Source organism: Schistocerca cancellata, chromosome 3 (genome assembly GCF_023864275.1).
Source record: "Schistocerca cancellata isolate TAMUIC-IGC-003103 chromosome 3, iqSchCanc2.1, whole genome shotgun sequence".
Lineage (NCBI taxonomy): Eukaryota > Metazoa > Arthropoda > Insecta > Orthoptera > Acrididae > Schistocerca > Schistocerca cancellata.
In genome coordinates this window covers 53,008,156-53,152,334 of record NC_064628.1, presented here as the reverse complement: position 1 = coordinate 53,152,334, position 144,179 = coordinate 53,008,156, and the positions used below count along the sequence as shown (strand labels likewise).

General features: G+C 40.8%; 1 protein-coding gene across 4 annotated transcripts; it reads right to left on the bottom strand.

Annotated features, from left to right (window-relative positions):
- Nucleotides 1-63,879: 63,879 nt before the first annotated feature.
- LOC126176947 (zinc finger protein 501-like) lies at nucleotides 63,880-125,865 on the bottom strand. 4 transcript variants are annotated; one of them, XM_049924149.1, is made up of 4 exons: nucleotides 125,813-125,861; nucleotides 104,184-104,295; nucleotides 76,444-78,058; nucleotides 63,880-65,067 (listed from the first exon to the last, which is right to left on the bottom strand). In XM_049924149.1, the coding sequence occupies exons 3-4, from the start codon at nucleotides 77,134-77,136 to the stop codon at nucleotides 64,405-64,407; spliced, it is 1,356 nt and encodes a 451-aa protein (XP_049780106.1). In that variant the 5' UTR covers nucleotides 77,137-78,058; nucleotides 104,184-104,295; nucleotides 125,813-125,861; the 3' UTR covers nucleotides 63,880-64,404. The 4 variants fall into 4 exon arrangements, with proteins under 4 accessions (XP_049780106.1, XP_049780105.1, XP_049780107.1 ...); XM_049924148.1 differs by lacking the exon at nucleotides 125,813-125,861 and adding an exon at nucleotides 104,383-104,519; XM_049924150.1 differs by lacking the exon at nucleotides 104,184-104,295 and having other exon boundaries at nucleotides 125,813-125,865.
- Nucleotides 125,866-144,179: the final 18,314 nt, after the last annotated feature.

The following is a 144,179-nucleotide window of genomic DNA, read 5'->3' as shown; positions in this document are numbered from 1 at the left end:
GTGGGATTTAGTGTGGGAACATTTCAAAGAAGTAAGGGGATTTTTGTAGAATAGATTTGTAAAGTAAGTTTATGGTAAAGGAAAAGTTAATTCAGTTATAAATAACAATAGTAAATAACTTTATGCATAAACAAAACTTCAGCATATTAGATAATTACGTCGGTAAAAAGTGCAGTCGTTAGGTTTACTATTTTGCGATTGGTTATTGATGAAAAGCGCGGACTGACGCGGGAGATTGTTGTTTTGCTATTGGCTGTTGAGTAAACTGACCAATGGTAAAGCAATATTCTTTGCGCGCCTTTCTCTGCTGGTAGAGAAGACTTACAGTATTCTAGAGAGGAGTCGGGGCCTAGCCATGAAATAGTTCGGACGTGTGTAGTAGTAGTTCCGATGGAAATGATAAGTTGCCGGGTCGAGCAGTGTTTCCTACATCAAAAGTGTGGTAAAGTGACGGCATAATTATTCCGATGGGCGTGTAGAAATTTCGGAATTTTTAAGTGAATTTTGTGACGAGAAAACACATATATTCCGCGCGGCGTATTGAGCAGGTCGGTGGCTAAAACTGTGACTGCATTAGGTACCGACAGACTTAATATTTGGCGAGCATTCTCAATCAAAAGCAATCAGTATTTTTGTAGCTATTACGTTTTCGGGAAATGCAACACCATAAACTTGCTAACGCGAGTGAAAGGGATTGTGAGTGACTGTGTTAAGACTAGCACAGGCTTGGCAGTGATACCTGTTCACCTAAGTTTCAGAATATATTAATTGAGGATAAAATTTCCAACCTTTCATTTCGCGTGAAAACTTTCTCCCGAAACGTAGATTAGTGACTTTAATTGCAGCCTGGTGCACGTCGAAGTACAGTAGGTTTCGCTCGGCTTCCCTACTGATGATATGCTGAGACAATGTTCACAGGTAGGTGCAGCTTCGTCGTAAAAGGGACGGAAAGAACCGCGCCGCCGCAGTGGCGTTAACGTATCAGACCTTCTGGTGACAAACAGACCCGAACTATTTGAAACAGTTAACGCAGAACAGGGAATCAGCGATCATAAACCGGTTATTGCATCGATGATTTCAGCCGTAAATAGAAATATTAAAAAAGGTAGGAAGATTTTTCTGTTTAGCAAAAGTAACAAAATGCAGATTTCAGAATACTTGATGGCTCAACACAAAAATTTTGTCTCAAATACATAGTGTTGAGGATCAGTGGACAAAGTTCAAAACCATGAGTATGTGCCAAGCAAGATCGTAAGAGATTGAAAAGAGCCACCGTGGTACAACAACCGAGTTAGAAAACTGCTACGGAAGCAAAGGGAACTTCACAGCAAACATAAACGTAGCAAAAGCCTTGCAGACAAACAAAAATTATGCGAAGTGAAATGTAGTGTGAGGAGGGCTGTGCGAGAGGCGTTCAATGAATTCGAAAGTAAAGTTCTTTGTATTGACTTGGCAGAAAATCCTCAGAAATTTTGGTCTTATGTCAAAGCAATAGGTGGATCAAAACAAAACGTCCAGACACTCCGTGACCAAAATGGTACGGAAAAAGAGGATGACAGACTAAAGGCCGAAATACTAAATGTCTTTTTCCAAAGCTGTTTCACAGAGGAAGACTGCACTGTAGTTCCTTCTCTAGATTGTCACACAGATGACAAAATGGTAGATATCGAAATAGACGACAGAGGGATAGAGAAACAATTAAAATCGCTCAAAAGAGGAAAGGCCGCTGGACCTGATGGGACACCAGTTCGATATTACACAGAGTAAGCGAAGGAACTTGGCCCCCTTCTTGCAGCGGTGTACCGTAGGTCTCTAGACGAGCGTAGCGTTCCAAAGCGTTGGAAAAGGCCACAGGTCATCCCCGTTTTCAAGAAGGGACGTCGCACAGATCTACAGAACTATAGACCTATATCTCTAACGTCGATCAGTTGTAGAATTATGTTCGAGTAAAATTAATTTTTCTGGAGACTAGCAATCTACTCTGTAGGAATCAGAACGGGTTTCGAAAAAGACTATCGTGTGAAACCCAGCTCGCGCTTTTCGTCCACGAGAGTCAGAGGGCCATAGACACGGGTTCCCAGATAGATGCCGTTTTTATTGACTTCCGCAAGGCGTTCGATACAGTTCTCCACAATCGTTTAATGAACAAAGTAAGAGCATATGGACTATCAGACCAATTGCATGATTGGATTGAATAACAGAACGCAGCATGTCATTCTCAATGGAGAGAAGTCTTCCGAAATAAGAGTGATTTCAGGTGTGCCGCAGGGGAGTGTCATAGGACCGTTGCTATTCACAATACACATAAATGACCTTGTGGATGGCATCGGAAGTTCACTGAGGCTTTTTGCAGATGATACTGTGGTGTATTGAGAGGTTGTAACAATGGGAAATTGTACTGAGATGCAGGAGGATCTGCAGCGAATTGACGCATGGTGCAGGGAATGGCAATTGAATCTCAATGTAGACAAGTGTAATGTGCTGCGAATACATAGAAAGAAAAATCCTTTATCGTTTAGCTACAATTAGCAGGTCAGCAACTGGGAGCAGTTAATTCCATAAATTATCTGGGAGTAGGCAATAGGAGTGATGTAAAATGGAATGATCATATAAAGTTGATCGTCGGTAAAGCAGATGCCAGACTGAGATTCATTTGAAGAATTCTAAGGAAATGCAATCCGAAAACAAAGGAAGTAGGTTACAGTACACTTGTTCGCCCACTGCTTGAATACTGCTCACCAGTGTGGGATCTGTTCCAGATAGGGTTGATAGAAGAGATAGAGAAGATTCAACGGAGAGGAGTGCGCTTAGTTACAGAATCATTTAGTAATCACGAAAGCGTTATAGAGATGATAGATAAACTCCAGTGGAAGACTCTGCAGGAGAGACGCTCAGTAGCTCGGTACGGGCTTTTGTTGAAGTTTCGAGAACATACCTACACCGAGGAGTCAAGCAGTATATTGCTCCCTCCTACGTATAGCTCGCAAAGAGACCATGAGGATAAAATCAGAGAGATTAGAGCCCACACAGAGGTATACCGACAATCTTTCTTTCTACGAACAACACGAGACTGGAATAGAAGGGAAAACCAGTAAAGGTACTCAAAGTAGCCTCCGCCACACACCGTCTGGTGGCTATCGGAGTGTGGATGTAGATGTAGATGTAGATTTCAGTACCACAATGCCCTGTGGGGTTGTAAGTCACGAATTCTCACCCAACAATTCCCTTTCTTTCTACATCCTCTATTTCTTATAAAGGCATGCCCCAGCCACGTCATTATCTACATGTATCTACATCTATACTCTGCAAACCACCGTAAGGTACATGGCAGAGTGTACATCCCATTGTATCAGTTATCAGGGTTTCTTCCTGTTCCATTCACGTATGGAGCGGGGGAAGAATGATTGTTTGAATGCCTCTGTGCGTGCAGCAATTATTCTAATCTTATCTTCAGAATCCCTATGTGAGTGATATGTAGTGGGGTTGTAGTATATTCCTAGAGTAATCATTTAAAGCCAATTCTTGAAACTTTGTTAACAGACTTTCTCAGGATAGTTTACATCTGACTCCAAAGTCTTCCAGTTCAGTTCCTTCAGTATCTCTCTGACACTCTCCCACTGATTAGACAGACCTGTGACCATTTGTTCTGCTCTTCTCTGTATATGTTCAATGTCCTCTGTTAGTTCTATCTGGTATGGGTCCCACCAACTTGAGGAATTTTCTAGAACTGGATGCATGAGTGATTTGTAAGCAATCTCTTTTGTAGGTTGAGTGCACTTCCCCAGTGTTCTACAAATAAACCAAAGTCTACCACCTGCTTTACCCACGAATGAACCTATGTGATCATTCCTTTTCATATCTTTAGAAAGTGTTACACCCAGGTATTTGTATGAGATGGCCGATTACAACAGTGACTCATAAATATTATAGTCATAGGATACTATGGTTTTTTGAGTTTTATGATGTGCAAAATTTTACATTTCTGAAAAGTTACCAATGTCTGCACCATTTTGAAATTTTGTCAATATCCAGCTGAATATTTAAGTAGTTTTTCTCAGATAATATTTCATTAGAGATAACTGCATCTCTGCAAAAAGCCTGGTTTTACTATGAATATTGTCTGCAAGGTCATTAACATACATACAACATGAACAACAAGGGTCCCAATACACTTCCCTGGGGCACACACGACATTACTTCTACATCTCGAGATGACTCTATCCAAGGTTAAATTTTGCGTCCTCCCTACCAAAAAGTTCTCAATCCAGTCACAAATTTCATTTGATACCCCATATGTTCGTACTTTTGACAATAAGCGTAGATGTGGTATTGAGCAAAATGCTTTTCGGAAATCAAAAAACACTGCATCTACCTACCCTGATCAACAGCTTTCAGTATGTCACGTTATAAAAGCGCAAAATGGGTTTCACATGATCGATGTTTTCGAAATCCATGCTGGTTGGCATTGAGTAGGTTATTCTGTTCAAGATACTTAATTGTGTTTGAACTCACAATATGTTTTAAGATGCTACAATAAATCGATGTCAAGGATATTTTTGGATGGAAGTTTTGTGGATAACTTCTACTACCCCTCTTGTAGATGGCTGTGACCTGTGCCTTTTTCAGAGAACTGGTCACGGTTTTTCGTTCGAGGAATCTAAGATAGGTTATAGTTAGAAGAGGAGCTAATGCAGTCGCAAATCCAGTATTGAATGTGACAGGGATTCTATCAGGCCATGGAGTTTTATTCAGTTTTAAAGATATCGGCTGATACTTAACACCACTGGGCTAATAATTTTTTCATTCATCTTTGGAGTGGTACAAGGATTAAATTGGGGTCATTCTCCTGGATTGTCCTTTGTAAAGGAACATTTGAAAATGGAGTTAAGCATTTTAGCTTTTGCTTTACTACCATCAATTTCACTCATTCACTAGTGACTGGAAACTAACTTTGGTGCCACTAACAGTGTTTCACATGATCAGAATTTCCTTGGGTTATGCGAAAGATTACTTGATAATATTCTGCTACGCTACTCATTGAAGGTACTACACATTGCTCTCTCGATAGCCAAATACGTTCCATTCAGCATCTCTCTATCTATAGCCCTATGCTTTGTTTTACATCTATCATTCAGTAATCTCTGTTTCTTTAGAAGTTTCTTTACAGAGACTGTATAACATGGAGGTCATGAGTGGAGTCTCTTCTGTCAGACATGACCAACAGCACAGACACCACTCAAATATATACATTACAAATAACCAAAATGTTTTTTTTTCCTTGGAGAAACTCTGTATCTAGAGAAATACGAAGCTTGTTAAATTTTACATGAAAGTACAACTGTCATCAGTAAACTCCCTCAGGAGGATACATTGTCTATCGTATCCCATGTGTGTGACAGATTCAAGGGTACTTAGTCATGTGACATTTACTTCTACCTTTCGTGTTTCTGATGTCAATATTTTTCACACTGATCACTGAGTCTGTCTGATGCAACTCTTTCTACGAATAACTATGTATCTATCTGTCTTACATTTTCAGTTGTGCTTTAATTACTGTGGGTACTTAGTCAGATAAAGTAATACTTGAGTAAGTTTAGAGAGAATATTGACACAACCCATAATGTTACATAGAGAAATGCTACATATGAAAGATTGTATCATGTGATGTTGCTTGTTATAATTATGAAAATTTACCCACAGGTCATGTCATCATTAACCATGTTTTCAACTTAATTTGTAAATGGGATTCTTGAAAATATGGTGAGATCCGTTCACAAAAAGAGTAGTTACATACAGAAGATGTTTTTAATGTAAAGTTACTTATTTCAGCTACAATCATGAAGTAGTTACAATGGGTGTAGTGGCAATTAGTCAGTTGAGGTGGTGGAAGATGACAAACATGCAGAAAGGCCAATGTGAGTATTTCACAAATTGACTACGTGAGTGAGCTATTATATTACTATGATACACTTTGTCAATGGAAGATACATTTTTGTATACTCCTCTGCGAAGATTACACAAGAATTATGATTGCCAATCTAAACTGCAACAGAGGGTCACAATACAAACTCTCTTGAAGTGCTGATGTTTGTGGTTTCTGCTCAGTATTTTCACTATATACAATTTATTTTGTATAACCACTGATCTAGGTTGAGCTGTCACTAAACAGTTGATACAGAGGCATACAGAGATGGATGAGAGGTGGTAACTGAGCCTCTACATTTAAACTTATCTGTCACAGTGACAGAATAGCTGATAACTCTGTGTTCCATTTCGACTGATGCCTCGTATTGCAGTCATGTATGTGATCACTGTTTCAGTGCTAGCCACCCCGCAGAAGGTGTTGCCCCTCCACAAAGACTATTTTTCTGCCTCAAACAAGTGATGTCAGTCAGTCATTATGTGGTTACCAACAGAATACCAGTGAAACTTCCTGGCAGATTAAAACTGTGTGCCCGACCGAGACTCGAACTCGGGACCTTTGCCTTTCGCGGGCAAGCGCTCTACCATCTGAGCTACCGAAGCACGACTCACGCCCGGTACTCACAGCTTCACTTCTGCCAGTATCTCGTCTCCTACCTTCCAAACTTTACAGAAGCTCTCCTGCGAACCTTGCAGAACTAGCACTCCTGAAAGAAAGGATATAGCGGAGACATGGCTTAGCCACAGCCTGGGGGATGTTTCCAGAATGAGATTTTCACTCTGCAGCGGAGTGTGCGCTGATGTGAAACTTCCTGGCAGATTAAAACTGTGTGCCCGACCGAGACTCGAACTGTGTGGGGGGACGTGGTAGATGGGACAATGAAATCCACAGATCAGAATTATTCAAGTAAGGATAGGAAAGTAAAATCAAAATTGATATTACTGATTGATTCGGTGAATTATGTTCACGTTGAAAAAGCTGCTACAGCGAAAGAAGTCTGGGACAATTTACGAAGTGCATTCGAGGATAGTGGTCTTACGAGAAAAGTAGGATTATTACGCGAGTTAATTACCACTCGTCTGGACAAATGTAAGAGTGTAGACGAATACGTTAACAAAATATTAACCACGTCGAACCGACTGAGAAACATCGGATTCGAGATCGCTGAAGAATGGATAGGAACATTGCTTTTGGCAGGACTGCCCGAAAGGTATGCACCTATGATTATGGGACTTGAAAGCTCAGGTATACCAATCACAGGCGACAGTGTTAAGGTGAAAATCCTGCAGGACGTAAAGAGTGCTCCAAGCTGTTGTACACTGGAGAAGGAAGGTGCGTCTGCTCTCTACTCAAAAAACAAAAAGAAGAAACCGGTGAGGTGCTATGAATGTCAGAAGATGGGACATATTGCGTCTCAGTGCAAAGAAAAAGTAAGCCCAGGATCAGACACTCAGCGAAGGAGGTATGTTACTGATAGCCCAGAGAGAAGGACCAATAACAAAGGTAAAGCACTCTCATGTTTTTATTCTTTTGGTGGGATGAGCAACTGTGATATGGAATGGATTTTAGACTCAGGTGCATCTGTGCATATTGTTAAAGATAAATCACTTCTTTATGACATCAAAGATAAGACTCATATGGGGATATCTACTGTTGATGGCAACAAACTCCAGTGTTACCTGGCTGGGAAACTAGATCTACATGTAAGTGTAAATGGTGAATCAGATATGGTTACAGCACACAATGTTCATTATGTGAAAAATGTGGCAACTAACCTGCTGTCTGTAGGGGAAATTGTCAAGAAAGGAAATACAGTCACCTTTGACATGCAGGGTGCAAGAGTAATCAGTGAAAGTGGTGAAGTTATAGCTACAGCAAGTAACGAAAGGGGTATTTTTAAGTTGGATATAATTGACAGTAAACATAAAAATGTTAGTGATTCAGTGTATTCAGCAGAAGGTTTTTTATGTCACCGGAGGCTTGGACATCTAAATAGAAAGAGTATGTCTATAATAAAGGATATGGTAAAGGGAATACAGAATTTTAGTGTGTCCAAGGATTCTTGTGAGACATGTATAAAGGGAAAACAAGCAAGGTTACCCTTCAAGACTAGTAACAGTAAATCCACAGAAGTCTTACAGTTAATCCACACAGATGTATGTGGTCCGATGGAGTGTGAATCCATAGGTGGGAGTAATCATTTTCTTACGTTTATTGATGATTACTCACGATATACTCATGTTTATTTTCTTAGTTCTAAAGACCAAGTGAGTGATATCTTTGAGGAATATTGCAATATGGTTGAAAGATGGACAGGAAAGAAGATCAAGATCATCAGGTCTGATAATGGGAGAGAATATATTAACCAGAAATTGAAGAAACTTCTGGCAGAAAAGGGAATCAGGCATCAAACTACCATAAGGTACAGCCCATCTCAAAATGGGGTTGCTGAGAGGGCTAATAGGACCATTGTTGAGAAAGCAAGGAGCATGATGAGTGACGCTGAATTATCCAAAGATTTTTGGGCAGAGGCAGTGTCAACAGCTGTATATTTGAACAATAGATCACCTACAAAAGCATTAAAGAGTAGAACCCCTTATGAAGTATGGGTAGGAAAGAAACCTGATCTAAGCAATATAAGGGTTTTTGGGTGTGATGCAATGGCACATATTCCAAAACAGCTAAGAGGAAAGTGGGATCCAAAAGCTAAAAAGTATTTTTTGTAGGCTATTGTGAAAATTCAAAGGGCTACCGATTAATGGATCCATTGACTAAAAAGATTGTCACAAGTAGAGATGTAATATTCTTTGAAAATAGAAAGGATTCAGAAGAGAGCAAAACCACTAAGTCAACTGCACCTAGTTCAGAAGGTGAAACCTTGTGTGAGGAAATAGGAAGTGAAGAAGAGGAAGACGACAGCCAAGGACAAATGGAAGCAATTTATGATGACAATGAGTTAGAGGATGAAAAACATGAAGAAACCAATGTAAGGCGTTCTTCTCGTGTACCAAAACCGAAGGAATATCCGGATTTTGAGATGTATACAGCACAGTCCTTTAATGATGAGCCAAGAACAGCAGAAGAAGCAATGAGTGGCCCAAACTCTCAAGAATGGAAAGAAGCGATGAAGAGAGAATTAGAATCTTTATATCAAAACGAAACCTTTGAAAGGGTAGATATGCCAGGAGAGAAGAAACCACTGCAGGCAAGATGGGTATTCAATTTGAAGAACCCTGAAAGCTCATCACCAAAATACAAAGCAAGACTTGTGGTAAAAGGATATTCACAAAAACAATGGGTAGATTACGAAGAAACTTTTTCACCTGTAGTCAAGTATGCATCATTGAGATATCTTTTAGCTTTGGCAGTAAAACGAAATTTAATAATTCATCATATGGATGTTAAAACGGCATATTTAAATGGGAAATTGGAGGAGGAGATATATGTCATTCCACCAAGGGAAGCCATAAAAACCAGGTCAGAAAGTAAAAAGATTTGGCGTTTGAGAAAAAGTTGCAACTGAACTCGGGCTCGTTTACTACCTATTTTTTTGCGTGGCTCATCTGTAAAGGGGGTTGGTAGTAAACGGTTGCATTTGCGCCCCTATTATTGAGTCTGATATTGGCTGGCTATTGAAGAGCAGTGAATTGAACTATACACGTTCAGATTGAAACTTATTTATTCAAAAGAAACACTTTAACGTTGTGGCCATGCATTTTTAAGTTCACAGATAATAATCTGTGCAATTCGTACACTGTTTGTCTCACACCCACACACTTTCACTTTGTTCCTTCGCATACCCTGGCGTCCATGCTTGCACTCGCGGCACTTCGCCGCTCCCAACCCGCCACCACCACGGCCAACCACAAAAGACCTCGATTTTCCCGCTCACATCCACAGTCCTGAGTCGGGTCACATGACACCACAGTAGTCAAAATAATTGCTAAACATGGCCACAATTCGTTTACAGTATTTTATAATATTATAATACTTAAATCTAAATACATTATATAATTTTACAAATTATCACCACACTCATATAATTCGTGGCAATTAAAAGAAAACCTAAACACTATGCAACAGAACTACAATGCCCATCAAAACACACAACAAGTATTTTCCGGTCTATTTTGCCCAGCATATTATCTCTGCTGCTGTGCTTTAAAATTTAAATTACTTGAAAGAGTTCCATATTATCCCCTATTACCTTACATACCCCCACTTCATGGAGACATTACCTTAGTAGTGGCAACATGAAGTAGCACCAAATGGAGTGAACCCATATTACTTTATATATTAAACATTTTAATTAGAACTATAATGGCACCAAAACATGTAGAACAGTGTTATAGTGGTGAGTTAATCAGTGTAAGTACTGTGATCAGAAAACATACATACATAATCCAACAATGTATCCAACTCAAATATACAATTAGATAGTCTCCCATTGAGTCTGATTGGGCAGGCAAAATAAATGCCGATGTTAGTCTATATGCAGGTTGCACACTCACTGCACATTAACACTTCCACTTTTTTATACAGTTGTTTCTGTAAGTTGAACGAAGTTGTTGTAACCAGATCCTTGTGTTCACAGGTTTTTGCATTGGAATACAGTCTTTCCAAACTTGTCAGCCAGCAGCACTGTGCTTCCTCTCGTTAGCCAAGCCATCCTATCAAAATTTAACCAAATCCTCATGAATCTTGCCTAGATATGCAGACCCACATTTCCCAGGAATCAAGCTATCCAAATCCTCCCCAGAACATCCTGTTTTCACTGATCAGTTCTTATTGAGGTTTGTACAAATGACAAACATGCACACAAATCAAACACAAACATGGCATAGTTAAATATATTCTATTTCACCCTTCAAATGTTCCCAGATCAGGAGCTCCGACACTTCTACCCCCCGCACCAAGAGAATTTATTCCCAGATGCAGATTCTTATTTTTTTTTTAAGCATCCATACAGCTATATCACTGTACATAAATACACTCAATTTTTTTTATGAATTCCTATATAAATTTTCACATAGTATTTGGCAATATCTTGAAACCCATTCTTTCATGACATTTCCATGGCTATCTAGATTCAATCATAAATGGCAAACAAACTCACCAAGGTCATAAACTTTTACAAGCATCCACTTAGCCATTAGTGTTCTTTCCCTCACTTCCCTCATGAACATCTTATAATAAGCAAGTTAATTATTTCCCATATGCCTCTACAATTTGCATATTTAGTGACTGCCCTACATGACTGTCCCAGCAACAATCCTACCCCCACGCACCAGTATCAACTCCAGGTGCCACAGATACATTTGAAATTTTAATAAAATCTCAACTTTTTTTTTTAACAAACTATTTGCAGATTTCCTCCCTCCTATATTCTCCACACATTTATACAGAAATAGATTATATGTACAGTAGGTTTCAGTTCCCATATGACTTTCAACAAAGCTTCTATCACACCCACACCAGTTGTGCAAATCCATTGGACAACAGATTCCCTTATTGCAAATACATACAGTATAATGAAGTTTGTTGACCACCAACAATGGCATCGCAACACAACTTACACAGTAACACAAATAATACTCCAATTATAAATACACGTATACATAGCCCCCAATATTTTTTTTTTTTAACAGACATGCATGTCAAGCTTCGTACCTCCCTATGTTCCATGTATTTAGGTCTGTAACACAATGCCCTGTCCATATTACCCACAAAATTAAGAAATTCTTCCACTGAATCTGTTGCACTGTGAATCAAATCCCATTGCAAATGCTCTGGTAATGTTCTCTTTAGTGTAGATATTTCTGTTAATATGCCCAGTGACCTATCCAGATGATTTAATTTTTTCAGTTCTCTAACACAGAACTCTCTCATACTTTCCTTTCCACTCTTGTAACTGGATCCATTCAAAAAATCGTTTTGCAATCTTAATTGTTTTGCTTGGCCCCAGTATATGTTCAAGAACAGGTTTTCGAAGGTTTTAAAATCACAAAATTTATCATCATTTTGGTTTGCCCATGTTTGAGCTCCCCCTTCCAACTGCCTCTTAACATATTTCATTTTTGCCTGCTCACTCATCCCTGTCACAAAGTTATCCTTACATGCAGCTAGAAAGTCAACTGCATGGTATTTATTCTCCCCATTAAAAGGTTTTGACTGAAATCCATGCCCCAGAGGATATCCCAACAATAAATTTCCATTCCCTGCTGCCACAGTATTAACTGTTTCCCTCAAGACATTTATTTCCCCTTCTACACTCCCGGAAATGGAAAAAAGAACACATTGACACCGGTGTGTCAGACCCACCATACTTGCTCCGGACACTGCGAGAGGGCTGTACAAGCAATGATCACACACACGGCACAGCGAACACACCAGGAACCGTGGTGTTGGCCGTCGAATGGCGCTAGCTGCGCAGCATTTGTGCACCGCTGCCGTCAGTGTCAGCCAGTTTGCCGTGGCATACGGAGCTCCATTGCAGTCTTTAACACTGGTAGCATGCCGCGACAGCGTGGACGTGAACCGTATGTGCAGTTGACGGACTTTGAGCGAGGGCATATAGTGGGCATGCGGGAGGCCGGGTGGACATACCGCCGAATTGCTCAACACGTGGGGCGTGAGGTCTCCACAGTACATCGATGTTGTCGCCAGTGGTCGGCGGAAGGTGCACGTGCCTGTCGACCTGGGACCGGACCGCAGCGACACACGGATGCACGCCAAGACCGTAGGATCCTACGCAGTGCCGTAGGGGACCGCACCGCCACTTCCCAGCAAATTAGGGACACTGTTGCTCCTGGGGTATCGGCGAGGACCATTCGCAACCGTCTCCATGAAGCTGGGCTACGGTCCCGCACACCGTTAGGCCGTCTTCCGCTCACGCCCCAACATCGTGCAGCCCGCCTCCAGTGGTGTCGCGACAGGCGTGAATTGAGGGACGAATGGAGACGTGTCGTCTTCAGCGATGAGAGTCGCTTCTGCCTTGGTGCCAATGATGGTCGTATGCGTGTTTGGCGCCGTGCAGGTGAGCGCCACAATCAGGACTGCATACGACCGAGGCACACAGGGCCAACACCCGGCATCATGGTGTGGGGAGCGATCTCCTACACTGGCCGTACACCACTGGTGATCGTCGAGGGGACACTGAATAGTGCACGGTACATCCAAACCGTCATCGAACCCATCGTGCTACCTTTCCTAGACCGGCAAGGGAACTTGCTGTTCCAACAGGACAATGCACGTCCGCATGTATCCCGTGCCACCCAACGTGCTCTAGAAGGTGTAAGTCAACTACCCTGGCCAGCAAGATCTCCGGATCTGTCCCCCATTGAGCATGTTTGGGACTGGATGAAGCGTCATCTCACGCGGTCTGCACGTCCAGCACGAACGCTGGTCCAACTGAGGCGCCAGGTGGAAATGGCATGGCAAGCCATTCCACAGGACTACATCCAGCATCTCTACGATCGTCTCCATGGGAGAATAGCAGCCTGCATTGCTGCGAAAGGTGGATATACACTGTACTAGTGCCGACATTGTGCATGCTCTGTTGCCTGTGTCTATGTGCCTGTGGTTCTGTCAGTGTGATCATGTGATGTATCTGACCCCAGGAATGTGTCAATAAAGTTTCCCCTTCCTGGGACAATGAATTCACAGTGTTCTTATTTCAATTTCCAGGAGTGTAATTCCTTCTTATTGTCAGTAATTCCCTTATGGCAATCCAGCACTCCTATCTTAATGGATTCAATGTCTGCCTCTGTTTGTCTTTGAAATAATGTGCATTTCTGTTCCTGTACCTGAATCTGCCCCACAAGATTACTTTGCACAGTGTCCACCTTGGCTACTAGGCCTCTTTCAACCTCATCAACTCTCTCGATAATCCCCTCAACAATTTTAACTGTGTTTTCAACTTTATCACTCCCTGTCTTTATTTTATCACTAAGCCTTAATTCCATATCCCCTATTTTCGAATCCATTTCTCCAACTATTGCAGTTTTTATATTCGCTATTTTCGAGTCTATTTCTCCTAATTTACTAGTAAGTTTTACAAAAAATGTGCTGAGGTCACTTCCTGGTATCCAGCCTATTTCTTTTGGCATGCTAGGGCTACTACAGGTACTCCTAACATCCACTGATTCGCCTTCACCTTGAGATTCACGCGTCTCGTCGGCCATGGCTAATGAGAAGGACACAATTTTGCAATGTAGCTGCTGGCTGTACTTATCTTTTAAATCCTCGTGTGACGCGACGTCTGCAGTGAGCTCCGCAGCACAGCTATGCAATGAATCTTAATCGGCGGCGTGGACACACAGAAAACTCAATCAGGAGCGAGAACACGTTGCGTAGGCCCCTGGCAGCATGTAGTCGTGTTGGTCGGTGGCACGGACGACGGCGTTGATCGTCGGCAGCACGTGGATACAGCTTCGACTGCTTTACCCGTAGCAACACATGGACGTGGCACGGACGACGGTTTCTTCTCGCGGCAGCACGTATCGCGGCACAGACGACTGTTTTACCCACGGCAACACGTGGACACGGCAAGCACGGCGGTTTTACCCGCGGCGACACGTGGACACGGCAAGCACGGCGGTTTTACCCACGGCAACACGTGGTCGACTCATCAGACTGTGTAACTGACTGCTTCAAAATCGTGGTGGCCTTATATCGGCGTAACCACGGGGCAGCGCGTATCTTGTCCAGCACAAACACTCCGGTACTGCTAATGCACCGATTTAGCTCAGAGCCCCACACTGACTGTTCAAAAGCCTAACATCAGACGGGCATTCGATTCCGAAATACTATGGAATATGGAAGAAAGTCCTGTCCCGGACGAGCCCCCAATTGCAACTGAACTCAGGCTCGTTTACTACCTATTTTTTGCGTGGCTCATCTGTAAAGGGGGTTGGTAGTAAACGGTTGCATTTGCGCCCCTATTATTGAGTCTGATATTGGCTGGCTATTGAAGAGCAGTGAATTGAACTATACACGTTCAGATTGAAACTTATTTATTCAAAAGAAACACTTTAACGTTGTGGCCATGCATTTTTAAGTTCACAGATAATAATCTGTGCAATTCGTACACTGTTTGTCTCACACCCACACACTTTCACTTTGTTCCTTCGCATACCCTGGCGTCCATGCTTACACTCGCGGCACTTTGCCGCTCCCAGCCCGCCACCACCACGGCCAACCACAAAAGACCTCGATTTTCCCGCTCACATCCACAGTCCTGAGTCGGGTCACATGACACCACAGTAGTCAAAATAATTGCTAAACATGGCCACAATTCGTTTACAGTATTTTATAATATTAAAATACTTAAATCTAAATACATTATATAATTTTACAAATTATCACCACACTCATATAATTCGTGGCAATTAAAAGAAAACCTAAACACTATGCAACAGAACTACAATGCCCATCAAAACACACAACAAGTATTTTCCGGTCTATTTTGCCCAGCATTGTATTTATAACCCTGTAATTACCTGACCAAAAGTCTTGTTCCTCCTGCCACCGAACTTCACTCATTCCCACTATATCTAACTTTAACCTATCCATTTCCCTTTTTAAATTTTCTAACCTACCTGCCCGATTAAGGGATCTGACATTCCACGCTCCGATCCGTAGAACGCCAGTTTTCTTTCTCCTGATAACGACGTCCTCCTGAGTAGTCCCCGCCCAGAGATCCGAATGGGGGACTATTTTACCTCCGGAATATTTTACCCAAGAGGACGCCATCATCATTTAATCATACAGGTGAGCTGCATGTCCTCGGGAAAAATTACGGCCGTAGTTTCCCCTTGCTTTCAGCCGTTCGCAGTACCAGCACAGCAAGGCCGTTTTGGTTAATGTTACAAGGCCAGATCAGTCAATCATCCAGACTGTTGCCCCTGCAACTACTGAAAAGGCTGCTGCCCCTCTTCAGGAACCACATGTTTGTCTGGCCTCTCAACAGATACCCCTCCGTTGTGGTTGCACCTACGGTACGGCCATCTGTATCGCTGAGGCACGCAAGCCTCCCCACCAACGGCAAGGTCCATGGTTCATGGGGGGAATGAGTGAAGTTCGGTGGCAGGAGGAACAAGACTTTTGGTCAGGTAATTACAGGGTTATAAATACAAAATCAAATAGGGGTAATGCAGGAGTAGGTTTAATAATGAATAAAAAAATAGGAGTGCGGGTTAGCTACTACAAACAGCATAGTGAACGCATTATTGTGGCCAAGATAGACACAAAGCCCATGCCTACTACAGTAGTACAAGTTTATATGCCAACTACCTCTGCAGATGATGAAGAAATAGATGAAATGTATGACGAGATAAAAGAAATTATTAAGGTAGTGAAGGGAGACGAAAATTTAATAGTCATGGGTGACTGGAATTCGTCAGTAGGAAAAGGGAGAGAAGGAAACATAGTAGGTGAATATGGATGGGGGGGAAGGAATGAAAGAGGAAGCCGCCTTGTAGAATTTTGCACAGAGCATAACTTAATCATAGCCAACACTTGGTTCAAGAACCATAAAAGAAGGTTGTATACCTGGAAGAATCCTGGAGATACTAAAAGGTATCAGATAGATTATATAATGGTAAGACAGAGATTTAGGAACCAGGTTTTAAATTGTAAGACATTTCCTGGGGCAGATGTGGATTCTGACCACAATCTATTGGTTATGAACTGCAGATTGAAACTGAAGAAACTGCAAAAAGGTGGGAATTTAAGGAGATGGGACCTGGATAAACTGAAAGAACCAGAGGTTGTACAGAGTTTCAGGGAGAGCATAAGGGAACAATTGACAGGAATGGGGGAAAGAAATACAGTAGAAGAAGAATGGGTAGCTCTGAGGGATGAAGTAGTGAAGGCAGCAGAGGATCAAGTAGGTAAAAAGACGAGGGCTAATTGAAATCCTTGGGTAACAGAAGAAATATTGAATTTAATTGATGAAAGGAGAAAATATAAAAATGCAGTAAATGAAGCAGGCAAAAAGGAATACAAACGTCTCAAAAATGAGATCGACAGGAAGTGCAAAATGGCTAAGCAGGGATGGCTAGAGGACAAATGTAAGGATGTAGAGGCTTGTCTCACTAGGGGTAAGATAGATACTGCCTACAGGAAAATTAAAGAGACCTTTGGAGAGAAGAGAACCACTTGTATGAATATCAAGAGCTCAGATGGCAACCCAGTTCTAAGCAAAGAAGGGAAGGCAGAAAGGTGGAAGGAGTATATAGAGGGTTTATACAAGGACGATGTACTTGAGGACAATATTATGGAAATGGAAGAGGATGTAGATGAAGACGAAAGGGGAGATAAGATACTGCATGAAGGTTTTGACAGAGCACTGAAAGACCTGAGTCGAAACAAGGCCCCGGGAGTAGACAACATTCCATTTGAACTACTGATGGCCTCGGGAGAGCCAGTCATGAAAAAACTCTACCATCTGGTGAGCACGATATATGAGACAGGCGAAATACCCTCAGACTTCAAGAAGAATATAATAATTCCAATCCCAAAGAAAGCAGGTGTTGACAGATGTGAAAATTACCGAACTATCAGTTTAATAAGTCACAGCTGCAAAATACTAACGCGAATTCTTTACAGACGAATGGAAAAACTGGTAGAAGCCGACCTCGGGGAAGATCAGTTTGGATTCCGTAGAAATGTTGGAACACGTGAGGCAATACTGACCTTACGACTTATCTTAGAAGAAAGATTAAGAAAAGGCAAACCTACATTTCTAGCATTTGTAGACTTAGAGAAAGCTTTTGACAATGTTAACTGGAATACTCTCTTTCAAATTCTGAAGGTGGCAGGGGTAAAATACAGGGAGCGAAAGGCTATTTACAGTTTGTACAGAAACCAGATGGCAGTTATAAGAGTCGAGGGGCATGAAAGGGAAGCAGTGGTTGGGAAAGGAGTAAGACAGGGTTGGAGCCTCTCCCCGATGTTATTCAATCTGTATATTGAGCAAGCAGTAAAGGAAACAAAAGAAAAATTCGGAGTAGGTATTAAAATTCATGGAGAAGAAGTAAAAACTTTGAGGTTCGCCGATGACATTGTAATTCTGTCAGAGACAGCAAAGGACTTGGAAGAGCAGTTGAACGGAATGGACAGTGTCTTGAAAGGACGATATAAGATGAACATCAACAAAAGCAAAACGATGATTATGGAATGTAGTCAAATTAAGTCGGGTGATGCTGAGGGAATTAGATTAGGAAATGAGACACTTAAAGTAGTAAAGGAGTTTTGCTATTTAGGGAGTAAAATAACCGATGATGGTCGAAGTAGAGAGGATATAAAATGTAGACTGGCAATGGCAAGGAAAGCGTTTCTCAAGAAGAGGAATTTGTTAACATCGAGTATAGATTTAAGTGTCAGGAAGTCGTTTCTGAAAGTATTTGTATGGAGTGTAGCCATGTATGGAAGTGAAACATGGACGATAACTAGTTTGGACAAGAAGAGAATAGAAGCTTTCGAAATGTGGTGCTACAGAAGAATGCTGAAGATAAGGTGGGTAGATCACGTATCTAATGAGGAGGTATTGAATAGAATTGGGGAGAAGAGAAGTTTGTGGCACAACTTGACTAGAAGAAGGGATCGGTTGGTAGGACATGTTCTGAGGCATCAAGGGATCACAAATTTAGCATTGGAGGGCAGTGTGGAAGGTAAAAATCGTAGAGGGAGACCAAGAGATGAATACACTAAGCAGATTCAGAAGGATGTAGGTTGCAGTAGATACTGGGAAATGAAGAAGCTTGCACAGGATAGAGTAGCATGGAGAGCTGCATCAAATCAGTCTCAGGACTGAAGACCACAACAATTATCTCTGCTGCTGTGCTTTAAAATTTAAATTACTTGAAAGAGTTCCATATTATCCCCTGTTACCTTACAAAGTATTTATGGACTTAAACAAAGTGGACGTTGCTGGAATCGATGTCTACATGAAACTCTAATAAATATGAATATGAAGCAATCCAAGGCAGATCCCAGCATTTACTATAAAGGGAGTAAAGGGAGAAAAGAAGAAATAATAATAATGGCAATATGGGTGGAAGATTTCTTTATCCTGACTGAAAGTGAAGGCCAAATGAGAATTTTCAAGAAACAGCTGCAAACCAAGTTTAAGATGCATGATTTGGGAGAAGTTAAACGTTATTTAGGTATGCAAATTACTAAGGATGAAGAAAGACAAGAATTGAGCATAAGTCAATCATCATACACGGAAAAAATATTAAAGAAATTTGGCATGAGTGATTGCAAACCCATAAGTACTCCAATGGAAGTAGGAGTGAAGTTAAGTGTAAATGAGACTGATGTGAAATGTGACAAGAATGTTCCTTATTTAGAAGCAGTAGGGAGTCTGTTATATTTGTCTCAAACATCACGACCCGACATTGCTTTTGCCACCAATGCAGTGAGCTGATATTGCAGAGACCCAAAGGAAAAGCACTGGAAAGCTGTAAAGAGGATATTCCGATACCTAAGAGGAACCTCAAACTATGAGCTAAAATACCATAGAGATGGTAACGCAAAACTAGAGGGATATAGCGATGCGGACTGGGGGAGTGAATTGGCAGACAGATACTCCACCACTGGCTGCTGTTTTAAATTAATGGGGGGCCTCACATCATGGTCATGTCAAAAGCAAAAAACTGTTGCATTGAGCACCGTAGAGGCCGAGTATATGGCACTATCCTACACCACACAGGAAGCATTATGGCTACGAACATTAATAAGTGAAATAGAACCCAATTTAATTGAGGAACCTACAACCATCTTCTGTGACAATAAAGGAGCCATAAACCTAGCTAAAAATGATGTTACTAGTGCTAGGACAAAGCATATTGATATACAGCACCATTTCATTCGGGACCACGTAGAACGACAGAACATTGCCGTGGACTATCTGCGTACAGAAGACATGTTAGCTGACCTTCTGACCAAACCCTTGGAAAGGGAGAAGTTTGAGAAGATTGTGGGACTGTTTGGTTTATCTTGTGGAAGCAACACACAAAATATAAGTTCAAGAAGGGGTGTTGGAATTGTGTGAACAGTATATTTCGTGTGTGATGGAGCAAAGTGCACTGTGTAAAATAGACCTCTTTGGCATTGCCTAACACTCTTTGTGTGTGCTGATTATTGTGTTGTGTTCGCTGGAATCTTGTTTTGTTCTTGAATGTGCAAATATAGTTATTAGTAAGATGTCCCTTTTTCTCCTTAGTACTTATTCAGCTGCGCAAATTCCAATAATGTCCATTCATTCTTAATTCTCAAACATATACATCATCAAAGTATACAAGACAGCGATATACATATTTCTAACACCTCGAGAATAGTGCGTAATTTACGATCTGTCTCTCTGCGGATGAGGGTCACAGGACATTCTCGCATTTTTAGGATAAAGTTAGAAGCTGAAGGACTCCCTTGCACTGTCTTTGACCAACCCGCTCTGCAGCACAGTTTCCGATTTAACCTGCAGCTGACCAGGAGTAGACCACTACATTCTGCGTCTCCTGAATGAATGGAGCCCATCCGAGTGCACAAGATTTCTCCAGATGCACATGTCGAGGATGTTATCACCCCCTATCAGTGCACAGTATAAGCCTTGAAAGTGTTGTGACGTAACAGCAGACGGTTGATAAGAACACGAGATGGGTGGTTTTTATGCAGGATGGAGCTCCCGAAAGAAGGAGTTAGAAGCGTTTTACGTAAATCAATTCTAAAGTATTGTTCTAGTGTCTGGGATCAGTACCAAGAGGGTATTAATAAGAGAGAACATAAACACATGCAGTCCTAAGGCTACATGGTTCTGCACTCAAAACAGACTATAATGTTAGATCGTTTCAGCTTATGATCTATTAGTCATGTGGAATGCAATGCTGTTAATATTCCAATGTAAGAAATATATTTCCAGCGCATAACATTCGTCCTTCTTGCAGGTTTCTCTACGATAAACTATGCTAGCAAGCCGTAAAATGAAAAAACTACTCCCTTAAAACATTGATTCTGCGTGATACATGCACAATATAGCTTTCCAGAGATGTATAGTGTCTATACAAAATGATCGTTAGTAACAGAGAATACCTCTTACAAGGAAACAGATAAACGCATAGAAGCGGCGTTCGACATGTGAAATTACTCGTCATGCCACCACTAACTTTGTAAACAGGACATCTGTCAAGCAGATGTTTACATGAGGATTGCAGTGTCTCACGAACACCTATTGCTAACTTAGAATCATATTCGTTATGAAAATGGAGTCTCATTGTATACCCAAGATGCGACAGGGGAATGGCGACAGGGGAATGGAGTATGTCGCATAAATCTTCGTTCGATTAGAGGAATGTATCGAAACAGGATGGTCACCTTTCATCACACGTGAGATGGAAGTCCTCTGATGACCGAGAGGTTTACTGTCAACAATCGCAAGTAGACAGTGCTCTAAGACACTCAAAGAACACCTGGTAGTATAAGAGTCAAACGCAGGCTATGTCACACAACTGATGCATCCTGATAGAACAGTGGAAAAAATGGTTAAATGACCTGCAGCAACATCTCACTCTCTCTCTAGAATACATCGTCAGTCTACCATTTAATCGTACCTCGTTAGAAATCCATCTCAACCGATCATTCCATCCACTCTTTGTCATCCTTTAATATAAACGCAAGTAAGTTTAGAGGCAGATGGTTCTCTGTTTTTCAGGAAAGCATCAAAGACAGCAGTCAATTCATGTGTATCACTATTACCTCAACAGATATACAGTAGAATGCGGCCTCGACGAAAAAAATGACTGATTTTCTGGTTCCTGATGCTTTCATGTCAACGTTTTCTCCTTTTCTCTTGCTGTCGCGTACTTGTTCCCAAGTACAAGAATTCTTTTGCACCAACCACAAGACACGCAAGTACATACTCAATTTCCCCACTTTTGGGTGTATTTTCCGTAACTTTTTCGAGTTTATGTCACCACCATACATGCGATCATGACATCACTTATCGTTCTGTATTCTAAAATTGCTTGTAAATGCAGTACATTTGCCAACACCCAGGGTAAAAGCACTATGGTTCTGGTCAAGCAGCATAGTATAGCACAGTACTCGAATGTCTCCAGTCACCTCCACCCACATACTTTACTGTTGCAGTGCGTTTGCTCTGTTTTCTGTACGTCTATGTGCATTGTCGCTTCTCAATCAGCCATCACCTGTAACCCAGTGGATACATCACAGAACCTCTGACATGGTATTGAGACAGAATGCATGACAAATACTAGAGAAATATCTATATCTAGTGGCAGTATGAGGGAATTGTAAATACCGACTTTACACCCCATTCCTTAGCCAAATCACTTTCTAAATTCGGTGATTTTATTACGAGGTTGCACCGTTGGCGACGTGTAACCTCACTGTTAGTCAGATAATATACAATCTGGCGATCACTGTCTATACTCAGAGTCACAGTATTTGTCTCGAAAGGCACTTGTGTGTGCCAGTAGAACCACGACCGATTGTGACAGTAACACTGTCGTTGCGATCGTGTTTTTAACACCTGGAGGCTTTTAAGACGATTACACCCATCTTTCCAAGACACAGTGGCACCAATCGCAAGAAAAACTTATGAGACATGTCCACCTATCGCTGATTCTCACTCAGTATTGTTTCATATCGCCAGCGATCAGTTATTGGCGAAGTATTATACCTAGTAGTAGGGGACGCATGATAGACTCACATTGAGCATCAGACTTATAAAGTATGTGTGTGTGTGTATGTTCAGACAGGTGCAAAGAAAATGACTATGTCCTGTTGTAAGGAAGGTATGGATTTAACATGGAATACTCCGATAGCATGGGGCATGAAAGATTTTTTTAACTTGGAAAAGTAAGTCAACTAATAAGAATGGTACACATATCTCTAATTCCAGAGCCACTGCCGTCATCAGGAGGTATTTCTGATACTTCACTCATTGTCGAATGTCGCCCAATTGAGACCGCGATCGTAATATTTAATTGTAAGTACAGTGATCAAATATATATGTAGTTGATTTCCTAGGACGATTCTGACTAGGTGTCCATTGTGCACGGCGGCGGTGGCCTGTGGTGGGAATGATTCATGTTTCCCACTAACAGCAGGAGCCATCCAAATCGAAAGACCGGTTGGGGTACAGGAATGTAGCTGACCTAACCGTGTCGCCCTCTAGATGGCTGAATAGCAAACTAATACTCAGTATGTGTTGGACAGCCTTCGTGATCCTGTGTGTTCTCCATTGAAATTTAAGAAGATTCAATATGGACGTCTGTTTACACTGGACCATTATTCCCTCCCTCTTAAATTGTCCGGCTGACTGTTCCTGCACATTTCCCGCCTTTATTTGAACGATTTATTGCAGCAGAATAGCCATTATAGTTTTACATTAGATTACAATCATTTGGGAGTGAATTACAAGGATGTATTGAGTGTCTGCATAATTCTTAGTAGATTACATTCGGTGGAGGTTGGTTCAGAGAACATCGATTGTGGTGTGCACATCAAGCATGTGAAAGACGGGTGGAAGACACATTTGCTGGTTCTTTAGACATGAGAAACACCTTAGTTGACTTCGTAAATTATGATTTGGAAGCTGTTATATCACTGACATCACTATTCGTGAGTGCAAATGACAGTTTCCTCTATTTTTTTCGAGTTTTCGCCTCAAGATCTTCGCAGATAGGATAACTTTCTAGTTACTCAGTGGTTTACAACACCCTGCACCTAGCTTAAGTTTCAGGTTTCTAGAGAAATAATTTCCAGTCTATATTTTTGGAAATATACTGTGCAAGCGATACTGCTATGGAAGCGATAATGCTATATGCTTGAAATCGAGAAGTATCGCGTAAATGGTATAATATTCTGGTAAACCATGTGAAAATATACGTATTCTTGTAATCCCAGAGTCTGGAGATTAGTAAAGAAAGCAAGCAGCAAGCAGGACGGGGCCAGAAACAGTGATGCCTTTGTGCCAAGGGGAACTGACCCAGCCTTTGAACAACAGTCTTTGCTGTATATGTATGAGTGTCTGGTGGTCGCTAGCTAAATGCAGGATGCAGAGGTGATGATTTTGTATGGCGCAGGATATGAGTTGTGTGTTTACTACATCAATATGGTATGTGGAGATCAGTTTCACAGTGAAATATTCAAGCTTCCATTGTCAGTGGCAGAGGAGTGTAATTGAGGAAGTGTCTTTCCAGATTTGACAATCTGTAGAGCGCTTTTGCAGGGTTTAACTGTCAATGCAATATGGTGATCTGTACAAAATAGTTTTCCCACTGAAGGCTCGCCTGCAGAAGAAAATGGCGGACAGTGCTCCCACACTGGCAGCAGCAGCACTTTGAAGGGTAAATTCAGTAAGAGCCAAGCAGAATGTTCCATTCGTTCACAAGACATTCTTTATGCTGGGATATAGGCGGCTCTACAGACTGGTTCGAAAAAGATGGGGGCAAGGTACCTAGGAAAGTTCTGCAAGAAAGGTGAAGAGAAGTTGAAGCAGACCATCCATCTGCCATTGTGGCATTAGGACAGCTCCAGACCATTAACTGCAGGACACCGAAAATTCCAGTCACGCTACGCAAACATCTTGTGTCTATGCATCAGCCATACTCAGCAGGTAAACACATGCGCACAACCGACACGTCTTGCATGTGGGACAGGATGTCCTGCTAGGATCGCTAGGAAGATTGCATCCTATGTTATTCTGGGAAGCATTGCAACAGATTTCTTTAGCGTGTCTGGAGGGAGACTTGACTGGTATTTACAGAGATATGATCTCAGTATACACTGAAGACCTTTTAGCTGCACTTGCGATGGTGAGGCACTAGGCAAACATCTTTCGTTCCACACTGGACCTGCAGCATGTATCGGCAATCATGAATACGTGCACACTGAGATGCATCTCGAATGTGGGACCGGCTTGAGTGCATTGCCTTCCGGGCTCTGTAGGGAACAGTTCGCTGATTTCTTGCAGTCGAATTTCTTAACGATAGTTCGAAAGCATTTTTACTTGCAATGAGTGTTTGTGCAGTGCATTATTTTCGACTGTTTAAGCGTTGTGAGCGTGTTTGCAGAGTGTTATACATGCATTAATTTGCCAACTTTACATGTTTTTGTGTCTGTAAATCAGTGTTCTGCATTTTTTCGGGAATTTATGAGTAGTTTGCAGGTCTGCAGGCTACTTATTTTAACCCCAAGCTTGTCATGGCGAGTGTTTTGTATCAGTGTAATAAATAAACTATGTGAAATCCGTACCTAAATAATTTGTTCCTACTTCCCACTGAAAATAAATAAAGTACATTCCTTCCTCTCTAGCAGCCCAGCACAGAGTGAGTCCTTTTCCCAGACTGTCATGGGACGAAAGTGCCCTCTGGTTGCAGTACTGTGTACTAGGTCAGTTTGGACTCCAGACCTCATGGTGAACACACTGGATGGAACTACTGCGTATGACAACTCAAATTGTTTAAATAAACACTGCATGCAAAATAAAGACTTACGTCCATCCTGTCCAGTAGCCCAGTACAGACTGGGTCCTTTTCCCACCAGTTCCGAGGAAGAGGTGGCAGTCAGATGATTTAGGTTAGCGGAAGTAGCCCAAGTGACCTATTTTCCCCCCAAAATTTTCCTCCCACTTTCTTAGGTTAGTGGAGGTAGTCCAAATCACCTATTTGCCCACTAAAATTTGAACGTCCCGCCATTTCTGAGGGAGTGGGGGAAGGGAGAGGAGGGGGTTAGGTTAGTGGAGGTAGCCCAATCGACATTTTCTCGCCAAAATTTGAACTTCGCACCATGAGGTCATTGTGACATTGCCACGTCTGTCACCGCCATCTTGAATTAATTTGGCAACAATGCAACACGGAGCGATGCCCTCTTTGTCCCAATACTCATATGTATTTTCACATGCTTTGCCAGAATATCATACCATTTACGCGATAGCTCTCGACATCAAGCACATAGCAGTATCCTAATGTTCGCTTGCACAGTATAATTCCGAAGATAATAACTGGAAATTATATCTCTAGAAACTCAATACTTTAGCAAGGTGCAGCAAGTTGGAACATGCTGCAAACCACTGAGTAACTGGAAACTTCTCTTGTCTGTGAATATCTTTATGTGAAAACTCGAAAAAAATAGAGAAAACTGATAGTTCCACTCATGAATACCTATGTCAATGATATAACTAATTCAAAATCATGCTTTTACTGTACAAAGTCATCTAAGGTGAATCTCATGTCTAGAGAACCAGCAAATGTGTCTTCCACCCGTCTTTTGCCATCTAGATGCTCACAACACACACCACAATTGATGTTCTTTCAAACCAAATAAAGATGGGAAATGTAAAGAAGCAGTCAACCGGACAATTTACATGGGAGGGAATAATGGTCCAACGGAAACACACATTCATATTGAATCTTCTCAAATTTCCACAGAGAACATGTGTGATCAAGAAGGCTGCCCAACAGACTGTTAGTTCACCATTCAGCTGTCTAGAGGGCGACACAGTTAGGTCAGCTACATTCCAGTACCCCAGCTAGCCTCTCCATTCTGACGACCCCCACCATAAACTGGATATGTCAATCGATCCCACCACAGGGCACTGCTGACAAGTACTCCCTGCACATCTGGCGCCACAATAGCGATTCTAGGTGTGGTGGGTGCTATCTCAGACAAAATGGATCCCATCTCAGGGCCTGATTTTAAGAAGTCATGGTCTCGTCACAGTAGCTGATTTATACACTATGTGATCAAAAGTATATGGACATCTCCAAAAACATACGTTTTTCATATTAGGTGTATTGTGCTGCCACCTACTACTAGGTACTCCATATCAGAAACCTCATTAGTATTAGACATCGTGAGAGAGCAGAATAGGGTGCTCTGCGGAACTCACAGACTTCGAACGTGGTCACATGATTGGGTGTCACTTGTGTCATACGTCTGTATATGAGATTTCCACTCTCCTAAACATCTGATGTAATAGTAATTTGAAGTGGAAACGCGAAGGGATACGTACAGCACAAAAGCGTACAGGCTGACCTCATCTGTTGACTGACAGAGATCGCTGACAGTTGACGAGCATCGTAATATGTAATAGAGACACATCTATCCAGAGTATCACACAGGGATTCCAAACTGCATCAGGACCCACTGAAAGTACCATGACAGTTAGGCAGGAGGTGAGAAAACTCGGATTTCAAGGTTGAGCAGCTGCTCATAAGTCACGCATTACATCGTTAAATGCCAAATGATGCCTCGCTTGGTGTAAGGAGCATACAATTGACCAGTGGAAAAACGTTATGTGTAGTGGTGAATCACGGTACACAATGTGGCAATCCGATGGCAGTGTGTGGGTATGACGAATTCCTGGTAACGTCATCTGCCAGCATGTGTAGTGCCAACAGTAAAATTTGGAGGTGGTGGCGTTGTGGTGTGGTCGTGTTTTCCATGGAGGGGACTTGCACCCCACGTTGTTTTGCATGGCACTATCGCAGTACAGGCCTACACTGATGTTTTAAACACCTTCTTGCTTCCCACAATTGAAGGGCAATACAGGGATGTTGACTGCTTCTTTCAACACGATCGAGCACCTGTTCATAATGCACAGCCTGTGGCGGAGTGGTTACCTGATAATAACATCCCTGTAATGGATGGCCTGCACAGAGTCCTGACCTGAATCCTATAGAACACCATTGGGATATTTTGGAACGTCGACTCCGTTCCAGGCCTCACTGACAGACATTGATACCTCTCCTCAGTGTAGCATTCCCCAAGAAACCTTCCAGCACATGATTGAAAGTATGCCTGCGAGAGAGGAAGCTGTTATCAAGTCTAAGGGTGGGCCAAACCATATCTAATTCCAGCATTACCGATGGAGGGCACCACGAACTTGTAAGTCATTTTCAGCCAGGTATCCCAATGCTTTTGATCACATAGGGTACATTCAAGACCAGGATAATACTAAGTGACAAGTGATGTGCTCCAAAGTTGTTTTTTGGAGGGATTAGCAGCACCAGGATTGGATGTGATGGCCCAGGAAATCTGCCTTCGAACTAGGCTAGTGGTTCAAATGGCTCTGAGCACTATGGGACTTAACATCTGTGGTCATCAGTCCCCTAGACTTAGAACTACTTAAACCTAACTAACTGAAGGACATCACACACATCCATGCCCGAGGCAGGATTCGAACCTGTGACCGTAGCAGTCGCGCAGTTCCGGACTGAGCGCCTAGAACCGCTAGACCACCGCAGCCGGCACTAGGCTAGTGGGGCAATTATATCCAGTGATGGCTAAGGTGACAATGGTGGTGTATTGGTGTGAGGATTCTGCATGCAAATAATGCCAAAGCTTTATGGGAGGGAACGTTTGACATGGAAAGAATGGCAACTGTCAAAATGTAAGTACTGTTATTTGTTAGTAGGTTTGGACAAAAATGTGTAACTGGCCTTTGTTGAGGACGAGATCAACATCAAGGAAAGTGGCATGGGTTTTGGAATAGTATCATTGAAATGTAATTGGGGGAAGGCATTTAAAAATTACAGGAATTTTAACAGGTCAGCCTCACCATCTGTCTATATAGCAAAGATATCATCAATGTATCTAAACCAAACCATGGGCTGAAGGCTTACTGATCCCATGAAAGCACCCTCCAATCGGCACATGAAAAAGGTGGCACAGAAAGAAGCCATCCTAGTTCCAATGACCATACCCCTGAGATGTTTGTAAGTCTGTCCCTCAAAGGTGAAGTATTATTTGGTAGCTATAAAGTTGATTAAGGTGAGCAAGAAAGATGTTATACGTTTGCAATCAGGTGAGCGCTGACAGAGGAAATGTTCAGCAGCAGACAGACCACGTACGTGGGGGATGAGGGTATAGAGGGAGATGACATAGGTGGAGACAAACAAGGTGTGGGATGGGAATGGTACAGGCAGAGATTCCAGATGATCTAGGAAATTGCCGGTGTTTTTAATATAGTAGGAAGGCTTTGCATATGAGTTTCCCATGTTGATCAATCAAGGCAAATGTATGCTTGGTGGATGCTTTAAAGCCAGCAACTATAGAAAGGCCAGAATGATTGGGTTTGTGGATCTTAAGAAGAAGGTAAAAGGTGGGGAGGAGATTCCTTTGAGTGGGGCAAGAAGTTTTGAGGATTGAGTTGTTACTCCTTGTGAGGGGCCAGAGGTTTTAAAGAGGTACTGTAGGTCAGTTTGAATCACTGTTGGAAAGGTTTCGGGATTGGGTTCAAAGTTATGTTTATGGTTAAAAGTAAGTCCTTCACTAAAGCAGCCTGATTAAATGCAGGTTTAGGGCTGGATAATTCAGGATGGGAGAGTGCTTTAAATGAGAAGTTGAGAACACTCTGCTGTTGTGACTAGTTCTTGTGATTACAAGTAATTATTCATCTGGGAGGCAGTGGTGAAGGTTGGCCAAGCTCATATTTTAGGAGGTGGGTGTTGGCTAATGGTGTGGCTATTTAGGCGGTGGCAGAAGAACAGGAAGGGAAACATCACTATTGAAGTAGTTCATGAGAATGTGGGATAGCTTTTTGAGGTAAAATCTGGCATGTTGTTGCAGTTTGATGCTGGCTTGGCGAATGATATCATTTAAGGAAGCGCGAGGGGCACGTAACTGCGGGATTTTGTAAAAGGAGAGAAGTCTGGTAGAGTAGAAATTGGCAGATGAGGAATATATGCCTCATCTGCCATCTCATACAAACCGAGCTTGGCTGAGCTCCTTGACATCCCACAGCCTTCACAACTGCCTACCAGACCAATAATAACCCATACTCACAAGAACTGTCACAGCAGGAGAGTATTTTCAATCTCTCGTCAAAAAGCCCTCTCCCCTCCGGAATTATCTGCAGTATCCAAGGGTCTCGATTACAGCCCTAAACCTGCATTTAATCATTCTGCTGTGATGAAGGACCTACTTTCCTTCACACATAACTTCAACTGTAAATATAACTTTGAACTCAATCCCAAAACCTTTCCAACAGTAAACCTGACATTGAACACTGCCTTGAACATCTCTGACCATGATCTCAACTTGATTCACTACCACTACCTCAAGATCATCCCTTACAAGCCCTCCAAAAATTCCTCTCATCCAGAACTGCAATCCTTCCTCAGGTCCCAACAACATCATCCTAACCTGTCCTAACTCCAGGCTCTGCTTTCCCTAAAAGCTGATGACTCCATCATTATTCTCCCAGCAGACAAAGCACCAATTACTGTGATATTTCACTGAAAGAAGTATGTTAGTGAAGGTCTATGCCAGCAGTATGACACCCCTACACACAGCATGTGCCATCAAAATCCCATCCCTGTGATTCAAACTGATATGTGCCCCTCCTTAAAGCCTCAGGCCCCTCACAAGGACTAATACCACAATCCATAGAACTTCTCACCCCACACAAACAACACCCCCACCCCCATTTTACCTTCTTCCTAAGATCCACAAACCCAATCATCTTGGCTTTCCTATAGTTGCTGTCTTCAAATCACCCACTGAACGTATATTTGCCTTCGTTGATCAGCACTTAGAACTCACAGTACAAACATTTCCCTCCGGTATTAAAGACACCACCCATTCCCTAGAACATCTAAAATTCGTGCCCATCCCATTCCCATCACACAGCTAGCTTGTCACCACTGATGCCATCTCCCTCTGTACCATCATCCCATATGTGCTTGTTCAGTCTGCTGCTGAAAATTTTCTCAGGCAGTGCCCCACGATTCCAAACCTATAACATCCTTCCTGCTCACCTTAATGCCTTTATACTTACCAACAAGTACTTCAGCTTTCAGTGACAGACGTACAAACGTATCAGGGGTAAGGCCATGGGAACCAGGATGGCTCCTTCCTATGTCAATTTTTTCATGTGTCACTTTGTGGGTGCTTTCATGGGATCAATAAGCCTTTAGTCTCTGGTTTGGTTTAGATATGTTGATGATATCTTAGCCACATAGTCAAATAGAGAGGCTGACCAGTTAAAATTCCTAGTAACTTTAAAGACCTCCCACCAATTAAACTTCACATGGTCATATTGCAAATACCATGCCACTTTCCTTGATATCGATCTCGTCCTCAACGAAGGCCAGCTACACATTTCTGTCCAAACCTACTAACAAACAACAGTACTTACATTTTGACAGTTGCCATTCTTTCCATGTCAAATGCTCCCTCCTGTACAACATTGGCATTCAAGGCAAACATATTTGTTTGCATGCAGAACTTTTACAGCAATACACTATCATTCTCACCTTAACCTTCACTGGATGTAATTACCCCACCAGTACACAATTTTTGTGTACTGTAAAATTCTCTCAGGTTGTCAGCTGGGATATTTTTACTTCCCCCTTTGTTTTGCCATCTGCATCCTTAAAATTCATTTTTTTATGAAACTTCCTGGCAGATTCAAACTGTGTCTCAGACTGAAACTCGAACTCGGGACCTTTGCCTTTCACAGGTAAGTGCTCTACCAACACGGGTTCACAGGTAGACGCCGTGTTTCTTGACTTCCGCAAAGCGTTCGATACAGTTCCCCACAGTCGTTTAATGAACAAAGTAAGAGCATATGGACTATCAGACCAATTGTGTGATTGGATTGAGGAGTTCCTAGATAACAGGATGCAGCATGTCATTCTCAATGGAGAGAAGTCCTCCGAAGTAAGAGTGATTTCAGATGTGCCGCAGGGGAGTGTCATAGGACCGTTGCTATTCACAATATACATAAATGACCTGGTGGATGACATCGCAAGTTCACTGAGGCTTTTTGCAGATGATGCTGTGGTGTATCGAGAGGTTGTAACAATGGAAAATTGTACTGAAATGCAGGAGGATCTGCAGCGAATTGACGCGTGGTGCAGGGAATGGCAATTGAATCTCAATGTAGACAAGTGTAATGTGCTGCGAATACACAGAAAGATAGATCCTTTATCATTTAGCTACAAAATAGCAGGTCAGCAACTGGGAGTACGCATTAGGAGTGATTTAAAATGTAATGATCATATAATGTTGATCGTCGGTAAAACAGATGCCAGACTGAGATTCATTGGAAGAATCCTAAGGAAATGCAATCTGAAAACAAAGGAAGTAGGTTACAGTACGCTTGTTCGCCCACTGCTTGAATACTGCTCAGCAGTGTGGGATCCGTACCAGATAGGGTTGATAGAAGATATAGAGAAGATCCAACGGAGAGCAGCGCGCTTCGTTACAGGATCATTTAGTAATCGCGAAAGCATTACGGAGATGATAGATAAACTCCAATGGAAGACTCTGCAGGAGAGACGCTCAGTAGCTCGGTACGGGCTTTTGTCAAAGTTTTGAGAACATACCTTCACCGAAGAGTCAAGCAGTATATTGCTCCCTCCTACGTATATCTCGCGAAGAGACCATGAGGATAAAATCAGAGAGATTAGAGCCCACACAGAGGCATACTGACAATCCTTCTTTCCACGAACAATACGAGACTGGAATAGAAGGGAGAACCGATAGAGGTACTCAAGGTACCCTCCGCCACACACCGTCAGGTGGCTTGCGGAGTATGGCTGTAGATGTAGATGTAGAACCTAGCTACCCTAGCACGACTCACGACCTGTCCTCACAGCTTTAATTCTGCAAGTACCTTGTCTCCTACTTCCTCTGTTGGTAGAGCACTTGCCCACAAAAGGCAAAGGTCCTGAGTTCGAGTCTCAGTCTGGCACACAGTTTTAATCTGCCAGGAAGTTTCAAATCAGTGCACACTCTGCTGCAGAGTGAAAATTTTATTCTGGAAACATCCCCCTGGCTGTGGCTAAGCTATGTCTCCACAATATCCTTTCTTCCAGGAGTGCTAGTTCTGCAAGGTTCGCAGAAGAGCTTCTGTGAAGTTCGAAAGGTAGGAGACGAGGTACTGGCATAACTGAAGCTGTGAGGATGGCTCATGAGTCATGGTTGGGTAGCTCTGTTGGTAGAGCACTTGCCCACGAAAGGCACAGGTCCCAAGTTCGAGTCAGTCCCAAGTTCGACTCTCGGTCCAGCATACAGTTTTAATCTGCCAGGAAGTTTCAAATCAGTGCACACTCCACTGCAGAGTTGAAATTTCATTCTGGAATCATTTTTTCATGTTTGACTAATTACTGTTAACGTACATGAGTATAAGCTGCATTTTCATAAAAGAGGATGGCTGGCCCTCAGTTTTAAAGACTATAACACCGGATCTAATTCTAGGCTTAGTTTTATGTATGTAATTGATATTTTAAATTTATTTTGACTATCCCTAGTTACTACTTTCATTATAGGGTGAAATCAGTGATTGTTTCACAACTTAAATTATATTGTTGATGTAAAAACAAATATAGATTCTGTAATAATTGTAAACATTTGGATGAACAACTAATAGTATTCGTAAAGGACCTATTTGGCTCTATTCGAAAATATGTTAGCAAAGCCAGCCCTTAATTAATTCCAAAGTAATTTTCAGTTTCGTCAAAAGTATTGTTTGCATAACTATAAACATTAATTTCAGCATTTCAGCAAATAATTCAGCTTAACCCTTGTACCAGAAGAAACTGTTAAAAGGTCCAATTTTTCGATTTATTCAGTTAATTTAATGAGTTAAGTTTTAATTGTAATTTCTGTACATTAAACATCGAACAATGGGTAGTTTCAGTGCCTGTTATTGTGAGGATATATAAGGGCCTGATTTTTGATCCCGAGATACTCGGTCCATGGTCGAGTTTCAGACATGGAATTCGTATTGGTTAGATCAACTACAATGCATCAACTTAACTGCGAAATAAGTGTTACACCAATAGGCCGAGTGTTAAAGAAATAACAGTGTCTGTTCAGTTTATTTGAAAGACTGTGAAATGTGTGGTTAGGCTTTTACTGCTCACAGATGTTCAACAGTAAACTATTGCAGCAGTATCTGGATGTTTGCCTGTAACCTATTAATGAGGCTTATCGAAAGTTAAACAACAGTTAACTGGTGATATTAAATGTGTACATTGGGGAATTGTGAACAGTGAAAGTAAAGAACTGTGAAACGCAAATGTGCACCTGTTGGCTACATCATTTAAAGTAGTCAGTGTTGAACTTCCACCCCCATTTTTCAGGCAGTATAAGCAATGTAGTACGTCAACACCAAGGACAATCAACAAGGAAATAAAACTGGAGAAAGTCACAAGGTACAAATGTTTCTATGGAGTTTCACTGCTCTGTTGTGTCACAGGAATAACTGCCACTGCCTTTGTTGTAAAACGTTACAAAAATTGAACACTGTGTATCATAGGCGTGACCCATGAAGTAAACAGTATTTACAAAGAAAAAAAATGAGCCTCACTGGGGTACACGACTAGTACATGACATCAACATATTCAGATGCCCTACCAGCTGGAATCAAATTTTTTGGTGTTGACCTACCCAAATTCGGAAAGTGTCAAACATTTTCTACAGAAGTTGTCCTACTCTATATGAGAATTTTTTGACAACCTATAATACTGTATACATTATATGGTATCAGTGATGATCTATGTACTGCATCATAAACCAGTGAGTACTGTTAACATACTAGAAGAGCATCTTCTAATGGGATCCTGTCCTACCTATAATACAAATATTGATAAATAACTGATTAAATAAAGGTCAAGTACAATTCTGTTCGAGAGAGTTTACCTGAAATAGAATTTTTTTCAGTTAGTTGCAGGATAAGATGCCCAGAACAATTTTTGTTAGCACTGTTCAATATACAATGTTCTTAATTAAAACAATATTCATCTTTGAGTTCAACATTGCAGTTGCTGTTTCTGTTGGAGCTGCTGTTGTTGTAGCTCACTGTTCAGTAAATTAATTGGAGTTTGATCTTGTCAAGAGGTCCCTTGGTCTTGAGAGTGTTTAACAACAATATATTAACATCCTTATTTAACAGTCATCAACAATGCTGATTAGCAGAACTCTCAAAATAACATGAACAAGTATTAAATATAACTTTTTCAAAATGAAACAGCAGAGTCAAATAACTCCCATATGTAGGCAGTGAAGCATTTATTGAAATGAAGGATATCATGTTTGGCAGCGTGTTCAGCAACAGGGTGGTCCACTTGTTTCTTGGCCATAGTTTGTCAGTGGCCATTCATGTGGACAGATAGCTTGTTGGATGTGATGCCTACATAGAATGCAGCCACTGGTTGCAGTTAGCTTGTAGACCACATGACTGGTTTCACAGGTAGCCCTGCTTTTGATGGGACAGGTGATGTTAGGGACCGGACTGGAGTAGGTGGTGGGGGAAGGATGTATGGGACAGATCTTGCATCTAGGTCTACAACACGTGTATGAGCCATGAGGTAAGAGACTGGGAGCAGGAGCTGTGTAAGGATGGACAAGTATATTGTGTAGGTTCGGTGGACAGTGAAATACCACTGTGGGAGGTGTGGGAAGGATAGTGGGCAGGACATTTCTCATTTCAGGGGATGACGGGATGTAACAGAAACCCTGGTGGAGAATGTAATTCAGTTGCTCCATTTCTGGGTGGTACTGAGTTACAGGGGGAATGCTCATCTGTGGCCAGATGATGGGGCTTTGGGAGGTGGTGGGAGACTGGAAAGATAAGGCGTGGGAGATTTGTTTTTGTACAAGGTTGGGAGGATAATTATGGTCACTGAAGGCTTCAATGAGACCCTCAGTATATTTTGAGTGGGACTGCTCGTCTCTGCAGATGCGATGACCACGGGTGGCTAGGCTGCACGGAAGGGACTTTTTGGTATGGAACGGGTGGCAGCTGTCGAAGTTGAGGCATTGCTGGTGGTCAGTGGGTTTGATATGGACTGTGATTCTTTCTGCGGATATAAGGTTAGTTCACCACCTAAAAACTGACCCCAATGTTATAATCCTACCTGCAGACAAAGACTCCACTACTGTTGTTTTGAACCGCAAGGATTACCTGGCGGAAGTACTTCGCCAGCTGTCAGATACTTCTACCTCCAAACCTTGCAACAGTGACCCCATCCCATTAATCCAGCATGATCTCCAGTTGCTACTCAAATCCTTAGGCCCATCCCAGAACCTCTCCCCATAGTCCATCTCTCTACTCACCACTACCACTCCCTGCACTCCTACCTTCTACATACTTCCTAAAGTCAATAAATGTAACCACCCAGGATTCCCCATTGTGGCCGGTTACAGTGCCCCCACTGAGAGAACCTCTGCCCTCATAGACCAACACCTTCAACCTATTACCTGAACCTAACCTCTGATATTAAAAAATACCAACCATTTCCTCCACTGACTCTCCACAGTTCCTGTCCCTTTACTACACGGTACCTGCTCGTCACAATTGGTGCCAGCTCCCTGTACACTAACATTCTTAATGCCCTTGGCCTTACCACTATTGAACACTACCTTTCCCAACTCCCGACGGCTTCCAAACCAACAACCTCCTACCTGGTCGCCATGACCAACTATATCCTCACCCACAATTACTTCTCCTTTGAAGGCATTACCTACAAACAAATCTGGTGTACGGCTATGGGCACCCACTTGGCACCACCCTATGCCAATCTATTCATGGGCCATCTACAGGAATCCTTCCTAAAAACCCAAAATCCTGAACCACTCACCTGGTTCAGATTCATTGATGACATCTTTGTTATCTGGATCAAAGTTGAGGACACCCTATCCACATTCCTCCAGAACCTCAACAACTTCTCCCCCATTTGATTCACCTGGTCCTACTCAATCCATCAAGCCACCTTCCTAGATGTTGACCTCCACCTCAAAGATGGCTACATCAGTGCCTCTCTCCACATCAAAACCACCAGCAATGCTTCCACTTTGACAGCTGCCACCAGTTCCATACCATGAAGTGCCTTCCGTACAGCCTGGCCACCCATAGTTGTCGTATCTGCAGTGATGAGCAGTCCCACTCAAAATATATTAAGGTCTCACTGAAGCCTTCACTGACCATAATTATCCTCCCAACCTTGTACAAAACAAATCTCCCATGCCTTACCATTCCAGTCTCCCACCACCTCCCAAAGTCCCACTGTCCGGATACACAGGAGCATTCCCCTCATAACTCAGTACCTACAAGGACTGGAGCAACTGAATTACATTCTCTCTTTGATTACATCTCGTTGTGTCCTGAAATGAGAAATGTCCTTCTCACTGTACTTCCCACCCCTCCAACAGTGGTGTTCTGCTGCCCACCAAACCTACACAGTGGACCACACTGTTGCTGAACACACTGCCAAACATGATATCCTTCATTTCAATGACTGCTTCACTGCCTGTGCCATATGGACCCTTTCCAAAAACACCAGCTTTTCTAAATTGCGCATGTGGGAATTCCCGTAACCCTCCTGGCCTCATGTGTGTGAGTTGCAGAGTGAGTGAGAGTGAGGGTGTGTGTGCACATTACTGACTAAGGCCTTAATGGCTAAAAGCTTTAATTGTGAGAGTCTTCTTGTTGCGCCTATCTGCAACTCAGCATCTCTGTTATATGGTGAGTAGCAGCTTTCTTCTCATAATATTGTTGCATTAAATAAATATTTCAATTTGTCTTTAAATACTCTTACATTACCAGTTTTAGTTATTTCAATTCAAGGACTGGTTTTATGCAGTTCTACAGGCTATCCTCTTCAAGTCTCTTCATCTGTTATAACTAACACAGCCTACATCCACCTGAAACTGTTTACTGTAAGGATGCCTTTAACTTTCTCTAAAATTTGTACCCCCCCCCCCCCCCCCCCGCTCCCCCCTCCCGTACACACACTGAATTCCAGTACCAAATTAACCATACACTATACTTCTTTTAGTCAAGTTGTGGCATACATTTCTTTTCTTAGTAATTCAATGCAGTACCTCCTCATTAGTTATCTGATGTACCCACCTAATCAACAGCATTCTTCTGTGGTACAATATTTCAAGGCTTCTAATCACTTCCTGTCTATACCGATCACTTCCTGTCTATACCATTTGCTCTCCAAATTTCACTTATGTAAAAAGCAGCACTACATACAATTTCCTTCAAAATACACTTCCTAAGATTTAAATTTATATTCAAAGTTAATGATTTTCTGTTTTTCAGAAATGTTTTTGTTGTTACTGCCAGTCTGCATTTTAAATCCTCTCGACTTCGGCCATCATTAGTTATTTGCAGCACACACAGAAAAACTTATCTACTACTTTTCGGCTCTCATTTCCAAATTGAATATCTTCAGCATTGCTCAATTTCATTCAAGTACATTTCGTTTCGTTTTACTCTTGTTGATATTCATCTGATAACCTCTTTCCTAGAAGCAGTCCATTCTGTACAACTAATCTTCCAAGTCCTACTGACAAACCTTATAATTTTTATTTCATGTTCCTGAACTTGAATTACTTTTCTAAAGTTCTCCTTGGTTTTCCTTCCTTCTTGCTCTATGTACACACTGAATAACATTTGGGATAAACTGCAACACTGTCTCATTCCACTCTCAACTGCTGTTCCCCTTTCACACCCTTTGATTCTTCTAACTGTAGTAAGTTTCTGTACAAGTTGTAATTAATGTTGCACTCATTACATTTTATTACTGATAACTTCAGAACTTCAAAGACTGTGCTCTAACCAAAGTAACTTCAATTGATGACTAGAAGTTTTGTTATACTGTTGAGTAACAAACTGCACAAGTTTGTTCACAATTTTTTAGGGGTATAGAAGGAAGACTGGGGTTTAGCCTCCCATCAACAATGTCACTAGAGACAGAGAACAAGCTCAGATTGGCAAGATGGGACAGGAAATAAAAATTTGCTTTTTCAGAGAAACTGTCATTTAAATTCACCTGAAATGATTTAGAGGTATCAAAAAAAAATCTTAATAAGGGTGGTTGGACAGTATTGGGTTTTCTTTATTTGGCCTCCAGAATATGTTCTCTATTTGGCTATAAAAAAAAACATGTTTACATAAAACACACAATTGTACAGACAAAATACAAAATGCATATTTACTGCATTGAAAGCCCAAGGCTTCAATATTTTCAACAATACATTTTTAACAATTAGCATAAATAAACTACACATTTTTGTGTTACCAGTTCACATTACTTCTTACATTTTATCATAAGCAGTACGGATAAATGAAAATATGAATATTATTACAATCTACCGATTTTTCCCTCTAAGTTAACAATCACTTTATAGAGGCAAATGTCTTTCGTAACTCAAAAGACTAGAAACTGACTGTGGGAGGAGATAACCTATACTCACCAAACACTTCAAAAATTCAGATCGTTCACAGTCAAAATTGGGACATAAAACCAATACGTGATTTACATCAGCTTCTGACTCAGAGTCACTCTCACATGCAGGGGAGTCATAAACTTTGATTCTATATATGGGGTGTTCAAAAAGCCTCACCGCAGTGCCGTATGATTGTTTGCCTGCCTGGGTTACTTCACTTCAAGTGGACTCTCCCAACATTCCACTGTTTCGTTTATCTCAGCCAGCGTCAGTAATATTGTTGGTGTATGTGTCGTTACGTGTTGACGTGAACGTTTAAGTTTAGTTCCTTTGTTTCGTTTTTGTCACTGTTAAAATGCTAACCATTGACAAACGTGTGTTTTTAGTCGAACAAGTGTTCAAAGCTGGCGGTAAATACACAATTTCAGTTCGTCAAACATTTAATTCAGTTTCCTGGGGACAACACTCCCACATCGCGATACTCTGTGAGATTTGATTAACAAATTTCGAAATATGGGTTCAGTGACAGATGCACCGAGAAGTGGTCGTCCTAGCGTTTTGTCAGAGGATAGACTACTTGATATTTCCAACAAAATGTCCACGAGTCCGAACAAGTCAGTAAGAAAACTCACCCAGGAAATCGCTGTTAGTGTCGGAATGACCCACACAGCTGTAAGGAAAAAATTAGAACTTTTCCCATACAAAGTGACAGTCATGCAAGAACTGAAAAAACTGATCATGGCAAGAGACTGCATTATTGTTAATGGTTCAAAAATTTCATTCAACAAAATGGAAGGGATATTCTTAATGAAACGTTTTGCACTGATGAGGCGTGGTTTCATTTATCCGGGTACGTGAACTCACAAAATTCTCGTATGTGGAGTACTGAAAATCCATTGTGTATTCATGAGGAACTACTTCATTCTGTGAAAATAGGAGTTTGGATTGCAATTTCTAAACGTCGGATTGTGGGTCCCATATTTTTCAACGAAACAGTAAACTCAACGTTACTGCAGTGATATTCTGTACTCATTCATAGGAGAGCTTATATTAAGTGAAATACTGAACGGTAATTTTCAACAAGATGGTGCAACCACGCATACAGCTCACGTTTCAATGTCACTGCTTGCTGATGTTGTTGGCAATCGCATAATTTCACAGGGACTTTGGCCTCCTCGATCACCTGACCCAACACCACCTGACTTTTTCCTCTGGGGTGCAGTGAAAGCAATTGTCTATAAAAACCGTCACAGCCCTTTGATGAACTAAAAACTGCAATATTCACTTTCACTGCTTTTGTTACAGAAGAAATGTTACAGCTTGTGTTTGGAAACATGATTAGACGAATTGAATTGTGTATTCAATAACAGGGGGGACACTTTCAACATTTAATGTGAAAATTTGTAAGTAAATTTTTCAATAAATTAATAACTTGTATTTCACTGAGTTTTATTTTGGTATATTCACTGCGGCATACGGCACGCGTGGCTAACAATCATACGGCACTGCGGAGAGACTTTTTGAACACTCCGTAGATGCAGTGGAAAAGAGGCATGGTTAAAGTGGATTTTAATGATGGTGAAAATGGTAGATCAGCCCAAATGCTTCATCGTAAAACCAGGGACTTGTAGGAATTTGAGATTGTAATATCACATAATATCCACATTTACTTTGTTGTGATGCTTTCCACATTATTTTCATTGCTGTTTTCTATGTCCCAACTTCTCTTAAGTAGTCTGTATAAGGCAATTTCAAATTGAGAACAATTCCTGTAGATCCAGCTTGTATCAGTAAGACATGAACTTCCTCATTTTGGTTGCTGCCAGTGTGTGAATGTAGCCACAGCAGACTGATCGATTGATTGGCCTTTCTGTTTACAGCGACTGTATTATAATACTAAATCCAAAATATTTTTTTTTTTGTATATTCCAGCTTCATTGATGAATATTTTTAAGAAGGCACTGGGAGTTGAACACAATTAATACGTTTAAGAAGGAAGCTGAAGATACAAATTCAATTGCTTCCAAAATTGCTGTTGTTCCCAGTATAAAAGCTGAAGCACTTTTAGGTAGTTTGAAGGCTTTACTGACTTGAATATGAGGGTGTTATAAGGCATGGCCAATATACTCCTCCAGCGGACTTTTAGAGCGCTCGGTACAATCAGGCCACTGAGATTCAATGAGACAATTAAATCTGTAATTTACATTAACACTAATCGAGCTTGTCATGTTATTATAATAATGTGGTATCTGGCTGCTGTAAAGAAACTTGCATAGAATGTGTGATAGGGCACCAAGAGCCATAGCTCTTGCAGATAGCTGGAGTTTTAGTTGTTCTGTTGGAGGCTGTCAATAACTGGTAAATGCTGTCTCTACTTTAATAGAAGTACTATCTCCAACACCCATGCCTTGAATGAAAAATTTATCTGCGAGCATTTGATGTCAAATGCTTAAGGGTATCTCTTGTATCTCCATTAAAAGGGCATTTGTGGGTCCAAGACACGTACGAATAGCTCTGTGCTAAAGAGTATCTAATTTAGTGAGATAAATCTTCATCATGTTAGGCCATAGTCCAGTCTGACATAGACTGTTCTTTGAGCAACTAGGGTATTGATATACCATGCACCATTCTTGAAGGAATACTGAAAGCTGCCAGCTTGTTCACAAAAATTGGTATCTTCATTTGATCATAAGCCCAGTTTTTCTTTTTAATTCTATTCCTAGGGGATACCCATGGCACAGGAATACAGATTTTCTGTAGTCCCTTTGTCCTTTTTAAAATCCATATTGACTTCAAGGCCGTAAATTACTATTTTCAAGCCACAATTTCCATTCTCATTTTAACCATTCACTCCAGCATTTTTGCCATACAAGATGACAAAGCATTTGATCAATGGTTAGAGGCAACATCTGAATCTTTCTCACTTTCCAGAAAAGGAATTATAACTTACGTCTTCCATGTTTCCATCAGGACCTATTTCATCCAATACTGATTAAGAATTAATAAAAACAAATATTTTCCTTTTCTGTAGGCAGATTCTCAAGCACAGAATAATGAATAGAATCAATATCAGGACAGCTGCCACTCGATGATTTAATAGTGACATTTAGTTGTTCTTTAAAGAACGGACGATGCAAGGTGTCATGATAGTCATCTTCAATAGCGGGTGGGCAATTTCAGAATGGGATTATGAAAGGAGCAATTGGTAATGACAAATTCCTCAACCCAGGAATTTGTAATAAGAAGAGTGGACTGCAGATGGCTGTTTCTAAAAACCTTTGTTTCACTTATATACAAAATGTTTGTCATATTGGCTGCTTTATTGAGGGAAGAACAAATGCATTGATTTTTGTTTTTTCAGGAATCTGTTAACATGCACATTTACTTTGTTCACTTCCAAGAAGTTATCCAAGTTAGAATTCTGGTGACAGGTTTTCAAAGCAAGTCAGTGTTTTGCAATGTCTCTAGAGCATTTGGGATGTTGCTTCATAGCAGTAAGTTCTTTTTTCTTTGGATTCCTGACATCCGCTGCAACTTCCATAGTGTTTATCAAGGCTGAGTATGCTACTTTTTCTTGTAAGTCATGCCCCATTAATTCAAGTTTCTTTTGAACAGTTTCCTTGTATTTGACCCAATTGGTTTCTGTAATTTCCCCCTTATTATTGGTGTAATATATTTGTTTAATATCAACATTTATGTTAATGTAGAATTCTATTGGGTATTCTGATCCCACTGAATCTCTTTTCACATGCCAATTAGAAACTTTAGTAAAAGAGGAGTGCCAAACATTGTATCTACTGCAGAACCTCTACAGTAGGGTGTAGACACCACAGGGAGAGATCCATCATTGACTATCACTAGGTTATTAGTGGGGAGGTTTATACACAGAGACAACTGTAAATTTCTTGTGAGGAGACCGAATCTGCACAGCAACTAACTCGATTTCATTGTTTCTTGCATTGAGTAGGACTTTTTTTACAGCAGCGCATTTACTGCAAAAATAGCAACACTATCTTACCCACCAACAATGTCTTTGCCTATTCAGAAATAATTTTTAAAGTGAATAGTCTGCTGAAACTTGAACCATGTTTCACAAATCAGGAATGCGTCTGGCTGACTAATTAATAGTTATCTTTGTAAACTTTCTCTGGGTTAGTATATCTTGCATTCCACTGCAATACTTCAATAGGCTACATAATTTAGGCTGGAAGAGAAGAAAAGAACCCCCTTACAAGGTGTCTGATATTTTTATTTATCATAACACTGTTTTGTTACATATTCTGAATGACATTGTCAATAACATTCATTATGTTACTGATCAGTATGAACTAGAGGCTGCTGTTGGTGTGATACTTGTGAAATTGCCAAGCTGTGGGTATCAGGCAGATAGGAAGTCCTTTTTATAAGTGTGAGTGAATGTTAAGAGGTATACAAGATTTTGGTACTGGAGACGACTAATGTACTCGTATGTTACGATGACCGACTTCCCCCTGCCGCCGGCTATGCTGGTGAGCAACATTTGCCAGAAGAGGCACATTCACACATTGAGTTCTGTCCCCATTTTCAGGCTGTTGTCCATGTATGTTTGTGGCCATTAGTGGCAGAAAACATTGTGTGTTTTGCTAATGTGGTGCAATGGTATTTTTCTGAGTGGTAATGAGCAACACACAGGTTGGCATGCAAGCAATGTTTAGAGCATCCATGGAGTCTATGTTGTTAAATGTAGCTAGTTTCTGAGCTCTTTACACACTTATGATATTCAGGACAGGGCTGATCCATGGATGGGTGTTGACCCCTACAGGGAGCACAAATAGTAACAGGAGAGGAGCAGGATTTGGCAGAATGAGGCCTATTACATCTGCTTCATCTCATATGGAACCGACATTGTTTGCTGAGGTGTCTGTATTGGAGGGGCATTTCAAGCACTGCCTGGCAATTGGCACATAAGTATCTATAGTACACCTAGTTCCATGGATGGACACAGTGCTTCGTAAAGTCCGAGAGTTGAATGTTATCAGGCTGGTCTGCAGTTTGACAGTTTATTCTTTACCATCCATTACATATTTCTTGGCAAACCTAACATGTACAACAGGGAATTAGATTGCACACCTTCCAAAATCTCTGCTTCTTCGAGATCTCTTCTTAAACTCTCTGTTTGTGAACAATGAATGAAGGAAAGTCTGCTACTACATTTTTAGATTTTAATAATTCACTGTTTACTAGGGAACTGACCTCCTCTGAAGTTTTAAATTCAATTTTCACCCTGCTATTCCTTACAGCAGATATAGTAATTAAAACATCCTTCAGTTCTCGTAATGAAAGATGCAAAATTTTCCCTAGGGTACAGGCAGCCTATTTTTCTTCCCATACATACTGCATGAGAACTGCACATGTGCATGTGTAGAAGTTAGGAGACTGCTAAGTAGTTACAGACCTATAGGAAGAATGCTTCAAACATTTTGTTGACAAGAATCAGAAGCAGAAGTTACATTCACATGGGGAATAGATACATCTGAAACATCATTAGCAGATGATACTTGGTTAGCTACTGCAGTGAAGGTTTTTGGGATTCCTAAATTCTAGACTATCCTTACTTTACCAGTTATTTCTTGTGCTGGGGAAACTAGAGGACTCTTGTTCTGACACCATCTTCTTCTCTTCAGGATGTATTTCAGATTAACCCAAACGACCACTAACCAGTAGCTGACAGTATCCACTGGGAAAAGGGAACTGTGTCTCCATGTCATTGCTTATTGGTGATGCCAACCAGCAGGAGAATCAAAATTGCCACACTATTTGCCATATACCCCACCACACACGGTGGGGCTAATCTTGACCAAGAGGAAATTCAAATGATATAGATTGTTATAACCACACCAAAAGTAAAAGCAGCATTCATCAATCACTAACAGGTAGACTGCTAAACTGCCACACTCTGAAACGCTGCCAAATACACTGAGTTTAAGCAAAATATTTCGGCGTGCTTGTATAGACATTGCTAACCAGGGTAACAGGTTGGACAGGGATTTGACCACCACTTCACCCAGATGGGACCCAGTGCCTTAATCACTGCATCATTGTGAGAAAGATGGTGTCTGTAGATCAATTGTTTTCATGTTTATCATCACAGGTAACTATAATAGTGCCACTATAAAAATTGTGAGATCGGTTGTATTATGACATATTACTTCTCTTCCTAGAAACCCATTTTCTAATGATATGTTCTTTGAGTAAAATTCACAAACCACATTTTGTTTGATTCATGGTTGTTGCTGGATGCGCTGCAATTGTTTCTGTCCACGCAACATTCAAGTGCATTCAACATGGAGCTGCGAATGGAACACTTCTAGTTAACAGTATTTTACAATTTTGGAAGTGGATCTACCTAGCTTGAACCTTTGAGAATTTGTGGTGGACTTTCTGGGAACTTTTTCCTTCTAGTGCAACAGTCTTTCATATTCAAAACTTCATTACAAGGTGAAAAGAGAAATGAGAGTCCAGGAACAGCAGCTCCACAAGCTCTGAACAGTAACTAGTGTAAAAATTCCTCACATCTTCAATACACGCAAAGCAGCAACCATAATATTAACTGATAGGACAGCAAAGAATGAGTGTCAGGAATATTACAACGGTTTGTACCACCATCGACACAGTGAAAAACAGATGATCTGATAAAATGTGACAAGGTTCTACAGCCACTGACAATATACCCCTTCCATTTTACCTGATTATTAATATGGATACTGACGAATTTAATCATTTTTCTGCATTTTGTGGGAGTACTAGAGCTGATATTCATTTCAAGAAAATACATTAATTTTGCCAGTTAAAGCTTTTGCTGGGAACTATATGAAAAAAAGATTTTCTCTGGCAATTTCTAGTGTACCTATGCAGATACCAGGATACAAACACTGTGTACTTGTAGTAAATAGTCTAGACCATTTTATATCAAGTTTTCAGAAACACTTTCTGGAAAGTCCCTCCAAAGACAAAGTGTACATTCATTTTCCAGAAAACCAAAGTCTGCAGCCAACTTACTTCCTATTAATGCTACAGCCAAATCTAACCATATACAATAAAAACACAACTGTAGTGCTCTATGGCACTATTATGATACTGAAACTGGGATCTGTCACATACATTTTTATTCCATTGATGCATTCAGTTTCATATTATGTAGCCACACAACATACTTGCTACAATTGTAATGCACTGCCAAACATTGTCCAAGCCTCACATAGCAAACTGCTCCCATTACAAAATCATCCTACAGCCACCTTATTTTTAGTATTAACACAAAAATTTATTATGAAGGACTGCATAAAAAATTAACCAACCAAGAAAAAGCAAAAAATTGTGGCTCAAAGAGTGATCGCTGAGGTACCAAAAGATATGCAGATACCAGGACACAAACACTGTGTACTTGTAGTAAATAGTCTAGATACCTCCTAATTATTGTGTTGGAGCTCCTTTTTCCTGGCATAGTGGAACAACTTGATGTGGCATGGACTCAACAAGTCATTGGAATCCCCCTACAGAAATACTGAGCCACACTGCCTCTACAGCCACCCATAATTGCGAAGGTGTTGCCAGTCCACGATTTTTTGTATGAACTGACTTCTCAATTATGTTCCAGAAATGTTCAACTGGATTCATGTCGAGCAATCCAGGTGCCCAGTTCATTCACTTGAATTGTCCAGAATGTTCCCCAAACCAAGTGCGAACAATTATGGTCCAGTGACACAGTGCACTGTCGTCTATAAATTCCATCATCATAGTTTGGGAACACTAAGTTCATGAATGGCTGCAAATGGCCTCCAACTAGCCAAACACAACCACAACCCAGACAACAGAGTCAATTCCACGTAGACATAACCCACACCATTATGGAGCCACCCATAACTTGCACAGTGCCTTGTTGACAACTTGGGTCCAGGGCTTCATGTGGTCTGTGCCACACTACAACCACACCATCGTCTCCTACCAACTGAAAGCAGGACTCACGTGACAAAACCACAATTTTCTAGTTGTATAGAGTCCAACCGATATTGTCATGAGCCCAAGAGAGGTGTTGCAGGCTATGTTGTGATAACAGCAAAGGCATTTACATCAGACGTGTGCTGCTGCAGGCCTTAACATCAAATTTTGTCACACTTTTCCAACAGATACATTCATTGTACATCCCATATTGATTTCTACAGTTATTTCACACAGTGCTGCTCGTCTGTTAGCACTGCATTGTCTGTGTTGGGAAGTAATGGCCAAAATTTGGTATTTTTGGCACACACTTGACACTGTGGGTCTCAGAATATTGAATTTCCTCACGATATACGAAATGGAATGTCTCATGCGCCTGGCTCCGACTGTGATTCTGAGTTCAGTCTTATTCCCACTGTGTGGCCATAATCACGTCAGCAACCTCTGCACACAAATCACCTGAGTACAAATTAAAGCTCCGCCAATGCACTGCCCTTTTACACTATGTATATGTGATACTACTGCCATCTGCATATGTGGATATAGCTATCCCATGACTTCTGTCACCTCAGTGTACAATTCTGTGCAGAAATTGCAGCTGAGACGGTGGCCCTGCTTTTGATTGGATAGGGTAAGCCTGAGACAGGACTGCAGTAGAATGTGCTGGGTGGGTGAAATGGACATGTCTGATACTACAATGTAGACTTTCACAGCCGGAAATATTATGTCCATTATAATTATCCGGGCTGTTATGCCGTGGTCGGTTGATGAATTCTGTGTCAATTCCCAACGTTTCATCTCAGACTGCGAGAGACATCTTCAAGGGGGTCTGTAGATCGATGGAAGGTTCAACACACCCACTGGCTCACTACTGACTGCCGCTAAATTCCGTGTCTGTGCGCTCCTGCGCCGAGGCGTGACATCACGTGTTTTGAAAATGTCAGTGCAATTGGCCGCTGTCCGTCACCATCGAGCGCCGTTGCCATCACCCAGTAGTGGACGGGTGGTACACATCATCTTTAACACCCGCATCCATATATCGTTTAATTTCACGCCCTCCTCCTTTCGATTGAAATTATTAGGGAGTTTAGTGATTTCGATTGCCTCCCTGTAGAGCCTTTCGTAATATCCGCTTGTGGCCGCTAGTACTTGCGTCTCCTCGAAACGAATATTGTGCGTTCCCTGGCTGGAAAGCATGCTCCGCAACAGCTAATCGTTCCGTTTCTCCTCTTCTACAATTGCCCTTGTGCTCTTCCAAATGTTTAGAAACAGTTCTTTTAGTGGTACCCACATAAACATCTCCACAGCTGCATGGGATCCTATACACTCCAGCTTTTTCCAATGGTTTGTGAGCATCCTTGGCAGGCTTAAGGTATTCCTGTATCTTCCTGGTGGGCTTGTAAATTACGGTAATATTCCGCTTCGTCAAGATCCGCCCTATTCTTTCTGTTACATTTTTAACAAACGGCAGGAAAACCATAGATTTTGCAGTAGTCTGTATGTCACTATGATTTCTGTGTGGCTGCCTCAACGCACGTTTTATTTCGGCGGACGAATATCCATTCTTCATTAGTGCATTGTGGAGATGTTCCATCTCAATGTCAAGCAACTCAGGTTTACAAATATTTCTAGCTCTGTCCGCTAACGTCTTGATAACACCCCGCTTCTGTTGTGGGTAGTGGTTCAAATCCCGGTGCAAATAACGATCCGTGCGCGTGGGTTTGAGGTATACTGAGTGGCCCAAACTACCATTTTCGTTTCTAAAAACAAGCACATCGAGGAAATGTAATTTGCCGTCTACCTCCTCCTCCATTGTAAACTGAATTCTCGAGTTTACACTATTCAGATGTTCGTGGAACCGGCTTAGTTCCTCCCTGCCATGTCTCCACAGCACAAACATGTCATCCACGTATCGGAACCATACATTTGGTTTTTTGATGGCAGTCCCTAAGCCCTGTTCTTCGAATTTCTCCATAAAGAAGTTTGCAATTATGGGACTTTGGGGGCTTACCATAGCCACGCCATCCGTTTGCTCATAAAACTGTTCATTCCACTTGAAGTATGTGATTGTCAAACAACACTTAAACAGTTCTGAAATATCGGCAGGAAAAATTCGATCCAGCTGTTCCAATACATCATTAAGTGTAACCATGGTAAACAGCGATACAACATCGAAGCTGACCAATATGTCCTCTGGCTGGACCACTACGCCATTCGATCTACTGATGAAATGTGTCAAGTTCTTTATATAAGAGCCCGAACGGCCCACATGTGTCTTTAACAGTGTAGTCAAAAACTTGGCTAACGAGTAGGTGGGCGAACCAATGGCACTTAGTATCAGTCTTAACGGCACATTTTCTTTATGAATTTTGGGCAATCCATAAAGCCTGGGTGGTAGCGCAACCGAATTGCAGAGACCTTTCTGTACACTTTCTTCAATGGAGGACTTTTTTATTAACCGCAACACAGTTCTGAGAACATTGTTAGTGGGATCCTTATTCAGCTTCCTATATGCTTGCGGATCCAGTAGATTAGTAATTTTAATCTGATAGTCGGCCACATCCATAACCACCGTTGCGCTTCCAGCTGGGAGAATCAAAATACTATCGTCGTCATTCAGGAGTTTTAAAGCTCTTCTCTCACCCACAGTTATATTACTCTTCGGCGGTTTTGCATTGGCTAATATAGAATCTACACTGTGAATTCCTGCTTCTACACTGGCTATAATTTCTTCTGTGGGCACAAAATGCGGACTAACAGCAAAATTTCCTCCCTTGGCAAGCACAGATGTCTCATCGTCAGATAAGGAACGTTTGGATAAATTGATAATGGTCCGGGAAATGTCTAAATGCCGAACAGTCTGATTAGGTAGCAAATTATCAAACTACTTCTTCTGTCTACTAGACGTTGTCAACATACGCTCCCCCATGGTATCATGCAGTAGTCTATCAATTCTATCCCAGTCACCGCTGCACAGTTTATTACTGATAGTAATATGGAGAGATATTAACTTTGTGCTTGCCAAGTCCTGTCGGGAACACAAAAGCTGCAGCTTTTGTGTTCCGTCACATTCCTGTCTCGTTGCAGAGCCGTCAGCGTTATACTGAAGTTTCTGAAGATAAAGCGAATGTTCTATTTGGGAAAGGCACAACGCATTTTCAAACGGACTGAGGCGGCCTTACTACGAGAGCTTATTCAGCAGACCCTGCGGGACATAATTAGTAGGGCCACAATCTGACTGCTTCGATAATAAATATACACAACACAAGATAACAATGGTAACAATAAATAGGTTGTGAGCAAACAAGAAAATAATTGAGGTAAAAAGTATTATTGATAGCATCAGAGCGACACACCGTTTGAAAGGAATCACATCTTCTGGTCTCAGTACAGCTACAAAACGGCTTTGTTGCATCCCACCATGAGGCAGGCAAGGGGTTGGGACTGTGTGTGGCATAAGAATGGACTAGTATACTGTGCAAGTTGGGTGGGTGGCAGAATACCATCTTAGGAGAGGGCAGGATTGTGTGTAAATTCTCCCTCACTTCCTGGCACAATGACAGCTAGTTGAAGCCCTGGTATTAGGACATGGTTCAGTTGTTCCAGTCTGAGATAATATTGTGTGATAAGAATGCTCCTTTGCGGGTTGGTTCAAGGATTAGCACCGTATGAGAATATAGCACAGGAGGTCTGTTTGCAGACTAAGTTTGGGTGATAGTGCCTGTTTATGAAGGCCTTTGTGAGAAATACAGCACACTGAGCAAGAAATTCTTGTCACTCCTGTTGCACCATTCATGGGTGGCCCAAATACATGGGAGCGATTTTTCAGTGTTGAAGGGATAACAACAGCGAAAATGCTGGTACTGTTCACTGTTAGTGGACTTGATGTAAATATGTGCATGGATACAGCCATCACAGAGGTGGCAGTCAACATGTAGGAAGATGGGACGCTGGGCTGAGAAGGAACAGGTTCAGCTAATGAGAGAAAAGGTGCTCAGGCTGTGAAGGAATGAGGATATGGTTTCTTCACCCCAAGTCCAGAAAAATTAAATTTTTGTAGATAGCTAGAGAGAATGCAAAAAGTTCAAATGTAATTACAACTCCGAGGCACCCTCGTCTACAAAATATATGGAGTGTAGCTAATGTAAAGTAATGTTCAGCATTCTGTGTTAAGGAAATACAAATAAAGCCCATCACACAATCGCAAAGTGATGTTATTTTTTATTTTCACAACATAGACAACAGTACTAAAATATAAACAAATCTTTTGAAAATGATAACATTTATGAGAAAATATAAAATTGCACTGGAACTGAAACAGTGAGACTAGCTCTGGGTATTAAAAAAAAAGCAATTAAAATTGCACTCACTCGAGTAATGAATAACAGTTTTTGACTGAACTTTTGGAACAATGGGAATTTCTTGAGAGTGATGGAAACTGATATCCACACAAAAGATTCCCCTCATATGTAGATTAAAATTCTTAAATTAAATGTAGAGCTCACACACAAAATCAGCACAGATTGTAGATAATCTTTTACAAACAGATAAAACTGTATGTAGTATTAATAATAGAAATAGAAATAATAATAATAATAATAATAATAATACTCTTACATTGCCTAAAAAGCACCTAATGATCACTCACACACTGCAACAACACAAAAGAATGTAATATTGTGAATTTCAGTCAAAATATTCTTTGTGAGGAGCTACAGAATCATACATTTAGAAACATCGGGCTTATGGTATTAGTAACAGATACTCCATTTCTGCTCCATTCATGACTGCAGGACAGGAGAGGAAAGGAGAGGGAGAGCACATATCCATAGGATGTTCAGTGTAGAAAGTTTTCTAAAATTTTAAAAGCAATCCTTAAGGAGAGTAAAACTGCAGTAAATATGAGACTATCGGGGAAATTTAGAGGGGCAGCAAAAAACTAAGGACAGTCACTAACAGCTTCAAGGCAAGTTCTCTATTGTTGCTTTACTTTGCTATTCAGTTCACTATTTCTCCCTTGGTTTGTGGTTTACAAATGGTTCAAATGGCCCTAAGGACTATGGGACTTTACATCTGAGGTCATCAGTCCCCTAGACTTAGAACTACTTAAACCTAACTAACCTAAAGGCATCATACACATCCATGCGCGAGGCAGGATTCGAACCTGCGACCGTAGCAGCAGCAGCACAGTTCCGAACGAAGCGCCTAGAACCGCTCAGCCTGGGGTTTACAGGTACTTACTCTTTTCTGTGTTACCTTCGACACTTTTCTACACATTTATGTTTCTCTCATTTTCCGTTTGCCTTCCAGTAAAAGTACGGTATAACCCCGATTTTGCTTGAACTCTACTTAGCGTAAACCCGCATTTAACGGAAGAAATTTCAAGTCCCGAAAATTATTCCATAAGTGCAATGTAATTTTATATTTGATTTAATGTACTTCCCATTACGTCAAAACCCGCATTTAACGTTAGGAATATTAAATATTGAAAACAATACAATAGTGGCTTTTGCGGCCCGAATGCAAGTCGCACTTTTTTTCCGGTTTTTGGAATCCAAAAAACCGCCTGCAGTTTACATTCGGGTGCAAAGCCTAAGATGTTCCGAAAAATGCCGCTAGTTGTCGCCTTAAGGGCTTGTGCGGCCTTTATTGCTGCTTTTTGCGGCTAGAAGCCACCACAGAAGCCGTAGTGTTAGTTTCGAGTAATGAATGTTACGGTTTTTTTTATCATGGGCGAATTTAGCAATTTTTCAAATATTCATAGCAATTAAAAAAAAACTCTTTACATATACACCATCAAAACGGACGTTTTGAAGAAACTTGACAAGCGTGGCTTTACATTTCAACAACTCCAGCTAATGAGAGCAGTGCTTACAAAAACGTTTGTTTTCGTCTGCTTTTGAACTTCGGTACGACATGGAGACAGCAAAAGTAACAACTTTCAGCTTGTTCCAGCAACAAAAAAGCATTTTCTGGACCAAAACATGGCCGCCACTATGAGTTGGAAGTCGTAGTGAACGATTTTGTGAGGAAGCAGCGACAATGCTTACCTGTAACTGCAGAAATAGTTAAAGTAAAATAATGTCAGAAAATTCAGGATTTTAAAGGGAGCCGCAATTGGGCCTGAAAAATACGGGGAAAAACTCGTCGCAGTTCAGCGCTACATCATCAAACTGCGCACCGGAAATTCATGCTGGCTTGTACAGCTGATGGCCATTAGCTGCCACCATTCATTTCACACGGAAGACTTTACTGAAGTCCTAAGTATGTCCTAAAGATGTTATTGTATGTGTTAACGAAATTGGATGGTTCACGGACATGGTTTTATAGTGGATCAGACTTGTCTGGCAACGTTGTCCTGGTACCTTGGTAGGTTTGGCACATATGCTTGTGTTAGATTCGTACACAGGTCACTGTAAACCATCAGCGAAAAAGAAAGAATAAAAAAATAGCAGAGGGTAAAACGGACTTACTGTAGTTGTAATTCCAGAATGGATGACGTCTATTCTGCATCCATTAGATGTTCATTTAAACAAACCTTTTATGGGCAAGCAGAAAAATATGTATACACAGTGCCTAATAAAAAAAGATAGGCAATTAACGCCAACAGAACATGTAAAGTGTGAAAGCTTGTCTCAGGTGTGCGTGTGCATTAGTCAATCTTGGAAATGTCTCCCAAGTGAAACTGTTCATCACGCATTTAAAAAATACTGTATTCCCAATGTGCTTGGATGACACAAAGGATGATGCTTTGTATGAAAGTAGCGACAAGGATTCGCTAGCATTAATTATAAAACATGAAAGATCACGACTGTGTAACGGTACGCAGTGCAGCGAGCTCGCCTACGACATCACTGCTCACAGCTCACGTGCGTGTAGATCCGGAATACTGTATTTCGATAGATATCGTGAATATTCACTGTTGTCAGTGTTTTGCGGTGTAATTGTAATTTTAAGTGTCCCAAATCCCTGAGATGTAGAGCCACTTAATACTCTATCCATCATATGATGAGCCATATCTTTCACTTTTAAGAGCGGCTTGAAATCGGGGTAATTTTTTTTCCGAGTCTCATTTCTGGGGTGCAGCTTGCATTCGAAGTCGGCTTGCAACCTGATAAATACAGTAACTACAGTACTTGCGGCGGCTTCTAGCGAGATTTTTGGGAACTTCCATAGGCTTTGCCTCCAAATGCAAGCATCATGTAATATGGGTTTGGATACAATCGATCATATTCCATATTGATTCCTCGCCACATGCATGACCAAGCTTGAACTTCGCGAAGCGCGGCCGAAGACTGACAATGTACAGCGTGCTAACACTCACGCCACTTTGCATGCTTGCACGCGGCCGAGCTATATCCGAGTCTGTACGTTCGTAGCAGCATTACAGTAAAGCGTCAATTTACGCAAGTTTGCATCAGTTCGTGTATTATTGTGTATTGCTTGGAGAATCCGGCTGTATATCTGTTTGCTCACTCACATTCGCTGTTCTAGTGAAGTTGACTATGGCAGCAAAAAGAAAAACTCTGTCTGGGACTTGCACAGTCTTCATTGTCAGGAATATTAGAGAATAAGGAGAAGATTCTGGATCACAAAACACAGTGCGGTTCAAACGCAAAGCAGAGAAAAAAATGTTAAAAAGTTGCCGTACGAAGAAATGGAATTGAAGCTAATGGAGCGGTTGAATGGATCACGTGTTGAAAATTTACCAACTGATGGGGCATTGGTAAAAATGAAAGCATCTAAGATATCAGGGAAACTCGGGCTAACAGAATTCAAAGCTTCGAATGGTTGGCTAGATAGGTTCAAAAAACGCTATGGGATAACTTGCAGGACAGTATGTGGTGTTGAACACTGGGAAGGAGAGGTGCTCATCCCTCTTGGAAGGTTTCGAATCTCGGGATGTGTACAATGCGGATGAAACAGGCCTGTTTTACCAACTCATGTCCTCTAAAACCTTAAGTGTTAAAGGAGAAGCATGCCATGGAGGAAGAATGACCAAGCAGAGAATTACTGTTCTCTTACGCAGCAACGCAGATGACAGCGACAAGCTGGATCCCATAGTAATTGGAAAGTTCCACAAACCACGTTGCTACGCTGTGCTACACAGTGCTACGCTGCCGTGTAAGTATTACAGCAATAAAAGTGCTTGGATGACTGCGGACTTGTTCAAAAAGTTCTTGCAAGTTTTTGATGCACGAATGGGTGCTAGAAACAGGAAGGTTGTTCTCTTTATGGACAAGTGTCATCCTCATCCAACAGACTTAGGATTTCTGTGGAATGTCAAAGTGCATTTCTTTCCTGCAAACTGCACAAGCAGACTCCAGCCCATGGATCTAGGGATTATTCATAGCATGAAAAGCAAGTATCGGGAAGCTCTTGTCCTTAAGGCACTTGCCTTTATTGATAGGAATGAAGTGCTCGAATTGAACATCCTGCAAGCAATGCATATGCTCACAGGAGCTTGGAAAATGTTAACTAAGGAAACCATCTCAAACTGCTTTCATAAGGCTTGATTTAATGAAATGCGCACTCATGACAAAGACGGTGACAAAGCAGTAGCAGACATGCATGACTGGGTGCAGGTACCTAACAATTTACCCATCACTTTTGATGAATTTGTGGCTTTTGATGATGATGCCATCACTACACGCATCCAAGATGTTGAGGAAATCTGCGAAGATGAAGTAAAGCAGAATGATGAAGGTATCTAAGAAGACGATGATATTAGGGATAAAGAAATGCAAACACTGTCATTCAGTGAAGCTACTGCCAGCATAGACATTGTCCAGAGATTTGTCACGGCATTTAAACCCTGTTATAGACAGAGTAAATCAATTGGAGATGAACATTTTGAACCTAAAATTCTACAGTGCTAAAAAGAAGACTACCATTTTTGATTACAGGTATTTCAAAATAATGAGGCACTGTGAAAGTTGTGTAATATGTATATAGGAAAAGTAACTCATTTTATTATATTACTGTAATTGTGTAAGTATTTTGTGGATATTTTAATTTTGTAGTGTGCTGGGAAACTATGGTCTTTGACTACTGTATTAGTGCTACAAAAAAAATTTGTAATTACAATATAGTGCGTAGGTTAGGTATCTCCTTGTTTTATTGTTGTTATTGTGTAAATTATGTGTGTTGGTGCAATTTATGTTAATACAGGCAGAGAGTTCTGGAAAAGATTTGCTTTCTATCAAAACCTCGATTTAAGGTAAACCCCCATTTAAGGTTAAAAAATTCTGGTCCCTAGAAAAATGTTAAATAGGGGTTTACTGTATCTCTAATTACACAGCCAATAATCACTGTCCTTGTGTTGCTATTATGTATGATCTGTTGAATATAGTTTTTAAGAGTGAGAAGTGGCTGTACTGCTTTTTATCTGTATAAACATTAACAAGTGGTCGCATAGAAAATAACGATACTAGAAGAAACATGAATTTGAGAAAACAAAGAAAATGTCATTGAACTGTAGATGTATAATCACTACTTAACATTACTTTATGTAAGAAAGTACCGACTAAATTCAGTGTATCTAACTACTCAACAAAATGAAAGAAGCAATACATGTAACACCTAAACATCACATTTATCTGCCATCTAATAAAATAAAGTACATAAAGTTCACAAAGAAGGAGGAATAAACATATATTTTATTGAGAACACATGATTGGAAACAACACACAAAATATCCATATTCATCGTAACAGGGTTTTGAGTTTATTTTGTATTGCTTCACAGAACACACACAATTTCCTTTAACACTTTGAACAGCTGATGAGTTTTGGTTTCTAAATACTAAGACAGACTTAAAACATATTCATACACTGTGTTACAATCTGACTGTGCATCTCAGGACCTGTCTGAAAGAAGAATGGGTATTTTTTCTGTAAGTATTTAACAAATAACATTTGCTAATCCTGCTTACTATTTTCCAAGGTCAATTCCAAATACATGAGATCAATACATACAGTCAGCAACAAAACTAGTAACACATTAAATCTGAACAAGACTACAGTCACATTTGAAAAAACTGTGTGACATTAAAATAATGAAATATGGCAGTGATCTCTAAAGGCAAAACAGTTATCCTCAGCAACACTCTGCTTGTAATTCATTTAGTTTTACAATGCACAAGAAGTACAAGTTAAAATATTTGTGCATATTAACTAAGTCAAATGTATTAACAATTTTAAGTATATAATGTCAAATTATGAAAATAAACAAAATTCAAGACCTTTGGGAAAATGAAGTCTAACATAAAACAGCAGTTGTTTAAACAAAAACAGGTTTGAGAAGGTGAAATCCAGGTTTGATGATACCCCCTCCCACTCTACCTTTTCTCTGATTAGCTCTCATTAATTATAAGTTTGTTTACTCTTCACACATCTGCCCTTAAGAGTCTTCTGTGAAACAAATTTTCTTTTATGCGCTAAATGATATATAGCACTCCTTAACAGCAGATTCCTCAAAAAAAATCTATTTCACCCAAAAACGAGAGGAGGACTATTTCTTTTCTATTAAGTTTATGTATTTTCTTATAGATGGTGTTGTCTGCATGTTTGTTGATAGATGTGACTCAATTTTAGCAATTAAAATCTTGGGTAATATTCCTGATTCATTTCAATTCCACAAACAACATCTTAGGCACAGATATTGGCAAAGAGCTTACCAACAATGAAAACTGGCACTAATTATGTCATACTAAAGTGTTTAAATTTTCTCCATTATTGAAAACAAAACAAAAACAAAAAAAACCTTTAATGTAATTTTTAACTCTTATGTGTATCTTTACTCTGTTATTCGACATTTCATATCATTTTGTTTAAAAAAATACTTGAATGCTGAATGAAATGCTTTGACTCAAGATTGAAACTGATGATTTTCACAGCAAGTATACTGCTCCTGCTGCTGCTGCTACTACTACTACTTACTACTTGCTAGTAGTAGTAGTAGTAGTAGTAGTAGGATTGCTGCTGGTGTTGCTTCTTCCCAGAGATGCTAAGTCTATATGGTTTATAACAGTGTGTCTAACAAACCAAAAGAAGTGGAGAAGAAGGAAGTTGGAAAAGAAACTTGTGGGTCAAACCCTGAGGCACGATGAAATAGTTCACAGGTAGTGGACTGTCTATGGATGCCAACGGATAAAAAAAGAGTTACAATAACAGAAAAACTTTAAATTGACATCAAGAAATCAACATCCATATTTTGTTTCTTAAAATGTTCCAGATGGTCAGTCACAAGCAAGTCACATTATAACATCTTTCAAGTTCAAAACTTTGTTGCAAGTTTATCATGTATCACAAACGTTTAAGACTTACATGGTAGTTCTTTTGCACATAACAAAATATTTTATCATGGCCCACTGATTTAGTGTACTGTACCAGTTTATTGGGCAAGAACATAATATAAGAGATTTCTTACAAAAAGTAAGTTATACATTGCCTGCAAAATTCATCGTTTGCCTACTCGCGGGAGATTATAATCGTTCTACAGCTTGTAGCTGAAAGGAATAACAAACACAAAGGCCAAATATTACTGCCACAGAGCTCTGAATACACTCAACCATGTCTCCTACATTGGTAAAGAGTGATCTCAATTGTTGGATAATAACAGTCGTGCACACTATCCAGAAAACTGAATTGCCACTGATTATTCTTACTGCCTGGCATAAACTTCTCCAAATACTATCTTAGACAAAATTCAAAAAAGAAGGAACAATGATAGTTTCTAACCAATCAATAAGGACTCAAACAATTAAACTTGCAAATGGCTCAAGATTCTTCCACAAAACATTTCACTGCTAAACTAACAAAAATAAAGAGTTCAGCTTTCCTGAAAAATGAATTTCTATGGTATTAAGAAGCTTTTGAAATGTGGTGCTACAGGAGAATAATGAAGATTAGATGGGTAGGTCAGGTAAAAAACGAGGAAGTACTGAACAGCGTTGGGGAGAAAAGAATTTGTGACACAACCTGACTAGAAGATGAGTAGGGCGCATTCTGAGACATCAAGGAATCACCAATTCAGTACTGGAGGGAAGCGCTGGGTGATAAAAATCATAGAGACAGAGAGAGAGACCAAAAGATGAGTATGGTAAGCAGATTCATATGGATGTAGGGAGCATTAGTTATTCAGAGATGAAGAGACTTGCACAGGATAGAGTAGCATGGAGAGCTGCATCAAACCAGTTAAAATTAAAATCTAAAACAGTCTTGATCGCAATCTTGTTAAAATATTTATTGGAGTAAGTGACTGGTTTCAACTCTATGAAAGAGGCATCTTCAGACTCCAGAGCGGTGGATGGACATTGCTAGATGAGTTCCGTCAACACTCGTGTAACTCCTCTTTCATAGAGTTGAAACCGGTCACTTACTCCAATAACAAGATTGTGATCAAGGCTGTTTTAAATTTTAATTTTAACCGCTTTTAAGATAGCTGAATATGTTTTCAAAAATCAAACCAGTCTTCGGACTGAAGACCACCACCACCACCAACAACAACAACAACAACAACAACAACATGGTATAAAGGCCAGCTGCTGTACAACAATTTGTCTATGGAACAACAGCTTACATCCAACTATCAATGATACAATGAAATTACACACTTTATGGTCTGCCAGCCTACAACACATTTTCAAAACAATGTAGTCTGGAATGTTATGCCTGAACACCGAATGTAGTTCTCGACACTACGACTTTAAGACATCATGATAATAGTTTCCACTTAACAATAAGAAAGAAACACCACCACTGTCAACCAAAGTTAAATTTCACAACCCATCTAGGTACAAGTAGTTCTAAAAGAAAGCTTGGGACAATTCAAGTTGGTGTATTTTCCTCTCCAGTAAGAACCCATTAATTTCAGATGTTCAAGATAGTCCACGTGGCTTCCATGTTGCAGCTAACAAGGTTAAGGATTAAGGGTATTGAAGAAGACAGAAACTGGGTTCTGTATTTCAGTTGTTAAAAATGGACGTAACTTTACTACCATCCATCTATTTCTATTGCTCAAGCTAATCATACTGAGATGGCCATATGGCCTAATCTATAACCAGTCACAAAAGCATACAACTTGCTGAAAATCAAGTGTAAAATATTTTAAAGGGAAGCAAAAAAAAAAAAAAAAAAAAAAAAAAAGTGACAAATCATTCACGTCTTGCAGTATTGTACTGTAGTTCAGAATAACTGTTCAATGTTTTTAAAGCCACCTTAAAATGAGAACCAGTCTCCCCATCTTGAAACTGTTTTCTCCATACACTATTTCAAACTTTCTTCTTACAAAAACATCATTTGCTGTTTATGTCACACACAAAAGTTGTCTTCTGCAAACAGTAAATGTGTGTTGAAGTAGTTCCCCATGACTATTTCTTTAAGGTTCTCAATTATTGCCCATGCCCATGCCCATACTATTGGCTTCCATCACAATTTGCATAACTGTTATCAAACAAAGTTAAATCCATCAATTTTACCTATTTTTTTCTATGGTTCTCTCTCTGACAATATTAAAGGGGGTGATTCAAGGATTTTACTTTTTATAAATTTCACACTATGCAAATCAATAACATGACTCACCACGAATTGACTGATTTTAATAATTATTATTTAAATATTATTACTATTATCATTATCATCATCATCATTATCATCATTATTATTAATAATAATAAAAGGTGTGGCAGTGTTCATAGGGTAATTTGACTAGTGTAGTACAATGATGTACTGCAGGAATGCACACCAGCTCGTGCCACATTTGCGTACTAATGAACTGCCATTTCGGGTGTGACAGTGATAAGAAGCAGCGGAATGTACAGCATCGTGCCTTAGGTGTTGAAAGTTATTTCAAGAATAATGACTCTGTTATTGCTAACCAGTGTCTATTTCAGCAACATTTCAACTTGGGATGTCATGGGAAAGTGCCAGATAGACGGACCATTGTGACGTGGGTATGTGCATTTTGAACAACAGGTTCTATTTGCAATGGTAAACTAGGAGGAAGTGAAAGAACTGTGTGGACACCAGAAGCCATGGAAAATGTTCATGCTGCACTATTGCGTAGCCCAAAAATATCTGCTCATCGTCATGCGCAAACTGTGCATATGTCCGATCGCTCATTCAGGAGAATATTGCACGAAGGTCTCCATTTTCACCCATATAAGCTGCAGCTTGTTCAGGAAATTAGACCTCATGACTGGGTTTCACGTGAAACATTCTGCTTAATCATGCGTGACTTCCTTCACCAAAATCCACAAATGTTGCACAACATCCAGATATCAGATGAAGCTCATTTCAAGTTATGTGGTTCAGTGAACAAACAGAATATGCGTTATTGGAGAGATGTAAACCTGCATGAACTGCACATCAAGCCCTTGCACCTTTCTCGTGTCACAGTGTGGTGTGGAGTTGCTTCCTTTGGGATTATTGGCCCTTACTTCTTTGAGGATGACAGCGATGTGGCTGTAACTGTCACCAGTGAACGCTACCTAAAGATGCTGCAAGACTTCGTTCTTCCCCAATTAGGTATGGTCGATGTGGAACAATTAAGGTTTCAACAAGACGGAGCAATATCGCATATGGCCAAAATTTGCATGGACTTCTTGTGACAGACATTTCCTGGTAGAGTAATTTCCCGTTTTGGTGACATTTTCTGGCTACCTGGCTCACCTGGCCTTTCATGTGCAGACTTTTTCCTTTGGGGCTAAATGAAGCAAGAAGTGTTCCGAACACATTGTGCCACCATTCCTGAGTTGAAGGATCGCATCAGAACTGCTGTCAGTAATGTCCCAGGGAATACGTTACACAGAGTTATGGAAAGCTTCCAATGCCACTTGGATGAAGGTGTCGTGCAGAGGGGGCATCATTTGACAGGAGTCATGCTCAAAAAGTAATCCATGCAATGGACAATGACTTACACATTAGTAAATGGTATACCTTTAACTATTAATTGACATAAGAGGTAATAAGTAAATTACAGTTACTGCCTGTTGGTGTGTTTTTAATACCCTGCTATGAATGCTGCCACACCCTGTACTAATAACCCTTTGTGTAAAGGGCTAATATCGGCAAAAAACTGTGTGTCTTAAAAATTTTATTTTACATTCACAATCTGCATATTGAAATTGTGAACAAATCATTGACAAATGTAGACACATGGTTAACTGGAAAAGGACTCAATTTGTCTCTGTAGTTTTTTTTCCAAAGTAGCTTAATTTTTACATGGCTCAACACAACAGGTACAAAACCAATAACATTAAACTTTTCAAAATCACTGTGAAATCCTAATGATGATACACAAGTTCTGATAGTGCCAGCAATACCTCCGAAGACATTGTGAGGTGCTATCATGAAGAAATTCTGAGACTAAACAGAACTCTCTCTCTAAGTACAACAAAGATGCTTAATTCATACACTAAAGAGCTAAACCTTAATGGAAAATGAACGATATTAGGTAACAGAACAATGGCACTAGTTGGATATTCCATCAAAGAGGTGACAGAACCCAAGAGAAACCATGTCTAAACTCAGCAAATGGTACAAGAAAGTTTGAGATCTGCAAATCACACATGTAAGTAATTATCAATTTATCATGCAACCAAATAAATTTAATAAATTAGTTAGTCATGACTGGCATCTGTTTTGTAGCAATAATGATGACTCCGACACTTAAAGCAGTTCATTACAGGAATACATAATTCATCCTTAAAAAACAGGTACAAACTAGCTGCAAATTTCCTCAGCCAGAAAAAGTAGTTGAAGTAAAGGAGTGTCAGTATGAAGATGAGTATAGACTAACAACTGATGAGCTAATAATAAAAACTGAGTCATGTTCAGTAGAACTCTGTGGCTGCCCTAAAAATTTTATCAAAATACCATAAGACAACTGGGAGAAAATATTTGCCAGCCACAGCAAAATGGAGTGAGCAATGAAAACTGTCTTTGTAATGGGCCAGAAGAATTTATACAGAAGGAAATCCATCTCATCACAATATGACAAGATCTAACTTACTGAAAGATGGAAAAGGGGACGATCACACTGGTTGTAAGATGTTCTTCACACTCTGCATTATTGATGGAAACTCCTACTGAAATGAGAAAATTAATCAAGTTGTTCCTCCTGTTGACAAATGAGGTAAACATGTGCCCTATAACAAGCCAAGTACCGAAAAAGAACTTACTACTGGTAATTTCATAAAGAAATTCCCTGCATACAAATTTTATCATCATAATAAAGATCCATGCTCGACATATTCAGACCTACAATGAATCTGTCCATTATATACAATCTTTATAAATGTAAAGCTGAGAAAACTATTCCTGTATTATTGTAAGTACTTTCGCAAATATTTAATACTCCGTTCAATCTACATTTGATCACCCAGCAAAAGATACTTGTTGGCAATGAGAAAAACTGCACTGCCAACAGAACTACTACTCAAAAGGTGTAGTAGCAGAGCTATTACAGAAGAAAAGGAAGAGTATCTTGCGGATCTTTCGCAGTATGTGCCTCCAGTGCACCATGATTGTTATAACAACCTAAAGAGAGAAAATGACTGATACTGAATGCCAAGTTTATTACAATGATGGATCTGGATAAATCGGTTTTGTTTTTCTACAGAGTGTTGTGACTAATTACTTCAAAAACATTATTTAAGAAGTTTTGTACAACAATACATGGCAAACATTTGGAATTATGATTAAAATATTTTTACTAGTACCTTGAAAAAATATTTAAATATTTGTAATCCCTTCATATTCACAATAAATGAGAGACAGGTTTGTTATATCTTGTGTTGATTTTTCTACAAGACTGAAACTTTGGAGCTAATATTCCATTTACATATAAATGTAAGTTAGGCACCAATGGCTCTGAGCCACACAAACATACATTTTTTTTCTTCTCGCAATTAATGTATCTTAACTGTAGCTGCAACAAAGAAAACTGAAGCAGTCTTTTTGAGTGTACACAGAGTGCCTTATATTACCATCACATGTGGTTTACCACAGTAATTCTGAGTTGTGTGTTAATGTACAGAATATGCAAGTCAAGAATAATTATCTGTTTATTCAGTATGCTATAATTTTATGAATACAAAAATAATAAATAAAAAATAATGAAATATCCTTTGGTATTACAAAAAGATCATTTAAGCTCCTTCTTTAGTGTTTGAAAAATAAATCTCTTAAAACATTATAACAGTGTCATTACTAGACCTAAATATAACAGTGTCATTACTAGACCTAAATTCCAATAGAATACTCTCTGTGCAACAAAGTACATCACGATGTGAGTTCTTCTAGAAGTGCCTCTGCAGACCTACCCTCTTTCCGAAACCTGTCCATATATGTTTTTGGTACTGTCCATTCCAATAATATCTCAACATTCTTTTTCAGTCTTTCACCTTCATCAATGTCTTTCTCAGAACATGGTTTTCTACCAGACATCTCTATAGATTCACAAAGCACATCATCTACAAGACGCTTGCCAAATCTTAGTTGCTCCAGTCTTTCTGGAGTTGAAATCTTCTTCAGAAGTATTGCCAGTAACATTCTCATCTTAGCAACAGGCATGGGAGGTATAAGAGACTTCTCTTTATCTTCTTCGTTTCCTTTTCCCGTATCAGAAGACCTGACAAAATTTTTTGTATTATCGACTACCTCTCCTTTGCAGTTCTGCTCGTGAGCTTCTAGTTCATCTTTCTTCTTGAAAAATTCTCGGCAGCGAATACACATGTAAGGTTTTGATGTTTTATGGATGCACAACATGTGCTTCTTGAGATGAGGCAACTGAGCAAATGAGGCAGAAGGGCAGAGCAGGCACTTGAACGGTTTCTCACCTGTATGGCCTCGAACATGCATCTTGAGAGCAGAAGAGTGAGCAAAGCCTTTTTTGCACACTTTGCATTTGTAAGGTTTTTCTCCACTGTGAATACGTTCATGAACCTTGTAAAAAGAGAAAGTAAAAGGCCATTATTACTGTAGGATGGATTTGATATAGTAGATTAGTAAATACTAACATATCGTGCAGTTCCATAGAGGAAGAAAGTGCCTTTCACAACCATCAACTCCTTGAATGTGGCAGTAACAAAATAATGATAATCATCATGATAAAATCCAAATTATTATACAATGTTAGCAGTTTCAGTCATTATGAACTTAAATACACTGTCCAGTCACACTAATGTAGCCCCCTGCCAAAAGCCTGAATAACCACCTTTTGTAGTTTGGAAAACTGGGAGACAAGCAGTAAGAGAGTCAATGATGTTCTGGAAGGTACTGACAGGGATATGGAGCCATGCTGACTCCAATGATGTGGCCAGCTGAGTCTCAGTTGAGGATCCGTGGCGTGAACACACTGATCGAGGTGGTCCCTCAGCTTCTTGGTCGGGTTTAAACCTGGGGAGCCTGGTGGCACTCTTTGGACCACACACGAAAACTGCGAGCTGTGCGACACATTCCATTGGCCTGTTGGTCAATGCCATTGTGCCGAGGAAAAACAGTTGGTCCACTGTGCCTTCCAGAATGAAAAGATCACCTAGGGAATGTCACGGCAACATTATCCAGAACCATAATGTTCCTTCCTTGTTTTTGTTCAGAAGTTTCACACTATACATGCCTATGGCCATCTGCCTGATGGGGCACAAAATGTGATTTATCTGAAAACGCCACCTGTCACAACACAGTGGATGACCAGTTGCAATACCGGCACACGAATTCGAGTCTGTTACCAATGAACAGCAGTTAAGCACGGTTGCATGAATCGGGCACCTGCTGAGGAGGCTCACATGCAGCAGTGTTCACTGAATGGTCATTGAGGAGACAATGTTGGTAGCCCCTTGGTTCATCCAGGTGGTCAGTTTCTCAACAGCTGCAATTCTGTTCACACCTGTACACATCTTCACAGTCATCGTTCTCCTCTGTCATCTATCACCTGTGGTGCACCACACTTGCCTTGGTGACAGTTTTGGATAATGCCATTTTGCCACGCATGATATACTTTAACCACAGTGACGTGCAAACAGTTTACAAACCCAGCCATTTTGGAAATGCTTCCACCCTTGGCCTGGAAGCCTATGACCATTCCCTTTTGGAAATCAGATAAATCATTCTGTGTCCACATTACAGCAATGACTGCACTGTTTTCTGCTAGCCTTTTTGTTTGTGGGTGTGACCTGCACTTTCTTCTAATCACTGGGCACATATTTTCATTTGAAGGATCTACAGTGAATTATAGTTAAAAATGGGAGATAATTCAGCAGCAAATTCAGTACAGAATCTGACAGACTCTGTCATGCCATGGAGTCTTGTTTAATTTTAACTGTTTTAATTGTTTCTCAACTTTACTGACACTAATATCACTCGATCTTTGTAGTGGTACACCAGTTAAAATGAGGCAGCACTTCTGTACCTTCCTTTTTAAAGGTATACCTGAAAACAGAGTTCCGCAGTTTTCTTTTTCTTGACTACCCTCAATATCAGTTCCCATGTTAACAATGAGCATCTTGACACAAACTTTGGTGCCAATGAAAGAACTTTCATAAGAGCTGAATTTCTTTGGGTTTTGTGATAGATATTTTGATAAGATTTTGCTACAGTAGTCACTGAAGGCTTCATGCACTGCCATCTTAACAGTCAAACACACACCATTGATCACCTCATTATCTATAACCGTATGCTTTGTTTTACAGCTAACATAAGTTTCTTTACAGTGACTGTATACCAAGGACCTTCTATCCCATCATTAACTGTTTTATTAGGTACACACCTAACCAGTAGATGATTAACTATTCTTTTAAACTTGAGCCAAAGCTCTACTATATGCTCCAGCCCAGAGGTACACGTTTTGAGTTCCTCTTCAAGATACAAAACAACTGTCTGTCTATCTAGCTTACTGAACATGTAAAGCTTTGTACTTGTTTTAGCAGCCACTTGTATTTTATTAATCATTGTTACTGCAACTGCCTAATGGTCACTGATACCAGTTTCAATATGACACCCTCCATGAGGTTGGGTCTATTTATTGCCATTATATCTAATATATTTCCATCAGAACTAGACTTCTGAAATATTTGTTCCATGTGATTTGCAGAGAAAGCATTTAGTATTATTTTGTAGGTATCTTGTCACAGCCTCAACTTACAAAACTGCTATTATCTCAATCTATCTATCTATTATCTCAATTGTTTGTTGGACTGTTGAAGTCTCCTGCAACAGTGACAGTATGATTGAGGAACATATGTACTAATGTGTTGAGGGTTTCTTTTAAGTTTCCAGTTACATCTACGGGCGAGTCTGGGGGGCAGAAGAGCCCAGTTATGTCCACTGCTGATTCCTTGATACTGAGTCTTTCCCAAACAATCTTGTCATCAGCTTCAATTTCACTTCTGTGGAATTTTGTTTCTTGTCTCGTCAGATAAATACACCACCTCTTGAGAGTTTATGTTAAACAGCCTCTGACTTTCAGAATTTTTCACTTTGAATCATAAATTATGGGAGAACAATATCAAGTTATTAAGGTACTGAGCAGAAAAAAGGAATAATATGAGTTTTCATGGCACCCAAGATTATATATGAGACATAACCTAGGTCTTTCACATGTCGCAGTGATTAGTTACATTAATCATGCATACCTGTGTCTCTGCAGTCAACAGTCTTTGAGAAATTGTGGAATTTCTGTGGAAGTTCTTTGTTACATATAGTTCTGTTCTACTACTTACTATTTACACAAACCAGCATCAACTCAAAGTAACACAGCGTCTGCTTCATACGTTCCATGCATATACTATACACTTAGGTATTTTTCATTCAGTCTATAAAGTTTACCAATGAAGGCATGCTGGCAGCCTCTATATGTTGAATGTATGCCCTTTCTTAAGTAAGCAATCTGGATGCATCTTGGGCTGTCACTTTGTTTTGTTCAGAACTTATGTTAAAATTAATGTTTAAATCTACGCACAAACGAACTGCACAATGATGTTCAGAGATTAACCTCTTTTAAAATGACTTTTCTGATCAGTTCTTTTTTTTTTTTTAGTCAGCCTGGTGAAAGTAATTCGAAGTACCATACAGCTGATTTCTGTCAGTGTATGAAAACATCCAAATCAGCACTCTGCTGCTCTTCAAAAGCAGCTAAAGCATTGGCACTGAAGAAAACTGCTTCAGTCTTATAAATTATTAAATCAAATATTGCCAAATGTACTGATATATTCAATTCATTTGCCCTAAAAATAACATACATGACTAAGCACCTGCCTGGAGTGAGGAAGCCACTTGAGTCCATTAATCTTAAAAGATCTTCACAGTAGAGCTTCTATCTGTATCAGAATTTCCAGTGTGTAAAAAAAGTGTAGCATCACCGTTGCTCAGACTCTACATAAAATTGTACATTTCTCATCTGGAAACTTGGTTAGGAGATTGGAAAAAAGCAAAAGATAATCACTGCCATACTAAACACTGCCTAATATTTCCTGTAAGTTAAATTAAGGAATTAAAAAAAACTAGTAATCTTTTGGTTTTCAGAATGCTAATAAAGACAAATTATAAGTATTTGCTAGCAAATATGGAGCAAGTTGATGTTAATCAAAGTAACAGACAAATTATATGTGATATGTCACTGACAGACATCCATAATTAGTGACACAAAATTTAATTACACCTTCACACCAATGTATAACTCCTAAAACATATTTGGTAATTATTAAAAATAATTAACACTACTTTTGCTTTCTTACTTACCATGGATACATCACACTTATGATTATGTGTCCTGTAAACTAGATATTCTGTCACACAAATGCCCAACACAAATAAGTCACTAAAAAAATATTTTTACAAATGTTGTATGTTAAACCTTCACCATGATATATTCAAATATTGTTCTTTTAGTGAATGTGCATATCGGTATTTGGGAGAACAGGACTAAGCAGGACCTGATTCCCAATGTTAATCTGTGCTGTTAACATGCAAATATGCTAAGTGAGAAACCGATTGAGGTGATTATATGAAAAATTAATTGGAGTTCAGTCTCAGTAATAGCTGAAGAAGCACAAACCCGATTTACAAACTGTAAGAAAAATTATCTACATGAAGACCAAGCTGAAACAGATACCATGCTAAAAGGTGCTGTGATGATCCACTTCTAAAGACCAAAGTGTGACTAAAGAAATTTCTAAGCTGACCTCCACCATTTAGAAATAACAACACTATATTTGATGATCCACCAGAGCATCACAATTAGAGAACCACACCCATGTCCATGGAAATACTAAGTTGGTGTGAGCTCTTACTGATCATGTTACTCACATGACGGGATGCCATTTCCTAATAATGATGAACTGTGATGATATCGCTACTGCTCACTTGACAGTTGTGGAGAAATCAAAGAATCACAGCCAGCACAACTCCGAATAACTCTATGACTGCTGAAAATAAAATTCTTAGATAAGACCTGCATATCTCAGCAAATAAAAAAGGAGTAAAAGGCCCTTCTGTAGTATATCAGGGAAGGCGACAATGAAGTGCCAATGAATACCGGTACTTATGTTTCTCCAAACTTAATGACACTTGAGACGACAATGAGAGCAACTGCAATGTTGAAAGAGAATAAGCAATAATTAAAAATCTTCTGGTGACCACTTGTAGAAACTACATGTACCAATAAATTACAGCTGGAATACACTGTTTCTACATTAAAGGTTCAAACAATATGTAATAAAGGAAAATTAAGCCATACAATAAGAACAAGCTGTAAAAAGGTAATTTTTTGTGTTTCCTTCTATTGCACAACTAGCATCAATCTACAATTACAAACTCATAATTATTTAAAACATCACTGATGTGAAAGCACATCTTTCTGCCAAACGAAAATCGAATGTCAGAACAGTACTCAATTCAAGTTTTTTTCCATCTGTGGCTGTCAAGGCATAACACATGTTCCACATTCACAATTTTTACCATGTACCTCTCTCCTACTTTGAAAATTCTGCAGTAATTGTGAGTGTGGGTTGCAAGTCATGAGAAGATAGTACAAATTGTACACAAAAGTAAAGAGTCTAGGTCCAAATCCTAGTTTGATAAACACACTGCTGGTCAGTGATATATTCATTCTGGAATTTGATCTGCAAGTTTTGCTGGTGACTGGGGCTGTTTGGTGAGGAGGGGAGATAAATGTATAATTATTATATAAATGTGAACATGAAAGTCCACACAACTAATTTGACTAATTAACCCTAATCTTGAGTCTTTTTCCCTCTACACCACCTCCCCCCCTCTTCCAAAAACCAATCTCTCTCTCTCTCTGTCTTGCGCATGCGCACCCACCCACACACACACCCACCCACACACACACCTACTTGGTGTGGTCCTAGCTTTTCTTTAAGACATTTATCTTCTGCAATGATTTTTAGTTTGCAATAAAATGTGATGAATTCTAACTTTCAACTGATTTACCAGTATCTGACTGTTTATTCTTATGTGGCCAATCTGATGTTTTGCATTGAATCAGATGGGAGCAGTTTCCTATTTTATATTGGCAGAACAATGGTGGCTGAAATAAATATCCACCTGGTGTCACAGTAAATCATCTTTTACAGCACGAGATCCAGGCTGTCCACTTCCTCATTCAACTCACGAACATCTATTCACCATACATACTGCAGATATCTTCATGTGAAATATCTCTCTCTCTAGCAGACAATACTGCTAACCTCTGCATCCTAAAATTCCACAGCATTTATTATGGGAAGGATGCAAATAAAGATCCTAACATATTTTTCACCTGCTAATTTATTACAATCAGAAATAACAAATCATTTTACTTTTGTGTACATCGGTGAGTCAGGAGGAAAGGAACGTGATTTGAGGGGGTGATAGTTTTAGTGATTCTAAATAAAAAGTCACATGAACTTGATGTCCTGTTGCTAACACAGTTCCTGAGGAAACTAATGAAAATAATGGGGAACAAGACAAGTGCAGGTGATAGTCAATGAAACAGTCAAATCTCATGTTTTGTTTTATTGTATACATTTCCCCATAAAAGACGTTCAAAAAGTCCACCATGAACTACAGTGTGATTTTGCAGCTCCTGTAGACAGCTGCTATGTTGCCCTTTTGATCTCTTTCATACAGTCCTTTATTTGTGCACACACATGGAAAATATGAGTGAGATGTTCCTCCTCTGTGTGCACATTAAAATAATCAGTAAGGTGCCGAAACTTTGGGAACAGTAAAATGTTGCCATCAAAATTATTTTTATGTACATTTTAATATGTATAGCATCAGCAGTCAGGCATTCAATAATTCATTGGTAAATTGTTGACAAATATTTGTACCTGTCATTACACTCATACACTACTGGAAAAGAAACATAAACACCAAGAGTTCATCAACCTGGCAGAGCGAAATTTTATTGACACTCTCTTGAGGACACACACAACAAACGGTCACACCGAGGGTGCCCTACACATCTGAGTACAATCGACAGAGTGCTTGAGATGTCAATGCTAGTGTCTCTTATGTCCTCCTTTTGCAGCAGTGCAGGCTACAGTTCTCCAATGGAGATGATCAACTACACTAAGTCAGTATACCCTGCCTAAGGTGACCTTCTGGTTTTCATGTTGTATCTTTGTCTTGTCAAAGATTTCCTCCAACGAATTTAAATCTAATACTATTAAATTCACAATGAGTACTTTTAATTCAGTTTTAAAAAGGGAAACTTCTTGTGGGATATCAACAATGTAGGAAAAGATCGATTGCAACTTACCATAAACAAGACATGATAAGTTGCGGACAGGCACAATAAAAGACGCCTCTGGCAGCACAGCCAGAATACAATAATCATATGGAATTGAACTAGCAATCTGGAGGGGGTGGGGAAGGGGAAGGGAGCAGTGTCGGGAGGTTGTGGAGCAGAGGGATGGGGGAAAAAGGAGCAAAAAGGAGAGAAGCCAGGGAAAGGCGCATGGGTGCATTGGCATAGGGTGGCAAACAAAGAGGTGGAAGACGAGAATGGGAGGGAATGACAGGACAGAGGGGTGGAAACTGATGGAGGGAGGGTGGGGGGCAGTATGTTACCACTGGTTGAGGCCAAGATAATTACGGGAGTGGAGAATGTGTTGTAATGATAACTCTCATATGCGTATTTCCGAAAAACTGGTGGTGGCGGGGAGAATCCAGAATGATTCAGGTAGTGAAGCAGCCACTGAAATCAAGTGTGTTGTGTCCAGCTGCATGTTGTGGCACCAGATGGTCTACTTTGCTCTTGCCACAGTTTGGCAGTGGCCATTCATCCTGGTTGACAGCTGGTTGGTAGTCACATCAATATAAAAAGCTGTGCAATGATTGCAGCAGAGGTAGTAAATGACGTGGCTGCTTCCACAGGTGGCTCGGCCCCTGATGGGGTAGGATGAACTTGTGACAGGACTGGAATATGAAGTGTTGAGTGGGTGGATTGGGCAGGTCTTGCACCTGGGTCTTAGGGATACAATCCCTGTGGCAAGGGATATAGGGATGGACTAGGATGTCTTGGAGGTTGGGCGGGTAACAGAGCTCCATTTTCGGAGGGGTGGGAAGGATTATTGGTAGGATGTCCCTCATTCAAGGGCACAATGTAGGTAGTCAAAGCCCTGGTGAAGGACACATTTCAGTTGTTCCATTCTGGGATGGTACTGGGTAATGAAGGGGGACTCCTTTGTGGATGGTTCTTGAGGGTGGTATGAGGATTGAGGGTATGAGGGGAAAAGACACAGGAGGCCTGTTTGTGGACTAGTTCTGGGGGGCAGTGATTGCCTGCGAAGACCTTGGTGAGACCCACAGCATATTGGCCAAAGGAGTTCTTGTAACTGTAGATACACCATCCCTGGTTGGCCAGCCTGTATGGGAGGGAGTTCTTGGTGTGAAAGGGACAACAGCTGTCAAAACGCAGATACTGTTGGTGATTGGTGGGTTTTATGTGGACAGAGGTGCGGATGAGCCATCAGAGCTGCTTCTCTCCTTTTTTGCTCCTTTCTCCCCATCTCCCTCCCTCAAAACCTCCTGACACTGTGCCTGTTGGCACTCTAGCCGTGCATATCCTGCCGCTCAGCATTCCTCTCTCCACTCACCTGTACATACTGTACCTTCCCCTTCCCAAACCCTCCAGATTGTTGCATCCATCCCACATGAAACTTATCTTCTGGCCTGAGCTGCCAGAATTGGTGGTGATGTGTGCATGAGGTGTGCTTACTTGTGTGTGTGTGTGTGTGTGTGTGTGTGTGTGTGTGTGTGTGTGCGCGCGCGCGATTGGTGTGCATTTTTCTTTTGCTGATGAAGGCTGTGGCCTAAAGCTTTGTGTAAGTGTCTTCTATTGTGCCTGTCTGCAACTTAATGTGTCTTCTTTATGGTAAGTAGCAACTTATCTTTCCTTAAATTGTTCATTTCAGTTTTCTGAGGGATGTTTTAGAACCAGTCATAATAATTCATCTGTATTCATAAGCTCTCAGTAATCACAACCTAGATCAAAAGTACAATAATTTTGGGGCTTCGATGATAGTTGAAGACCTGCATGAGACTTAAAAATCATCCATAAACCTAGCTACACCTGCAAGGTGTTCAGAAGAAATAACTACAGTTACTTGTACAGATCAAAAGCAAGTGTGCTGGTATTGTCCATTATTACTGTCACCTCTGCCAGTTTCTGGTTGCACGGGGACAGGGATTTTTCTTTGGCCTGGAGGCATTGGGTCAGTCTTTCCCCAATCCAGCAGCTGGAACCGACTAGGCTGACTTTAATGGTGAGTAAATTCCCCAAGAAAGCTGGTGTTTTCTGACATTCTGAGCAGAGAAAGTTCAGGAAGTTCTGCCGTTAAACAGGACCTTATAGAAGCTCTATTAGTGGTGGCATGAAATGAGCAATGATCCTATATTCTGCTCCTGATTTGGATTAGTTGGAAGGCCTGAACTCTAAGTAACTTCATGGCTAATTCTGGGAGCATCCAAAATCAAGGGATCTGCCATTGGACTTAGTGTGGTGTGGATGTCGTGTGCTCTCTGAGGCAGTGATTGTGTCCTTGCAATGTACTTCAGAAGTTGTGCAGAGACGATACTTTGTGACTGATAAAGTTATTTCTTACAATGAGAGATTTTAAGAGTGTCTTCCTATGCATGGGAGTGGATTTCAGATTGAACTAGTCTAGTTTTCTAGGCAAGTGTTGCTATTTAGCAAACATATAGGCACTCAGTAGGCAGAGGCCTTGAATTAGGTTGTGGAGCCAAGTAGCTAGCTGGACAACGGTGTTTGGTGAACGAGGCAGACTTCGGGAGGTTTTCGTTGAGGACAGTAAATTATATTCATTTCCATGGAAATTTAAGTTTGGTGTTTTTGTGTCACTCTTTCCCTTTTGACTTTGAGCTATATCCCTGTTTTTGTTGTTGTGGAGGTAACTGACACACAATGCTAGGAGCCAGTTGAAAGCAGTGTGTTGAACTGTTAGTGGTGAACAAATTCCAGTCCAGTGGTCAGATCTTTGAATCTTTCCTGAAAGCAGTTACACACAAGGCTTTTAATTATGGACTTAGAGGTTGTGAGAAGCACAACCCTGTCTTTAAGGACAAGGTGGCATAGGAGACTCTTATTTCGACCTATTTTATTTGAGTAGTGGGGCAGAGAATTATTCTGGCTCCACCAATAAATGTTTCCAATTAAATCTGCAGAGCAGCGTGTCACATAATTTGCCTCATGCCAGGCATCACCAAGAGTACGTAGTTTCAAGACACAGCTATGAGTGTGACTTTGCACAACACCACCCAACATCACAGAGGTTTAAAGGCACAGACAAAAGAAGTTACATAATCCTGGAAACATGCTACCAAAAAGGGCATTATATATGAAAAGTACAAGAACTAGCTAAATGGACAATATTAAAGAACTTCTTAAAAAAAATTAAATTAAGCCATCTCCTGTTCCTCTACTGTTGTAGAATGTATCTCAGAAAATATAACATCGCCAAAGAAGACATCAAATTTAGAACTGCAGATAACGCCATCAGTATGGAGGGTAATGTGTGCAAAACTGAAGTGCAAGTGGCACATCCACAAAAGGAGGATTTGGCATCCAGCACTGTACAATGTATTGGACAACATGACTTATGAGGATGTTGTTCTGGGAAGCAAATGGCAAACTCCAGTTCCAGTTATATCTGCTGAGAGAAAGCTGAGAACAAACTTACAAACAAATGAAACTTCAACTGTGAACAACTTTTGCAGAACAAGGCTGTCCAAAACATCTGGCCTGAAAAGAACCTGGGTGGTGGGTTACTAAGTCAATATTATCTACAATGACATCCCTGTGTATGTACTCCATTAACAAAGGCTGTTGTTGTTTTTCCATATCCCAGCATTTTTCCTTCAGAATTGTGCATGCTTATGTCATCTTCTTCACAGACAAGTTTTGTGGCAAATTGAGTAATGTATGTCACAGGACCTACACAATATAAAATAATTTAGCCAGAGATTGAATGATTCTGCGCTACATCGCTGGGAATATTAGGGGCAAATATTTTTCATTTTCAGTATCGATAGTAGATCACAATATCCATATAGCAGTTGTAAAGAAAAGGAAACTCTGTAACAGGCTCACAGGACAATGCAATGCTGATCAGCTGCCAAGTCATCCTCTGCCTAATGGCATTGTTTGGATGTATGCAGAGTAATGGGGTCAGCACACTGCTCTCCTTGCCGTTTTCAACTTTCAAGACCTAGGTGCCGCTACTTATTCTAGTAGCCCCTTAGCTGACCTCGTGACATTGAATGCACCTCGTTACAGCCCTCTAACTACAGAAAAATCCCTGGCACTACCAATAGCAAACTGCATCTGCTGTGTGGCAGTCAGATGCACTGATCACTCAGTTAGAGGTGGACAAACTACTGTCATAATGACAATATGTGAAGAGAACTCTGCCAGATACTTATCAACATTTAACCAGCTAATATGGCTGAAAGCTCAGGACAACTTCATACTATCAACTAATGGCTGACAAAGCGCTTATCTGATATTCGAATGATGACTAGTTACAAGGCAGTTTTGGAAAGGTTGTCATGAAAGGACCACTCACTGAAGACAAATAATATTTTACAGAACACAGAAGCACTGCTTTTAAATTAAAACCAAAGGAAACTATAATTAATACACAACATATAAACAGTAGCCTTAACTCCAGCCTACGGCTTTCTGTCATGTTCATTACACAAAAATGCTCACTATATGTGTTGCAACAATACAAACATATTCTTAATGTCTGTTTCATTAAGATCAATAAGTAAGTAATTTCTACAAACAGCACCAACCTGTAACTGTGAGCGTTGTGCAAATGCCGCTCCACAGATCTTACAAGCATATGGCTTCTCACTCATGTGGGTGCGTAAGTGCTGAACTATGTGGCCTTTCAGTTCTTTTCCACATATATCACAGCGAAAAGCATGGACGTCACCATGAATGCAAGCAACGTGTTTCTTCAGACTTTCACGCCGGAAAAAAGCCTGGCCACAAATATCACATACTTGATCACGGATCCCTTCGTGCCTCTTCATATGCATACTTAGGTTTGTTGTGGAAGTGAAGCGTTTTGGGCACTTTTGGCACTGGTACGGTTTTTTACCCGAATGGGTTATTCTATGCTGTCGAAGTTGCCCACCACGAGCAAAGCGCCGTGGACAATCTGGACACGCGTATGGTCGTTCGCCAGTATGTGTACGCATATGCAGTCTCAATCGTTCTTTAATGGGAAATGTCCGTTTACAATACTGGCAGGTGAATGGCTCAGGTGCAGTATGTCTGGCCACAATGTGGTTTTTTAAGATCCCACCCTGAGTAAAACGAGCACCACAGTCGGCACACTCATATGGCTTCTCACCAGTGTGGATTCTCAAATGCTTTGTGAGGTCACTCACTGCAGCAAAGCTCTTATTGCAGTACTCACATTTGTTTACTTTCTTGTCCTCCTCTTTCTTATCTTTTGATTTTTCTTTTTCTTTCTTCATGATGTGTTAGTTGTCTATTACAATGCAACAGCACAAGAGAATTCTATTCCTTCTCTAAATCACAAAAGGGTCAAAACTCAAAAATCTGCTCCTCTATTTTATCTAAAGCTTGGTTGCTAAGTCAACTGCAGATCAAGAAAAATATCATAAATAGAAGGCACATGGTGTTTAAAAATTTAGTCTCATCTGATTTATACAATATCCACATTAGAAATTTACACTCTGCATCTCAGTAAGAGACAGATTGGCAAGACAATATGCCAAATGGCACTTTGGTTACTTTGGTAGTCAGTCAGTAATGACAGAATCTCTGAGTTACACATGGACACTCATGTAAAGTGAGGCGGTGGCGGCAGCAGCAGCAGGAAGAATTGAATCCAGCACTAACTTGTGTGGCTCAGTTACTTAAAGCTCTCCCCTTCACAATCAAATGAAATCAATGTATTTTCCCTAACAAAAGAGTTGCTGGAAAAGTTTTCCAGACAACTAAAATATGTTATGTAACTACAAAAAAGCCTTTATATATATAAAATTAAACTGAAGGAACAAATGGTGTGCTGCATTAACAATCACTACAACTGTATTCTTTGGTAAATATGGCAAGCAACAGCTCTTTGGTGAAACAAAAAATATAATGTGTTAATAAACTACATCAGTAAAACCAATTCTATAGCTCTGGCTTCATCAGTCCACATGACTAGTTCAGGAAATTAAGTTATGTGATATAAGTCACTACATGGCCCTTCAATGTCCACACTACATCTGATTTAGTAAGATTAGCAACGAGACTAGACAGAATCCCATTCCTCATCAAGTAACTGTGTTCCACCTTCAACATATTCTTTTTCTTTCCAAATAAACATTTTTGCATCACTCTTCAGAAGATATCTGTAGTTGACAGGAACAACCTAAACAACAGCATCTGAAAGAGAAACAATCATATGTAAGGGAAAACATCTGAATTAATTTCTACTGTGGACATATAGTATCCAATATACAAGGTAGATAAAAAGTAGTTACATATTTTTTTTAAATCACTTTTACGTATTTCAACTCAATGAGAAAACATGGGGCGATCACAGAAAAATAAAGTTAAATATTTTTTTTTTTTGTTGGTCTGCAGTACTGGCGCACACTGAAATCACTGTGTAATTACCCCATATCACACTGCTAGAGAAGGTAAAACAAAATATCAAAGCTTGGTGGTAAACTGGAGTTTATTCAGCAATTAATTTTCAGCAGCAGTGGAAATGTTGCAGCTGTGTGTTAGGCCACTCTAGATAGCTACAGAAGTCATCTGCATTTGGTGTGATACAGCTGCAACATTTCCACCACTGCTAAAAATTAACAGCACGATTTTCCTTTGGCTCCTCTGTGCAACATGCTATGGTACAGCAACACAGGATTTCAGTGTGCAGCAGAACTGTACCTGCAAACAAACTACAAATTAATTATGAAGCTTTATCTTATCAATAGACTGACTACTAATTGTATTTTATCTGTTGTATTACGGGAACCGATTTCACACTATGACACATCAGTAAGCTGCCAAAGCTTTTTGATGTCATTTAGACAAAAAGTGTCGTGATTGGGATAATGAATCTGCACAACTGTTATTAGTGGACACAAGTTCCAAGGGTGGCTGCTTAACAAACATGAAATCACTCTAAACTCTAATCTCAGAGAGTTTCACAGCGTGAAACATACAAAAAATGTTGCTCATACCTTTATTCAGGGTAGTATGAAAAGAGCATAATAATTTGATATAATTTAATACTGTGTATAGAACAACTTGAGTAAACAAAATGTAGTTGTCTTTTCTTTCACACTTCCTGTCTACAAATGCCTTGGTAATCATTTCCCAGGCCATCAATTGAATCTCAGTGCACCTGTGAATCATCAGCAAGTAAAGCCCATCTAAGCCCATATGATTTCTCTTTAAAATTGCAAAAAGGTTATCAAATGAAACAAAACTTTCTGAAGGACTACAGGAGTGGAGCCACTTCATTCTGATAACTATGGTGTGAGTGTTCCTACAAACTGTGTTGAGAACATCCTCTTTGAAAACAGAAATTAACGGACTGTGTTGGTGTAGAAGCAAAACTTTAACAAAGGCACTTGAATTGTAGCTCATGCTGGAAAATAAAACTACTGTCATCAAACTGCTCTATAATAAAAAGTTAATCTTCACTTTAAGTTGAATCAACAACAAAGTTTTCAAATAAAATGGCATATAAACTCTTAAGAAGAAAGAAAAAGGATGTACCACAAAGAAATTATCTGAATAGAAGGGAAATCAGTAAATACGATGTGCATGTTAAGACAAACAAATGATTACAAATTCAAAATAAATAAAATAAAATAAAAATTAAATAAAAATTGATGATTTGTGCAAGAGAAGAAGTTAATACTGTGTTGGTCCACCTCTGGCCTTTACGCAAGTAGTAATTCTGCTTGGCATTGATTGATAGGGTTGTCAGCAGAAACTCCTGCTGTGTGTGGACAGACCTTATCCTGCCGAAATGTAAGCCCAGTATGGCTTGCCATGAAGGGCAACAAAATGGAGTGTATAATATCACCGAGATACCTCTCTGTTATAAAGGTGCTGCAGGTGGAACCAAAGGAGTACTGCTATGGAAAGAAATGGCACCCCAGACTACCACTCCCAGTTGTTGGGCCAGATGGTGGGCACCAGTCAGGTTGTTTCCCCACCACTGTCTGGAGCCCCTCCAAACATGTCTTCGCTGGCTATCAGGGCTCAGTTCAAAGCAGGACTCATCACTGAAGACAATTCTACTCCAGTTAATGAGATTCCATGCCACAAAAACTACAACGCTTCAAAGTTCACTGATAATTGTGTGTTATCAAGTGTTACTACTGAGGAGGATGCTGGCATCACAAGGTTGGAGCACTGGGTAGGTTTGAGGAGTATTTAGGGGAATGGATAGTGTGAAGTTCGATAAAGAAAATAAATACGGGTAACAAAACAGTAATCATAATGAATAAGAACATAGGGCTCAAACCACTATGAATAACATTGTTAACACATTATCATAGGCAAAACACACACACACACACACACACACACACACACACACACACACACACACACACACACACACAAAGATGATTGAAACTGGATTGTGACGGACTAGGATTCAACAGCTGAAAAAAGAAAAGATGGAAAAATAGTAGAAGAACAAGGACTAAAGGAAATGACATTTAAAGGGATAGATGTGGACTCTGACCATAATTAAGTGGTTATAAATTCTGATTACAGCCAATTAAATAGTAGAATAGTAAGCAATTAAGGAGGCAGAACCAGCATAAATCGGAAGAACTAGCTGTCATCAAAATTTTCAAAGGGAGCATCATGCAACTATTGACTGATATGTGAGAAAGGAACACAGCAGAAGACAACTGGGGAGCTTAGCGAGATGGAACAATAAAGGCAGCAGAGAATCAAACAGGCAAAAAGATGCAACCCAGTAAAAATTCTTCAGTAACACATGAGGTATTCAATTCAACTCACAAAAAGAGTAAACATAAAAATTTAGCAAATGGAGCACCAAAAATGAGATTAACAGGAAGTGCAAAATGGTAAAGCAGAAACAGCTTGAGAATAAATGCAAAGCTGCTGTAGCGACATGCATGGCTATGTGGAAGATGAATGTCACATACAGAAAAATTAAAAAAACTTTTTGAAAAAAAAAAGAAAAGAAAAGAAAAGAAAGAAAGAAGTAACTTCATGAATACAAAGGGGCTCGGGTCGCAAGCCTTACTAAGCACAGAAGGGAAGGCTAAAAGATAGAGAGAAAATGCAGAAATACTTTACAAAGGAAACAAACTAAAAAGTACTGTAACACGGAAGATGTGTCGAGAAATGATACACCAAGAAGAATTTGACAGAGTCCTGAAAGACGTAGGTCCAAACAAGGCACATGGAGCAGATTACATTCTCTCAGAATTATTGGGGGAGCCGAGGTATATGAGGCAGGTGAAATACCCCCCTTCTTAATCCTCACAGTGAATCATATCCTGACCCACAATTACTTTACTTTCAAAGAGCAAATCTGTAAACAAATCTGTCGTACTGTCATAGACCATTTCATTTCATAACACTGTCCTACACCAACTTATTTATGGGATAGCTGGAGAAATCCTTCCTATACAGTTATCACTGATGACATTTTCATGATCTGGACTCATGGCAAGGACAACCTTTGCACTGTCCTCCAAAGTTTCTACATCTACTCCTAAATCTGATACAACAGGTCCTTCTCAGCTCAACGAGCCACCTTCCTACAAGTTGAGCTCCACCTCTCAGATGGCTCCACAAATACCTACAGTCATACTAAGCATACCAACCACCAACAGTATCTTCATTTTGACAGCTGTCACCCATCCCATGCCAAAACATCTCTTCATTACTGCCTTGCTACCTGCATCTGCAGAGGAAATCATGAGTTTTTGAAATATACCAGTAACATTCCAGAGCTTTTACTGATAGACAATATCCTATACAGGTCATTCATTAACAGATCTCCCATGCCATCCCCTCCTCAGACACTCGTAAACGTGTTAACTGGCCACTGACCAGCACTCCTCTGATCACCTGGTACCACACTGGCTGTGTATAGCTCAACTACATCCTTCATTAGGGTTTCAACAACCTCTTGTCTTGCCCTGAGATGAGGGATACCAACAACAAAATCTTACCCACATCACACAAAATAGAGTTCTGTCACCCATTCAACCTAAAGAACATCCTTGTTCATCCCTAGTCCAATACTGCACCCCATGGATCATTCCCTTGTGGTCAGCCTAAGTGCAAGACCTGCCCCATACACCCACCCACCAGCTCCTACCACTGTCCAGTCACAGGCATTTCCTACCCAATAAAAAACAAGACTAAGTGTGAAAGTAGCCATGTTATGTATCAGTTATGCCACAATTACTGTACAGCATTCTATGATGGCATGACTTTTAACTAACTGTCTGCTTGTATGAAACTATGGTTACTCACAAACTTGATCATCCAATTGCCAAACATGCTTTATTTGTGGGCCATATGGATACTCTCTGCCAGCACAAGTTTCTCTGAGCTGCACTGTGCGAACTGTCTTAAAGAAGATGGTGCACTCTTGAAATACCCCTGGCCTAATCCTCTGCTAAACTGTTCCCACTGCTGCAGCTTACTTTCTCCCTTCTCTCTTCTGCTCTCCTATCCCCATCAGTCCTTCCCCATTCACTTTGTGTACAGCCTTCTCTCACCAGTCCCCCCCCCCCCCCCCCCCCCCAATTGTGGGCACACTCTCTCTCTCTCTCGCTCTCCCTCCTCTTTTACCTGTCCTTCCTTTTCCACCCTTCATCCTTCCCTGTTTCCCTCCTCATCTTCACCTTGCTCTATCCCATACCTTCACCTCTACCCTGTGCCTGTTTCTAAATCTCTTATTTGTTCTACCCCTCTGAACTCATTTCATCTTCTTGTGCAGCTGTTGAGTCATCTGTTGAAAGACATGCCTCACACTACTCTGATACCCATCCTTGCCTTGTGTGTATGATTGACTGGGTGTCTGTGTGTGCAAATGTGTGTAGTTTTACTAGAAAAAGGACAAGATCTCAAAAGATAATGTGAATATCATTTTCTGTTACCTATACCTATGCACCACATATATCAGTCCACTATATGTGAGTGGTTGTCTTTCCCTTATTTTATGGATTGTTCCATCCAGGAATTTCTATTACTGTTGTTGTTTAACTACATTCAAAACATTTTTTAAGGAAAAAATATGGCCCAATTACATTTTCAACATTGTTTCTATGCCTATTACCTCCTCAGTGCCTCTACTATACGGTGAGTGATCATCTTTACTCCTTTCATTATTTATACTCTGCTGAGGACTTTCCAAACTGATTAGTAATATCTTTATATGTAAAGAAATCTTTCCAGAAACCAAGCACAAACATGTCTGTCAGACTTACTGCAAGCTCAGTCCTCAGAAACATTTCAAAACATTGAAAATAATGGAATGAGGAGGCTGCTACACACACTGTGGGAGCTGTATGGAATGAATTGGTCAGCTTTTTTAGGTTAGAGGCTATCAGAGAAACACAAATAGGGGTACAGTCTCAAAGGGAGCAAATCAAACACATGACAATGGTACGCCTAAGAAACATTGGTACACTGCCTGAAAAAAAAAAGTGAAAAGTGAAGCACCCAGAAGACACAGCTGGATGGCAACGTAATTACGAACACATACACACCATTGGTGTGTGTGTGTGTGTGTGTGTGTGTGTGTGTGTGTGTGTGTGTGTGTGTGTGTGTGCATGCGTGTGCGTGTGTAAATGATTAGAGTTGCAGTTCTCTGTGACAGGTAGAAAGGCACCATGAAGTGTTTTTATTGTTCGCGTATGTGTTGTTACCATGCCTGTAGGGAATATAAAGGGTGTGAATAGTATCAGCTGTTGGGTAATCACTGTGAATGGCATGGAGATGCCATATACAGATGTGAGACAGTGTTATCAGCACCTGACATGAGTTTGAAATGAGTTTCACTGTGGTTCTCCATTTGGCTGGCTGGTCAAGTTGTGCAATATTAAGATCTGTGGGACCATGGATGTGACAGTGGCCCAATGTTGAACAGCATGGGAACTTGAGGACAAGCATACTCATCATCAAGGTTCCGATAACCACATCTGACCACCATACAGAAGGATCATTGTATAGTGCATGAAGCACATAGTAAACCTCTCACATCCGCACCTAATGTCTGAGAATATGTAATGGAATCCATGCAATATTCTACATTATCCCGCACTATTGTTCAGAGACTAGCAGCAGCCAAACTAGGAAATTACTGTCCCTTGCATTGGCTACTATTAACAACACAACAAAAATGGCAGCATTTATCAAGATACTGTGACTAGAAAGCATGGACTGTGAATGAACAGTATCCATAGTGTTCAGAGATGAATCATGGTTCTTCACAACCAAGGATGACTATTGTTGGTAAGAATGATGGTGACCTTGGGAGAGGTACCACTCTTCCAATGTTTTGGAGAGAAACAGAGGTCTTTCTTCTGGTGTCATGGTGTGGCAAGCCATCGAGTATGACTTCTGGTCACAGATTGTAGTGACTGAGTGAACTAAGATGACACAATGGTATGTCTCAGGCATCCTGGATCCTCATGTGTTACCTCTCAGGCAACAGAATTGTGGTGCCACTTTTCAACAGGACACTGCTCTTCCACAAAGGGCACGTGCCTCCATGAACTGTCTATGTGATGTTGAGGTACTGTGGCCAGGAGGATTACCAGATCGATTCCTGATTCACAGATCCTTTCAACCTGCAAAGTTCCAGCTCATTTCCTACTCCCCTTCTGGATGCTTCACTGTTTTTGTCAGGTAATATATTTGTAAAGTCTCATTACTGCTTTAGAAAAGAACTAGACCTTCATGTGCTCATAGAGTGTACAGAAGTACAAATTGTTATAGGCACTGAAAGTTGACAGAAGAATTGAAAATCACCATTAAAAAATGTAAAAATGGTAAAGTAACTTGACCTGATGAAACACTGACTGGACTTCTAAAGATGTGCAAGAATTCCAACATATTATGGCACCTCAAACTATTTAAACTTACCTTAATAGAAGGTAGAATGCCAGACGAATAGAGATGAAATAACCTACTTTTGTTCTACAAAAACAAAGGCTATGAAGCTGATTGTGAGGACTGTTGTGCTATAAAACTAGCTTCTCACACATATGGAAGGTGTGGGAAAGAGTGCTTGCAAACAGATTAAATAAGGTAACAAAAACTATGCCCAACCAAAGTGGTTTTACCAGCATAATGGGCACTATATACATACTCATACTGAAGGCAAAATACGAAGACCTCAAGAAAGTCCTCCACCTTGTGTTTATTGACCGAGTGTCAAGGAAGTTCCAGAGTACTACATATATTTTCTCAAGGGCATGCATAAGTACATCAAGACAAAAGTTATAAGCCTTGCAAGTGTCAGTGAAGAAATCTAGGTAAAAGTTGGGGTCCACCAAGGATACGGTTTGAGTCCATGGCTATTCAATCTGGTCATGAACTATGTCAAAGAACATCTACAGAAAGCAATATCAGAGACACTTTTATACATTGACAACATAGTTCTAATAGCAGAATCTCCACCAGAAATTCTAAATGAACTTAATGCTTGGTGCACATTACTAGAATGCAGAGGACTTAGTGAATAGTACCAAAATGAAGTATATGTGTTGCAACTTCTCAAGAACAGCCACCAGTTCTAAACCACAACAACGTCTACATCAGGGATGAGCAACCAATTATCTAGATTAGCTGGACCACATTGGAAAGGGAAGGGGGATGGACCATTAAGAGAATAGCATCATTTGGCAGAAAAAAGGAAGCTGGCCCATTGAGAGAACAGCACTGTGTGGTGGGAGTTTCAGATTGATAATATTAAATTTACCATGTATGTTTTTTTTCCCACTCATGTGAGACACACACACACACACACACACACACACACACACACACACACACACACACACACACACCTGCAATGGTTCTTGCTTTGGGCAGCAAGCAGCCCACAGGTTGGAAATCACTAATCTACACACTGTCCGTATAGCACCAACCTGGCAGTACAAGTACCTCAGATTGGTAACACAATTCACAGTTTCCATGGGTAACATATTGGAAACTGAAACTACATGAAAGCTGAATGGTTGTGGTTTTGTGTGTGTGTGTGTGTGTGTGTGTGTGTGTGTGTGTGTGTGTGGATGCGTGCGCCCAATGGCAAGGTCATCAGCACCCTTTCACTTATGAAAACAAACGAATGTGAAGATGAACTAAAAGTGTTGTACACACATGCACTTGAAATGACCACATAGTCATCCAGTATCACATGCACTAAAACCAATTAGGAGATAAGAGAGCTAATTAAGACATGTAAGACATAGAGAAAACAAAACACAGAAGAACTAAAAGAAAAGCACAGGGAAATGTAACTGGCTGACCACTTACAAAAAACTAGGGTGAGCCAGCCACCCTTTGACACTTTAAGAACATCTCCCTAAAATCTTGTTAAAAACATTGGACAATTCACAAAACTTTAAAACCCTAACCACATTCATTTGATCATTATATAAAATAGACAGCAGATCCGCTGGCAAATCTGTCACAGTCCGCTGGTTGGCAAAAAAGAATGCAGTCCAATAAAATGTAGCACACCATGATCTGCACGCCACAAGTACCACACATTAGAGGGTCCTCTCACCAGAGTACGAATCCATATTTTATGGGGCAGTGGCCTACGTGAAGATGAATAAGAAGGACCTTGTCCCACCAACATAGGTGAAACGAAGTGCTCCACGGCTGAGTTGTGGGCTTGATGATACGGAGCCAGCCACTCATCTCCCTGTTGACACATGACTTTGTACCTCAATAGCACAGTGATAGCATGCAGACGGATAGTACACCGAAATACCAGAGGATCACGACATGCCTCCTTGGCTGCTCGATCTGCCCTTTCATTCCCCGCAGTTCCAAAATGCTCAGGCACCCAGCAGAAAGACACCTCCTTCCCCAGTCAATGTAGTTGTACGAGGGCATCCTGGGTGTTCTGGGTTACTGTATCTGCTGGGTACAAACACTGGAGAGAGTAAAGGGAGCTCAGAGTATCTGAGTAGATGAGAAATACAACACAGTGAGAACGTCTAGGAAGTTTGGAAGGTAGGAGACTAGCTACTGGCAGAAGTAAAGCTGTGAGGATGGGGCATGAGTCATGCTTGGGTATCTCAAATGGTAGAGCCCTTGCCCACAAAAGGCAAAGGTCCTGAGTTCGAGACTCAGTCTGGCACACAGTTTTAATCTGCCAGGAAGTTTCATATCAGTGCGCACTCCACTGCAGAGTGAAAATCTCATTCTAGTATCGTATTCCTTACTTATATTGAAGAATATGCCAATACAGTGATGCTTGTGGAAGAAAACCTGCAAATAGCTGCCTCTAGGAGGGTCAGATTGTCAATAGTGGACCAAAGTCTTCAGAATCCACATTCAGAGCAGCTAAGGAGTTGCCTGATCTCAAACAACCAGACCAGATGATGGTTAGCCATTCGCACCAGGGTCTATCTCACACAGCTCATTAAGGTGGTACTCCGATGACTACTGGGACATGTGCAGCCCCTTCCTGGTTTGAGGAGAGGGATCAGAATTGCCTACCTCCACGAGTTGGGGAAGTTTCCTGTCTGCCATATTAGATTAAAACATTCGAGAAGGATTTCCTTTGATGCCACTGGCAAATGGTGAAGCATGCATACCGGATTTGGTCGGGACCAGGTGCAGAGTTGCAGATCTCAGTGCTGATTCAAGTTCCCACATGCAGAAAGGGGACTTGTAGACCTCAGAACTGTTGGAACTGAAGTTCAACTTTTTCCTCTCTACAGTCACATGATAGTGACAGAAAGCTGGATCCTGGCCTGTGTTGGCAGTAGTTTGTGCAAAATGATCGGCTAGCTTCTGAGCAATGTCTCTGGGTGTTGTTTGGAGGCACCCCTGTTTCAGCACTGCTGTTACTGATAAATGGTTGCGTTTACCAGAAATCCTCCGGACAGCTTCTCAAACTTTTATAGAAGAAGTGGAATGATTGATGGAGTCCAGGAACGCTTGGCTTTTTCTTACTCTCCCAAGTGACATGCCGAGCCTTGGCCCTCGCGACCTGAAAGGCCCTAAGGTTGTCTGCTGTCAGTCGGCATTTAAAATGTCGAAGAGCCGCACGCCTTTCCCGGATCGTGGAACTGCAATCCACCAAGGTACTGGTTGTTTCCTAAGATGGCCTGAGGACTGTGGGTTGGAGAGGTCAGTGGCACAATGGATCACTCGTGTGATGTGGTCCACCCATCCTGGGACGCTGTCGCAGTGTTCGAACACAGCCAGCTGGCTGAAAAGTGTCCAGTTAGCCCTGCTGACCATCCATTTTGGGGGCTTAGCTTCAGGTGGTGAGCCATTTAATAGGTGAAGGCAGACTGGGAAGTGGTCACTGGAATGAAGGTCATCAATGACCTCCCACTGAACAGAGTCAGCATGGGTGGGAGAACAGAAAGAGAGGTTGATGGCTGAGAATGACCCAGTAGTGGTGGAGAAATGTGTCTGAGTACCCGTGTTGAGACACGAGGCCCTCCAAAACCTGACCCCGAGAGCAAGTATTGTTGAGCCCCACAGGACACAATGGGCACTGAAGTCTCCCAGGAGGAGGAATGGTCGCAGGAGTTGTGCAATAAGATCCGTGAGAGCCTCAGAGTCTAGTGCATCTTGCGGAGGTGAATACAGTGAGCAAACAATGATCCTTCAACACACATGAATTTGAACTGAAACTGCTTGCAGGTCAGCAGCCAAGGGGAGAGCAGAGGAGTGGTGCCCATTAGTGACAAACACTACGACACCTCCCTTGGCCTTTTCCGCCTGATAGGTCATCCTTGCAGTATAGCATATAGCCCTGTAGCACAAGGACATCTGTATCTTCAAAATGCGTTTCTTATAAACAGAAGCACAAGGGACGTGCCTGTGCTAGGAGTTTCAGTTCCTCCATATGAGTCCTGGATCCTTTCATGTTCCACTGTAGTATGGAAGCAAAGTCATCATTGGGGTTTTAATTTACCCCTATCTTTGCACTGGGAAGGTGAAGCACTTGAAGAGCGAGGGGGAGTGGAAGGGCTGCTTGGATCCAAGGCACCTAACTCCACGATATCCTCCTCATCAGTCAGACAGGAAATAATGATGTCCGATGGCGCTCACAACAGCTTTTGACCTGAACATCGTCCCTGTCCCTTTGAGGGTGAGGGGGCAAGGGGGCGTTGAGAGGCACTCTGCTTTTCTTGTACCTTTTGGATGCCTGCTGCACAACTGCTGTTGGTCTTTCCTGGCACAGCTGCCTGGATTGCTTTGTCCTTACTCTTTTCCCTTGACATTTACACATGCAAGTACAACTGCTCGTGATGGATACAGGCACACTAGGTGTCGTCTGTGTCGAATCGTCTGCCTTGAGAATAGGCAAAGACAGGAGGTTTCGTAGCCTTATATTCTTTTTTGGCTTTGGCATAGGGGATCTGCTTCATCACTTTTATATTCTGTATTTTGCGTTCAGAAAAAACAGGGCAGTCTCGGCTCCAGACTGGGTGGTTCCCAGAGCAGTTGACACAGATCACCAGAGAAGGGCAGTCAGTCCCAGCGTCATGGGCAGCTTTTCCACAGTTCCAGCAGATTGCTTCACCTCTGCAACTCATGGTTGTATGGCCAAAATGCTGGCATTTATAGCACAGGGTCTGGAATGTAAGGCTGAACACGAAGTCGAAGGAACGCCACCATAAGATGTTCAGGCAGTGTCGGTGAACTGAATGTAATAATGAAACTGGCAGTCTTTTCAGTTGGTCCATTATTCCTGCGCGTTCGTTGCTCCACATCTACTATTCCCTAGGATGCCCATTCTTGCTTCAGTTTTGCTATGTCCATGTCCATGATATCTCAGCATGTGACAGAGCCCTTACTGGAGTTGAGACAACTGTGCATCTCAACAATGATATCATGGTCACCTGTTTCTGCAATTTCTTACGAAGCTCTACCTGCTTTGACCTGTTAGTGTCGACCAATAATGAGCCATTATGCAATTGTTTTATAGATTTTAATATTCCAGCAAGGCCTTTTAAACCCTTCTGGATATATAAGGGGGACTCTTTTTCAAATGCCCCCCCCCCCTTTCTCTGTATCACCAGAAACACAGTATTATTCATGAACCCATGATGCCTGTTACTGCAGTCCAAAGTATTCTTACTATCAGGACGACTAGCTTATCTTATTCTTTTGGATGAATGGGTGTGAATACTCCCAAGCGGTACACCCTTCCTGCTGGGAGGAGGAGAAGATGATCTCGAAGGTTTGCGACGTTCAGCTACTTTATTTCCTCATTGTGTGTGTATCAGTGTCGACATACTGCGCTGCAGAAAAAATAGGGGGTGGAAGTGCACTATGACTACTGTAAATGATGTAGCCGGCACGTGCACAGTTGCGTTTCACAGTTCTTTACTTTCACTGTTCACAACCACCTCCCCCCAAAATTACACAGTTATATGTCCAGTGCACTATTGTTTAACTTTCGATAAGCCTCATTAACAGGTTGCAGGGAAACATCCACATACTGCTACAATAGTTTACTGTTGAATATCTATGAGCAGTAAAAAACATAACCACATAATTAACAGTTCCTTCTGAATAATCAGGTACGTATGGAACAGACACTGTCATTGTTTTACCACATGGCCTAATTGTGTTACACTTATTTCACAGTTGAGTTGGTGGATACTGTTGTTCTAACCAACGCAGATTTCTCGTCTGAAACTCTGCCATGGACTTACTATCTCAGGACCAAAAATCGGGCCCTTATATATCCTCACAATAATAGACACTGAAACTACACATTTTCGACATTTAATTTACAGAAATTACAACTGAAACTTAAGTCATTCGATTAACTGAACACATTGAAAAAATTGGTTCTTTTTAACAGTTTCTTCTAGTACAAGAGTTAGGCCAAATTATTTGTTTAAATGATGAAATAACAGATATCATTATGCAAACAATACTTCAGACAAAACTGTTAATTAATTTGGAATTAATTAAGGGCTGGCTTTGCTAACATGTTCTCGAACAGAGCAAAATAAATCCTTTAAGAATACTATTAGTTGTTCTTCCAAATATTTATAATTAGTACAGAATTTATGTTTGTTTATGAGTCAAGAATTTAAGTTATGAAACAATTCTGATTTCACCCTATAATGAAAGGTAATAACTACGAATAGTCTAAATAAATCAGAAAATCAATTACATACACAAAACTAAGCATGAAATTAGATCTGGTGCTATATTCTTCAGAACTGAGGGCCAACCTCTCTCTTTTATGAAAATGCAGATTATACTCACGTATGTTAATGGTAATTAGTCGAGAAAAAAAATGAATTTTAAGGAGGCAGATCGCAAAACAAGAGGGGACATAAAAAATATCCTAGCTTGCTTCGGCACAGGTTCCATCTCAGTCCCATGAGCAGCTATGGAAATAAGGGGCTACTCAGACAGAGCCCCATGTGACTGAGTAAGCCTTATACAACTGAGGTGCGCCAAGTTCCCCAAATGTTGCCCACTAACGACTGTTCCACCTCAACAGCCATGCACCCCCTCAGCGTGCAGCACACTTTATTTTTTTTAATAGAGGTTTATCCTATCCTCGTGATCCAGACGGTCAAGCCAAGATCCCCGCTCCCTGAGACACACAACGTTCCACCGCTGTGCAGTGGTCACTGAAGCATGCTCAGAGCTTACGGTGATGGGACATTGGTGGTGCTTACCAGTCCCCAGCTCAGGAACCCTGGGGTCCCCAAGCCCGTACCCAGCAAATCAATGCTGAGCCCCTGAGGGCGAAAATGCCTATGAAAGTCAGAAGAAATACATAAAAGTGTGTGATAAGACCAGCTCTAATGTACAGTTCAGAATGCTAGGCAACGCACAAATAAGGCGAACGGAAGCTCCAGGTTACAGAGACACTGGCCTGGGAAATGGCCCTCAGAACTAATCATATTTGAGGCTTGTTTAATGTAGCAAATATAGCAGAAAATATTCAAGGGAATTGCCTAAGCTCTTAAGGATATGCCGTGCACTGTGAACCTAACCATGAAACACGATATAGTTGACATAAAAGAATGAAAAGAGGCCACACACACACACACACACACACACACACACACACACACACACACAAAATACAGGGATTAGGACCCTACAGGACAGTATGAAAGTGATGGGACTGTGCCCAGAATGTTGCAAATATACATTCAGATCCTTAACAGATAGGATTGATGGAAGACTTTGAAAAGTTTCAAAGAAGGGAAGCTCATTTCGCATTATTGGAAAACAGGGTAGATAGTGTCACAGATATGATAAGCACATTTGGTTGGTAATCATTAAAGCAAAGACTTCCTTCAATGTAGCAATATATTTTTAAGAAATTCCTATCATCAACTTTCTCCTCAAAAAACCCAAAATATTATGTTGATTCGAACTTACATTGTGTGAAATGACCAACAGGGAAGGAGAAGAGGGGAGGGGGGGATTGAGGCTGCTGTGAGGAAGTAAGACATGCAGGGTAAGGAAAAGGATAGGGAATTGTTCAGAAGTAGGAGAGGGGACATGAATAGCTGTCAGTAGTGATGGCTAAGGGTGGAATAATTGTGCCAATGCTGACATCACACACACACACACACACACACACACACACACACACACACACACACACAGGGAAAGGTGGGCATATTGTCAGAGATGGATGCAATGGAAGGAGTAGGCAATGAATAGGGTAGGTGAACAATGTGATGGGAGGAGAGAGAGAAAAAATAATGGAAGAGAAAAAAGGGTGAATGCAATGGGGTAGAAAGAATGGGCTAAGACAGAGGTGGTAGCAGACATTTAATGTATAAAGACTGGATTGGATTGATGGACTTAAAAGGTAGCAAACTACTTCAAGCCCGGAGGAGACCTCAGAGAAAAAGAACACAGAAGTCAAATCTCGATGAACCCGATTGTAACTGAAAATCAATAAAACCAAGACATAGAAGCAAGTAGAAGTACAAGAGCTGTAAGAGGGTGAAGGTGGGAGAGTTGAAGGCAGCTGGAGCCACCTGAAACATGTTCTGCAATGGGGGAGACACCCTCTGCATCCAAGCAGTGTTTCTTCAACCTCCATTACCACAAGAAACTGGCAACATAGATAAGTGGATAAAATCTCAGAACAATAGCAACAAGACAGTAAATCAGAGACAGATGTGAAAGAGTAAGAAGAGTTAAAAAGGCGGCAAGGGTAGGAACCAGGCCGGAATAGCGAGCAAGGGCAGCCATAGGCCCACTGGGTCAAGCAGGCAATAGGACACCTCTCCAATCTCTCAAGTGGCCAATGAGGCCTGTGTGCTCTACCTTACAGACAGGAGTAGTGACCACAATCACAAATAAAATGTAAAACCAGATCAGCTGCTTTGCATCGTCCGCTAGCACCAGAGGCAGCTCGACAGAACGTTTAAGTAAGGTTCCAACATAATGTGGCCTAAATGCAGCAGTCCAGTAGGATGTGGGCCACTGCAGACAGGCACCATACTGACAGAAGGGTGGACGTTCATATTGTAGGATGTGGTCATGGGTCAGCCAAGTGCGGCCAATGTGAAGCTGACAGAACAATACATTTCCTGCGGATAGCATTTAGGAAGAGAGCCACATGGTCGTGGTTCCATTTATTGCTTGCAGCTTGTTTGGAGAAGACAGGGCACACCAATCTATGTTCCAAGCCTCCAGCAACCGATGGTGTGTAGTAGATTGAAGGTCTGGTTCCAGTACCCCCACCTCCAAAGTTGGCATCCTGCTAATCAACTTGGCTAACTGTTCAGCATGCTCCTTCCCTGGAATCCTAACATAACCTGGTGCCCAGACAAGTATGACCAACTGTCCAGCTTGATGGAAGCCAGAAAGGAGATGTTGGGTAGTCACGACCAGTGAGCGATGAGCGTAGCACTGATCATGAGTCAGGAGTCACCGCTGATCAAGAAAGTCTTGCTGAACCGAGAACGAATGTGACTGAAGACTCAAGCAGTGATCACCAGTTGTGCAGTAAATACACTGCATCTGTCTCGCAAGGAGTGTGGCTCACAGTACCTTGCACATGCACAGCAAAATCAATTCATCCATCAGTGTATACCACTTCTCAACCGAGAAACACATCAAGCATGGCCAGGGACACACGGTGGTAAACCAAGAGGTGATAGGTCGAGACAGATCCAAGAATGAGGTACACACCACGGGGGCATATGTAACTGCTCACTGACAAGAGGCGACTTGGGGGTGGGAGGAGAGTTCGAGATCAGAGCAGAGACATCGTATGAAAACTGTGATCAAGACTCCAGTCTCACATCTCAGCTACAGGAAGTGGATTTCCCAACCTGGAAAAGGGTTCAGTAGTTTGGATGCTCATGGGTGGATGGGGGTGAGGTGGGGGGTGGGGGGAGGGGCAGTGAATGTGTATCACATAGCTGAGCAGCAGTTGTTGGTGTCTGATCTGCAGTTGAGGAACCCATCCTCCATGAGTAGCAGGGCTGGTCCAAAAGGCACCTGTTGCAAGTTGGACCCTCTAATGATGTACAGGTTCCAGCGTCCACAATGCTGCATGTGATACCAAGCCATATGTCAGACTTCCATAAGCGAGGTGGGACAGAATCAGAGCTTTGTAAAGCCACAAAAGTGTACAGTGGGCTGCACCCCAGCTGGTGTTACCGAGCCTTCAACACATTTGTTTAAGTTGCCAAAGATGGGAAAGCCACATCAACTGGGCTTTGAAGACCATTCCTTGAAAGCAATACAACTTTAGCAAACTGAGCAATTAGTTATTGAGGCACCATTCAGGTCGCGGAGTGCCAGTGTGACAGTGAGATAAGTGCTTGATGCATTTCTTGGTGACTGGAAACCAGAAGCCAAGGGTGAAAGCCCAGGGCTGCACCTTTCGTATGGCACCCAGCAATCAGTATTCACCAACACTCACAGTACAGGGGCAATAGTAATGCAAAAATCATCAGCCTACAGGGAGGGGACACTGTAGACCCCACAGCTGCAGATAGACCATTGATAGCCATTAGAAAAAGGCAGACCTCAATGCAGAGCCCAGCAGGAAGTACCAACTTTAACCCAGAAAGTAAGTTTTGACAAGAAGTTCCACACGAGAATTGAGAGCATGCCCAAAGATCCCACTCATGTAGGATAACGAGGATGTGATGATCCAATGTGGTGTCATAAACCTTTTGCAAGTTGAAGAAGACAGTGATAAGATTTTGGCACTGGGCACTGACCAGATGGTAGGTTCTAGGCAGATCAAATTGTGAGCTGTAGAGGCACCTTGGTGAAAACGCCCTGGGACAAAGCCAAAAAACCATGAGATTCAAGATACCAACACAGCCACCAGTTCACCATATATTTGCACAACTTGCAAAGAAAATTAGTGAGGCTAACTGAGAAATAGCCGTCCATCTGGAGAGGGTGTTCACCCAGTCTTGGTACCAGGATGATCACGTTTTCTCACCACTGAAATGGGAACTCACCCTCACTCTACATATGGTTGAAAAAGGCAAGGATGGGACATTGGCTATCCACCGATAGGTGTGGGCGTCTGGCTGTGATGTAGTTTGACCCTGTAGACATGTCAGCTTGTAGGGCTAGAGTACTGAGGAATTCCCACTCACTAAACAGAGCATTCTATGGCTCTAGATTAAGTGTAGTGAAATTTGCTCCACATTCTGTCTGAGGACATGAAATGCAGGTCAACAATTCTCACACACAGAGGCTCCTGAATAATGTGGCGACAGCATCTGGGTCACCGTAGACTACACCATTCAGGGAGAAATCAGGTATACTTAGCTGGCATACAGATGCAGATCAGCAGATAGCTGGGACGGGAGTGTCTCAAGAGCCCCCTTCACAGTGAAAGATACCACAGGAGGGTATTGCTTCTCTGGCTGGGGGAAGGTGATAGACATCCCAGGTGTGTGTGGTGTTGACACTCCCAAAGTGGGTGTGGCAGAAATAGTAGGAACCCTAACCATGAGGGAAGCAGGTGTAGTTGAGCAGCCCCAAGGGCCCGATGCAGAAGGAAGGCACAAAGGGCAACGATACAGTCACTAGAGAGGATTACATCATCGTAGAGATAGCAGAGGTCAACTTCATACGTACAGGATGCAAACAATCATATTTGCTTTTGTCCTCCTGATACCTAAGTCATTCAAAGAGTCTTTTATTCTATTTTCTCTTTGAAAGACGGTGCAGTCTGGTGACGAGGGGGAATGCTGCTCCCTGCAGTTGAGATAGACAGGGGATTGGGGCACAAGGAGTATTCATGTGCAACTGTCATCCACAATCTGTACAGATGGCATTACAATGTCAAGACATGTGCCCAAAATCCACACATTTGAAACACTTTGATACTCCATCACCTTGACCTTTTATGGCAACAAGTCACCTTCTAAGGCCATGGTGAAAAGTCTATTATTAACCATATTGTCTGTCATACTCCCTGTACACAAAGGACAAAATACTGTCACTCCAAATTGGCACATAACTTGACATCGGTCTGTAAAAGGAGGTCAGGATGGAAGATGATACTTTGTATTATATTAAGGCCATTATTGGGGGGGGGGGGGGTGTTAACAGTTGCAGGAATATAATCCAGCTTGTCACAAGTGAGCAGTACCAGTGAGTGTGCAGGAGATGCTGCTTTATTCAGAACTGAACAACTTTTCATTTTTGAATTCACTGGTACTTCCTCAAAATGCTCAACAAAAAGTAATGGCTTTGTGGCCTAAAACGAGTCCCCATCAGTCTTAGAGCAAACTAAGTATTCTGGGGAGTATGTCTCCCCTTGTCTTTTAGCCCTACAATTCCTCCTACAGTGTAGTTGGAGGAGGAAGCACTGTGGGGTCATATCTTTCTGCACTGTAGTAATCCTTTCCTTCTGAAGAGACAGATGAGGCCATGTGGCGACTATTGGAAGGAAGGCTTATCTGCTTAATTTGTGAGCCATGAGATTTGGTGCCACTGAACAGGGGCTCTCCTCATGGGCACCACCCAGCCATAGCAGTCGCAGCCTGGCTGGTTAACCATTGCCCAGAGTACCTGTGCCCCAGTTATGATGGGTACATACTCATTGGCATGCACAGGGTGTTCCTGCTCAGGTAGCAATAGTGTGATGCATGACCAGTGTGCTACCACTGTGCAGGTTCTTGACAACCACCCCCAAAATAGGATGACTACTGTGTTGGGTTTTGGATGTAGAACTTTTGAAGGAGGAGTACAAAGATGGTAAGACATAAAAGGTGGAACGTGCACTGCATCCAGCAGTAAAGACTGTTTGAGGACGGGGTTAGACACTGTGTTCTTGGCGACCTGGACACTAGTGATCAGAAATCCGTCTACCACTTGGCAAGAGAAGACATCCAAATAAAAACACATGAGTTCCTCTCGACCAAACTTGGGGTCTGGACAGACAGGCAGCCTGGATAAGGTGTCCATGTTGGCATGGCATCCAGTGGGGTGAAAATTCATGTCACAGTCGTATTTATTTTTTTTTTTTTTTATTTATTTACATGTCAAGTTCCGTAGGACCAAATTGATGAGAAAATCTCCAAGGTTATGGAACACGTCAATACATGAACTTACAACATAAAAGTAATAACAGATAAAAATAAATGTTCATGAACCTGAAAGAAAATCAGTCCATAAGTTTAAGCAAATGCTAATCAGCATTACAATGAGAATCAGCTTAATTTTTCAAGGAACTCCTCGACAGAGTAGAAGGAGTGACCCATGAGGAAACTCTTCAGTTTCGATTTGAAAGTGCGTGGATTACTGCTAAGATTTTTGAATTCAAGTGGCAGCTTATTGAAAATGGATGCAGCAGTATACTGCACACCTTTTTGCACAAGAGTTAAGGAAGTCCTATCCAAATGGAGGTTTGATTTCTGCCGAGTATTAACCGAGTGAAAGCTGCTTATTGTTGGAAATAAACTAATATTGGTAACAAGAAATGACAATAAGGAATATACATATTGAGAGACCAATGTCAAAATACCCAGACTCGTGAACAGAGGTCGACAAGAGGTTCGTGAACTCACACCACTTATTGCCCGAACCGCCCGTTTCTGAGCCAAAAATATCCTTCTAGAATGGGACGAGTTACCCCAAAACATAATACCATACGACATAAGTGAATGAAAATATGCAAAGTAGACTAATTTATGTGTCGAAGTATCACTCACTTTCGATACCGTTCGAATAGTGAAAATGGCAGTATTAAGTCTTTGAACAAGATCCTGAAGGTGGGCTTTCCATGACAGCTTACTATCTATCTGAACACCTAGGAATTTGAACTGTTCAGTTTCACTAATCATATGCCCGTTCTGTGAGATTAAAACGTCGGGTTTTGCTGAATTGTGTGTTAGAAACTGTAAAAACTGAATCTTACTGTGATTCAATGTTAGTTTATTTTCTACAAGTCATGAACTGAGGTCATGTACTGCACTACTTGAAACCGAGTCAATGTTGCACACAACAACCTTTACTATCAAGCTAGTGTCATCAGCAAACAGAAATATTTTAGAGTTACCCATAATACTAGAGCGCATATCATTTATATAAATAAGGAACAGGAGCGGCCCCAACACTGATCCCTGGGGCACCCCCCACTTGACAGTACCCCACTCAGATCCCACATCACAGCCGTTACCAACATTGTGAATAATGACCTTTTGCTGCCTGTTGCTAAAGTAAGAGGTGAACCAATTGTGAGCTACTCCCCTTATTCTGTAATGATCCAACTTCTGGAGCAATACTGTGAGATCAACACAGTCAAATGCCTTTGTTAAATAAAAAAATACGCCAAGCGTTCGAAACTTTTTGTTTAGCCCATCCAGTACCTCACAGAGAAAAGAGAATATAGCATTTTCAGTTGTCAAACGACTTCTAAAGCCTAACTGTACATTTGATAGCAAATCGTGTGATATAAAATGATCAATTAACCTTACATACACAGCCTTTTCGATAACTTTTGCAAACACTGATGGCATAGAAATAGGTCTAAAATTATATACATTATCTCTTTCTCCCTTTTTATAAAGCAGCTTTACTACTGAGTACTTTAATCACTTAGGAAACTGACCATTCCTAAAGGAAAAATTACAAATATGGCTAAATACAGGGCTAACATGTGCAGCACAGTACTTCAATATTCTACTAGACACTCCATCATAACCATGAGAGTCCTTAGTCTTCAGTGATTTAATTATTGACTCAATCTCCCTCTTGTCTGTATCACAGAGGAGTATTTCAGACGTCAATCTCGGAAAGGCATTTACTAAGAAATTTATATGATTTCCTGTAGAAACTAAATTTTTATTTAATTCATCAGCAATGCTCAGAAAATGGTTGTTAAATACTGTACATATATCTGATTTGTCAGTAACAGAAATATTATTACTGCGAACTGAGTTTATATCATCAACCTTGTGCTGGTGACCAGACACTTCCTTCACAACTGACCATATGGCTTTAATTTTATCCTGTGAATTAGCTATTCTATTTGCATACCACATACTTTTTGCCTTGCTAATAACATTTTTAAGCACCTTACAATACTGTTTGTAATGGGCTACTGTAGCTTGATTGTGACTACTTCTAACATTTTGATATAATTCCCGCTTTGTTCTACATGATATCCTTATCCCACTAGTCAGCCAACCGGGCTGTCTATTACTGCTATTACCCCGTTTAGAATGTTCTAATAGAAAGCAACTCTCAAAGAGCATGAGAAATGTGTTATGGAAAGCATTGTATTTATCATCTATATTATCGGCACTATAAACATCTTGCCACTCTTGTTCCTTGACAAGTTTTGAAAAACTCTCTATTGCTGTTGGATTTACTTTCCTGCGTGGTTTGTAATTAAATACGACGTTGGTTTGAATACAAAAACCTTTTAATGTTAAAATTTGTGCATCATGGTCTGAAAGGCCATTGACCCTTTTACTAACAGAATGCCCATCTAATAATGAAGAATGAATAAAAATATTGTCTATGACTGTGCTACTATTCCCCTGCACCCTAGTTGGAAAAAACACAGTTTGCATCAGATCATATGAATTTAGGAGATCTACCGACATCCTTTTCCTTGCACAATCACGTACAAAATTAATATTGAAGTCACCACATATACCTACTTTCTGGTACTTTCTACAAAGTGAATCAAGAACCCTCTCTAGCTTAAGCAAAAATGCTCTGAAGTTGGAGTTAGGGGACCTATAAATAACAGCAATTAGAAATTTAGTTCCACTAAATTCAACTAATGCTGCACAACTTTCAAATATCTGTTCAGTGCAGTGTCGTGATACGTCTATGTACTCAAATGAAATACTGTTTTTTACGTACAGAGCCACTCCCCCACCCCGCAAGGAACTCCTTGAGAAACAGCCAGCTAATCTGTAGCCTGGTAAAGGAAGCCTCTGAATTATCAAATTATTTAACTGGGGCTCTGATATACCAATACTTTCAGAGTTAACATCTATTAGCAGTTCACTAACTTTATCTCTAATACCTCTTATATTTTGATGAAATATGCTAATTCCTTCTCTACTTGGAAACATTACATCCTCTGGAGGTGAGCCCTTAGTTAGAGGCACTTCCTTTAAGCAGGTATACCTATCAGCTAACTTCAGTCTTAAAAAGGTGCAGCTCTAACACCAACTACTACAGGAATTTTTCCATGAGTGATACCACCACCACCACCACCACCACCACCACCACCACCACCACCCACTACACTGTCACCTATAAGCTTAGCCAGCCTCCCCTTCCCATACCTATTGAGGTGCAGGCCATGCCTAGTGAAACACCATCTACTGATAGACCCAACTGGCACCACTGAGATGTGATCCATGCCCTTCGCCATCAGTGGCCTCCCCAGCCCCACATTAACACACCTAACAGCCGCATTAAGGTGAGGCCGATCATGACGCTGAAACAGTTGCACGAAATGCACATTAGTGCCACCAGTTTGAGTAGCTATCTTAACCAAGTCACCACTGACATCTGGACACGAACAAGGCTAGCTGCTGCAACCTGTGGGCTGCCTTATAGAGGATCTGGCCAGACAGACTGCATTATGAAACTAACAGATTGTGGTCTGTAATCAGTTGGAATTTGGCGCCACACAAGAACGTGAAATTTGGTGACTACATACACAATGGCAAAAGCCTCTTCCTTGACATGAGAGTAGTGGACCCACGCTGGACAGAGTTTTGGATGCAAACTCCAGTTGCTGCTCCAAGCCATCTGCATTCTGACTGGTGAAGACTGCCCCCACACCATACCACAAGGCGTCTGTAGCCAAAACCAATGGTTTGTAGGAGCAAAAGTTTAGGTACCAAGGTGGGCAATCCTTTGGCATGGAAAAGGCTTGGTCGCTTGCTGGAGACCAGACAAAGGAAGCAACCTTGTGGAGAAGAAGGTAGTGATGGTGTGTATTGGTGGACGCTCCAGGAATGAACCAGTGGTAATATATCAGTTTTACCCAAGAAAACCTACAGTTCATGCAACCATAAGGGACACAGCAGATCCATAATGGCCTAGACCAGACTTGTGAAGGCTTGGACACCCTTTTGTGATATGGTGTGCCCCAGATACTCAAGGGTGCAATGGAAAAATTTAAGACTGCTGTAGATTGCAATACAGACCCACGGCCCAAAATTTTTGAAAAAGAGCCCAGAGATTATGCAGGTGGTCACTCATGGTATGTACAATAATCACAATGTCATCCAGGTAGCTGAAACAGAAAAGTGGATGTGACATGTTCCAGATAGCATTGAAAAATTGCAGGGGCACTTGCGACGCCAAACATTAACCGTTGGTACTGTTACAAGCCGAAAGGCATATTAAGAACCATGATACAGTTGAACCCTCATCCAAGGATAACTGGTGATATGCTTTGAAAAGATCAAGTTTTGAGAAGAACTCACTCCTGCTAAGCATATGAACAGCTCTCCCAGAGACGACAATGGGTAGGGCTTCATCATGATAAGGGGTGTGGCCCATTTACTAGAGGAAATATGAACTACAACCCTGAGAGACACGTGCCGGTCCAGCTCCGCCTTGACCTGGAAGTGGAGGGTTATCAGAATATGCCGAGCCCGAAAAAATCTAGAACAAGCTGACTGCTTTAAGGTCTAATGCAAACACTAGGCCTTCTTCAAAAATATCCTGAAATTCAGAGCACAGAGATTCCAATGACTGATATTGGATGTCAGCAGATACCAATTCTACAGAGTCGGTGACCAAAAAGCCGAAGGTCTAAAAGGCATCAAACCCGTAAAGGTTTGCTGAACTAACATAATGAACAACAATAATGGTAATAGCCCGAGTTACTGATCTACAGATAAGGTCAACAGTGAATTGACCAAGCAAGCGGATTTGCTGTTTACCATAGCCCCATAGGCTCCTGTTTACAGGTGACAGTGGAGAAGAGCCAACGTCTGAATATGTTTGGGCATTAAGCAGGGAAACTGCCATGCTGATATCCATCTGCAAACACATCTGCCGTGAGTGAACCAAACCCTCAATAAAAATGTTGTTAAGACTTCTGATCACGAACCAGCCGCGAGAATGACACTTCCTGCATATCCATATCCATATTCTCTGAAACTGTTTTCTGGCCATTGGTTGGCAGACTGCTACAATGTGCCTTCTCTCCGACACTTACGACAGATGTCCCAATGCTGAGGACACATGTTGTGAGTAACAAGATGCACACAAGGCAACAGGGAGCAGCTGCTGGGACACTGTTTACACACTGTGCAGAAGTCACTGGACTCATCAGCTTGAACTGCCACTATGTCATCATCCCCGGTTGCAGTGGACGCAGCCGGGCCACCTTGCATCACAATGACACCGCACTATGCTTCCAGCTTCTGACCAGTGGTGTGAGAGACCTCATGTGACTCAGCAATGGACAATACCTAATCGATGGATGGATTTTCTAATTGGATAGCCCACTGCCGGACTTCCTTATCCAGGGCAGAGCAGATTATAACTTCATGAATCACAACATTCACATACAACTCTTTTGAGTTGGATGTGACAAAATGGCACTGGCTACTAAGGCTTTTGAGTCGCAGCCCCAGCAAGGTAAGGCTGATGGGGCTGTTTCTTCCATACAAAGAATTCAACCCTAGTGGCCACAGCACATGTGTGGTGGGGATAATAGGAATTCCGCAACATCTGATACAAAGCAGGAGAAATACAAGACAAAAACAGTGTATGACAGACCTCCGCATCCGTACCATGGATGGTGTAAAAATTTTGCTGTGGGTGGTGTTTGTATGTTTCCCAATCTTCTGCTGCCTCATCAAATGGCAGGAATGGAGGAGGAAACAGAGGGGGACAAAAGGGGACAGAACAACTTCGGCACAGCCTGTCGCATGACCATAAGAAGTTCCATGTTTTTCTTTTAAAAAAAAAAAAAAGGGGGGGGGGGTCACAACTAAATGTGAAAAGCAACTGCACAATGAAACACGTGAAAAATAGCCCTACTCATCGCCAATGTGTTCTGACAACAAGAACACACAGATAATAACAAACCTAACACTTTATTACTTCAAGGATACAGGAACATGGAGTGGCTACACTACTAGTGTGAGATACACAGGTTGAATGTCAACATATGACTGAGAGCAAGGCTGAACTGGCGCAAGTCTATAAGTCGTCACCCAGTCAGTACAGTGCACTACAGAGAGGCTACATGCACACCCGAGAGTGGAGGCCTCTGCCGATGCTAGCGCCTTGCGACTTGTGGTGCACCGTACAGCTGTATGCCCAGATTGCAGGTGTGGAATCTTACACGGGTCACTACAGGAGATTGCTTAATAAAAGTTACCAATCCTTGCATGGGTTCTTTAAACAGACTGAGCAGAGTTTCTCAAACCTCTTGTTTGGCCCTGTTTACAATTCCCAAGCTGACATAAAGATTTTCACAGCATCATTGTTGCAGTGATTAAAATTTCTCATCAACTCTATTTACTGATTCTGATAAACTATATCGCTGATCCAAGAGCACCATCCACCTCAAATGAAATGACAAACACTCCCAACCCACCAGCTGTGGTCACACATGCATGCAACATACTACACTGGTTTCAATGTTGAAACCATAAATTCTGAGATATGATCAGTTGGTTCTGATATTTTGGGAACTAACAACATGAAGTCTCCTGACAACCTTTTTCACTTGAATTGTTTTCAGATCAACTGCAATAAACTGCTCATTTTCTCTTGTACCAAAGAAAACACTGAGAAGATCTGGCTGATTCAATTTGGGGCTTCTCAACAAAAATTATTTCAATTTTATTCAAATTTTACTCACAGAATTTATGTAAATCAAAATGTGTGAGAATTTAGCTTTTGCTTTGTGTGCTACAGGCTATCTTGTGTTCCAGTGTCTCCAATCGCAGCACATGCAGATTTTTCATGACTTCCTGGAAGGAAAAAAAAAAAGTTCCACTCAGCATTTACACCAAAATCTTTGAGTTGGCAGCACAGAAATTTTTCTAATAGCTACATACTCATTGCTGAAGTATGTTATTTTCTGCAGATTTGTCCCATTTTGTTTCTGTAAATTCACTTTTCATCCAAAGGCAACTGTAACTGAATCGTGTCTTGGACCATCACTAATTATTCAAAACCTGTTACATTGTATTTGTTCATTTTTAACAAAATACATAAAAATTGAATGCACAGCAGCTGGACTATTTTTCCCAGTGAAAACCATGGAGAGCATTCCGGACAACAAAGGAGCAATTCTCTGCAAAATCTAGCACTTCATTTACTTCACCAGACAAGATTTTATTTCACAGTTTTCAGGTATTGCATTTTATTGTTTTTTAAACAAAGTGGTGAATGGTGAGGTCAGAGATTTTTTACGCTATCTCAGTGAAAAAATTGTCTACTGACAGTTTCTTTGTTTCAAGTGATGCATAATCTGTCTGGAGCCATTGGTTTTAATCCACAGTTTCTTCGGGATCAGTGTTGGGTTGGGTTGGGTTGGGTTGGGCTGGGGGGAGGAGACCAAACAGCGAGGTCATTGGTCTCATAGGATTGGGGAAGGACGAGGAAGGAAATCGGCCATGCCCTTTCAAAGGAACCATCCCAGCATTTGCCTGGAGTGATTTAGGGAAATCACGGAAAACCTAAATCAGGATGGCTGGATGTGGGATTGAACCATCGTCCTCCCGAATGCGAGTCCAGTATGCTAACCACTGTGCCACCTCGCTCAGTTGATCAATGTCCTTGTACAGATTAGTGAGGTGTGACTCAGCTGCTTTCTTCCAGGGCAACTCACACTGACACAGCATTCAAGTCTTTGATTCCATACCGAAAACTGCTAAATACATCAAAAATTACACACACAAACGAAATTTGTTTCAAATTGCATAGTAATAGTTGTTTTTATTGCTGAACTTTTATTCCATCAGTTCTGACAGAAAAATAATCCTTTATGCCAGAGCTGAGCCTACTGAACTACTTGTTGCTGTTGTTGTTGTTGTTGTTGTTGTTGTTGTTGTCGTCTTCAGTCCAAAAGACTGTTTTGATGCAGTAGTACCCATGTGGATGACCTCACACTTTTCTTTGTTTAGTGCCAATTGCTACTTTTCGCACCATACAGAAATTCTCTCTAGATCATTTTGTAATTGGAATTGATCATCTGATGATTTTACTAGATGGTGAATTATAGCGTCATCTGCAAACAATCTAAGGTGGCTGCTCAGATTACCACCTAGATCATTTATGTAAATCAGGAACAGCAGAGGGCCTATGACACTACCTTGTGAAATGCCAGATATCACTTCTGTTCTACTCGATGATTTACCGTCTATCACTACAAACTGTGACCTCTCTGAGAGGAAATCACGAATCCAGTCACACAACTCAGACAATACTCCACATGCACACAATTTGATTAATAGTCACTTGTGAGGAATGGTATCAAAAGCCTTCTGGAAATCTAGGAATGTGGAATCAATCTAAGATCCCTTGTTGACAGCATTCATTGCTTCATGGGAATAAAGAGCTAGCTGCATTGCACAAAAACAATATTTTCTGAATCCGTATTGGTTATGTATCAACAAGTCATTTTCTTCAAGGTGGTTCATAATGTTCGAGTACAGTATACGCTCCAAACTCCTACTGCAAATTGAGGTCAGTGATATGGGTCTGTAATTCAATGGGTTACTCCTATTTCCTTTCTTGAATATTGGTGTGACCAGTGCTACTTTCCAGTTTTTAGGAACAGACCTTTCGTCAAGTGAGCAGTTGTATATGATTGCTAAGAAAGGTGCTATTGTGTGTGCATACTCTGAAAGGAACCTGACTGGTATACCATCTGAACCAGAAGACTTGCCTTTCTTACGTGATCTGAGTTGTTTCGCAACATCTAACTACTTTTATGTCACTCATGCTAACAGCTGTTCTGGTTTCAAATTCTGGAATATTTACTTTGTCTTCCTTCTTGAAGGAATTATGGAAAACTGTATTTAGTAACTCTGCTTTAGTGGCACCATCATCGGTAACATTTCCATCGCTATCGCGCAGCGACTGTATTGATTGTTTTTTTTTGCCACTGGTGTACTTAACATACAACCAGAATCTCTTTGGGTTATCTACCATATTTTGAGACAATGTTTCATTGCGGAAACTATTAAAAGCATCTCTCATTGATGTCCACACTAAATTTCGAGCTTCTGTGAAACTTAGCCAGTCTTGAGGATTTTGTGTTCTTCTGAATTTGGCATGCTTTTTTCATTGCTTCTGCAACAGTGTTCTGACGTGTTTTGTGTACCATGGTGGATCAGTCCCATCTCTTATTAACTTATGCGGTATGAATCTATCTATTGCTGTCAATACTGTATCTCTGAATTTGAGCCATATCTGGTCTACACTTACATAATTAGCTTGGAAGGAATGAAGACTCTCTCCTCGGAAGGCATCAAACGAATTTTTATCTGCTGTTTTAAGTAGAGATATATTTTGCGTTTATTTATAGTGGTTTCAGTTGATACGGTTTTGAGCTTCGCTACTATGACCTTGTGTTCACTAATCCCTGTATCCGCCATGATGCTCTCTATTAGATCAGGATTATTTGTGGCTATGAGGTTAAGAGTGTTTTCGCAACCATTTACAATTCATGTGGGTTCCTCATGAACTAATTGTTCAAAGAAATTCTCAGCGAAAGCATTTAGTACAATTTCGGAAGATGTTTTCTTTCTACTGCCGGCTTTGAACATGTATTTTCGCCAACAAATTGAGGGTAGATTGAAGTCTCCACCAATTATAACGTAGCTAAACAAAGGACCAAGAGTAGCTTGGATTTCAATGTTTGAAAAGCAAGTTTACAATATGGGCTCCAGCAAAAAGGTACATTCTTGCATGCAATGGATAGGCCAAAGTGGCCATTGCTTGTAGGTTAGATTAGATTAATACTAGTTCCATGGATCATGAATACGATATTTCGTAATGATGTGGAACGAGTCAAATTTTCCAATACATGACATAATTAAGTTAATTTAACAACATAATTAAGTTAATATAACAACTTTTTTATTTATTTATTTTTTTATTTTTTTGTTTTTTTTTTTCTTTTTTCTAAATTTATATCTAAAAATTCCTCTATGGAGTAGGAGGAGTTGTCATTCAGAAATTCTTTTAATTTCTTCTTAAATACTTGTTGGTTATCTGTCAGACTTTTGATACTATTTGGTAAGTGACCAAAGACTTTAGTGGCAGTATAATTCACTCCTTTCTGTGCCAAAGTTAGTTTTAATCTTGAATAGTGAAGATCATCCTTTCTCCTAGTATTGTAGTTATGCACACTGCTATTACTTTTGAATTGGGTTTGGTTGTTAATAACAAATTTCATAAGAGAGTATATATACTGAGAAGCTACTGTGAATATCCCTAGATCCTTAAATGTATGTCTGCAGGATGATCTTGGGTGGACTCCAGCTATTATGCTGATTACACGCTTTTGTGCAATAAATACTTTATTCCTCAGTGATGAATTACCCCAAAATATGATGCTATATGCAAGCAATGAGTGAAAATAGGCGTAGTAAGCTAATTTACTAAGATGTTTATCACCAAAATTTGCAATGACCCTTATTGCATAAGTAGCTGAACTCAAACGTTTCAGCAGATCATCAATTTGTTTCTTCCAATTTAATGTCTCATCAATGGACACACCTAAAAATTTTAAATATTCTACCTTAGCTATATGCTTTTGATTAAGGTCTATATTTATTAATGGCGTCATACCATTTACTGTACGGAACTGTATGTACTGTGTCTTATCAAAATTCAGTGAGAGTCTGTTTACAAGGAACCACTTAGTAATTTTCTGAAAGACATTATTGACAATTTCATCAGTTAATTCTTGTTTGTCAGGTGTGACTACTATACTTGTATCATCAGCAAAGAGAACTAACTTTGCCTCTTCAGGAATATAGAATGGCAAGTCATTAATACATATTAAGAACAACAAAGGACCCAAGACCGACCCTTGTGGAATCCCATTCTTGATAGTTCCCCAGTTTGAGGCATGTGCTGATCTTAGCATATTATGAGAACTGCTTATTTCAACTTTCTGCACTCTTCCAGTTAGGTACGAATTAAACCATTTGTGTACTGTCCCACTCATGCCACAATACTTGAGCTTGTCTAGCAGAATTTCATGATTTACACAATCAAAAGCCTTTGAGAGATCACAAAAAATCCCAATGGATGGTGTTCAGTTATTCAGATCATTCAAAATTTGATTGGTGACAGCATATATGGCATTTTCTGTTGAAAGACATTTCTGGAAATCAAACTGACATTTTGTTAGTACTTCATTTTTACAGATATGTGAAGCTACTCTTGAATACATTACTTTCTCAAAAATTTTGGATAAAGCTGTTAGAAGGGATACTGGACGGTAACTGTTGACATCAGATCTATCCCCTTTTTTATACAAAGCTATAACAATAGCATATTTCAGGTAATTGTTGACATCAGATCTATCCCCTTTTTTATGCAAAGCTATAACAATAGCATATTTCAGTCTATCAGGGAAAATGCCCTGTTCCAGAGAGCTATTACACAGGTGGCTGAGAATCTTACTTATCTGTTGAGAACAAGCTTTTAGTATTTTGCTGGAAATGCCATCAATTCCATGTGAGTTTTTGCTTTTAAGCAAGTTTATTATTTTCCTAATTTCAGAGGGAGAAGTGGGTGAGATTTCAATTGTATCAAATTGCATAGGTATGGCCTCTTCCATTAACAGCCTAGCATCTTCTAATGAACACCTGGATCCTACTATATCCACAACATTTAGAAAATGATTATTAAAAATATTTTCAACTTCTGACTTTTTGTTCATAAAGTTTTCATTCAATATGATGGTAATACTGTCTTCCTGTGCTCTTGGTTGACCTGTTTCTCTTTTAATAATATTCCAAATTGTTTTAATTTTATTATAAGAGTTGGTGATTTCAGACATGATACACATACTTCTGGATTTTTTAATAACTTTTCTTAATATAGCACAGTAGTTTTTATAATGTTTGATAGTTTCTGGGTCACTACTCTTTCTTGATTTCAGATACATTTCCCTTTTCCGGTTACAAGATATTTTTATACCCTTAGTAAGCCATGGTTTGTTACATGGTTTCTTACGAGTATATTTAACTATTTTCTTGGGGAAGCAGTTTTCAAATGCATTTACAAAAGTGTCATGAAATAATTTATATTTTAAGTTGGCATCAGGTTCATGGTACACCTCATCCCAGTCTAACTGCTGTAGGCTTTCCCTGAAATTTGCAATTGTTAAATCGTTGACTGAACGTACTACTTTGGAGGACTGTTTAGTACTGCTGAATGGAGCTATGTCATATATTGTAACTAGCTGTGCACCATTTATGGTATCTTTCCTACCAAGCCCTGAAGCTCTACTGTGGACAATGAGAGGGGAGGCATAGCTGTAACAGTAACAATGTGGTGTGGCAAAGGGCAAACCCCATTCCGCAAGACCTCGAACCCTAAATAAACACTGGCCAGTTGAAAAAAAAACTGAGATTTCGCGAGGTTATGATGTAAGCCTGCGGATTGTAAAACAGAAAACAAAGTTCACAAATTTTTCAAGTGATCAGCCATAGAGGAGCCTGTGACAACAATATCATCCAGATAATTAATGCAATCTGGTAGGCATTGTCAACTACTCTAAAAATCATTAGAAAATAGCAGGGGTGCTACCCACATCATATATTGAGAGAGACAAAAAGGAGTATTCAAAACCAGAACTTGCTGAGAATCTTTGTCCACAGGGACCAGCAGATATGCTTCAGACAAATCAATTTTCACAGTTTCTCCTGGTGCAGTAGAGGATACTTTATCGACTGCACGTTGACAGTAATACTGAAGTCACCACAATGGTGAAGTTTACCCAACGGCTTCTGAACTACAACCAGCAGAGATGACCATTCAGCAGCCATAATAGGTTTGCACCGCTCCTACAGATTGAAGTCTGTTCAGTTCTGCTTTCAGCTTTCATTTGATCTTTCAGGGTGACAGGAATAGGATGCGCATGACAAAAACAAGGTCGAACCATGGTTTCCAAAGAAATTCGAGAAGAAAAATTCATAGCACACCCTATACCTTCCAAAAAAAAAGGTCCATAAACTTCTCACAGTGTTTCTAATTGAATATACAGTACCTGAACGCACACAAGGTTAGTGACAGAAAATCTGGATGTCCAAAACGCACCCACTCCAATCAAGTTCTCAACACCGGCATCAGCAACCACCAAAAATGTAATGGAACGGACAAGTGACTTGTAAGAGGCAGATAGTGTAAATTGTCCCAGCATTGCAATGTTCTGTATGTTGTAACGGACCAGCTTCTGCATGACCGGTGCCACTGGTGGCAATCCTAAGCGCACAGTACCCCATTCTAATTATTAGATTTGATTAGTACATTTTCTTTTATGTCAGCCTACCTACATAAATAGTTAAGTTGTGCAATACAATGTATTTACAAATGATATTGACGTAACCCACTTATTATATTTAAAAAAAAGTCTTCTATTGATTTCTGTTTACAACTTTCCCTATACTGATTGTGTGATATTTGTCATGGCTGTCTACTTCGATACTGATACTGCTATTAACACATTCAATTCTCACAAGAAGGTTTTCCATTCTTCTAATTTTTGACATTGTCTCTAGTTTAACGTAGGCCTCGAGCATACAGCTAAGATGGCATACAGTTATCCACATGATGATTTTAAGTTTAGTAGGATTTGGTCCATGAAAGATCAAAAATTGTCTCTATTCAAGTGTGGGAATAGGCATGATGCTGAAAATTACCAACCCATTTGACTCCTCTCGACATTCTCTAAAGTAATTGACAGGTTAACGAAACCAGGACTCGTGAAGTACTTAGATGAACGCAACCCACTGAATAATAACCAGCATGGCTCTTTAACTGGTAGAAGTATAGAAACAGTAAGAAATTATTACAGAACTAAAATAGTAATTTTGATAACAACATTACTGTTGCCTGAGTCACTTTAGAGCTCTCAAAAGCTTTCAATACAGTTAGTTATGAAATCCTTTTAGATAAAGTTGGATGTAATGTGGATACGAGGAACAGAAAATGAATGGTTCAGTCATATTTGCAAACTAGATTACAGGTTGCGGAAATCATCAGTTCATGCTAATCATAAAATCAGATTAGTCTGTGACATTAAGAAATCTCTGTTCACTACAAATGACCAAGGACTTAAGTCCTTTCATTCATGATTTAGTGCCAACAGGCTGGCCCTAAATGTGAAGAAAACATGCTATAGTAAAATTTGGGAAGGCTAGTCAAAACCAAGATCTCCATCTGGTACTGTGTGGAAATAAGCCAAAGGACATGGTGCACAAAACTGAGGTATGTGTGTTGACCAAGACAAACTGAAAATACCATGTACCTAATCTCCCAGAAACTCAGTTCTGCATGTTTTGCTTTGAGAATTATTTCTAAAGTCTGCGTAATAGATGTTTCTAGAATGGCTTATTTTGGTTACTTCTAGTCCTTGTAGCTTATGGAATAGTTTTCTGGGGTAAATTAATAGCTGATTAAATGAAATTTTTACACTACAGTGAAGGGCTATTTGAATCTTGTCACGTAGCTCAGTTTGGACTTTTTTCCCCCTCCTTGTACATATACAAATGTGGCTTGATGACGAGCTAGAGTTGGTAATCTGCTAACCAACCCCATCTATCACAGTTATAATACTCGCAACCGTTGGTCCCTCCATACAGAACAACAACCTGCACTCAAAGACACGAGTCATGTTGGTGCCGTTCTTTAAAATAATGCACTGTCAACATATACAAATATGCTGGAGATGGAAACAGCTTTTAGATCATAGTTAAAATCACTATTTGTTCAGAAGATGTAAATGAATACGTTACCCTGTAGGATTCTATGTTGAGTTCCTGTGATTCTGTTAACTGCTGATGGAGCTATAGCACTGTGTTGGTCTTTGCAAAGAATGATTCTGCTGTTGGTCTTCTGTATCCTCTGTTTTAGATGCAGTGCGACACACCTGAGAAAATTTCTGGTGCTAACCTAATTGTGATGGTTATATTATATTCTTAGCAGGTTTCATATCCTTGTGCTTTATACCTTTTAGCGGTGCTACACAATATGCTATTGTGTTTTAAATCAAAGTTTCACATTTTACCGACATTACTGATTGACTTATTGTGCATTTTGTACTTTTATGCAGCGTCATGTGATTTGTTCATATGTTTTCACTTTTTCAGAAGCAGTTTTATTTTCAAAAATTTCTTTTTCATTTATTTACTTATTGACTGCGCATGTTGCACTCACAATCTAGATTTTTTATTCTCCATCCAAGCATGACTGAGGGAGTTTGCTACTCCAGTCTTAATGTAGTGGACTCACATTCAGAAGGACTGGAGTTTATCCTCAGTCCAGCCATTCTGACTTGGGTTTTCCATAGTGTCCCATTGTAGCAGAGGTGAATGCTACGATGTTCCTTTGATGAGGTCATAGTAGATTTCCTGCCATATCCTCATCTTATCCTATCCTATTTTGTAAAAATTTATATGTAAATATTTCTGTATGATGCTGACATATCCAATACTATTGTACCAAATGGTCCACGGACAAATAAAATAATGAATAAATTTGTGTGTAGGTTTATTAGTAGCAAGATTAGGCTGCTATTATAACTGTTCACTTCTCTAACTGATATTTAACTGTCACTTATATACTAAGAACATATACTTCGTTATTGGCTTACCCATATTTGGAGACTTGTTTTTTACAGTTCTTATTATCCTCCATATTACATAAGAAACATAGCTTGCGGTTTATCCATACATATTGGCATTTTTGAGACTTACTCGGATATTATCAATGACAAATATGCTCTAATGTATCCAGTTTGTACCTTTACGTCATGCAAGTCTTGTTAGTAATATTGCTGCTAATTTTTTTGTTTAGGGTCTCATGGTGGCATATTATAACACTGAAAAAGTAGTGTGGAAAATAAATTGGAGATGAAATTACAGCTGACAGTGTTCTTGATACTTTCTCCATGTTCACATGCAGGTGCCATCTCAGTTTATTATCCATCTAGATGCCTAAGAATTTCATACACAGAGCCTCACTCAGAGTGTGCCAATTGACCTCTACTTCTGTTGTCTGCAAATCAGTTTTATTTGCTTGAAATTGCATTATACCAATCTTTGTAAGATCAGATGTTAAACTTTAAGACAAATATTGACATTTCAGAAGTGTTCTCCAATGTCTCAGGTAAGTTATTTACACAGGCCAAGAACAAGAGGAGCCAATTGCCAAATATTGTGGAAAAACAATATTTAAAGATGTCCACTTTGAATTCAGTCTTATTTCTATTGTAGCACTTGTCAATGTGACCCTCTGTTTTGTATTGTTAATACATGACTCCACCATTTAATGCCATATCATTTTAGTTTCTCTAATGGAATTTATGATCTACATAATCACAGAATTTGGTAAGATCACATAAAATGGCAACAGCACAGCTTTTCTTGTTTTATTAAACTAGAACTGAGTTTTTGTGGATATCTACTAGTTCCTCTGTACAGAAGCTCTTATAGAAGCTGAACTGAGCTGCTGTTGACAGATTATTATCAGAGAAGTGGTTCAATGCTCTGTTGTGATACCTTCTCAAAACTGTTATATCGCATGGAAAGGAGAGAGATGGGTCTATAACAAGAGGTCACTTGTTTATCTCCACTTTTATAAATGAGTGTACTACCACATACTTCAATATTTCAAGACCTATACCTTGACCCACCATCTGGTTGCAAAGGTAACTCAGACAAGGAATTACCAAGTTGGCACAAGACAGTGCCATCTCTGGCAGTCAGTAGATTTACTCCTGACGACAATGGTAGAACTAGCCACAAAAACTCGAGAATTTTATTGGAATTGATGTGGCTTCAAAACCGAGAAGATTTTTATCTTGGCACAAGACATTAGTACTTTCACTGAAATAGAAATTTAAGAGTTAGCCTATTGCTTTTCAGTGACCTAATGATTCTTGTGACTTCTATAATAGATGATTTGTCAAAACTGCTGTTTGATGGTGCATTCAATGCCTAACCAAGTCTAATAAATCTGCTTTCTATGTAGCCCCCCCCCCCCCCCATGTTATCAGCTACTATAGGAACAATTCACTGAATTTGGAAGCCAATCATTTGAATTTAATATCATTTCTCACAATGCTAATGTTGGAAAGAAGAGTTTAACAGAGTTTGTTTCATTCTTAATCATGTTCCAAAGCACTTCACATATACAAATTTCAGGACATCATTTCAGCAGTGAAATAGGAATGCTGAATGTGTGTGGCTATAACTTCAACTTCAATGCAGCACAGATATGGAGGAGGTAGAGATTAAGACACAAAGGAATTACGACATGTAGCTGCTAGTGGACACTGATTTATGCCAATGGAGAAAGTTTAAAATTTATGCCACACCGGGATTTGAACCTGGGTCTCCTGCTTACTAGGCAGATGCTCTGACCACTTTTTCTTTTTTTTAAGTACATAATTTTCAACTGACATTTAAAAGTAATAAAACAAAGTAAAATTAATTACAAGTTCCTTGGCATTTTAGAAAAAATCCAAGTCTAAACCAGATAGTGATGTTCGTCACTTGATCGTATTTGTTTTTCAAATATCAAATTGTCTCTCGTTTCTTCATGTTTTGAATCGCATCATCGAAAATGGAGTTCACATGACCACTGAGCCATCTGGACACAGTGGTCATTGCAACTGCACAGACTTCCCTAGCACGCCTCTCGTCAGACCCAAATTCTCAACTTACCTGCAAACTACTGATGTAGTGCTCCTGCCCATTATCCTCATTATTCGTAGCGTTTTGCCAAATCCCATAAGAATTTGAATGTGGTGTGAATCTGCACTGACGAGATCATTGGCCAATCTCCCCTTTATTGTATATGTAGAGTCTGCTCTTTTGGACATGTCAGAAAGAACACACACCATTTTGATCCTACAGCCACTATCAGTCAAGATACAAAGGAATTATGAAATGTAGCTGCTAGTGGGCACTGATTTACATTAATGGGGAAATTTGAAAAACTCCTGCACTGTGCTGATGTTTATCGAACAATTATTTATTTTTTAATTCTTATATTCCATGTAGGGCTATCTTGCAGTTATACCTGAAATAAGCTTTGAAAAATGTGTTCTGACTCTACCTACATCAAGTGAATTGCTCGCTAAGTGGATACAAAGGATTTTAAACAAACAGCAAAGAAGGAATACAAATATAGAAATACTGAAATTCTGAGCTCCTGTAATGGGTATTTCGAAACCACAGTGCTAGAAATTCGTGGACAGATCACGGTAATGCATAGAGTTTGCTGGTAACTTAACACTATTCATTAAAATGTGTGATGAACTTTTTAAAAATTTTTATATCCTACATAATAAAATAAACCACGTGGAGATTTCAATTTAACTTGTGGCGTCTCTGGTGTAGAGTGCCCTAACTTTGACTCTTATTTCTTTGGACTGCTTTTGTTCTAGCTGCTTCTCAGCGCGTAACTTCTTATTCTTCCACGTTTGATCGTTTTGTCTCAGTGATTAATAAATCTACTTAGTGTGTGTTATTACTGACCAACCATATGTGATAACCACAGTGGTGACCCCAACACTGTCATCATCATTGTCTCATTGCGAGTTATTTTGTGCTTGTTTTCGTCATTTATGAACTTCATGTGCCAGCCCACATTGTTTCCGCCACAATGGATCTACCAGTGTCTTTCGGTGCAAGTGCCACATGTCCTATTAACCATGCTTGGGACCATGAGTGGTCAAATGTATCTAATGCGACTTTTGTTAAAAGTGAACAATTATTTATGCCCGGCCGTGCCGACGGCCACCTAACCTTAACCAGCTCAACATGGCCACCGTCTAGTGTGGCAGCACAACAGCCACAACATAAACAGTGCATGCCGCCTAATGACATTGTGGACGATCTTCCAATTAAAGACATTGCGGTTTATCCTTCATCAACGCCTTTATCTTCGGGATGGTTTGACGTGCCGAAGAAGATCCAGAACTGCGAATCTAACATTTCTATGCACAGGATAGCACATTCTTGCGGTTCCCAGGTCAGCCTCCCCATGGCTGCACCTCGACCGCCTTCAGCCCACTGTTGCAACGGCACTGGCTGTTATACCCGTGCCGTGTTCTTTGTCAGGGCTGCTGTCTGGACACACCGTGGCGACTTTTATGCTCACCACCTCCACACCGTGTGCTGCATGCGGCCGCCACCCCACGCAGACCTCGGGCAACGCACCATTCACCACTACTGCACTTCCAGTGTCGGAGGCATCTTGCTCTCATTGCACATATCTCTGACTTCTCGTGCTGCCTCAACATGTATTACCCGGCTGGTTTCCCAAGCTACCTGCTCATCCGAACCTCAACAGAAACTTGCACAAGTATTCAACAGCAAAAGCACTGCTCATCAAGTACCTTTGTCGCCCTCCAGCGGAGACCATCCACCACATTATTCACAATGAGCTTCTCAACAACCGCACTCCTTCCCAGGTTTGGCGGCAGCTATGTGTATTAATTGACGATCAAGCCTTACCCGATGCCGCGTTTTGGACCCTGTGGATGGTCAAAATGCCTTCAGATCTGCAAATCCATCTACTGTCTCACGTCACCGATCTACTTGAGGTTTGTTTATGCATGGCAGATCGGGCTTACACTACCATTCGTCATCGACACCGCCTGTCATGGATGACATCTCCATCACCCTCAGGTCGCACACCTGCACCTTCAGTTCTGCGCCCTGCCGGCAGAGGCCAGCGCACTCGCATTGGGGCCTCAGCTGCCAGTCAGGAGCTGCCACCTAGCAGTCTAGAGAAGGTACTGCATACAGTTTCCTGACGGCTGCTGACCTCGCTTGAGCAGCAACCCGATTGGTTACCGGCCCCAACACAATCAGCTGTGGGCCCCTCCCACTCCGCACTGCCCTGCTTACTGGCCTATCCGCTGTGCTGGTTCCATGCTACTTACGGGGATGCCACCCGCAACTGTTGTGCACCTTGCGCGATACCCAAACAATTCTGGCGGGCATGTTTAGGTGCCACATCCCGCCATGTTCCTTCACGGCGCCTACTGTCCGACACTGCACCACTCGCTTCAGCGACGCGATGTCTCTATGCCACAGACACGTCATCAGGCATTCGCTTTCTCGTCAACAGTTAGCATTATGCCGGCCAAGCATGCTGGTGACACTTTCACCTACTACCTTCTCCCTGATCGCTGATAATCATTCTCCTATTGCAGTCCATGGCTCCATCTTGATGTCGCTTCCCCTATCACCTGTCCACACCTTCCCTTGGACCTTCCATGTTGCTGATGTGGATGAACCTGTGATCGGGCTTGGATTTTCTACATTGTTATGACCTTTCACCAGACCTGCAAGCCGCCATCTGGCTCTACTGTTCCATGCTCGCGTGAGTTCAGGACGACTTTGCTCTATGCCTCCTTGGCTACGCTTTCCACATGTGCATCCCTGCTTAAGCGCATTACTGCCCAGTTCACTGACCTGTCAGACGTGCACTCACAAATCAACAAACTCCGCATCCAGAATGCTGCTTTATGCACCCACATTGCCTCTAGCTCTGCTGAGTTGTCAATACATCGTCTATCTGCAGAACCGCAACGAGGCAACCCAACATACGCCTCTACCACATCTTCTCACCAACCTGCTCATGTGTCGAGCATTCCACTGCTTGCTGTCGTTTTCGCATCGCTGCGGACGAATCTCCAAGATGCACCTGCATGCGCCCCTCCTGATTCTTCGCACCGGGTCGCTCCTTCACCATGCCTTCCATCGTCTACTACAGCAACGTCCCACCTATGCCGCCTCGGTTCACCAAGGTCAGTGAAGCAACTTTGCCTACGGATCTCTTCTTGACCCCTCTTGCTGACCACCCTTCACGAGTATCGGCCATCAGTAATGGCACTTTTTGTAGGATTTTGCACCACCAACAGCCCACCTGTTAAAAGCCCAGGCGCCTTAACACTTCCAAACTTCTGCGCGCCAAGGAGATCATTCAGGATCTGTTGTTTTTGGGTGTCCTCCACCCCTCCGATAGCAACTGGTCTTCACCCATTCACCTTGTTCCTAAAAACGACGGCACCTTACGCATGTGCAGGGACTACAGGTCCCTTAACACTTGCATCACTATTGATATCTATCCAATTCCTCATATACAGGATTTCACGCAATTACTATATGGTTTTAATTTTTTCTCTGTTTCAGATTGTTCCAAGGCATACCATCAGATCCCTGTGCATGCACCGGACATTCCTAAGATGGCCATCATCACACCCTTTGGCCTATTTGAATACTGTTACATGCCTTATGGATTGAAAAATGCTGCGCAAACATGGCAGCAGTTCATTGACTCCATTCTGCTCCCTTTGCCATTTGCTTACGCTTACTTAGATGATACAGTGATCTTTTCTTCCTCCACTGAGGAGTATCAAGTTCATTCGGTCCTCGCTGCCAACCGTGTCATGATCAACCATGGTAAATCTCAACTGTGTTCCACATCAGTGACCTTCCTAGGTCATACCGTCTCCGCCGACGGCCTCTGACTGATGAGTTCTCATGCCAAAACCACACTTGATATCCCTCTCCCCAAGGATTAAGCCCAGTTCCGTCGTTTTCTGAGTACGGCTAATTTTTATTGCCACCATATTCCTCAGGCTGCCTCCAACCAACTGTCCCTCACCAATGCCCTCTTTGGCAAGAACACCACTGGGAAATGGAAGTTGGAGTGGACCAAACCCATGCTTGATGCATTTTGTAACCTTAAAACTGCCATCGCCAAGGCAGTCACACTCGCCCATCATAATCCTGAGGCCCCTGTCTCAATCGCTACAGACGCCAGTGACTCAGCTGTGGGCGCTGTTTTACACCAACACACCGCTGATTCCACCCAATCCCTCCACTTCTTTTCCAAGAAACTAACTAAGAGCCAGTGTAAATGGTCAGCTTTCGACCATGAGTTCCTCGCAGTGTACGAGGCAATTTTCCATAGTGACCTGAAGGGGCGACCTATCTTGATCTACAGCGTGAAAAGTATTTAAACCGACAAACTCTGTGAGGTCGTAGGGGACATCAAAACAAATATTTTTCACTAATGTCATTTTTTCGTATGAGGATTATTTAAACCAATGGAGGCTGTATTACAATCTTCAGTTGTAGGCAACTGCTGTCCACAAGTGTAGTAGTGCATTGTCTGTTTATTAATGGAGTGATACACCTGGAGTTAATACACTGATATGGTTGGTGCATACTACGTAGCGCACTACAATGGATGAGCGGCACAGCGGGTTTATCAACAACAATATCCTAATCGTCGTACCCCGCACCATACGACCTTTGCTGCTGTGTACCAACAGCTGCGCGAGACTGGGTCATTTAGAAGATTACCTGGACAGGGACACCGTCGCATGGTAAGAACGCTGCAATATGAGGAAGCTGTCTTGCAGCATGTGGAGCGGGATCCTTCCATCAGCACTCATACAATTGCACGTAACATGGGGACGAATCAGACGCCGTCGCATGGTAAGAACGCTGCAATATGAGGAAGCTGTCTTGCAGCATGTGGAGCGGGATCCTTCCATCAGCACTCATACAATTGCACGTAACATGGGGACGAATCAGACAAATGTAAGAACAGTCCTTCGAGAGCAATTGTTATTTCCATTTCACTTACAGCGTGTCCACAACCTGGAACCAGCTGATTATCCACCCAGAGCCCAGTTTTCGCAGTGGTACCTGGAACAGTGTGAAATGCATCCTATATTTCAATTCTCTATGTTGTTTACCGATGAAGCAACGTTCGGGCGTGATGGACTCTTCAACATGCACAATTCGCATGTTTGGAGTGAGGATAATCCATATGCCACAGTTACTAAAGTGCACGTCATTTATGACAGCGGCCGAGTTTTGGTTCGTTCTGTGCATCTGATGTCACAAAACACAGTCAGCCAATGAACAGAGAACGACGTTGCCAGAGCTCGACTGCAGTGCAGAGCACGGATGAGTGTCTTCAGTTTTAGAAACGTTCAGTCATAAATAAAGTAATTGAACAAAAGCAATGTCTTGATAGCAGACTTTCTTTTATAGAAAGTTTGGAAAAAACATTCTTTATACAAATTACTTCATATTCTATTAATTCATTAAACCAAACAAGCAATAAGCCTCCTAATTCAGGCAATAGCAGGGGAAGGTGTTCGTATCATTCTCACTAACGGCTTTTTCGCAATAAAGAACAGCGGTAATTGCTTATTTCCTATTGTACTTCGACGAAATGTGAGTAATTCATAGTCATACCGACAGTGTTTGTCGGTATTTTGCATGATATTTTAAAGTCCTCCGGTAGATCAATTAAACGACGAGCTGGGTTAGTGTAATGGTAAAGTGTTTCACTGCTAACCTAAAGGTTCTGAGTTCAAACCTTGTCTGGTGCCTAATATTTTCTTTATTTAAAAACAATATCGAAGTGTCTTACTTCATGAATTTTATTCATTTGAATGTAATTTTTTGAAAGTTCTAGTGGCAACTAAAATCAACCATACAGAAAGTATACGCTATGGACTTTTACCTCTGAAAACTCTTCAAAATTTCATGCAATGGTTTACTACATCTAATGCTGTACAAGAACTGCATTGAACATCATCGAAACAAAATTAAGTCATTTATGGGGAGGGGGGGAAGGTATCAGTCAAGAAGATGTGTAAAAATCAAATTTTTGGGCGAAATAGTTTTTGTGAAATCGAATGATGATGTGTGTCAAAGCAGTCGAAACACCATGTGTCTGCACAGGCGAGCAGTGCAGTCATGAGAAAATCGTGCACAGCATGGAATGCGGGGAGCACGTCTCTGTAGCAGCGAAAGGGTTAATGCGGCCGTGGTGGCTTTTATTTCATAAACTGTGCGCTCCTCCCTAAACATAAGTTTGCGAACTATACTATGGCGCTGCTTCTCTTGGTGCGTGCAACTGGCAACGCAGCAATCTCCCTCGTCTGGGAGGGCATGCGCGAACCGCCAAGATAAAAGAATTGAACTACAGTGCTCATCAAGTGCGGTTCTTCATTAATGTGTGGGTCGGTGTTGTTGGGGACTGTTTCATTGGGCCGTATCTGCTACCTAGGCCATTAAATGGCAGGCACTATTACAATTTTCTCGCCAGAGCATTGGCAAAATTGGTGGAAGACATCCCACTCCCTACAAGACAACGCATGTGGTTCGAACATGACAGAGCACCGGCACATTTCAGTCGTCGTGTACATCGATTCCTGGACCGACGGTTCCCAGAAATGTGGATTGGCAGAGGTGGTCCTGTACCATGGCCTGCCCGATCCCCAGATATGTCCTCTCTGAACTTTTTTGTGTGGGGAGAGAAGCGCAACCTTGTTTACGCAAGCTCCTGTTGCATCAGAAGAGGATCTGGTTGCCCGTGTCAGACAGAACATGATCCGACAGTGTAACCTTTGTTTACATGTCAATGGAGGCATTTTTGAAAATCTACTGTAAATGAAATTGGGTTGTGTTAATGTGTTGTCTCTTGGTCATAAAAAAATAGAAAAGTGTCTGTTGGTTTAATTAATTTGCTGCCCGAGAAATCTCCCTCTACTGGTTTAAATACTCCTCATAGGAAATTGTTTTGATGTACCCTACATCATCCCAGAGTTTGTCAGTTTAAATACTTTTCACCCTGTATACAGATCACAAGCCACTCATAGATGCTACTTGTTATCCTTCCGCCGAGGTGTTTCCGCCAATGGACTACATCTGTCAACATTCTTCAGACACGTGCTATATCCACGGTGTGGAGAACATTGTGGCGGACTACCTTTCCGGCACCTGCACACTAACCGCACCACTGAATCTGGAAGAGCTCGCCCGACTTCAGGCCAAAGATGATGATATACAGCAAATAACATCAGAAGAGTCATTGCTCTCTGTTCAGCCCCACATACTACAAGGGTTGACGATCCCTGTCCTTTGTGACACCTCTACAGGCACACCCTGCCCCCTGGTTTTACTGCCCTTCGCAATGGGGTCTTCACTGCCTTGCACAGCTTGGCCCATCCTTGAACACAAGCTACGACACGGCTGGTTACTGAGCGTTTTGTCTGGCCCGGTATGAAGCACAACTGCTGCACTTAGACCCATGCATGAGTCCCGTGCCAGCGCAGCAAGGTTGGCAAGTACGCTCAACCTCCATTGGGCAAGTCTGACATTCCAACAGGGAGTCTTCGGCACTTCCATATTGACGTCATAGGTCCCCTCCCTCCTTCCAAGGGTTACAGATACATCTTATCTATCATCGACTGTGTGACCCGCTGGGTTGAGATGGTCCCTCTTATCGACATCATGGCTGAGGCCATAGCATGCTCTTTCATCTGGGTGCAGGTTGCTCGTTTCGGCTGTCCCCAGTCTCTCCCGACCGACCAGGGATGCCAGTTTCAGTCCGTCCTCTTAGCACGACTCTGCAGTGTTGCCAAATTTCACACCATGGCTTAACACCCGCAGGAGAACGGCCTGGTCGAACGGTGGCACCGCACACTGAGATTCTATACGGCGAAGCCCCTCCTCTTTCCCACCGAGTTCGTGAAGGATTCACGGTCAGCGACTACCGTGGATCTTCCCACTCTGGTTGACCGAGTTCATACGCACGCCGCATGCCTCCAGACCCACCTTCCACACCCTCACTCCACCCCACCCATGTTCATCCACAAGGACCTCACTTTGTGCGACTTTGTGATGCTGCAGGATGGCACTGTGAGAGCAGCCTTGCAGCCGTCTTATTCGGGCCCTCACCATGTACTACATCATGGTACGAACACGTTCATCATCCATCTACATGGATGCCCACAGACTGTGTCTGTTAATCAACTGAAACCAGTGTCTTCACTCACTGACCTGCCTTCGGCCAATATTTCTTCACCTGCGCAGCCGTTGGAACCACGGGACACTTGCACCGCAGATCCCGACACGCCTACCCCTCGCACTGGACACCACCTACAACCGCTGCACTGGCATGAAGATTATGAATTCTTGTGACGAAGCTTTCCTCTGCGCTACTCGCCGCTACTGGGGCGGAGGGGTTGAAAAATGTTTTCCGACTCTACCTAGGGCCTACATCAAGTGAATCACTCACTAGGTGAATACAAAGGATTTGAAACAAGTAACTTATCAAAGAAAGGATACAAATATAGGAACACTGAAAGTTAGAGATCCTGTAATAAGCATTTTGAAACTACAGTCGTAGAAATTCAGGGAAAGATCACAGTAATGCAGAGTGTTTGTTGGTAATTTAAAATTATTCATTAAAATGTGTGATGTACTTTTTAAAAAATTTTATTTCCTTCATAATAAAATAAATTATGTGGAGATTTCAATTTAACTTGTGGCATCTCTGGTGCAGAGTGCCTTACCTTTGACTTATTTCTTTGGACTGCTTTTGTTCTAGCATCTTCTCGTCACGTAACTTCTTGTTCTGTTATGTTTGTTCATTTTGGCTCAGAGATTAACAAATGCATATTCAATACTTAGTGTGTGTTATTACTGACCAACCATACGTGATAACTAGAAACTCATTTAGAAATACCATTCTGAAGCAATACATAGGCCTTTGCCCTCATAAAATTTGTAGTAGTGCACATGCGAACTACCATACACTCAAAGTATACATCCTCTCCACAAGACACAGAGAGCACAATGTAATGAAATGTTTTACCTACATGTATGTAATTTTTCAGAGTACTAGCAGAAAGCACAGTATAAGGGTTCAAAGCAAAATGTTGTTAAAGCTCTCAGAATTTTCCACTGAACACTGTCAATAGAAACAGCACTCAAATATGAGTACAGTTATTTGGTTTTTGATGTTGCACAGTGCCTCCTCTTTTCACGTTTTAGAAGAATATTTTTTGAATAAACAAATTGAAACTTTCACCCTACCAGTTCGTTAACTATAATACCGATTTAACCTTTGCATCTAGATCTATACTCTGCAAACCACTGTGAAGTGTACAGCAGAGGGTAGGTCTCACTGTACCATTCAAGTATGAAATGTGGGAAAACTCAGTGTTTAAATGCCTCTGTGCATGCTGCAATTATTCTAATCTTATCCTCACGATCTGTATGCGAGCAATATTTAGCAGTGTTCAAGGGACCTATGATAGAATATAAGTTAGCAGAGGGTAACTCGTTCCACATCATTACGAAATATCGTATTCATGATCCATGGAACTAGTATTAATCTAATCTAATCTAACTCAGCTGAAAATTTATTGTAGAATCGTATAGGCCAAGGAGCGTCGTTCAGTTTTAATGACTTCAGTCATTCTCAATGCCACTAACACAAATAGCTCTTTACTCATCTCTTCAGTGGTATGAGAATTAAGCTGGGACAGCATTCCTGGGTTTTCCTTGTAAAGGAACATTTAGGAACAGAGTTAAGCATTTCTGATTTTCCTTAGCTACTCTAAACATCAGATCCGGTCTCATCCATGAGTGGCTGTGCACCAACAATGTCGCCTTTACATACACCTAGAATTTCCTCGAGTATTGTGAAAAATCATTTAATAACATTCAGATACTAGAGTCACTGAAGGCTTCAAGTGTTGAGTCTATTGAGTGCAAAACAGGTTTCATTCAAAATCTATCTATAGCTTATGTTTTATTTTATATACATTATTCAGTAGTGTCTGTTTCTTTAGAAGTTTTTCACTGTCACTGTACACCAAGGAGAATTTCTCCCATTATGAACTGTCCTATTGGGCACACACCTAAAAGCACATGGTCAACTATTCTTTCAAAATTTAGCCGTAGTTTCTCTACATGTTCCTGTCCTTAATTAAAAGTTTCAAATTCCTCACAGAGGTATGGCACTATCCTTTCTCTGTCTAGTTTCCTGAACGTTTAAATCTTCCTGCTTGTTTCAGCTGCCCTTTGTGTCATGTAGCATTAATACGGTCACACAATTGCAAATGATTCACACTTTTTCCTCCTGAAGCGAAACCAGCATTTAACCTTTATAGATTTCGGCTACTTTATGTTCGTAGTTGTAAACCATCAAATTATCGCGTATCTACTATAATTCACTGGGCGTCCTAAATAACTTATTCATACAGCCGGGATTCCGATGCATTACGACTAACTTTTTTATAAGAATGTGCCGCACTACTGTCTAACTGACTTCTCTACTGTGACATGTACATTCCCGCGAGGTCTCTCTGTTGACGCGATGTCGTACACAGTCGAACTAGTTTCCGGCAACTAGACTAGCAGTGACACTTAATAAATAAGAAATATTACGGCTTAAACATACCCTTCCCCTCCTATTCCTGTCAACTTCAGTGACACATACAACTTCCAAATATGTCACAGATTTTACTGTTACTTGTTATGATTACAGTTGCACATGAACTTTGACTTTGGCGTTGTTAAAAAGTTAGATGTGCTTCAAATGTTTTGAAAACTTGCACTTGTATGTCGCACCAGTTTTCTTAATTCGCACCAGCCAGCTTGCATATAGAAAAAAAATCTTATGTTTATCTTTTTATCGTTTCCATTGCAGCTGTTATAAAGTTATGTTATGTGGGCATTGTTGGTAGTTTCATTTATATGGTGAGAAATAAATAATTCTTTTTACCAGAACCCACAAATGGCGACGCCGATTTGATAATGAGCACACAGGAATCATTGTAATCACTATTTCAATTTCACTGTGTCAATTTAAATACGTTTGTTAATGAATACTCATCATCGAACGAAACCGGTATGGAAATATCGCTTGGAAGTGGAATCCCAATTTACTACTGCAAATATTATCACTGAGATGGCATAATATCATTACGTTTTGGGATTGTCTGGTAGTGAAGTTAAAAACTGCTAACCGAAATAGACAACAAAGGACCCATCTACTTTGCTCCGAGAGACGCGTGGTCTTACTGGAACGAAAGGAACCGGTGATTTCTTAAGAACTATATTTCTCCAACAACTACCAATCAATGAGCACTCTATACTAGCAGCTACTCAAAATATAAATCTCGAAGTAGTGGCTTCGACGGCCGACAAAATTGTAGAGATTACGACTATTATTCAGGTGGTGTATACTATGGAAACTATTTCGTCTATATCTAAGGATGACAGATTTTCCCGTATGGAAAGACAGATTTCGAAACTAACGACCCAGATTCAGAAAGTGCGAACTGGGACACGACAGAGAAGCTGATCGATATCATCGCAGCGCGCACAGGAACATTCCATATTTGATATCATTATAAACAGAACGTGAAGAAATGCACACCACCACGTTCATTTATTTCTCAACAGTCTGCGAACGCTCAGACGGAAAACTAGTACGCTACTCACTTGTCGCAGCACATTGCTGATAGGGTACATCGTTTACCAGTACTATGACTAAGGTATTTTCTTTGTTTAGACATAAAAACAATTTTTGCATTTTATATACATTATACATATTTCCTTGTTTCTTTGCCCTTTTTGGACTTATCACAATTCAGAATGTAAGCACTACCAATTATAGGCGCTACGAATTTCGTGTGACTATTTGCTATGCGACTATTAGCTTAGTCAACATCGTTCTTGTAGTGAAGTTTATATTCACACGACTCCGTTTTTTTTTTTCATCTCATATCTAGTCTCAAACGATATATATATATACAAAATAGTACATATTCATCTCTATTAAAAGAAAAAAAGAAGAGAAAAGTATCCCTGAATTAGTGCAAGTAACTTATCTTTCATGAATTACAAGTTGAAAGGACTTGACTCTTCCAAGTCTTTTCTTGTATTGATGTGCATATAGAGAACCATAACTCTCATAAGATTTTGTCTCATGCTATGTTTCCACTATTTGTGACCTAAATGTCCTGTTATATTAGGAACAATTTTACAGTTGGTCTTATATTTGTTTAGTACTTATTTTTTTTAAAAATGTTTGATGTTGTTCCTTACACTACATTATCCTCATTCCTTTGCATTAAAAATATTTGTTTTATCAACATTTTACCGGAAGCATATTTACAGAATTCTACTTCACACACTTAAATTTTATATAGAAAATGTGCTACATCGATCCTACATTATTTCGTTATAACTTCCTGTACTTTCACATATCACATAATATAATCAATTTTTAGTTGTTGTACTTAAAAAAATTTTTTTTCTTACGAGTGTAGGATACATCTTTAGACAGTTAATGTGTTTAGCTGAAAACTTTGAATAAAACAGTGAAAAAGCAAATTTATTAGTAGCAACATACGATGTTCAGTCCAAGATGGTTATCTGTACAGTCATTCTGGTTTTTTTATGTTTCAATGGTTTGTCTACAGCAAATAAGGAGCTTGAATAGGGACTCTCAAATGGTTCTATGATGTTCCATGCAAGCATCTTTTGAAATTAGTTACTAACTGCGTTTCTTTTTGTCCGTGGTACTTGGTACGAACTATGACAGAAGTTTTTATGTGGCATGACATTCATCCTATATTCATATCCCCTAATCGCACCAAGTTTTTCTTTGAATACTCGTTCGTATTTCACGAGAACCTTAAACAATTCAGAACGCTGCTCTGAGGACAGCTGAGCAGATTCAGAGACAATTTTTAACATTTGTTCATGTCAGTCAGATTTTACTTCTTGAACCTGATTCCCTGAACCTGTAGTTTTATTTTGTGAAATGGACTTCATTTGTATTCCCAGGCAAAACCTTCCATGTGTGTCGGTTATCCTCAGTAATTTTAGAGAGACGATTTTCTGTTTGACCTTCAACTCACATATCCCGTTAGAAAAGTCGATCTTTGCGTCCTTTTCTTGCAAAAAGTAAAACCCTAAAATACAGTCCACTATCAGCGCATCAGTTATGAGGAACGTGCATTCAATCGCTACATTTCCAAATTCTATCTCTAATTGGGCTTGTATTTTCATGCCTCTACTTCTCCCTCCAATCGCTCCCAAAACCTTACAATTGCTAACCAGCAATATTGGTGCCCGTTTTGCTTTAGTGATCTGTCTAAATAAGTCAATAGAAATCACATTAATATCAGACCCAGTATCAAATATTGCGTTCACTGAAATACCTTCGATTAATATTTCAACAGCAGGTTTTATAACTGCCAGATGATTGGTGCTGTATTTAGTGCCTTCGTTATACAATTCATTTCTCATGTCAGTGCCATCATTGTACCTTAACATTTTTAATCTTAAATCAGAATCGTCCCTATTTCGCCCACTCGCCTGCACTTCAGGACTTAATGCGGCGGTAATTTGTTTTCCGCTGACTGAGAAATCGGCCGCATTTCGGTATCATTTACTTCATCGTTTACTATTGGTGGCGGATGCTGTCGCCAGTTTTGATTTATCAGGTTTTGTGTCTGGGTATTCTGTCTCCCTTGATTTGTGTGTTGTGTCGTTTCGTTATTATTGTAGTATTCTGGAGTGAACCTACATTCCTGCCTGCTATCCGCAGTACCAGTGTCCAGACACTCTGTGACCAAAATGGTACTGAAACAGAGGATGACAGACTAAAGGCCGAAATACTAAATGTCTTTTTCCAAAGTTGTTTCACAGAGGAAGATTGCACTGTAGTTCCTTCTCTAGATTGTCGCACAGATGACAAAATGGTAGATATCGAAATAGACGACAGAGGGATAGAGAAACAATTAAAATCGCTCAAAAGAGGAAAGGCCTCTGGACCTGATGGGATACCAGTTCAATTTTACACAGAGTACGCGAAGGAACTTGCCCCCCTTCTTGCAGCGGTGTACCGTAGGTCTCTAGAAGAGCGTAGCGTTCCAAAGGATTGGAAAAGGGCACAGGTCATCCCCGTTTTCAAGAAGGGACGTCGAACAGATGTGCAGAACTATAGACCTATATCTCTAACGTCGATCAGTTGTAGAATTTTGGAACACGTATTGTGTTCGAGTATAATGACTTTTCTGGAGACTAGAAATCTACTCTGTAGGAATCAGCATGGGTTTCGAAAAAGACGGTCATGTGAAACCCAGCTCGCGCTATTCGTCCACGAGACTCAGAGGGCCATAGACACGGGTTCACAGGTAGATGCCGTGTTTCTTGACTTCCGCAAGGCGTTCGATACAGTTCCCCACAGTCGTTTATTGAACAAAGTAAGAGCATATGGACTATCAGACCAATTGTGTGATTGGATTGAGGAGTTCCTAGATAACAGGACGCAGCATGTTATTCTCAATGGAGAGAAGTCTTCCGAAGTAAGAGTAATTTCAGGTGTGCCGCAGGGGAGTGTCATAGGACCGTTGCTATTCACAATATACATAAATGACCTGGTGGATGACATCGGAAGTTCACTGAGGCTTTTTGCAGATGATGCTGTGGTGTATCGAGAGGTTGTAACAATGGAAAATTGTACTGAAATGCAGGAGGATCTGCAGCGAATTGACGCATGGTGCAGGGAATGGCAACTGAATCTCAAAGTAGACAAGTGTAATGTGCTGCGAATACACAGAAAGATAGATCCTTTATCATTTAGCTACAAAATAGCAGGTCAGCAACTGGAAGCAGTTAATACCATAAATTATCTGGGAGTACACATTAGGAGTGATTTAAAATGGAATGATCATATAATGTTGATTGTCGGTAAAGCAGATGCCAGACTGAGATTCATTGGAAGAATCCTAAGGAAATGCAATCCGAAAACAAAGGAAGTAGGTTACAGTACGCTTGTTCGCCCACTGCTTGAATACTGCTCAGCAGTGTGGGATCCGTACCAGATAGGGTTGATACAAGACATAGAGAAGATCCAACGGAGAGCAGCGCGCTTCGTTACAGGATCATTTAGTATTCGCGAAAGCGTTACGGAGATGATAGATAAACTCCAGTGGAAGACTCTGCAGGAGAGACGCTCAGTAGCTCGGTACGGGCTTTTGTCAAAGATTCGAGAACATACCTTCACCGAAGAGTCAAGCAGTATATTGCTCCCTCCTACGTATATCTCGCGAAGAGACCATGAGTATAAAATCAGAGAGATTAGAGCCCACACAGAGGCATACCGACAATCCTTCTTTCCACGAACAATACGAGACTGGAATAGAAGGGAGAACCGATAGAGGTACTGAAGGTACCCTCCGTCACACACCGTCAGGTGGCTTGCGGAGTATGGATGTAGATGTAGATGTAGTACCTCGTTCCCACCGGCCTGTTCTACCATAGCCGTACGCGTTGTTATTGTCGTGGCTTTGGTACGCCGAGCTGGGTTCTCTGCCAGCCGGCTCGCGACGCTGAATATTTCCATTCCTCCACGACTGACTCTGATTCAGAGATCTTGCCCGCACATCCTCCTACATCAAATCAATTGCATCTAGGATGGGCATAAACTCATCAATGTTTGCGTCTGGGGCGTGAATTAATTTTTCCCGTATATCAATAGGCATCTTACTCTTAAGAATGCACAACAAATCTTTATGCGCAATCAGCTCGTCCCAGTATTTCGTTTTATTCAGATACTTCTCTAAATACTTTCAGAGCGTTCCTTTGCTATAACTAAACTGTTCGAGGTTCAATACAGCCTCACGAAGTCGTTGCTGTACCCCTAAAGACCAATATTTCGCGAGAAACCTTTTTTCAAACTCGTCATATGTGGAACATTTTTGAATGACTTCAGTGGTCCACAAGACCGCATCATTTAACATGAATCCACTTACGTAACGCATCTTTTGTAATTCCGTCCATTTTGTGGGTAACACGCCTCGAAAATAACGAATAAATACTACTGGATGCATCCCACTCGTATCAGGTGAGAATGACTTACCCCTCCTGTGTTTGATAATGTTTTCCTCCATAATGACATTTACATAAGGTGTCGCAGCCCCCGATAATGAATATGATTCCTGATCCCGAGTTACCTCAGAATTTACTTCGGTGGCTTGCCCCCGCTTTTGTGTACTAGCATCTACTACGTTCTCTCCACGGGTCGGCGTGGAAACAACACTCTTGTCTACCTCTTTAATATCGGTAAGCTCATTACTAAATTTGCTTAATTGCTCATTTACTCCCCTTCGCCATTGAGATAATTCCTGAGTAATTTGCATTTTTATTTCAGAAATCTGAGCAGTTGGATCTATCGATTGACTTTCTTGTTCTTTTGAAATTGAATTTACGGCTTTCTTTACCCGAGAATCTATTTCTACAGATATTTCCGTATGCTTTAATGACAATTCGTCGAGTGTCGTAGACAATTGATTTACTATGACCTTGAGAGCGCCTTGATTTCCTTTTAACTGTTTTACATCCGAATTTAAGTCTCTGACCGCGTCCTCGTGTTCGCGTCTGAGATTTATTTATTTCTTGAGTCATTTGTGTTTGACTTTGAGAAATTTGCCCTATCTTACGAGACATTTCGCCTACTTGTGCCGACACTGATTCCTGACTTTTATGTATGTCATCTACTCGTATCGACACGGCTTCCTGATTTTTATGAATGTCATCTACTCGTATCGACAAGGCTTCCTAACTTTTATGTATGTCATCTAGTCGTATCAACACAGCTTCCTAACTTTCATGTATGTCATCTACTCGTATCGACACGGCTTCCTGATTTTTATTCATCTCACCTACTTGAAAAAATATAGCGCAGATGGTATTCGTCATGATTCGTAATTGCTTTTGTATACTGGGAAGATTTTCAGCAATTTCTAATTCCTGAGTCCCACTATTTCACCTATTTCCTTTAGTTCCATGATTACACACGTCAGTTTCAAATCTTAGGCTAGTCGTCACACGAAATACGGATAAATATTCAGGGACGCATGTCCCTCACGCTTACGCGGTGGCCTGCTTTGATTACACTTGGCCATGGTTCCACTTATCTACAGCACTACCCGCTATGCTACGAACCGTAGGAAAGGAAAATTGTTCACTAAGTATCGGTTGGAAACTATTCTCTACACTTGGGTGTTCTAGAGAGAGATAAACCACTAGGACAAAATAAAGTATGTTGCTCACCAAATACCTCGTCTGACCAACTGAACCGTCGATTTTGAAGAATCCATTTATAACTACAATTGCCCATACATTGGTTTAGACATAGATTAGCAGATTAGCATATATATATATAAATTTTCGGTGCCTACAGTGTCACGTCTTTCAGTGTCACACAAATTTTTATTTTTAAAGGGGATCACTTAAGACTATTTCCATGGGTTCACCCCTCAAATTTCTCGCTCATATCACAAAATTGTCGTCTGATGTAGTACAAACTGAAAAAATAAATTCCTTTTAACGCACAGTTTCGTATATAATTTATATTCAAAACCTTACACCTGTGTCACAGAACAAATCCTACATCGAGAATACTTTAATCAAGTTTAAGGGAAGAAATGCTTCCAATAATTATTACAGTATTTAAAGAACATCAAAATATGAACAGGCTGAAATGAATAAACAGTACACGAGACTATGTCAATCAATTCAACTGTAAAAAGCTAAGGAGCATATTATTAGCAAAATGAGAAATATGCAAAAGTGAAATCAGAATGAAAGAGAGCATAGTAACATGAGCCATAAATGAATCAGAGCTAAGCAACTAAGCAAATAAGAGAATAGGCAAAAATGAGATGCCAACAAAATTAGAGATGGCCGAACTCCGTTGGCACTTATATACGGTTGCGCTCGTGGCGGCACCTCGCGGCCCATACACAACACGCGCGCCTGCTATCGCAATGCACTCTTAGCGCTCGCGGCGGCGTCTAGCGGCCCGTACGCAAGTTGTGCGATTGCTGTCGCAGGTCGACCCTTAATCTATGATGTTACACAGTGTCGTTACTTGATATTAAGTCATAAAAGTTGCTCTATCGGAAAACTTTCATTGTTGCTGCAGGCTCTGTAGACGTGCCTGCTGACAGTTTAGTGTTTTTGATTGACCCACAGAATGAATATCGAGATTTTCTAAGGAGATATCCTAACATTCTCATGGAGAAATCTTATAACAATTTTTTCTGAAATTAATGTGCAACATACACTCACAATGACAGTACCTCCACTGCATGCACAAGCCACAAGTCACCTAAAAAATTTTCGAAACCAAAATTTGGATATCAGAAGATAATCAACATGCCATATGTCGTCCTTCCAAAAGGTCGTCGTCAGTTTCCCTTCATCTCATTCCAAAGGAAGATTGAACTTGATAAAGTTTTAAATGCTATCACAGTACCAGACCGCTATCCAATACAGCATTTACAAGATTTCAACTTAAACTGCACAACAGAAATATATTCTATAAAACTAACCATATCTGGGCTTATCACCATATTCCTGTCGTAAAAGCAGATGTTCCTAAAACAGCTCTATTTGGACTTTTCGAATTTTTAAAGATATCAAGGAATAGAAAAGCAACTGGAATCACTCAGCAGAGGAAAGTCCACTGGACCTGACGGGATACCAATTCGATTCTACACAGGGTACGCAAAAGAACTTGCCCCCCTTCTAACAGCCATGTACCGCAAGTCTCTAGAGGAACAGAAGGTTCCAAATGATTGGAAAAGAGCACAGGTAGTCCCAGTCTTCAAGAAGGGTCGTCGAGCAGATGCGCTAAACTATAGAGCTATATCTCTGACGTCGATCTGTTGTAGAATTTTGGAACATGTTTTTTGCTCGAGTATCATGTCGTTTTTGGAAACCCAGAATCTACTATGTAGGAATCAACATGGATTCTGGAAACAGCGATCGTGTGAGACCCAACTCACTTTATTTGTTCATGAGTCCCAGAAAATATTAGATACAGGCTCCCAGGTAGATGCTATTTTCCTTGACTTCCGGAAGGCGTTCGATACAGTTCTGCACTGTCGCCTGATAAACAAAGTAAGAGCCTACGGAATATCAGACCAGCTGTGTGGCTGGATTGAAGAGTTTTTAGCAAACAGAACACAGCATGTTGTTATCAATGGAGAGACGTCTACAGACGTTAAAGTAACCTCTGGCGTGCCACAGGGGAGTGTTATGGGACCATTGCTTTTTACAATATATATAAATGACCTAGTAGATAGTGTCGGAAGTTCCATGCGGCTTTTCGCGGATGATGCTGTAATATACAGAGAAGTTGCAGCATTAGAAAATTGTAGCGAAATGCAGGAAGATCTGCAGCGGATAGGCACTTGGTGCAGGGAGTGGCAACTGACCCTTAACATAGACAAATGTAATGTATTGCGAATACATAGAAAGAAGGATCCTTTATTGTATGATTATATGATAGCGGAACAAACACTGGTAGCAGTTACTTCTGTAAAATATCTGGGAGTATGCGTGCGGAACGATTTGAAGTGGAATGATCATATAAAATTAATTGTTGGTAAGGCGGGTACCAGGTTGAGATTCATTGGGAGAGTCCTTAGAAAATGTAGTCCATCAACAAAGGAGGTGGCTTACAAAACACTCGTTTGACCAATACTTGAGTATTGCGCATCAGTGTGGGATCCGTACCAGATCGGGTTGACGGAGGAGATAGAGAAGATCCAAAGAAGAGCGGAGCGTTTCGTCACAGGGTTATTTCGTAACCGTGATAGCGTTACGGAGATGTTTAACAAACTCAAGTGGCAGACTCTGCAAGAGAGGCGCTCTGCATCGCGGTGTAGCTTGCTCGCCAGGTTTTGAGAGGGTGCGTTTCTGGATGAGGTATCGAATATATTGCTTCCACCTACTTATACCTCCCGAGGAGATCACGAATGTAAAATTAGAGAGATTAGAGCGCGCACGGAGGCTTTCAGACAGTCGTTCTTCCCGCGAACCATACGCGACTGGAACAGGAAAGGGAGGTAATGACAATGGCACGTAAAGTGCCCTCTGCCACACACCGTTGGGTGGCTTGCGGAGTATAAATGTAGATGTAGATGTAGATCATTAGGTCAAAATAATGCAGTGCAAACATGTCAGCAATTTGTTCATAGGATTTTGAATGATTTTCCTTTTCTGTATTCCTATTTAGATGATATTCTTGTTGCTTCAGCGTCAGTTAAAGAACACACAACGCATCTGCAACAGCTTCTTCAATGGCTGGCTAAATATCATCTTAATATAAAAGTGGGAAAATGCATTTTTGGAGAGAAAGAGATATCATTCTTGGGTTATCGTGTTTCACACCAAGGAATTCCACGATAGGAAGAAAAAGTGAAAATACTGAAGGACTTTCCTAGTCCTAAAATACTTTTAGATCTTCATCGTTTTTAGGACTGGGGTATTTCTACCGATGATCCCTACAGCACACTGCAGAACTCTAACAGTCTTTGCTAACTTGTGCAAAAACACCAACAGGAAACTTAATCGCTCTGTTACATGGACCATTGAAGCAGGCAAATCGTTCAAAAAGTTAAAAGAAAAATAAAACTCAGCTTGTTCATCCCTCAACAGATCTTCCCTTAATTTTCCTAATTTTGATGGCTGATGCTTCAGACTATGCTATAGATGCTTCGTTACACTAATTACAGGAAGGAACATCTGAAACACTTGTGTTTTTCTCCAGTCTCTCACTGATACACAACGTAATTATATTACCTGCAACTATGAATTCTTAGCAGCATAATTGATAGTCAAACTTTTTTTGTTATCAGTTGAAAGGCAGAGTATTCACAGTATTCACAAAGCATAGGTCATTAACATTTGCCTTTAAAGACACCCAGGCAATTGCTCAGTTTGGAGTTTCGTGGTCAATTCACCACAGATAATCGATACCTTTCTGGAGGAGACAACATTCCTGCTGAGACATGTTCCAGAATGAAGGAAACATACTGGATTAAAAAGTAATGTACCATCATTATTTACACGAAATACAAACTACAGGCACATGGTAGGAATAAATTAGCTACTGTAATTATGAAGTAATTAACGATTAAAGTTCCAATATTTCAAGACATCGGAAGGCAGCTATTTTTATGATTTTTAAGTCAGAAATTGTTTGTCCTCCAGAGAGAAATATGACACCATGATTTTTCAGTCAGAATCAAACATGCTCACGTTCTAATTGGTATTAGTTAATAGAGCTGTAATTACAACCATATAGATATGTAAAAATTTACTCATACAAAATTTAATTAATTGAATCTAGGCCTTTCATTCAATAAAACTAATCACTCTGTTCACCTGAAAACGATAGGATAATTTTCCTTTGAGTCAGTAAAATAATACATGCAAATTAATGAAATATGTTGTTGCAATAATAAAACATGTAATTTATATAAAGTAGGTTGATTCTTACAAAGAAGAAGACAGCAACCAGCCACTATTGATACTGCTATATATTTAAGGAAATAGCGCCATAACCGGTTTCGAACTGACACGTTCATCGTCAGACGGCTATTCACAAGATTTATAAGATGTTGGGAGGTTAGTTATGTTTACATAGCGCCTTTCTAACACTGTTTTCTACCGTATGGCACCAACACACCAAGAACATTTCACTACAGTGGAAGAATTAAAATCTAAAACTGACGATTATGTAAAGTGCATCTTGTAAATCTTGTGAACAGCCGTCTGATGATAAACTTGTCAGTTGGAAACCGGTTACTGCGCTATTTACTTAAATAAATAGCAGTATTAATAGTGGCTGGTTGGTGTCCTCTTCCTTGTAAGAATCAAACTACGTTAATTGTACACAGCCACTTCCTCACCATGTCAGTTTTAGACAAAATAGCACATAATTTATAGTTTTAATAGAAACAGATTCTTTCCTGTCTTTGTATGAAATTATTCACTGTTATTCCATGTAATTTCCTATATAATTTGAGAAGATGTATGTAAGACCTTTAATTGTTAATATGCAAAATTCAATATGTAACAATGACAGCAATTGTTTAAAATCATATAAATAGAGACGATTTGTAGGCCACCAGAGGTCAGTCTTAAGTCAGTCTAGGACCGAATCAACAGGATGTAGTCAGACTTTGTATGTTTGCTGCCAAACATCTAGCATGCGAAATAAAATTCTCTGTGAACAAGAAGTACAGAAACTTATTGAAACCATTACGTCAGTCCCATGTGGCGATGCAGATGATCAAGATGAACCAGCATTAAAAAGCAGCACCCCACATTACACAAGATATGTATTATTTTTTTGGTGGAGGATATAAGACATGGTATATTGAACATTGATTTTCTTGTGTTAAACAACGATAAACATCAAAAACTTCATCACAAAAACATTTTCGCAGCGTTTTATTACACTGCAGACATCAGGTTATCACCATATTCCAATGCCTGTGTTTTTACAATGTACTCTGCAATGTCCTTCAGACAGCATGCATATCTGAAGGAACAGTCACTGCTGCGATCGACAGCTGTATGAAATACAAGAAATGTATTCGCATTTGCGAATATGACCAGTTTCCAGCTGCACAGCCACGAGATGGGGATTCGAACCTGGATTTCCCGCTTTACGCGCGGAGTCGTCTTACCCGACTCAGCCATTCGAGCACGCATCTAGGACCAACCCAAACTTCCATATGTCATTGTGTGTCTATGTGCTGCACTTTCGCAATTGCTGTGATTCTCGCACATGGAGAAACTTATGATTATTGTTGCAGCCCTGTCTTGGCCTGACATACTGTATTGCAGTGCCTGTGTTCTACGATGTGCTCTGCAGTGTCCTTTGCACATGCTTGAACGTAAAAGCACATGCATTGCAAATAGTATTTCATGTCAAGACAAGGTTGCTTTAATAATTATACGTCTCCCTGTCCAGGAATCGCAGCAAGTGTGGAAGTACAGGATGTAGACACTCAGTGACATATGAAAGTCAGGTCGGTTCTGGAAGCATGCTCAGATGGCCATGGTGGTTAAGTCAACCACTTATGTAAAGCTGGACATCCGGGTTCGAGGACCAGTCAAGCATAGATTTTCATTGTCATGCATCTGGAGTCTGATCATATTCGCAAATGTTAATACACTTTTTGTATCATGTTGTCAGCGAGCATTTCTTAGGAAGATATTACAAAGGCACAAAGCAGCGACCCAAAACTGGCCAAAGTGAACAATTCAGACTTCTGTTCCTTAGTGTTTGTAGCAGTGTTGTTACTGTTGTTGTTTCTGAAGCATTGCAGCTAATTTGTTATAATTCTACAGAGTGTTTTAAAAAGGGCATGACAAATTTAAAAATTCATATTAATTTATTGAGAGAAGATTCAGAGCTGGTTTAGTATTATTTTGTAGGGAAACACAACAAGTTTTTTATCTTAAACTAAAGATGTTGTTTGTGGCTTCCGTTGATTATCCTGCAGACATCTCATCAGAAGTCAATTTCTTCCCAAACTCTGTAGTATTGCGGGTGTAACTTGTTCAGTGACGCCCTAAATTCTTGCTCTAAGTTCAGGTAAAGAAGCTGGCAGAGGAGGTACAAACATGATATCCTTGATGAATCCCCATAAAGAAAATCGAGTGGTGTCAGTTCTGGGGAACGTGAGGACCATGCAATTGGCGCATCACGACTAATCCACTGACCTGGAAAGTGGTCACTGACAAATTAGGGAACGTTAGCCAGGTAGTGGTGTGGTGCACCATCTTGCATGAAGTAAACATTTCGTTCTTGGTCATCTTCATCGATCTGTTGTATCAAAAATTGTTGTAACATATCCAGGTACACCATCCTGTTGATGGTTCTCCTTGTAAAATGGGGCCATAGACTTTGTTCTTGCTCAGTGCACAAAAAACCTTCAGTTTAGGGCTATCACGAACATGTTGCAATGGTTGATGTGTATTTTCACTGCGCCAAATCCTACACTTATGTGTGTTAACCTCGCCACGCAAGTGAAAAGTCGACTCATCAGAAAAGATGATTTTGTCCAAGAAATGTTCATCCTCATACAACCGATTTAACATATCCGCACAGAAGTTGTTGCAAGCAATTTTATCAGTGTCTTTTATTGCTTGTACGATCGTCAGTCTGTACGGTTTCAAATGAAAACGGTTTCTCAACTGACGCCAACAGTCGTATGCGGGATTTTACTGCTTGTGAGATGCACGCCGGGTCGATTTCGTAGGTCTGTTGAAAAACGTTGTCTCACTCGCTCAACGACGCGTCAGATGTGCTTGGACGACCTGATGATTTTCCATGTATTAACGAGCACCCTGTTTCTACAAAACATTTATGCCACTCACAAACTGTGTGCTTACTGGGAGGATCTGTAGCGTATTTGGTACGGAAATTACGTTGAACTGTTGTCGCAGACTTCGATTCTTCAAACCAAAACACACATGATCGGGTCCAGTGAAAGCAACCATCTTTAACACAACTGCCGCTAGCGCTCCTTACGGTGCGATTTGGTAGTAGCGTATTCGCGAGACAAAACTTGATGTATTTCCCTGCTAATTGACACTACAATCACCTCTGTAGGCACTATGAATTAATTTATATGAATTTTCAAAATTGTAAAGACTTTTTGAGACACCCTGTACAGGTTAACTCAGGCCGTCCATTCCTCATCCTTACTGACAACAAGTCTTCCATGAACTACATGACTTAGGTCACCCTGGCATCAAAGGCACAGTAGACTGGATCGACAGCGCTGCATTTGGACTTCATTGAAACGCGATATAAAGCTGTGGGCAAAAACATATGTTCGCTGTAAATGAGCAAAAATTTCAAAACATACAGCCAGTACCTGTGGAGCTTTCAGTAAAGTTGGCAGTTGCTTCTCGCATACACATGTTGATGCAGTCGGACCATCACCTTGCCCTCAGTGCTTCATCTATCTTTTAGCAGTGAGAAACACGTTTCACAGTGAGGTGACATAAGTCATGAGATAGTGATATACACATATGCAGATGGCGGTAGTATCGCATATACAAGATAAGAGTACAAAAGGGCCTTGCATTGATGGAGCTGTCATTTGTACTCAGGCGATTCATGTGTAAAGGTTTCTAACGTGATTGTGGCTGTACAATGAGAATTAAGAGACTTTGAAGTTAGACACATAGGACATTTCATTTTGGAAATTGTTAGGGAATTCAATATTCCGAGATCCACAGTGTCAACAGCGTGCTGAGAAAACTAAATTTCAGGCATTACCTCTCACCAAGAACAATGGAGTGGCTGATGGCCTTGCCTTAGCGACCGAGAGCAGCAGCACTTACATAGAGTTTTCAGTGGTAACAGACAAGCAACACTGTGTGAAAATACCACAGAGGTCAATGTGGGATGCGCAAAGAAAGTATACATTAGGACAGTGCGGCGAAATTTGACGATAATGGGCTATGGAAGCAAATGACCAATATGAGTCGCTTTGTTAAAAGTATGCCATCACCTGCAGCACCTCTCCTGGCTCGTGATCATATTGGTTGGGCCTAGATGACTGTAAAACCATGACCTGGCCCGATTTCAGTTGGTAGGAGCTGATAGTAGGGTTGAAGTTTGGAGCAGACGTCATGAATCCATGGACCCAAGTTGTCAACAAGGCACTGTGCCTGCTAATGGTGGCTCCATAATGGTCTGGGCTGTGCTTACTTGGTATGGACTGGGTCCTGGTTATGTTTGCCTACTTGGAGACACTATATGCCCAAACAACTATGAACTTTTTATGGATGAGAATGCGCCATATCACTTGGGCACAACTGTTCATGATTGTTTTGAAGAACATTCAGTACAATTCGAGTGACTGATTTGGCCACCCAGATCTCCCAAAATGAATTTCACTGGACATTTATGGAACGTAATCCATAGGTCAGTTCACGCATAAAATATTCCACTGGCATATTATAGTGTATGAAAATGTGAAGAAAGACAATGCTGATTGTTTGTATTAATCTGAGTTTACTTTTGTGTCATTAAAGGGCTTGAATATAATTTCTAAGTATTTCCTTTTGTCATTTATAAATATTTCATAAAGCTTATCTCCACTGAACAAAGGAAACTGTGTATGGTAAAATTTGCACTCTCATACCTTGCACATTTTTGTGAATAGTAATTAGTAATGTTGAAAAGAGAATAAAAAATTAATTAGTTAAAACATCACTTTAAAAGAAATAAGAAATGAAGGAAAATCGTGGCACAGTGATTTATTTCATCATTTTTTAATTTTTTTTACAATACAAACAGAGCAGAGTCAAGTTATCCATTGCAAAGTAAGGATATGTTGTAGGGCTTAAATGAACATTTGGACAGAATATTAGGAACAGTTCTCAATTAGTGAAATTTCCTGTGTATACAACAGATGCATTTTTGTCATAGGCCACATTTAAATTATTTAGCAGTTAGTCATTCTGCATATTCTTGTGTATCATTCATTTTATTCATTAAAATCACCTTCCTAAAAAGTAATTTGCATAAATAAGTTCGCGTGGAAAAGTAGGGTAGTCATGCCGACTCTACAGAGTGAGTGAGAGGACGCACCTCAGTTTTAAATGTCCATAAATTTTTATTAACGAATATTTGCACGTGGCACAAGCAGAAGTCTGTTCTCATGACAATGAAAATATGAGTCCTACACTACAATTCCTTATATACCCCTGCGATGTTGACCAAATGATGTAGACATATAGGAATAGCATCAATTAATTTCTACAGAAAAGTCCTGTTACATTTCTGAAGACAACTGTGATCCTCTCATCTAATACATTTAGAATGCGTTGGTTTGTTCAGTAAACCCTTTCTTTGGCCCACCCCAACAAGAAGAAGTTACAAGGGAGACCATTCATGGAGTCCTCGCTGTCCAAACCAACATCTTGAAAAGTGTTCATCCAGCCAGTCACAAATGATGCAGGCAAAATGAGGTAGAGTTCTGTCTTGCTGAGAAAGGGTATCCGCAACATTGTCCGAATGTGATATCAGTGGTCACGCATATTCATTCAGCGTATGGCCATACCAGTCGCTGTTCATTGTGTCTTGCAGTTTGAATGGACCAGTGAGACGATCTGTGGTGATACCACACCAGACTGTCAATTTTGGTCGACTTTGTGATATTTTAGTTGTCATTCCTGGCTTTGTTTCTGCCCAGTAATAGCAGTTGACGAATCCTCCAACATGAAACCCCGCCTCACCTCTCCAAATAATGTTCTTCAACAAATCTGGCCGACTGTTACGCCCCACATTCCGTTCACCCGTGACAATCCTCCAATAATAACACATGAACATAATGGAGTTTCCAGTGTTTCCAGATCAGGCCCTTCTTTATCCAATATGCACTGTGTGCCTGCTGATTCCACTCTCACGACCTGCCTGGTGCGTCGATTTACCAGGAATGTGTGTGATGATGTCCCTCAACGTCGCTACATTTTCGTGAGATCACGGCAATGATGGTTGTTCTCCTCTTATTTTGCCCACAACCGATGAGTTGTCATTAGCTTGGTGTGAGAATTCCTAATGGTTTTAGCATCAAGTGAGGCACGAGTGTCATGAACACCCCATCACCATAGCTCAGTATGGGATACAGATCGCCACACTTGAAATCATGAAGCGATCAGGGCACACTCTTGTAATGTCAACGTCCGTGCCATCTCATCATTAACCATGACAAGATGCTATGGACGGTATTCTCAGGGAACCTGTAACAAAACACAACAATGTTCATTAACAAACATCAACATTCACATAACTTATAGACTTTTAAAACTAGGGAGCGACTTCTCACCCGCCCTGTAGATCAGAATTTGCAGTCGAAATTTAAAAGTCAGACAATTTTCAGAACGTTAGCGAAAAATTCAGTTATGTATAGTTCACAACTTCCACTTAACTTTGTGTTACACAGATGTGTCGCAAGTAAAGGGCTACAGACAAAATAAGAAATCTCTTTGGTATGACGATTCCCAAGTCTGTCTTACATAGTATAGGCAAGTGATTAGAATTGATGCTTCTATCCAGGTTGCTTGTCTTGAACCTGCTGCATAACAGGCGCGAGCAGTCGGGTGTCTCACTTATGTCCTCTTCATACAGGGGCCGTTGCTGTCACGTTGGTGTCCCAAAGAGGGGTCGGACAGCTTGCAATTGGCTGACGTCGTCTCACAGCCATCGCTTCTCTATCGTTCACAACTGGCTTTCCAGTGCCTGACTTCATGCTGTAACAGCAACTGTCATTAAAAAGTTATATTATATGTGCATTCTTTGTTGTTTCATTTGTGTGATGTAACTTATTTTTATTAGAACCCCCAGTACTATGCACAGCCACCAGGTGTGATGGAAAAGTTAAAAGCCATTTAACCTACTAGAATGATTATGTCATTTTCCTCCTGTTAGTCAAGAGCCTACACTACTGCTGACAGATGGTATGAAGTATTAATTTCTTAGTTTTCCTTTCCTTCTTTGTTGGCAAATTTCTAAATCAGAAAATTTATTCACTTAAATTGACCTAGTTAATTTTATCTGCAGCTATTTGATTATGTAACTTACATAAGATGATGCCATGTGTTTATCATAATAGAAACAAGCCCCCACCAATGTTCATGTAAGTCAAATTTCATGTTAAAACACCCTACTTGTATTCCATCATGTCAACTGACGCATAAGCTACGAAAGTTAAAACATGTATGACTTTCTTGTCTGAATCCGACTCCCCTGCATTCACCTAAGGCCAAGTTTCCATAGGCAATGCACATCTTGCTAATAAACAACTTTTATGTATAGTGTACCATGCTCTATTTGAGCCATACATATTGTATGCAGTTACTCTTTGGGGAAATATGAACAGCAATAGTACAAACAGAATTTTTGTATTGCAAAGAAGGCCATT

Excerpts from the sequence above, each read along its gene's own strand:
- LOC126176947 (XM_049924150.1), bottom strand. The coding sequence starts at position 77,136 with ATGAAGAAAGAAAAAGAAAAATCAAAAGATAAGAAAGAGGAGGACAAG. Across the intron at positions 65,068-76,443 it reads CACAACGCTCACAGTTACAG|GTTCATGAACGTATTCACAG; the intron begins GTTGGTGCTGTT and ends TCTTTTTACAAG.